General features: G+C 56.3%; 4 protein-coding genes and 2 long non-coding RNA genes across 11 annotated transcripts; 4 read left to right on the top strand and 2 right to left on the bottom strand.

The window, feature by feature from the left end:
- Nucleotides 1-6051: 6051 nt before the first annotated feature.
- TNFRSF14 (TNF receptor superfamily member 14) lies at nucleotides 6052-22327 on the top strand. 5 transcript variants are annotated; one of them, XM_033228639.1, is made up of 9 exons: nucleotides 6052-6076; nucleotides 8315-8470; nucleotides 9401-9509; nucleotides 9999-10124; nucleotides 18330-18505; nucleotides 19153-19243; nucleotides 20027-20356; nucleotides 21388-21419; nucleotides 21647-22327. In XM_033228639.1, the coding sequence occupies exons 2-9, from the start codon at nucleotides 8402-8404 to the stop codon at nucleotides 21761-21763; spliced, it is 1050 nt and encodes a 349-aa protein (XP_033084530.1). In that variant the 5' UTR covers nucleotides 6052-6076; nucleotides 8315-8401; the 3' UTR covers nucleotides 21764-22327. The 5 variants fall into 5 exon arrangements, with proteins under 5 accessions (XP_033084530.1, XP_033084529.1, XP_033084531.1 ...); XM_033228638.1 differs by lacking the exon at nucleotides 6052-6076 and adding an exon at nucleotides 7864-7995; XM_033228640.1 differs by lacking the exon at nucleotides 6052-6076 and having other exon boundaries at nucleotides 7890-8470; nucleotides 18350-18505; nucleotides 20205-20356.
- Nucleotides 22328-24216: 1889 nt separating this feature from the next.
- Nucleotides 24217-30122, top strand: LOC117093421. The gene is made up of 2 exons (XR_004441139.1): nucleotides 24217-24275; nucleotides 30091-30122. It is a non-coding gene; the product is annotated as an uncharacterized LOC117093421 (long non-coding RNA).
- Nucleotides 30123-46830: 16708 nt separating this feature from the next.
- Nucleotides 46831-49928, top strand: PRXL2B (peroxiredoxin like 2B). 2 transcript variants are annotated; one of them, XM_033228636.1, is made up of 7 exons: nucleotides 46831-47232; nucleotides 47374-47578; nucleotides 48022-48073; nucleotides 48635-48698; nucleotides 48775-48870; nucleotides 49199-49285; nucleotides 49642-49928. In XM_033228636.1, the coding sequence occupies exons 1-7, from the start codon at nucleotides 47170-47172 to the stop codon at nucleotides 49657-49659; spliced, it is 585 nt and encodes a 194-aa protein (XP_033084527.1). In that variant the 5' UTR covers nucleotides 46831-47169; the 3' UTR covers nucleotides 49660-49928. The 2 variants fall into 2 exon arrangements, with proteins under 2 accessions (XP_033084527.1, XP_033084526.1); XM_033228635.1 differs by having other exon boundaries at nucleotides 47057-47232; nucleotides 48795-48870; nucleotides 49167-49285.
- A 159-nt stretch (nucleotides 49929-50087) lies between these two features.
- Nucleotides 50088-91441, bottom strand: MMEL1 (membrane metalloendopeptidase like 1). The gene is given in 25 exon segments (XM_033228634.1): nucleotides 50088-51637; nucleotides 52112-52188; nucleotides 52487-52582; nucleotides 52916-52981; nucleotides 53094-53227; nucleotides 54051-54170; nucleotides 54739-54797; nucleotides 55125-55228; nucleotides 55611-55694; nucleotides 56311-56409; nucleotides 56881-57009; nucleotides 58531-58624; nucleotides 58971-59107; nucleotides 64277-64366; nucleotides 64539-64673; nucleotides 66026-66091; nucleotides 66712-66830; nucleotides 67478-67573; nucleotides 70053-70085; nucleotides 70088-70132; nucleotides 70383-70544; nucleotides 72866-72925; nucleotides 73687-73764; nucleotides 87989-88179; nucleotides 91247-91441. Coding segments are annotated over 24 exon segments (2337 nt in total). The 5' UTR covers nucleotides 88143-88179; nucleotides 91247-91441; the 3' UTR covers nucleotides 50088-51537.
- An 8268-nt stretch (nucleotides 91442-99709) lies between these two features.
- Nucleotides 99710-135390, bottom strand: TTC34 (tetratricopeptide repeat domain 34). Its single transcript, XM_033228632.1, has 8 exons — nucleotides 134572-135390; nucleotides 124401-125244; nucleotides 121473-121698; nucleotides 119843-120047; nucleotides 118491-118657; nucleotides 103867-104137; nucleotides 102839-103053; nucleotides 99710-100439 (listed from the first exon to the last, which is right to left on the bottom strand). The coding sequence occupies exons 1-8, from the start codon at nucleotides 135353-135355 to the stop codon at nucleotides 99912-99914; spliced, it is 3240 nt and encodes a 1079-aa protein (XP_033084523.1). The 5' UTR covers nucleotides 135356-135390; the 3' UTR covers nucleotides 99710-99911.
- Nucleotides 110234-110873, top strand: LOC117093417. Its single transcript, XR_004441138.1, has 3 exons — nucleotides 110234-110325; nucleotides 110476-110595; nucleotides 110718-110873. It is a non-coding gene; the product is annotated as an uncharacterized LOC117093417 (long non-coding RNA).
- Nucleotides 135391-137539: the final 2149 nt, after the last annotated feature.

Below are 137539 nucleotides of genomic sequence, written 5' to 3'. Positions count from 1 at the left end.
GCCACCCTCTGGGGACACCTGCCTAGCATTCTTCAGACACAAGCACTCCCTGCAGCCAGGAAGAGGAGGAGGCAGCAGGGTCTTGGGGGCAGAGGGACGAAGCTGTGAGGACATAGGGAGCAGCTACCGTCTCAGGCCCAGGAGGGAACCAACCCCACCTGCCCCTGCATTTGGACTTCCAGTCCCCAGAACTATGAGAACATCACGTTTCCATCTCTTGGATCCCCAAGTCTGTGGCCCTTTGCTTTGTTTTGATACCCCAGCACCATGAACCCCTTCCCAACCCCTCCCCAGCCCTGGCCCCATCTTCCTTGACCTCTCTCTCCCTGCGGATTAGATCTGTCTGTCCCAGAATTTCACCTGAATCACAAAGTGTGGCGCCTCGGGGCCTGGCTCCCTTCACGTGGCCTCATGTCTGCACATTCGTCCGCCATGCAGTGTGTGTCCACCGTTCATTCTGTGTTGCCAAGTAGCATCTCATTGTGTGGCTCCAGCCCAGTGGGTTAATCCGTTCACCGGCTGGTGGGCATGGCAGTGGTTTCCAGCTCTTGGTTATCACGGAGAAAGTGAGTGTGAACTTCCGCACACACGTTTTGCTGAGGACACATCCTTTCCTTTCACTGGTTACTAGGAGTGGAGTTGCCAGGCCCTGGGGAAGGTGTGTGTTTCTCTCTAAAAGAATTGGCCAAACCGGTGTCCAAAGTTGTACCATTTTAGGCTCCCCCCAGCAGCACGTGGGAGCTCGAATTACTCCGTGTCCTTCCCACACTTGGTATGGTCAGAGCGTTTCCTCTCCATCACCGTGATGGGCGTGGAGTGGAATCTCACGGTGGTTTTCACGCCGTTTCCCAAATGACTATGGACGCTGACCACCCTTTCGTGGCCACGGGGGCGTTGCTTTGGTGAGGTTCAAATCCTGCCCATTAAAAAGCAATAGTGCTGTTTGTCCTCGTGTGGACTTGTAAGAATTTTCTAAGAAGTGTTGTGAGAATTGTCTCCCAGTGCGCGGTTTGCCTTTTCCTTTCCTGAAAAGCATACTTCCAAGAGCAGGAGTCGCTAGTGTCGATGAGTCCCAATTTCATTTTCTCTCGTGGCGCTTGTGTTCCCTGTCCTGTTCAAGAAATCTTTGCCCACGTCCAGATCGCAAATATTTTCTCCAATGGTTTTCCCAGGAACCTTTATAGTTTGAGCTTTACATTCAGGCCTATCGTCCATTTCAAGCTAATTTTTGGTGTCATGTAGGTAAAGATTAAGGCCATTGTCCCCTGTCATTTATCCAGTATTGTAGAACTTGTTTGCCAAAAAGACTATCTTCTTCATGTTGCATTCCCTTGACACCTCTGTCAGGAACGTTTGCATCATCCATGAATGGGTCTCTCTCTGGCTGCTCCTGTTTCATTGACCTATTGACACTCCTCACGCCCGCCCCACTCTGTCTCAATGGCTGAAGCTTCTCATGCCTCAACCTCCAGAGTAGCTGGGAATACAGGCGTGCGCCACCATGCCTGGCTAATTTTTATATTTTTAGTAGAGATGGGGTTTCGTCATGTTGGCCGGGGCTGCTCTCAATCTCCTGACTTCAAGTGATACGCCAGCCTCAGTCCCCCAGACTGGGCCCGGCCTCCAGTTCATTTATTTTTGTAACTTAACAGACAAGATCTTGCCGTGTTGCCCAAGCTGGCCTTGAATCCTGGGCTCAGGTGATCCTCCTGCCTTGACCTCCAAGTTGCTGGGACCCCAGGCTCAGGCCACCGTGCTTGGTCCACTTTTGACAGACAGATTCACTGGGTTTGGAATTCAAAATTGAAATGTTCTTTCAGCATCATAAAAATGCTTTGCTTCCCCTCTGACCTGCACCGTTCCTGGGACAAGTGCACGCGGCCCTTATCTTTGCGTCTTTGTACCCAAAGGTGGCCTCATCTGAGCCCGGTGTCCAGGTCCCCTCTGTGTCCCTGGTTTCCGGGCATTGATTAGGATTTGCTGGGCTGTGTGTGCCTCTCTATTTACCCGTCTTGGGGTCTGTTGATCTTTTTGCATTTGTGGGATCACAGTTTTCTTGTAGTTTAGAAAATTTTCATCGCTTTTTCTTGAAATGATTTTCTGTTCCTGCCTCTCTCTGTTTCTCTGGGATCCTGACTGCACTTCCGTTAGGCAGCTCAATATTTTCCAGGAGATCTTTGAGAATATATTCATTTATTCATTTGCTGTGTGCTTTTCATTTGGGGTTGATTCTGATACTGTATCTTCACGTTCCCTGGTGTTTCCTTTTGAGCTGTCTAATCTGTTGTTAATCCTCCTGGTTTTGTTTCTGTTTAGAGGCAGGGCCTCCTCCGTCGCTGGCCGGGCTGGAGTGCAGTGGTGTGATCATGGCTGTCTGCGGCCTTGACCTCTGGGCCTCACGGGCTCAACTGATCCTCCCTCCTCAGCCTCCCGAGTAGCTGGGACTCCAGGTGTGCACCACCAGGCCTGGCTAATTTTTGTCTTTTTTGGAGAGACGGGGTTTTGCCTGTGCATAGGCTGGTCTGGAATTCCTGGGCTGAAGCGATCCTCCTGCCTCAGTCTCCCAAAGTGCTGGGATTACAGGTGTGAGCCACCACACCTGGCCTAATCCTACTGTTATCAGCTGAACTGCATCCCTCCAGAATTCACGCTCAGAATGGGACGGGATGCAGAGATTGGACCGTAAAGAGGTGACCGGCTGAATGAGGCCATATGGATGGGCCCCGATCCAGAAAGATTGGAGTCCTCCTGAGAGGAGGAAGTTTGGACAGAGACACGTCCGGGAGCAGCATGCACAGACAAGAGACCGCGTGAGGACACACGGAAAGACGCCATCTGCAGACCACAGCCGAGCTCCCAGGGAACGAAAACTGCTGCACCCTCACCCTGGCTTCCAGCCTCCACTCCTGAGACAGGATTTCTGTCGGGGAAGCCAGGCAGACTGCGCCGCCGCCCAGGGGGACTGCTGTGCCTACAAGCACGTTATTCATTTCAGACCTGGTTCTTTGATGTGTCCTCCGTTTCTCACACCGGGCTTCCATTTTCCTTTAGAGGACACTGTGATTGTTATCTCAGGATTCACGTCTGACCGTTCCACCGTGGCTGCCCTTCTGGGCCTGTTGCCGCTGACTCACGTTCCCACCACCACCTTGCCCTGCGTCGCATCTGGGCATAGCAGCCGTTTCTTGTCGGGTGTGGCCATTGTGTTGTGGCGGCTTTGATCACCGGCGTTTTTGTTGGGTTGTTTTGGCCTTCCTTTAAAGGACGCTGCGCTGTGTTCTGGCGTGGAGTTCAGCTCCTTCCTGTTCACTTTGGTCTTCCTGTGGCTGGTTCTGAAGCCTCTTAAAGCAGGTCTGGCCCAGCCTTTCCTGCAGGAAGAGTCCAGCCCCACTCCCAGGACGGCCCTGCTGGGTGGCTGCCGGCAGCCCAGGATCCTCCAGGACTCTCCCTCTGGCGGTCGGAACTCCTGTCTCCCGCCTGTGAGTTCTGGGGGCCGGGAGTCCACAGACCCCAAGGGCTCCCGCCCATGCTGAAGAGTCCACCTTCCACATGCATGGTGCCGACTCCGGAGGCCTCAGAGACCCTCAGACAGCCTTCTGGAGCTTTGAGTCTGTGCAGTTCCCTCCCTTCCGGAGCTCTGCCTTCCAGGTCCCTCTGCGGACGCCTTCCTGAGCCCTGACCTCCTTCTCCTCAGCCCCCGAGGACCGCCCGACCTGCTTGGACGCCTGCCCCTGCTCGGCCGTCATCAATGGGCCTCCACCCCAGGGCTGGGGAACCCTCCTGGTCCTGGAGCCCACCTGCCCCTCCTGCTGGGGATCTGGCTCCATGGTGCCCTGGTGCTGACAACAGTCCATCCTGAGTTTCAGTCTCAAGCTTCCGTGGCAGAAGGGAGACTGCCAGCTGTGTTACTCCACGGCAGGTGGGGCAGACGGGACCAACTCCCTTCAGAGCGGCACTTTGGTTGGTTCCAGAATTCTTTGCTATGAAGGCTTCCAGGCACATCCCACACTGGCCACCCTCCACTTCGCATTTGCATTTATCCATGAAACGCTGCAATGGGACCTCCTGGATCAAATAGTGTAATGATGTAAACACTGAGTATTGACCTGGAACCTGCCTCCGAAAAGGCCATGCGCTCCCGCCTGGGATCCTGCTGCTCCCCTGCCAGTCGTCCCGCACACGCCCCGCTGCCTCTCTGGGCCGCCTCAGCCTTTTCAGGTTCCTGTGTGTGCACTGAGATGTCCACCGTGGCACGCGTCTTCCCCTCAGCAGGTGGTCCCCACACTGTGCCTGCCCCGCTCAGAGCCCAGAGGACCCGCAGCTCCCCACAACTCCATGGTGCAGTGACCTGAGGCCTCCCCTGGCTCAGTCCCTTTCCCAGGGTCAGGGGTCCATCTATTGAACCAGGACCGGAGGCGCCTTCCCCCTGAGCTCTGTCCCTGAGCTGAATCTGGACGGCAGCGCCCAGTGACGGCTCAGACCCCCAGAGCCTCTTCTGAGGTCCGACACTCCTTTGCTCCCCCAGGGGGGCCCCGCTGGCCGGACCCCAGCTCTCCGTGCCTCAGTTTCCTCACCTGGAAGGTGGGGATGTTGAAGGTGCCTGGGCTGTGGCTGTGCACTAACCTAGGGCGACTGTGGGCTTCGAGAGCTCGAATGTCTGGAAGGAAAGGTGCCAGCTGGGTGGGTGTGAGTGTCCCGCTCATGGACACAGAGCGTGGAGCCCCTTGGAGGGCTGGACCCTAGGTGGGGGATGCCCGGGTGGTGGGACACAGTGGTGCTAGAGGAGAGGGTCTGAGGAATGTTCCGGCCACAGAGACCCCAAGCCCATGGGAGGTCTGGAGTTGGTCACTAGGAAGGTGAGGTGGGGAACAGAGCTGGGGCCCAGGGTCCTGATATGGGGTGAGAGGAGACGCCATCCTTGAGGCAGAATGGTGGTCAGGGGAGGGGAGGAGGGGGAAGCAGACAGAGGGGAGGTGGGGGGAGCCCAGAGCCAGGAGTGTCGGGGGCGGGTACCTGAGCCAGAGGCACCCTGAGGTTTCCCAGCAGGCAACTGATACCCTGGCATGCAGCGTGGAGAAAGCAGGGCTGGGCTGGAGGCCTGGGGATGCCTGGGGCTGCCTGGATTCCCAGCAGACGCCTCACCCTCTGGAAAGCCCCAGCTGCCCCAGATCTCTCCCACAATGCTCTGACCGCCCCCAGCCCCCAAGTCCTCTCCCTTCTGTCCCCAGGCCCGAGGCCTTGAAACTGCCCCCACCCTTGGCCTTGAAAGCTGGACACAGAGTCCTCCAGGTTCCACGGGCCTCCTGCACCGCCACCTGCTCCACCCTCCTGCCCTCCCCGGCGGCCTCCCCTGTATGCTGACCAGGCTGCCCACCTGGGTGACCCCAGAGCCTCCCCCTCACACTTCCGTCTGCTCTGCACACCGTCCAACCAGCCTGACAGCTGCCCAAAGCCTCCAGAGCACAGAACAGGCCTGGTGTCTGCGCCTCCCTCTCGGGATGGGCTACGGCCTGTTCTGTGTCCCGTCCCCTCCCCACTCACCAGCGGTGGACCCCAGCTTCCCTCTGCAGCAGTGCTCAACTCCTGCACTTTCTCAGAGAAGCGCAGCCCAGCTCGCCCCCCGCAGGCCCCTCTTCATCCGTTAGAGCCCCCCATGGCCTGGGCAGTCCATCATGAGGGTCTGCACCACACGACTGTAGATGTTTGGCTTCTGGACTCAAATCCTTCACCAGACCATAACCAGGAGGGCAATGACTCGGCCTCGGCCTCGGCCTCAGCCCCCTGCCTGGCCTGCACTGGTACAGCATTGGGTCTGGGGAGTCCCTGCGACAGCAGGCATGGGGCTGGGGGGCTCACCTGCCTCCCTCTCCCTGCTGGTTCTGGTGGGCCTGGGGATGGGGGCGGTGATATCCTGCAGGCCACTGTGTGGGTGGGGATGGCTGCGGGCTGGGGAGGGCCCCGTCTCCCGCCTCCCTGGGCTGCCTCATTTCCGCCCTGATGCCCTGATGACCCTGGTGTCCTGGACAGGGCCTGGAGGTGCTGGTGCCGGGAGAGCCAGCGCTGGATGGATGAAGGAGTGAGTGCTGTACTTGGCGGGGGGCGCTGAGCGCTGGGTGGGGAGCCCAGGACCTTTCCTCCTGCTGCCCGGGAGGCAACACCCTGGACCCCTGGAGTCTGCATTCCAGGAGAGTGGGCAGACCACAGAGAAGGGAGAAAACGGGCGGAGGGCCGAGGCGGGCAGACACATGGAGCAGGGACCGGGGACAGGGCTTATTTAGCAATCAGAGAAGGCCTCAAGGAAGAGGTGACGTTTCAGCAAAGACCTGGCACTGTCTCCTCTCTTGGTGGGGCAGACGGGCTCCCTTCAGCCCCCCTTGAGGCCTGGTACCTGGGACCCTATGTCAGGCTCGGGGCCTTGGCGTGGGAAGCTGAAGTGGGGGTAGGAGGGGCACGGAGGAAGGGGCAGGAGGGGCCGAGTCTCACCGATGCCTGTGTTAGCCTTGTCTCTTGCCATGCCTCGGTTTCCCTCCTTCCCAGGGTGGGGTGGATGACTCTTGAGGACGTGTCTGAGAAAGTGGGGTTGGAGGCCTGTACCAGCAGGTGTAGGCCCTGTGTCTGCTCTTGGAGGCTGGGCGTTCTTGGGGAGTTGGGGAGGGAACGTGCTGTCCCTGCACCCTGGAGCCCCCATGCCCTTCTGGGGCACCTGGGAGTGGAGGATGCAAGGGGCCCATTCTTTGAAAGTCCCATGCAGCTCTGTGGGCTGGGGGGGCTCTGTATGTGGGGGGCATTCCTGGCAGGGGGCACTGGGGGCCAAGGATGTGAGTGCACCAGGGAGACAGCAGAGAGGGCTCCTCGCCCAGGCTCCAGCCGTGGGGTAGCAGTCCATGCTCCTGGGTGTCTCTTGGGGGCTTTTCCTCCACTGGGCGCCACCTGGTCCCCCACCCTGCCTCAGAGTATTGGGGTCTGGGGCCTGGGCTCATCCACCCTGGACGGTGGTCGGCGGTGCACCTGCCTCTGGAGCTCGGGATGCTTGGTCCCACAGGGGCGCACACCACAGCCTGCCTAACCTCACCCCTGCCTGCTCGCTCTCCAGTGCTGGCCTGCGGGGCCACACACTTTCTAGTCGGGGTGCGGGTCCCAGGCTCCTGCCACAGCTTCCTGTGGCCAGCCACCCTGCCAACTCTTCTGCAGGTCAGGGTGGGCACGATCCCCAAGTTCCTTTCCACCAGATGCCACTGAGTCCCCCAGGGGCCAGGGCTGGACCCTGGAGGGAGTCCCCGGCAGAAGTCAGGACCAGGAGGGGCTTGGGGCAGTCCTGGGCCAGGCGTCCAGCAGATGGGCTTGCTGGAGGTGGGAGTTCCCGGTATGGAGTGGGAGCTCCCAGAGGGGGTGACCGGGACCTGCTCTGGGCAAGCACAGGCGGTGCGTGACAGACCTGGGTTTCCATTGGCTGCACCATGTCCAGCAGCAGGAAGGGGCCACGGGGCACTAGTGTCGTCACATGGGTCACAAGGTTCCATGTGATGCGGGGAGTGAGGCCATCACGAGGGACTCACTGGTGCCTGCCTTGGGGCTCTGGGGCTGTGGGCCGCCTCCGTGCAGTGGTCTCCCCACCGCCAGGCTCTGCAGGGTAGGGAAGCCCAGTGGGGCACAGGGAGCCAGGAGGCTGGGGTGCAGGGTCCACAGGGAGACCGGGTGAGGCCAGCAGCCTTCCCAGCCCGAGGAGCGTCTCTGCAGGGGGAGTAAGAGCTGCCCTTCCACCCTCCCAGGGGACGGGCGGGGGCACTCTGGGCTTTTCCCATCCCTCACACAGGAACACAGCCCTGGTGGGCCTGTGACTGAAACTGGCCAGACCGCATTCTGGCGGTTTGATTCAGAAGGGAAGTTTACTCTGTTCAGCAGAAGTTGAGATGGGAACAGGAAACCCACAGGGCCCCTTTATTCGGCAAAAATGTCAGTCAGCGCCACGGGGAGCAGCCAGGGGTCCCTGAGTATGTGAGTGAGGTGGGGAAACACAGATGTACTTTGGGGGGCTCCCCCTTCTACAGGAAACCCATGGCCGACTGGAACGGTGCAAGGGGAGAACTCGCCCCTCCCATCAGGCGCCTCCTTCGCACTGGCCCTTCCCCTCGGCTTTGCCTGGACAGCTCTTGCCTCCCGCAGGGCCCACCTGTGTCCCCCAGCACTGCTCCACCCAGCAGGCTTGAGCCCCTTTCTGCTCCCAGACACCCACTGCTGCCCACTCTCCTGCCACTGGGGTTCTGAGGCACAGCTTGTCACACCGAGGTGGTTTCTCTTTTGCTTTCTCTTTTAGCTGACGGCCGCAGCAATGGCGCTGAGTTCCTCTGCTGGAGTTCATCCTGCTAGCTGGGTTCCTGGGCTGCCAGTTTGAGCCTGAGGCATGGAGCCTCCTGGAGGCTGGGGGTCTCCTCCCTGGAGACCCGCCCCCAAAGCCGACATCTTGACACTGGTGAGCCTCGCAGATCCACTTCTGACCCCAGGGCCTCCCAGAGATTTCTTCCCCATGCCCCTGTCCTGGTCGTTGCTGGGTCCTGCGTCCAGCCTGTCCCCGGCTGCCCGGGGCTCTCGGGCCAACCCAGACCCCCAGCACTGGGCTTACCACAGTGAGGTGAGCGGCAGAGCAACAGCCCGACCCAGCAGACCTCTTCCTGTGTGTGCTCCCCGCTCACCACTCCATCCACGGGCAGCTGGTGAGCCCCCATTTGGCAGGATGTGGGCACTTCTGGGGGCTGGGTGTCTCTGGGCGTCTCTGGGCGGGGCTCTGGAGCAGGTGACCCAACTCTCCGGCAGCCCTGACCTTGGTGACAGGTGATAAGATCAGTGTGCAGCAGGGGGCTGGACAGGGGTGGGGACACCTTCCGTGCTCATGTGACCCTCCTGTCTGTCCATCCCCTTTCCCCCTACTGCCCATGAGCCAGCCCAGGAACGAGGCCACAGCAGAGCCACCCTCCCTGATGTGACCCACTGTCTGGCTTGTGAACCCCTGGGGCCCGTCCCTGGCTGCCCCTGCTGGCTCTTCGGGGTCAGCAGATCCAGCCTAGGCCAGCAGGGGGCCGACAGGTTGTCCGCCCAGTGGGCTCAAGGCTCCCAGGTGTGGGGTGGGGGGTCCCTGGCGAAGGCAGAGTGCCAGTTCCCAGGGCTTCATGCTGCAAGGCAGGGTCATCACGGCTGGAGGAAGGGCGGTCCCTACTCGGTCCCGGGCTCCAAGGTCGGCAAGGTTGTCCCATGAGCCTGGCCTGGGGCCCGCTTCTCTCCTCTCTACCAGGCACTGCCACTCCTCCCCACTGCACAGAGGGGAGACTCAGCCTGTGACGCCAAGTCTGGCAGAGCCCACAGGGGCAGCCAGGACATCTCCCAATGCCTGTCCTGATCCCCTTAGGTGCTGTATCTCACCTTCCTGGGATCCCCCTGCTACGCCCCAGCTCTGCCCTCCTGCAAACAGGACGAGTACCCAGTGGGCTCTGAGTGCTGTCCCAAGTGCAGTCCAGGTATGTGCGGCCCTTTGGCGGCAGCTCCGTGGGCCGAGGGCAGACACTCTTGCCCTGTCCTGCCCCAGACACCCCTGTGTTCTCTACTCCCTGGCCATGGGTGTGGGCCCAGGTGCACAGACATTGAGGCCAGGAGCCCCAGGTCAGCAGCTTGGACTCTTCACCCTGGGGGACCCTCACAGCCACACTGCACGGGGAGTGGTCTGAGAGGCGTGGCTGACCCGCCGTGACCAGAGACACGGGCTCCTACCAGAGCCAGGCCAGGTGTCCCGGGAGGCCCCACGTGCTTCCAAAACTTTCTGATTTTCCCCAGAGCGGCTCCACTCATGGCTGACGGGCTGCTGTGTTCCTTGGGGAACAGCTCATGGGCCATTTGAGTCCCCTTAGCTAGTGTCTCCCTGCTCGGGCTCCGGGCGCAGGCGGAATGGTGGACGGGCTCCTGAAGGGGCCTCCTGCAGACTTGCGAAGTTCCCACTCTCTGGGCGGCAGGTTTCCACGTGAAGCAGGCCTGCGGGGAGCAGACGGGCACGGTGTGTGAACCCTGCCCTCCGGGGACCTACATTGCCCACTTCAATGGCCTGAACAAGTGTCTGCAGTGCCAAATGTGTGACCCAGGTAAGAGGCCAACACAGCCGACCCAGCCTCCGCTCGGGCACCCCACACCCTCTCTCCATGACCACAGTGCCCCAGGAGGGCCCTGGTTGCCCCAGGCCAGGTCCCGACCCCATCTCCATGAGTGTACCCTGCAGGGGACGCCTTCAGGCCGGCCTCCGGCCCCCGTCTACTTCTGTCTCTCCTCTCACTTTGTCACATGGGCCATCAGGTGGGCCGTCCTGAGCTTGGCGACTGACCATTAGCGCTCGTCCTTGGCTCCTCTGGTGCCCTGGGTGGGTGCCCAGACCTCTCCTGTTCCCACGTCCCTAGCTGCAAAGTGGAGTGGGGTGGTGCTGGGGCTCTCCGGCCGGCACTGGGACCTGCTGCTTCTCCACAGGGCTTCTTGTCCCTTTCTCCTCCAGATATTGGTTTCCCCATGACCTCAGGGGAAGGGGTCACCTGGAGGCTGGTGCCCACCTGAGGCCAGGCAGACAGAAAGGGAAGCCAGACCCAGAGGCGTGCCTTTGAGTCACTGAGCGCAGAGCCTGTCCATGCGGCCAATGGCTTTGTCCTCTTGGAGCCTCATGCCAGGCTCAGCATGGCAAGTGCTCTCTGGGGTCAGGCAGTATGACATCTGCAGGACAGGGCTGATGGCACACCTAGGGGCAGGGTCTGAGCCTACAGAGAGGCACGAGGCAGGTGGGCTAGCCATGAACAGAAGAGGAAGCTGGAGTGCTTTGGGGGTTCATGCGTGCAGGCTGGGATTTGGGGCTCACACCTCAACCTACGTGCCCCCTTCCATGCCCCTCCCCTCTTGTGAAAGCACCTGTCTGCCTGGGCTGAGGATGTGGGGGCACAGGTGGCAGGTGAGGCTGCCCTCAGGAGGGTCTCAGGCCCAGCTGGTACCTCCCCTCCACCAGTACCTGAAGAAGTGGGGCTCTCACCTTACCTGCCTCTGCCATGGGAATGGCCTGGTTTGCATAGATGGGAAACCCATCTGAGGGCAAGTGTCTGGGGTGGGCACGTGGGGCGAGGACCTGCCTGAGTTACTCTGTCCTGGAACTGACAGTGCAAGCTTGGCATCCTGCCTATCTGGCAGAATCCTGGTTTCTCCAGGAGGCCTGGCTCCCATTAACAACACCCTCCCAGGAACCTCCTTCAGGCCCTCATCCCACACACAGCTCTGCCGTCCCTTGGTGTCCCTCCCAGCCTCAGGTCCTCCATGCCAGGCACCTCTGGGCACCTCATTTGGCTGAGCCAGGGGTTTAGCCTGGCCGGGGGCCCTGGCAGCAGTCCTTGGTCTGTGGATGCTGTCCTGGCCTGTGGATGCTGTCCTGGCCTGTGGTTGGTGTCCTGGCCTGTGGATGCTGTCCTGGCCTGTGGATGCTGTCCTGGCCTGTGGATGCTGTCCTGGCCTGTGGTTGCTGTCCTGGCCTGTGGATGCTGTCCTGGCCTGTGGATAGTGTCCTGGCCTGTGGTTGGTGTCCTGGCCTGTGGATAGTGTCCTGGCCTGTGGATGCTGTCCTGGCCTGTGGTTGCTGTCCTGGCCTGTGGATAGTGTCCTGGCCTGTGGATGCTGTCCTGGCCTGTGGTTGGTGTCCTGGCCTGTGGTTGGTGTTCTGGCCTGTGGATAGTGTCCTGGCCTGTGGTTGGTGTCCTGGCCTGTGGTTGGTGTCCTGGCCTGTGGATAGTGTCCTGGCCTGTGGTTGGTGTCCTGGCCTGTGGATGGTGTCCTGGCCTGTGGTTGGTGTCCTGGCCTGTGGATGCTGTCCTGGCCTGTGGATGCTGTCCTGGCCTGTGGTTGGTGTCCTGGCCTGTGGATGCTGTCCTGGCCTGTGGTTGGTGTCCTGGCCTGTGGTTGGTGTCCTGGCCTGTGGATGGTGTCCTGGCCTGTGGTTGGTGTCCTGGCCTGTGGATGGTGTCCTGGCCTGTGGATGGTGTCCTGGCCTGTGGATGGTGTCCTGGCCTGTGGATGCTGTCCTGGCCTGTGGTTGGTGTCCTGGCCTGTGGATAGTGTCCTGGCCTGTGGTTGGTGTCCTGGCCTGTGGTTGGTGTCCTGGCCTGTGGATGGTGTCCTGGCCTGTGGTTGGTGTCCTGGCCTGTGGTTGGTGTCCTGGCCTGTGGATGCTGTCCTGGCCTGTGGTTGGTGTCCTGGCCTGTGGATGCTGTCCTGGCCTGTGTATGGTGTCCTGGCCTGTGGTTGGTGTCCTGGCCTGTGGTTGGTGTCCTGGCCTGTGGTTGGTGTCCTGGCCTGTGGATAGTGTCCTGGCCTGTGGTTGGTGTCCTGGCCTGTGGATGGTGTCCTGGCCTGTGGATGCTGTCCTGGCCTGTGGTTGGTGTCCTGGCCTGTGGATAGTGTCCTGGCCTGTGGTTGGTGTCCTGGCCTGTGGTTGGTGTCCTGGCCTGTGGTTGGTGTCCTGGCCGGTGGATGCTGTCCTGGCCTGTGGTTGGTGTCCTGGCCTGTGGATGCCGTCCTGGCCTGTGGATGCCGTCCTGGCCTGTGGTTGGTGTCCTGGCCTGTGGATGCTGTCCTGCCTGTGGTTGGTGTCCTGGCCTGTGGTTGGGTCCTGGCCTGTGGATAGTGTCCTGGCCTGTGGTTGGTGTCCTGGCCTGTGATAGTGTCCTGGCCTGTGGTTGGTGTCCTGGCCTGTGGATAGTGTCCTGGCCTGTGGATAGTGTCCTGGCCTGTGGTGGTGTCCTGGCCTGTGGTTGGTGTCCTGGCCTGTGGATAGTGTCCTGGCCTGTGGTGGTGTCCTGGCCTGTGGTTGGTGTCCTGGCCTGTGGATAGTGTCCTGGCCTGTGGATGGTGTCCTGGCCTGTGGATGGTGTCCTGGCCTGTGGTTGGTGTCCTGGCCTGTGGATAGTGTCCTGGCCTGTGGATGCTGTCCTGGCCTGTGGATAGTGTCCTGGCCTGTGGATGGGGTCCTGGCCTGTGGTTGGTGTCCTGGCCTGTGGATGGTGTCCTGGCCTGTGGATGCTGTCCTGGCCTGTGGATGCTGTCCTGGCCTGTGGATAGTGTCCTGGCCTGTGGTTGGTGTCCTGGCCTGTGGATAGTGTCCTGGCCTGTGGTTGGTGTCCTGGCCTGTGGTTGGTGTCCTGGCTGTGGATAGTGTCCTGGCATGTGGTTGGTGTCCTGGCATGTGGTTGGTGTCCTGGCCTGTGGATAGTGTCCTGGCCTGTGGTTGTGTCCTGGCCTGTGGTTGGTGTCCTGGCCTGTGGATGGTGTCCTGGCCTGTGGATGCTGTCCTGGCCTGTGGATGGTGTCCTGGCCTGTGGATGGTGTCCTGGCCTGTGGATGGTGTCCTGGCCTGTGGTTGGTGTCCTGCCTGTGGATGGTGTCCTGGCCTGTGGTTGGTTGTCCTGGCCTGTGGATAGTGTCCTGGCCTGTGGATGTTGTCCTGGCCTGTGGTTGGTGTCCTGGCCTGGTTGGTGTCCTGGCCTGTGGATAGTGTCCTGGCCTGTGGTTGTGTCCTGGCCTGTGGATGGTGTCCTGGCCTGTGGATGGTGTCCTGGCCTGTGGATGGTGTCCTGGCCTGTGGTTGGTGTCCTGGCCTGTGGATAGTGTCCTGGCCTGTGGATGCTGTCCTGGCCTGTGGATAGTGTCCTGGCCTGTGGATGGTGTCCTGGCCTGTGGTTGGTGTCCTGGCCTGTGGATGGTGTCCTGGCCTGTGGATGCTGTCCTGGCCTGTGGATAGTGTCCTGGCCTGTGGTTGGTGTCCTGGCCTGTGGTTGGTGTCCTGGCCTGTGGATAGTGTCCTGGCCTGTGGTTGGTGTCCTGGCCTGTGGTTGGTGTCCTGGCCTGTGGATAGTGTCCTGGCCTTGGTTGGTGTCCTGGCCTTGGTTGGTGTCCTGGCCTGTGGATGGTGTTCTGGCCTGTGGTTGGTGTCCTGGCCGTGGAGAGTGGTCCTGGCCTGTGGATAGTGTCCTGGCCTGTGGATGCTGTCCTGGCCTGTGGATAGTGTCCTGGCCTGTGGATAGTGTCCTGGCCTGTGGTTGGTGTCCTGGCCTGTGGATAGTGTCCTGGCCGTGGTTTGGTGTCCTGGCCTGTGGATAGTGTCCTGGCCTGTGGATGCTGTCCTGGCCTGTGGATAGTGTCCTGGCCTGTGGTTGGTGTCCTGGCCTGTGGATAGTGTCCTGGCCTGTGGATAGTGTCCTGGCCTGTGGTTGGTGTCCTGGCCTGTGGTTGGTGTCCTGGCCTGTGGATAGTGTCCTGGCCTGTGAGAGTGTCCTGGCCTGTGGTTGGTGTCCTGGCCTGTGGATAGTGTCCTGGCCTGTGGATAGTGTCCTGGCCTGTGTGGGTGTTCTGGCCTGTGGATGGTGTCCTGGCCTGTGGATAGTGTCCTGCCTGTGGTTGGTGTCCTGGCCTGTGGATGCTGTCCTGGCCTGTGGATGCTGTCCTGGCCTGTGGTTGTGTCCTGGCCTGTGGATGCTGTCCTGGCCTGTGTATGGTGTCCTGGCCTGTGGGTGGTGTCCTGGCCTGATAGTGGTCCTGGCCTGTGTGTTGGTGTCCTGGCCTGTGGATAGTGTCCTGGCCTGTGCTTGTGTCCTGGCCTGTGGATAGTGTCCTGGCCTGTGGATGCTGTCCTGGCCTGTGTTGGGTCCTGGCCTGTGGATAGTGTCCTGGCCTGTGGTTGGTGTCCTGGCCTGTGGATGCTGTCCTGGCTGTGGATAGTGTCCTGGCCTGTGGTTGGTGTCCTGGCCTGTGGATAGTGTCCTGGCCTGTGCTTGGTGTCCTGGCCTGTGGATAGTGTCCTGGCCTGTGGATGCTGTCTTGGCCTGTGGTTGGTGTCCTGGCCTGTGGATAGTGTCCTGGCCTGTGGTGTTCCCCTGGCCTGTGGTTGGTGTCCTGGCCTGTGTTGGTGTCCTGGCCTGTGGTTAGTGTCCTGGCCTGTGGTTGGTGTCCTGGCCGGTGGATGCTGTCCTGGCTGTGTTGGTGTCCTGGCCTGTGGATGCTGTCCTGGCCTGTGGATGCTGTCCTGGCCTGTGGTTGGTGTCCTGGCCTGTGGATGCTGTCCTGGCCTGTGGTTGGTGTCCTGGCCTGTGGTTGGTGTCCTGGCCTGTGGATAGTGTCCTGGCCTGTGGTTGGTGTCCTGGCCTGTGGATAGTGTCCTGGCCTGTGGTTGGTGTCCTGGCCTGTGGATGGTGTCCTGGCCTGTGGATGGTGTCCTGGCCTGTGGTTGGTGTCCTGGCCTGTGGATAGTGTCCTGGCCTGTGGTTGGTGTCCTGGCCTGTGGTTGGTGTCCTGGCCTGTGGATAGTGTCCTGCCTGTGGATAGTGTCCTGGCCTGTGGATGGTGTCCTGGCCTGTGGTTGGTGTCCTGCCTGTGGATGGTGTCCTGGCCTGTGGATGCTGTCCTGGCCTGTGGATAGTGTCCTGGCCTGTGGATGGGGTCCTGGCCTGTGGTTGGTGTCCTGGCCTGTGGATGGTGTCTGGCCTGTGGATGGTGTCCTGGCCTGGGATGCTGTCCTGGCCTGTGGATAGTGTCCTGGCCTGTGGTTGGTGTCCTGGCCTGTGGATAGTGTCCTGGCCTGTGGATAGTGTCCTGGCTGTGTTGGTTGTGTCCTGGCCTGGTTGGTGTCCTGGCCTGTGGATAGTGTCCTGGCCTGGTTGGTGTCCTGGCCTGTGGTTGGTGTCCTGGCCTGTGTTGGTGTCCTGGCCTGTGGATGCTGTCCTGGCCTGTGGATAGTGTCCTGGCCTGTGGATAGTGTCCTGGCCTGTGGATGCTGTCCTGGCCTGTGGATAGTGTCCTGGCCTGTGGATAGTGTCCTGGCCTGTGGATGGTGTCCTGGCCTGTGGTTGGTGTCCTGGCCTGTGGATAGTGTCCTGGCCTGTGGATGCTGTCCTGGCCTGTGGATAGTGTCCTGGCCTGTGGATGGTGTCCTGGCCTGTGGTGGTGTCTGGCCTGTGGATGGTGTCCTGGCTGTGGATGCTGTCCTGCCTGTGGATAGTGTCCTGGCCTGTGGTTGGTGTCCTGGCCTGTGGATAGTGTCCTGGCCTGTGGATAGTGTCCTGGCTGTGGTTGGTGTCCTGGCCTGTGGATGGTGTCCTGGCCTGTGGTTGGTGTCCTGGCCTGTGGTTGGTGTCCTGGCCTGTGGATGGTGTCCTGGCCTGTGGTTGGTGTCCTGGCCTGTGGTTGGTGTCCTGGCCTGTGGTGGTGTCCTGGCTGTGGATAGTGTCCTGGCCTGTGGATGCTGTCCTGGCCTGTGGATAGTGTCCTGGCCTGTGGATAGTGTCCTGGCCTGTGGATGCTGTCCTGGCCTGTGGATAGTGTCCTGGCCTGTGGATAGTGTCCTGGCCTGTGGATGGTGTCCTGGCCTGTGGTTGGTGTCCTGGCCTGTGGATAGTGTCCTGGCCTGTGGATGCTCTCCTGGCCTGTGGATAGTGTCCTGGCCTGTGGATGGTGTCCTGGCCTGTGGTTGTGTCCTGGCCTGTGGATAGTGTCCTGGCCTGTGGTGGTGTCCTGGCCTGTGGATGCTGTCCTGGCCTGTGGATGGTGTCCTGGCCTGTGGTGGTGTCCTGGCTGTGGTTGGTGTCCTGGCCTGTGGATAGTGTCCTGGCCTGTGGTTGGTGTCCTGGCCTGTGGTTGGTGTCCTGGCCTGTGGATAGTGTCCTGGCCTGTGGTTGGTGTCTGGCCTGTGGTTGGTGTCCTGGCCTGTGGATAGTGTCTGGCCTGTGGTTGGTGTCTGGCCTGTGGATAGTGTCCTGGCCTGTGGATAGTGTCCTGGCTGTGGATGCTGTCCTGGCCTGTGGATTGTCCTGGCCTGTGGATAGTGTCTGGCCTGTGGTGGTGTCCTGGCCTGTGGATAGTGTCCTGGCCTGTGGTTGGTGTCCTGGCCTGTGGATGGTGTCCTGGCCTGTGGATGCTGTCCTGGCCTGTGGATAGTGTCCTGGCCTGTGGTTGGTGTCCTGGCCTGTGGATAGTGTCCTGGCCTGTGGATAGTGTCCTGGCCTGTGGTTGGTGTCCTGGCCTGTGGTTGGTGTCCTGGCCTGTGGATAGTGTCCTGGCCTGTGGTTGGTGTCCTGGCCTGTGGATAGTGTCCTGGCCTGTGATAGTGTCCTGGCCTGTGGTTGGTGTCCTGGCCTGTGGATAGGTCCTGGCCTGTGGATAGTGTCCTGGCCTGTGGATAGTGTCCTGGCCTGTGGTGGTGTCCTGGCCTGTGGATAGTGTCCTGGCCTGTGGTTGGTGTCCTGGCCTGTGGATGGTGTCCTGGCCTGTGGTGGTGTCCTGGCTGTGGATAGTGTCCTGGCCTGTGGATAGTGTCCTGGCCTGGGTTGGTGTCCTGGCCTGTGGATAGTGTCCTGGCCTGTGGTTGATGTCCTGGCCTGTGGATAGTGTCTGGCCTGTGGTTGGTGTCCTGGCCTGTGGATAGTGTCCTGGCCTGTGGATGGTGTCCTGGCCTGTGGTTGGTTGTCCTGGCCTGTGGATGGTGTCCTGGCCTGTGGATAGTGTCCTGGCCTGTGGATGCTGTCCTGGCCTGTGGATAGGTCCTGGCCTGTGGTTGGTGTCCTGGCTGTGGATAGTGTCCTGGCCTGTGGTTGGTGTCTGGCCTGTGGATAGTGTCCTGGCCTGTGGATGCTGTCCTGGCCTGTGGATAGTGTCCTGGCTGTGGTTGGTGTCCTGGCCTGTGGATAGTGTCCTGGCCTGTAGTTGGTGTCCTGGCCTGTGGATAGTGTCCTGGCCTGTGGATGCTGTCTGGCCTGTGGATAGTGTCTGGCCTGGGTTGGTGTCCTGGCCTGTGGATAGTGTCCTGGCCTGTCGATAGTGTCCTGGCCTGTGGTTGGTGTCCTGGCCTGTGGATGGTGTCCTGGCCTGTGGTGGTGTCCTGGCCTGTGGATAGTGTCCTGGCCTGTGGTTGGTGTCCTGGCCTGTGGATAGTGTCCTGGCCTGTGGATAGTGTCCTGGCCTGTGGTTGGTGTCCTGGCCTGTGGATAGTGTCCTGGCCTGTGGTTGGTGTCCTGGCCTGTGGATGCTGTCCTGGCCTGTGGATAGTGTCCTGGCCTGTGGTTGGTGTCCTGGCCTGTGGTTGGTGTCCTGGCCTGTGGATAGTGTCCTGGCCTGTGGATGCTGTCCTGGCCTGTGGTTGGTGTCCTGGCCTGTGGTTGGTGTCCTGGCCTGTGGAAAGTGTCCTGGCCTGTAGATGCTGTCCTGGCCTGTGGTTGGTGTCCTGGCCTGTGGTTGTGTCCTGGCCTGTGGATGCTGTCCTGGCCTCCACGTATCCCTCTCAGCCCCTCCTCTTGGACCCCAGCCATGGGCCTGCGCACAAGCCGGAACTGCTCCACGACAGAGAATGCCCTGTGTGGCTGCAGCCCAGGCCACTTCTGCATCATCCAGGATGGGGACCACTGTGCCGCGTGCCGCGCTTATGCCACCTCCAGCCCGGGCCAGAGGGTACAGAAGGGAGGTAAGCAGTGGGTGACGGACATCCCTCCCATTTCCACCCTAGTCCCTAGTGCCCCGCTGGCTGGAGCCCCAGGTCTCCTCGACATCATGGCCTGCCCAGGGGCCCTGGTGAGACAGAACCTTGGCCAGCACCAGGCCCACCCACTTTAGCCCTGTCCTGGAAGCAGCCCAGTGGGGAACAGGCAATGGAGGTGGGGGAGGGGGCACGGAAAGGCCACCCCAGGTGGCTCCACCTCGGGGTTCTGGGACTCCCCAGTCCCCAGGCCTCACTCTTGGGTCCCAGGCATGGTGCCTGGGTTTATGGGAGTGACCATGGTCAATGCCACTGTTCAAGCTAAGTCTAGGAGGAGTAAGTGTCCAGCCCTGGCCTGGCACCTGGCCGGGCAGCCCCCACAACACTGCAGGATGTGGACACAGAGGGACTCCCGGACTCATGAAATTCCAACTACTCAAGGTCCAGGACAGCCAGAGCCACCGCCCCAGGCCTCACCTCTGATACTGCCAACAGCGGGCCTGGCCCTCCTGGCCAGGCCTCCCATCACCCACAGAGCACCCAGGTCTAGAAGCTCACAGACAAGCAGTCCCCAGCCGCCAGCCCCCTCCCTGCCTGGTGCCCTCAGCATCCTCTGCCTGTTACTCTCTTCTCAGGCACTGAGAGTCAGGACACCCTGTGTCAGAACTGCCCCCTGGGGACCTTCTCTCCCAGTGGGACCCTGGAGGAATGCCAGCACGGGACCAAGTAAGTGGCCGCGGGGGAGGCCCAGCGCTGTGCCTTGGGGAGGGGGCTCCACGTTGCTTCCCTGGGAGATGACCGTCTTCTCCAGCAGAAAGGCCTGAAGGTCCCACCCTGGATGGCACCCTGGTTACATGCCTGCGTCCAGGAGAGCTGCATGGCTGAAGCCTGTATGCCCCAGATAATCCCTTCCATGGGCCCAGACAAAGCCTTATCAGATCCGAGCTTCCTGGAGGCTCGGGATGGGCCTTCCCAGAAGTAGGCCTAGAGGCAGGCTGCCTCCAGATCCCCTGTTCCCTGACACTCCTGGGTCACTGACCCAGGGTGTCCCTAAATGTCAGGGCCATGGGAGGAGCCCCTGGGCTTCAGGGGAGGGGGAAAGTGAGCACTCTGCTCTTCGTCTGCCTACGGGAGGACACCTTCAAATGCTGACCCCGGGCCCCTGGTTGACCTGAGACTTCAGAGCTTCTTGGAAGGAGCTGGGGTCCTCCAGTGGAGCCTGGGATGGGGCAGGGGTGGCCCCCAGGGAGGCAGCGGTGGGGCCTTCCATCCTGCTCTGCCCTCCTCATCCTCTGGTCCTGTCCATCTCCAGCTCTAACCATTTCTGTCCCGACACTGGCTCTCCCTCCACCTTCTGTCCTTATCTGCCACTGGTCTCCCCTTCTCTGGGGGTCTCTGCACTGCTGGCTGCTTCCCACCTCTCTCCCCTCTCCCTCTGCCGTCCTGTCTTCTTTGCCCAGTCTCTCCTTGTTTCTCTTCTCCTCCCTCCTTCTCTCTACCTCCCCATAGCCGAGCTTGGAAAAGTCAGACAGACCTCTGAGGTCTCATCCTGGAGCTGCCACCAGCACAGCCTCCCTGGGACCTGTCTTCACTGCCTGGGGCCCTGTGAGCCGGGACGCTCCCTGGGACTGAGTGAACACCGGGTGCTGCACCTGCCACTCCCACATCCTCGGCCCCACTCCCGCAGGTGCAGCAAATGGCTGGTGACGGAGGCCGGACCTGGGACCAGCAGCTCCCGCTGGGTGTGGTGGTTTCTCTCAGGGATCCTCATCGTCACTGTCATTGTTGGCCTAATCATACTTGGCCTAATCGTATGTGTGAAAAGAAGAAAGTCAAGGGGTGAGCACACGGCAGCCCCATCAGGGCTCATGTCCCCAGTCATTGCCTCTCGGAGCTCAGTCCCCCCAAACCTGGGAGGTGGCCCCAGAGCTTTTCCAGGATCCACGGCTCCTCCCAGGAGGGGGAGCTGCAGGCTGGGGCAGGTGGGCTTCCTGCTGTGGCTGGAGCCCAGACGTCAGGTGGCCTCCTTGGGGGAAGGGAAGGTGGGACCCCTGACCAGGGAGCCCTCTGCCACCCCTGCCCATGCACTCCATGACCCCGTGCTCCTGCCTGCCCCCCAGGGCTGTGGGGAGCAGGGCAGGCTCTGCTCAGCTGGGAGAGGCTCTGGGTTGAGGGTCAACAGCCACCCTGCTGGGGACAAGGCTATGTCCTCACTGAGTAAGGCCATTCATTCATTCATTCCTCCACCTACCCGCCCTGGTCTGGGCACCTGTGCTGTGCCTGGCCTCCTGGGCACTGACCCGGCAGTGTGGACCCGACTGTGGCCCTGGGAGCCCTGTGCACAGTCCCTGGAAATGCAGCTTCTAAGCATTGAGGTCCAAAGGGAAAGTCAGCCCCATCCTCCAGCCAGGCGGCAGCAAAGCCCCCTGATCCTCACCGGGGGCCTCCAATGCAGGGAGGTCTCAGGGCCTCAGGCTCTGGGGCAGGCGGGGGAGCAGCTTAGTTTCAGCCAGCTGGGCACCTGCTGGTGTGGTGGGCAGGGCCTCGTCACTGTGAAGCACTTGTCCCCCTCCCACAGACGACGGTTGAATTAGGGTTAGTTATGCACTTGGGGGCGGCAGCTGGGGAGGTGGGCTGGGCGCCCCCAGTCCTCTCACCCATGCTGGGCCTCCTGGGGGACGGGCTGGGCTAGTAGTCCCAACACAGCTGGCCTCCTCTGCTCTCAGAGAGGGTCAGTCCCTTGGGGACGGTCTCCCAGGGAGAAGCAGGAGTTGGTGCCCCTGCCACCACCGTGAGACCCCAATTGCCATGAGCCTGTGTCCCCTGATCAGACACTGCCCCTCCCTGACCTGTGTGTCTGTGCATTGCAGGCGATGTAGTCAAGGTGATCGTCTCCGTCCAGGTATTGATCTCCTCCCCCTCCCCCTCCCCCTCCCCGCTGGGTCTGGTGTTTCTGGTGTACATGGTGGGGGCTCCCAGTTCTCTGAGGGTCCTGAGTCCTTCAAGTACAGCCATGGTAGCTCGGGAGAGACCCCACCTCCTCAAATGGAAAACAGTAAAATGAACTGAGAACCTGGAGTCCCAGGGGCACCTGAGCAGGCGGGGTCTCCACGCTTTGTGTGCCTGCAGCGGAAAAGACAGGAGGCAGAAGGTGAAGCCACAGTCACTGAGGCCCTGCAGGCCCCTCCGGACATCACCACGGTGGCTGTGGAGGAGACAGAACCTGCATTCACCGGGAGGAGCTGAAACCGCTGACCTACAGACTCTGTACCCCGACGCCAGAGATACCTGGAGCGACGGCTGCTGAAAGAGGCTGTCCACCTAGTGGAACCACCAGAGCTGGGAGGCCTGGGGGCTCCCCACTGAGCTGGCTTCCATGTCCTCCAGTGGGGGGAGAGGTGGAGCCCCTGCTGGGGTGGGGCTAGAGACGCCCCGTGCCATTCCCATGGGCCAGTGAGGGCTTGGGGCCTCTCTTGTGCTGCAGCCTGAGCTCCCCAGAGCCCTGAGGAAGAGCGCCAGTTGCCTTGCGCTCACGGACCACACACCCAGCCCTCCTGGCCAGCCCAGAGGGCCCTCCAGACCCCAGCTGTCTGCCCGTCTGAATATTGCGGGCTCAGCAGGACAGGCCCCGGGCACTGCCTCATGGCCAAGGCTGGACTGGGCTGGCCGCAGTGTGGCATTGAATGTATATCACATTTAAAGTAATTTTCTAAATTGGATTTGAATTTGGCTCCTGTTTTCTATTTGTTGTGAAACAGTATATTTGGCGAGATGCTGTGGGAAGATGTAAATATCTTGTTTCTCCTCAAACTGTCACCTCCCAGTGTTTCTTGCTGAACAAGGAGTTCCAGGATGGCTGCTGGGCTGTTTGGGGGATGTCTGACCTCCTCCTGCCTGCTGGGGCGTTCACTCCACCCTCACTCCACCCAGCGAGAAGCCCCACCCGCTCCTTCGCATCCTAGCAGCTGAGCTCTCAGTGGGCTCTCCTGACCTCGGGGACTGTCCGAGGCTGTTGCTGTTGATTCTGATGCTCAAATGGCCTCAGATTTGCCCAGCAGACACCCCAGATCTCTATCAGACCTGCACTTCCTGACTGTGTTCATGGAAAAATCCCAGCATCAGTGACGCCCACTGTGCCCAGCTCCCCCCAACCCACCCACACTGGGAACCCGCCAGGCCCAGGTCCCGCTGGCAGGGGTGTCCCCAGGCCTCTGAGCCACACATGCGTTTTGTGCTTGGGATGTGGCCCCTTTTCCCATGTCTGGAGTTAGAAGCGGTGAGGGGAACGACCCCGCCGCCATACCATGAGGATGGAGGAGCCACACAGTCCTTCTGAGCACGCCCTCTCCACCCCGCCCTGCCCCCACTCCACCCCGCCCTGCCCCCTCTCCTTTCCTGGTCATCTCCTGCCTCCAGCAGAGCCCCCAGGCTGAGCTGCCCACCCCACCTCCTCTCCTGTCACCCCTTGTCCTAGGGAAGTTCTGGCCCAGCGTCCTGGGGTGTGGAGAGGCCCATGCAGGCCAGCTGGAGCCCTGGGTCCCTAGAGAGTAGCTCTTCCGGCTGCCTCACCCATGTGACCCACTCCCTGACTGGAGGTGTGCTCTCCAGGGAACCCGAGCCTCCCTGTGCACCGACCAGCTCCTGACCACCGTCCAGGGCCATTTCCAAGGCAGCTCTTCAGAGGCTGACCCCGTGGACCCGGCTGCCCCCAGTGCTGGATGGGAGGCCAGGCCCCAGCTAAGCACAGCCTGTTCTTTTCCCCATAGGCCTGGGGGCAGGCAGGAGCACAGGGCCATGGAGTGAATGGGCAGGGGCGACAGAGGGCTCCCTGGTCAGGGGTCCCACCTTCCCTTCCCCCAGGGAGGTCACCTGACATCTGAGCTCTGGCCACAGCAGAAAGGCCTCCTGCCCCAGCCTGCAGCTCTCCCTCTTGAGAGGAGCCACAGATCCTGGAAAAGCTCTGGGGCCACCTCCTAGGTTTGGGGGGACAGAGCTCTGAGAGATGACCGCTGGAGACATGAGTCCTGATGGGGCTGCTGTGTGCTCACCCCTTGGCTTTCTTCTTTTCATGCATATGATAAGGCCAAGTGTGGAGACAATGACGTTGACAATGAGACTCCCTGAGAGAAACCACACCCAGCAGGAGTTGCTGGTCCCAAGTCCGGCCTCCGTCACCAGCCAGCTGCTGCACCTGCGGGAGTGGGGCCGAGGACATGGGAGCGGCAGGTGCAGCCCCTGGTGCTCACTCAGCCCCAGGGAGCGTCCCCGGCTCCCAGGGCTCTGGGTGGTGAAGGTAGGTCCTGGGGAGGCTGGACTAATGGCAGCTCCGGGATGAGACCTCAGAGGTCTGTCTGACTTTTCCAAGCCTGGCTATGGGGAGGTGGGAGGAAGGAAGGAGGAGGAGAGAAACAAGGAGAGACTGGGCAAAGAAGACAGGACGGCGGAGGGAGAGGGGAGAGAAGCGGAGGCAGCCAGCAGTGCAGAGCCCTGAGGGTGATTTCACTAGCACCACTGTCCTGGGCCACCTGGTGCCACATATTTGAAAACAGTTGTTTCATTTAAGCTTGTCCACTCGGTAGCTGTTGAATGTGGGAGGGTATCTTGGTCTATTCAGGTTGCTATAAGAATAAAAACTACCATAGACTGAGTGGCTTAAAAAGAACAGAAATGTGGCCGGGCGCGGTGACTCACACCTGTAATCCCAGCACTTTGGGAGGCTGAGGCAGGTGGATCATTTGAAGTCAGGAGTTTAAGACCAGTCTGGCCAACATGGTGAAACCCCATCTCACTAAAAATACGAAAACTAGCCGGGTGTGGTAGTGGGTGCCTATAATCCCAGCTACTCGGGAAGCTGAGGCAGGAGAACAGCTAGAGTCCAGCAGGCAGAGGTTGCAGTGAGCTGAGAACCTGCCACTGGGCAACAGAGCGAGACTCCATCTCAAAAACAAACAAACAAACAAACAGGAGTTTATTTCTCACATTTTTGGAGGCTGGGGGTCCAAAATCAAGGTGCTGGCTGATTCAGGGTCTGGTGAGGGTCTCTTCCCGGTTCCTAGATGGCTCCTCGTTGTGTCTTGACACAGTGGTCAGGGTGAGGGAGCCTTCTAGGGCCTCCTTTCTAAGGGCACTAACCCATTCCTGGAGGCTTCACCTTCACCAACCACCTAAACACCTCACCTCCTCCGTGAGGCCTTCTCTGATTGCTGAGTAAGCCCTGTCCCAGCTCCCTGCCCCATGTGTCCACCGGCCTCAGCCCTGCGCCCCTTTTCCCCCCTCTCTGTGGTCAGCCCCGCCTCGGCTATCTGCCCTGTTTCTCCCTTCTCTGTAGTCTGCCCGCTCTCCTGGAATGCAGACTCCAGGGGTCCAGGGTGTTGCCTCCCGGGCAGCAGGAGGAAAGGTCCTGGGCTCCTGACCCAGTGCTCAGCGCCCCCTGCCAAGTACAGCACTCACTCCTTCATCCATCCAGCGCGGGCTCTCCTGGCACCAGCACCTCCAGGCCCTGTCCAGGACACCAGGGTCATCAGGGAGGAAATGAGGCAGCCCAAGGAGGCGGGAGACGGGGCCCTCCCCAGTCCCCAACCGTCCCCACCACCAAGGTCGCCTGCAGAATATCACCGCCCCCATCCCCAGGCCCACCAGAACCAGCAGGGAGAGGGAGGCAGGTGAGCTCCTCCAGCCCCATGCCTGCTGTCGCAGGGACTCCCCAGACCCAATGCTCCCTGGTGGCCCAGGTCCTCTCCTTCCTATGCCCTTGTGACCTGGGCCTGGGGACACAGGGCCCCTCCCCACTCCTGTCACAGCCAGGACCTGAGCCCAGAGACCCAGGGATCCCCCTGGGTGACCCACTCCCCATGAACTCAGGACCAGGGGCCAGGCTGAGGATTTAGAGGGCATTCTATGCACACCTCCCCCTGGGGCAGGTAGGGAAACTGAGGCTGAGGCTGAGACTGGCCCATGTCACAGACACAAAACACAGACCCTCACCCCTAGGCTGGGCCTCCCCCCACCACTCTGCGAAGACTGAGAAGCCCCAGGCCCCCAAGAGTTCAGGACCCCGTCACCCCACTGCCCTTTCGTGAGGTCTCCATGGATCCCCACAGGGCCAGCCCCACACCCCAACGTCCCGGCTGGACCGTCTCCAAGGGACTGTCCGGAAACCCCCAAGGACGCTTCCCTTTTCTCCTGATGGGAGTCTCTAGGCACAGAGGGTGGGACTGCAGCTGTGGGTACCCGAGGACTGGAGCCCCACCCTAGGGGATGGAGGGCAGGGTCCCGGGGCCCAGCTAAGGGCTCCCTCTCCACTTCTTGGCCTTCAAGACTGGCCTGCACCTCCCCTGCTCTGTGCCAGTGTAGGACAGGCAGGGGGCTGAGGCCGAGGCCTGTTCATGGCCATTCTGGTCATAGTCAAGTGAAGGATTTAAGTCCAGAAGCCAAATGTCTACAATCGTGTGGTGCGGACACTCATGATGGACTGCCCATGTCATGGGGGGCTCTGAGGGATGAAGAGGGGCCTGCGGGGGGCGAGCTGGGCTGCGCTTCTCTGAGAAAGTGCAGGAGTTGAGCGCTGCTGCAGAGGGAAGCTGGGGTCCACCGCTGGTGAGTGGGGAGGGGACGGGACACAGAACAGGCCGTGGCCCACCCCGAGAGGGAGGCGCAGACATCAGGCCTGTTCTGTGCTCTGGAGGCTTTGGGCAGCTGTCAGGCTGGTTGGACGGTGTGCAGAGCAGACGGAAGTGTGAGGGGGAGGCTCCGGGGTCACCCAGGTGGGCAGCCTGGTCAGCATACAGGGGAGGCCGCCGGGGAGGGCAGGAGGGTGGAGCAGGTGGCGGTGCAGGAGGCCCGTGGAACCTGGAGGACTCTGTGTCCAGCTTTCAAGGCCAAGGGCGGGGGCAGTTTCAAGGCCTCGGGCCTGGGGACAGAAGGGAGAGGACTTGGGGGCTGGGGGCGGTCAGAGCATTGTGGGAGAGATCTGGGGCAGCTGGGGCTTTCCAGAGGGTGAGGCGTCTGCTGGGAATCCAGGCAGCCCCAGGCATCCCCAGGCCTCCAGCCCAGCCCTGCTTTCTCCACGCTGCATGCCAGGGTATCAGTTGCCTGCTGGGAAACCTCAGGTGCCTCTGGCTCAGGTACCCGCCCCCGACACTCCTGGCTCTGGGCTCCCCCCACCTCCCCTCTGTCTGCTTCCCCCTCCTCCCCTCCCCTGGCCACCATTCTGCCTCAAGGATGGCGTCTCCTCTCACCCCATATCAGACCCTGGCCCCAGCTCTGTTCCCCACCTCACCTTCCTAGTGACCAACTCCAGACCTCCCATGGGCTTGGGGTCTCTGTGGCCGGAACATTCCTCAGACCCTCTCCTCTAGCACCACTGTGTCCCACCACCCGGGCATCCCCCACTAGGTCCAGCCCTCCAGGGGCTCCACGCTCTGTGTCCATGAGCGGGACACTCACACCCACCCAGCTGGCACCTTTCCTTCCAGACATTCGAGCTCTCGAAGCCCACAGTCGCCCTAGGTTAGTGCACAGCCACAGCCCAGGCACCTTCAACATCCCCACCTTCCAGGTGAGGAAACTGAGGCACGGAGAGCTGGGGTCCGGGCCAGCGGGGCCCCCCTGGGGGAGCAAAGGAGTGTCGGACCTCAGAAGAGGCTCTGGGGGTCTGAGCCGTCACTGGGCGCTGCCGTCCAGATTCAGCTCAGGGACAGAGCTCAGGGGGAAGGCGCCTCCGGTCCTGGTTCAATAGATGGACCCCTGACCCTGGGAAAGGGACTGAGCCAGGGGAGGCCTCAGGTCACTGCACCATGGAGTTGTGGGGAGCTGCGGGTCCTCTGGGCTCTGAGCGGGGCAGGCACAGTGTGGGGACCACCTGCTGAGGGGAAGACGCGTGCCACGGTGGACATCTCAGTGCACACACAGGAACCTGAAAAGGCTGAGGCGGCCCAGAGAGGCAGCGGGGCGTGTGCGGGACGACTGGCAGGGGAGCAGCAGGATCCCAGGCGGGAGCGCATGGCCTTTTCGGAGGCAGGTTCCAGGTCAATACTCAGTGTTTACATCATTACACTATTTGATCCAGGAGGTCCCATTGCAGCGTTTCATGGATAAATGCAAATGCGAAGTGGAGGGTGGCCAGTGTGGGATGTGCCTGGAAGCCTTCATAGCAAAGAATTCTGGAACCAACCAAAGTGCCGCTCTGAAGGGAGTTGGTCCCGTCTGCCCCACCTGCCGTGGAGTAACACAGCTGGCAGTCTCCCTTCTGCCACGGAAGCTTGAGACTGAAACTCAGGATGGACTGTTGTCAGCACCAGGGCACCATGGAGCCAGATCCCCAGCAGGAGGGGCAGGTGGGCTCCAGGACCAGGAGGGTTCCCCAGCCCTGGGGTGGAGGCCCATTGATGACGGCCGAGCAGGGGCAGGCGTCCAAGCAGGTCGGGCGGTCCTCGGGGGCTGAGGAGAAGGAGGTCAGGGCTCAGGAAGGCGTCCGCAGAGGGACCTGGAAGGCAGAGCTCCGGAAGGGAGGGAACTGCACAGACTCAAAGCTCCAGAAGGCTGTCTGAGGGTCTCTGAGGCCTCCGGAGTCGGCACCATGCATGTGGAAGGTGGACTCTTCAGCATGGGCGGGAGCCCTTGGGGTCTGTGGACTCCCGGCCCCCAGAACTCACAGGCGGGAGACAGGAGTTCCGACCGCCAGAGGGAGAGTCCTGGAGGATCCTGGGCTGCCGGCAGCCACCCAGCAGGGCCGTCCTGGGAGTGGGGCTGGACTCTTCCTGCAGGAAAGGCTGGGCCAGACCTGCTTTAAGAGGCTTCAGAACCAGCCACAGGAAGACCAAAGTGAACAGGAAGGAGCTGAACTCCACGCCAGAACACAGCGCAGCGTCCTTTAAAGGAAGGCCAAAACAACCCAACAAAAACGCCGGTGATCAAAGCCGCCACAACACAATGGCCACACCCGACAAGAAACGGCTGCTATGCCCAGATGCGACGCAGGGCAAGGTGGTGGTGGGAACGTGAGTCAGCGGCAACAGGCCCAGAAGGGCAGCCACGGTGGAACGGTCAGACGTGAATCCTGAGATAACAATCACAGTGTCCTCTAAAGGAAAATGGAAGCCCGGTGTGAGAAACGGAGGACACATCAAAGAACCAGGTCTGAAATGAATAACGTGCTTGTAGGCACAGCAGTCCCCCTGGGCGGCGGCGCAGTCTGCCTGGCTTCCCCGACAGAAATCCTGTCTCAGGAGTGGAGGCTGGAAGCCAGGGTGAGGGTGCAGCAGTTTTCGTTCCCTGGGAGCTCGGCTGTGGTCTGCAGATGGCGTCTTTCCGTGTGTCCTCACGCGGTCTCTTGTCTGTGCATGCTGCTCCCGGACGTGTCTCTGTCCAAACTTCCTCCTCTCAGGAGGACTCCAGTCTTTCTGGATCGGGGCCCATCCATATGGCCTCATTCAGCCGGTCACCTCTTTACAGTCCAATCTCTGCATCCCGTCCCATTCTGAGCGTGAATTCTGGAGGGATGCAGTTCAGCTGATAACAGTAGGATTAGGCCAGGTGTGGTGGCTCACACCTGTAATCCCAGCACTTTGGGAGACTGAGGCAGGAGGATCGCTTCAGCCCAGGAATTCCAGACCAGCCTATGCACAGGCAAAACCCCGTCTCTCCAAAAAAGACAAAAATTAGCCAGGCCTGGTGGTGCACACCTGGAGTCCCAGCTACTCGGGAGGCTGAGGAGGGAGGATCAGTTGAGCCCGTGAGGCCCAGAGGTCAAGGCCGCAGACAGCCATGATCACACCACTGCACTCCAGCCCGGCCAGCGACGGAGGAGGCCCTGCCTCTAAACAGAAACAAAACCAGGAGGATTAACAACAGATTAGACAGCTCAAAAGGAAACACCAGGGAACGTGAAGATACAGTATCAGAATCAACCCCAAATGAAAAGCACACAGCAAATGAATAAATGAATATATTCTCAAAGATCTCCTGGAAAATATTGAGCTGCCTAACGGAAGTGCAGTCAGGATCCCAGAGAAACAGAGAGAGGCAGGAACAGAAAATCATTTCAAGAAAAAGCGATGAAAATTTTCTAAACTACAAGAAAACTGTGATCCCACAAATGCAAAAAGATCAACAGACCCCAAGACGGGTAAATAGAGAGGCACACACAGCCCAGCAAATCCTAATCAATGCCCGGAAACCAGGGACACAGAGGGGACCTGGACACCGGGCTCAGATGAGGCCACCTTTGGGTACAAAGACGCAAAGATAAGGGCCGCGTGCACTTGTCCCAGGAACGGTGCAGGTCAGAGGGGAAGCAAAGCATTTTTATGATGCTGAAAGAACATTTCAATTTTGAATTCCAAACCCAGTGAATCTGTCTGTCAAAAGTGGACCAAGCACGGTGGCCTGAGCCTGGGGTCCCAGCAACTCGGAGGTCAACGCAGGAGGATCACCTGAGCCCAGGATTCAAGGCCAGCTCGGGCAACACAGCAAGATCTTGTCTGTTAAGTTACAAAAATAAATGAACTGGAGGCCAGGCCCAGTCTGGGGGACTGAGGCTGGCGGATCACTTGAAGTCAGGAGTGTGAGAGCAGCCCCGGCCAACATGACGAATCCCCACCTCTACTAAAAATATAAAATTTAGGCAGGCATGGTGGCGCACGCCTGTATTCCCAGCTACTCTGGAGGTTGAGGCATGAGAACTGCTTGAACCCAGGAGGCAGAGGTTGCAGTGAGGGAAGCTCATGCCACTGCACTCCAGCCTGGGCGAGAGAGTGAGACCATCTCTCAAAAAAAAAAAAAAAAAAAAATATATATATATATATAGAGAGAGAATGAGTGGAAGCCAATCAAAGGCTGAGGACACACTGACAGCTGAGAGAATTTCTCCGCAGCAGACAGACTTGCATGACAACAAACATACAAGGACTTTCTTCAAGCAAAAGGAATTTTTTTTCACATGGACATTTTTTATTTTTTGTCTTTTTGAGACGGAGTCTCCCTCTGCCGCCGAGGCTCGAGTGCAGGGGCGCGATCTCAGCTCACTGCAAGCTCCGTCTCCCGGGTTCAAGGCATTCTCCCGCCTCAGCCTCCCCAGCAGCTGGGACTACAGGGGCACGCTGCCAAGCCCTGCCAATTTTTTGTATTTTTAGTAGAGACGGGGTTTCACCATGTTAGCCAGGATGGTCTCGATCTCCTGACCTTGTGATCAACGTGCCTCGGCCTCCCAAAGTGCTGGGATTACAGGCGTGAGTCACCACGCCCGGCCCACTTTTTTTTCTTTTTAGATGGAGTCTCACTCTGTCTCCATGCAGTGGCGCCATCTTGGCTCACTGCAACCTCTGCCTCCTGGGTTCGAGGGATTCTCCTGCCTCAGCCTCCCGAGTAGCTGGGATTACAGGTGTGCACCACTACACCTGGCTAATTTTTGTATTTTTAGTAGGGATGGGTTTTCACCATGTTGCCCAGGCTGGTCTCGAACTCCTGACCTCAGGAGATCTGCCCACCTTGGCCTTCCAGAGTGTTGGGATTACAGGCGTGAGCCACCTCGCCCGGCCTCATGTGGAAATTGAAATCTGCTCAAAGGAATTATGGATGAAAGAAATGGCAAATGTGGGAGGAAATTTTCTCATTTTAAATATCTTCAAAGACAATAAAATGCTGAACGCAACCATTTTAGCAACGCATTGTTACACTTATCGCATGTACAATTAAAACCTACGACAGTAGTGCCAGTTATGGGGGGAAAGGCAAGGGCGTGACCGTGAGGTTCTTCTGCATGTCACGCTGCGTGGGAAGGTGCAGGCGTGTTCAGTGGCCACACAACCTGAAGACAGGCTGTGATAAGTGCAGATGGATGTCACAAATGCTGCAACAACCACTAAATAAGGAAACAAAGATGTATCACTAAGAAGCCAACCACGCGGATGAAATGAAATACTACAAAAATAATCAAACAGAAGAATGGGAATTCAGAAATATGAAACAGCAAATAATAGAGAGATGGTATGCCCACATTCAATCATATAGGTAATGACTTTGATGATCAATGATCTAAATATTCCAGTTAAATACAGAAATGGCCATATTAGATACAAAACCAAGAGCCAACTAAAGGCTGACTACAAGAAACCCACTTTACATTTTAAGAAATGGGCTGGTTAAGTCCAGTGAGGTGGCTCATGCCTGTAATCCCAGCACTTAGGGAGGCAGAGGTGGGAGGATGGCTTGAGCCCAGGAGTTCAACACCTGCCTGAGCCATATAGAGAGATCCTGTTCTCCAGAAAAAGGGGGAAAACAGATACACACAGAAAAAGAAAAATTGGCTGGTTAAAAGCAAAAGGATGGCAGCTGGAAATTGCAAGACAGAGCTGCAGAGACCAGGGAGCAGCACAGAAGCTGAGCCCAGGAGGCGGCATGCAGAGGGGTCCCATGCCTCGAGTCTGCAGGTGAAACGGGACATGTCTTCCTGGAGGTCAGGAGCCAGGCAAGGACTCCCGTCTCACCACCTGCACTCAACATGGTACTGGAGGTCCCAGCCAGTGCGATAAGACAAGAAAAAGAAATGGAAGGTGTGGGGAAAAGAAAGAGAGATCAGCCTGTTACTGTGTCTATACAGAAGGAAGTAGACATAAGAGACTCCATTTAGTTCTGTATTTGAAATGCTGTTAATCTGTGACCCTACCCCCAACCCTGTCCTTGCAAGAAATATGCGCTGTGGTGACTCAAGGCTTAATGGATATTGGGCTGTGCAGGATGTGTCTTTGTTAAACAAGTACCTGAAGGCAGCTTGCTGGTTAAAAATCCTGCCCATCCCTGGGCAATGGAACACATTGTGTGCTTTGTTTACTGAGCAAGGAGAAAACCGCCTTTAGGAATAAGGTGGGGCTTGCTGGAGCAATACTGCTAAAAGGTTTATGGAGATGTCTGCATATGCATCTCAAGGCACAACATTTTCCTTTAAACTTATTCATGTTACAAGGATTTTTGTTCATATGTCTTACTGCTGATTTCCTCCCTACAACGATCCTATTGTCCAGCCACTCCCTTATCTTTTTGATGGTAAAGATAATTATCAATAAATACTAAGGGAACTCAGAGGCTGGTGCCGGTGTGGGTCCTCTGTAAGCTGAGCACCGGTCCCCTGGGCCCCGCTTTTCTTTCTCTATACTTTGTCTCTGTGTTTTGTTTCTTTTCTCAAGTCTCTCATTCCACCTAACGAGAAGCACCCACAGGTGTGGAGGGGCAGGCCACCCCTTCAGGAAGGCATCTCCCGTCCCACTACCTGCACTCAACATGGTACTGGAGGTCCCAGCCAGTGCAATAAGACAAGAAAAAGAAATGGAAGGCATAGAGATTGGACACAAAGGGGGAAAAAGACACGGCCTCTTTGCAGAGAATGTTCTCATGTGTATAAAAGTCGTAAGAAATCGACAAAATGGCTGTGGGAACTAGTAACTATTATCAAGGTCACAAGATGCAAGGCCAATATTTAAAAATGTAAACACTGGATTTTGAAGTATAAGGGAAAGAAGAACATATTAGCATCAAAAAACAGGAAATGCTTAGGGGGAATTTAACAAAATACCCCAAGGCCAGCGAAAACGTTGCCGAGAGAAGTGAAAGAAGACCTAGTAACTGGAAAGGCTTGGCAGGTGGATAAATCAGAAGACTGAGTATGAGGAAAATACGCATTTTCTCCCAAATGGACCAATGCAATCCCAGTCAACATTCCAGGAGGCTTGGTCATCTAGAAACTGATTCTAAACATGTATATGAAAACAGACAGGATATGTACCAGCCAAAATAATAGTGAAAAGGAAGAGGAAAGTTGGGATATTTTCATTTCCTGACTTAAAGACCTACTGTAGAGATGCAGCCATTGAGACAGAGTGGGGCGGGCGTGAGGAGTGTCAATAGGTCAAGAAACAGGAGCAGCCAGAGAGAGACCCATTCATGGATGATGCAAACGTTCCTGACAGAGGTGTCGAGGGAATGCAACATGAAGAAGATAGTCTTTTTGGCAAACAAGTTCTACGATACTGGATAAATGACAGGGGACAATGGCCTTAATCTTTACCTACATGACACCAAAAATTAGCTTGAAATGGACGATAGGTCTGAATGTAAAGCTCAAACTATAAAGGTTCCTGGGAAAACCATTGGAGAAAATATTTGCGATCTGGACGTGGGCAAAGATTTCTTGAACAGGACAGGGAACACAAGAGCCACGAGAGAAAATGAAATTGGGACTCATCGACACTAGCGACTCCTGCTCTTGGAAGTATGCTTTTCAGGAAAGGAAAAGGCAAACCGCGCACTGGGAGACAATTCTCACAACACTTCTTAGAAAATTCTTACAAGTCCACACGAGGACAAACAGCACTATTGCTTTTTAATGGGCAGGATTTGAACCTCACCAAAGCAACGCCCCCGTGGCCACGAAAGGGTGGTCAGCGTCCATAGTCATTTGGGAAACGGTGTGAAAACCACCGTGAGATTCCACTCCACGCCCGTCACGGTGATGGAGAGGAAACGCTCTGACCATACCAAGTGTGGGAAGGACACGGAGTAATTCGAGCTCCCACGTGCTGCTGGGGGGAGCCTAAAATGGTACAACTTTGGACACCGGTTTGGCCAATTCTTTTAGAGAGAAACACAACCTTCCCCAGGGCCTGGCAACTCCACTCCTAGTAACCAGTGAAAGGAAAGGATGTGTCCTCAGCAAAACGTGTGTGCGGAAGTTCACACTCACTTTCTCCGTGATAACCAAGAGCTGGAAACCACTGCCACGCCCACCAGCTGGTGAACGGATTAACCCACTGGGCTGGAGCCACACAATGAGATGCTACTTGGCAACACAGAATGAACGGTGGACACACACTGCATGGCGGACGAATGTGCAGACATGAGGCCACGTGAAGGGAGCCAGGCCCCGAGGCGCCACACTTTGTGATTCAGGTGAAATTCTGGGACAGACAGATCTAATCTGCAGGGAGAGAGAGGTCAAGGAAGATGGGGCCAGGGCTGGGGAGGGGTTGGGAAGGCGTTCATGGTGCTGGGGTATCAAAACAAAGAGCCACAGAATTGGAGGCTCAAGAAATGGAAAGGTGATGTTCTCATAGTTCTGGGGACTGGAAGTCCAAGATGCAGGGGCAGGTGGAGTCGGTTCCCTCCTGGGCCTGAGACGGTACCTGCTCCCTATGTCCTCATAGGGTCGTCCCTCTTACCCAAGGACCCTGCTGCCTCCTCTTCCTGTAAGGACACCAGTCCTCCTGTGTAGTGCTGGCCATCATTACATCTCTTCACCTTAACCAGCTCTTTAAGGAATCCATCTCTCAACACAGTCACACTGGGGTGTAGGACTTAGACCTGTGAATTGGGGGAAACATAATTCACCTCATAAAAGCTCAACAAGGGCACTTTGTTGGAAATGCCTTCATCACAAAAGTGAGGGTGGGTATGTGAGGGCGGGCGCTTGCCAGACGCGAGGCTCACAGCCTCACAGCAGTGTGCATTATTGGATGTGCATTATTGGATGCCACATGGACCTTGAAGTACGTGATGTTTCTAAGTGGGAATTGGTACCAGGCTGTCCTATGTCTGTCCATCCCTTGGGTCCGTCTGCACCCAACAGACCCGTGGCCCACAACCCCAGTGTGGCTGCAACCTGATGAATCCAGGAGCCTTGGCTCAGCCCCCAACCCCCTGGGAGGTCCAGCCCCACCCTGGGAAAAGCCCAGACTATGTCCAACTCTCAGAAGATGCTGACACCCCCTGGGCCCTGCCCCTGGATGCCTGCTAGGGCCTCCTCGGGCCGCTCCTTCCCTGATAGTCACAGGCTCTGAGGAGGTCGCATTCCACCCACTTCACTGTGAGCTCCGGCACACCCAGGTCTCCCCACCCCAGCCATGCCCGTCCCGGCCCTTCCTTGGATTCACTTCCTCAAGGTCTGGTGTTCCCTCCCCTCGGCACTGTTTGCTTCTCTGTGCATGTATGTTTACCCGCGTGTGCAGGCTTTTCTTGGCTGTGTTAGTCTGTTCAACTGGCTAGGACACAGTCCCACAGCCTGGGTGTCTGAAGCCATGGACACCATTTTCCCACAGTCCTGGAGGCGAGAGGCCCTGGAGCCAGCACAGGCCGGGTGGGTTCCAGGCAGCATCTCTTCCTGGCTTGCAGACGGGACCTTCTGATTATGTCCTCACCCAGCCTTCCCCTTGGCCAGGGCAGAGAGGGGGCCTGGTGTCTCTCCCTCCCTACAAGTCCACCTCCAAATGCAGCATCATTGGGACTTAGGGCTCCACACAGAAAATCAGGGGAGACACAATTGGGTCCAGAACTGTCTCGGCTGGAATTTGGGTTCCCCGCATGGCTCTGCCAGGGCAGCAGCTCCGGAGGCAAAGAGCTCTCCTTCTCTGGCTGGGCTCATCCCTGGGGTTGAACTTTGTTGAGAGGATTGGCTCCCAGACCTGGCCAGCCCTCCAGTGAGCACCAGCCACGCTGGCTTCCGGGAGTGCTTGTGTCTGAAGAACGCCAGGCAGGTGTCCCCAGAGGGTGGCTGGAGGGGCTCCGAAACCACTTTCACTTTCTCCCTCCTCCACGTCTGCATTGTTTGGGTTTGCATCCGTCTGTGTCGCTTTTGCACTGGAAACGGGATGGAGAGATGTGTGAACTACCATTGCTGGGGGAAGGCTGGCCCCAGGGGACCATGGCTTTCCAGAAGGGAGCCCTGCCATTGGACAGCCGGTCTCAGGCTGCTGCACAGGCCCCTCCCCACCCTCAGCCCTGGCCTGTAGGATTCAGGAAAGGGTGGGGTCCAGCTGCATTACAAATGGACTAAAGCCACTGATTTGCACACTTGCCGGTGGCTGAAATGGTCAATAAAACGTCATGTACCTTTCGCCACAGAGAAGAAAGCACGCAGCCAAAGAGTGTAAAGAGGCTCTGAGGAGGCCCGAGTGCCCTGGAGAGAACCTGCGTCCTCACGACACGGCATCCCTGTCCTGCAGTGGAGGTTTCCCAGATGAAGGGGTCCCTGGCGGGATACAGGGCCCTACAAACAGGTCCTCTGCCGCGCTGCTCACCATGCCTGTGCGTTATCTCACCATGAAGTCACCTAGGCCGGGCATGGTGGGTCATGCCTATAATCCCAGCACTTTGGGAGGCGGAGGTGGGCGGATCACCTGAGATCAGGAGTTCGAGACCATCCTGACTAACATGGTAAAACCCCGTCTCTATGAAAAATACAAAAATTAACTGGGCATGGTGTTGGGCACCTGTAATCCCAGCTACTTGGGAGGCTGAGGCAGGAGAAGCACTTGAACCAGGAGGCAGAGGTTGCAGTGAGCTGAGATCACGCCACTGCACGCCAGCCTGGGCAATGAAGAAAACTCCATCTAAAAAAAAAAAAAAGTCACCTAAAGGATTAACAGTGTCAAACGGAGATGAAGGCACTCAGAAGTCACAGCGTTTCCAGCGAGGTGGCTCCCAGAGCTGGGAGGAAAGCCCCGTGGCAGCCAAGCTCCTGCTCCACCACCCCAGGTGCAGAGGGGCTGCCTCAGTCCGGGGACTCCAACTCCTTCTCAGCCGGGGCCAGGCCTGTGGGGTCAGGGCCTTCTCAGGGCCTTCTCAGGGCCGAAGCCTCACTGCCCGAGTGCGAGGCCTGCCTGCAGCAGCTACGCGGACGGTTCCTTTCAAAACGCAGGAGCTGCTGTCACCTTTTCTCACTGAATGGTCATCATGGAAAGTGAAAAAGACGGCGCAGCTCCTTCCACGGAGGAGAGACAAGGTCACAGGTGGGGAACCCAGACCCTCGAGTGTGAAGTGGAGGCACAGCCCTGCCCTCCCTCAGATGCTCCGAGATAGGCCAGGGTGGGAGAAGGGGGCACCTGTCCCAGGCACTGAGCGGCCACTGCCTGGCAAAGGTTCTCTGCTCTCATCAAAGGGAAGTGGAGGCCCCAGGGTAGGTTCTGTTCAGCCCACATTTATAAAGTGCCTACTTTATGTCTGGGAAGTTGGGGGGCCCAAGGGCAGGCTCTGTTCAGCCCACATTTATGAGGCACCTGCTGTATGCCTAGCAGTGAGGGAGGCCCCACGGGCAGGTTCTGTTCAGCCCACATTTATGAGACACCCACTATATGTTGGGCAGTGGGCACAGGGATGGCTGCTCAGGCTGGCCCCTCCCACAGAGGAGAGACAGGCTCACAGCAGGGAAGCCAGAACCCTGAGTGTGAAGTCGGGGGCACGGGATCACAGGCAGCCCAGACCCCATGAGCTAGGGCTGCACCAGGCACAGAAGGAGCAGTGGCAGCGCCTTGTGGCTTCGGGCTGCTCAGGTCCTGCCCGTGCCAGTCTGCAGGAAAAAACAAGGACGTCCGCCTCCCGGCAGTCCCTCCCCCACACTCGCTCACGTGGCCAGGATGTGACTGTCACCATGGGGACTTCCGCGGGGACTGGTGCTTTCCCAGACAGGTGACTGCCAGTCAGGGCTCAGCCTCCCCTAAGCAACATTCCAGGATCCTGTGGAAAGACCCACCCAGGCCTGGGCCTTCCCTGGTCTGTACACAACTGCACCAGACGCTTGGCTGTGACCCCTGGTGGCAGCTCCACTCTGCTGGCGCTGGCGCTTGTTCAACATGTATGAACTAAAATTCTGAGACCTCAAAGGAAAGCACAAGCCTCTTGATGTGAAACTTGGTAGTGATTTCTAGGGTATGACAGGAAAAGGACAGGCAGAAACGTGTAAAATAGATACATGGGACTTTATAAACATGAATTAATAGAATGTAAGGCAACGCATGGACTAGGAGAAAGTGTATCAGATCACGCATTCCGTCTAGAATATGTAAAGAACCCTACATCCCAACAACATCGGAGAGAAACCATTGGATTAAAAAATGGAAAAGGACTAGAATAGAGAAGACACACGAATGGCCATCATGCCCATGAAACGAGGCTGAGTGCCACCAAGCGTTAGGGAAAGGGGAACTGCAAATCAGAACAACAGGGAGACTACCTCAGGCCCAGCGGGATGGATGGCTTCTTTTAAAGCCCCCAATACAGAGAGCAAGATTTTTTTTTTTTTTTTTTTTTAGACAGAGTCCCGCTCTGTTGCCCAGGCTGGAGTGCAGTGGTGAGATCTTGGCTCATCGCAACCTCTGCCTCCCGGGTTCAAGGCATTTTCTTGCCTCAGTCTCCCAAGTAGCTGGGACTACAGGCACCTGACACCATGCTGTGCTAATTTTGTATTTTTAGTAGAGACGGGGTTTCACTATGTTAGCCAGGCTGGTCTTGATCTCCTGACCTCAGGTGATCCACACACCTCGGCCTCCCAAAGTGCTGGGATTACAGGCGTGAGCCACTGCGCCTGGCCAGGAGGGGAATAATTATTGCTGAGGAAGGGGAGAAATTAAAATTCTCGTGCACTGCTGGCGGAAATGTGACATGGTGCAGCTGTTGTGGAAAACATTAGGGCAGTTCCTCAAAAAATTAAAACTACAATGACCATGTGATCCAGCCATTCCGCTTCTGGGTATAGATCCCAAAGAATTGAAAGCAGGGACTTGAGCACATATTTGCACACCCAGGTTCACAGCCACAGTGTTCACAAGAGCTCGAATGTGGACGCCACGCAAAAGTCCATCAACAGGTACAAGAATAAGGAAAATGTGGCTGAAAGATCCAGTGGAAGGGTGCTCAGCCTTGAAAAGGAAATTTGGACACAGGCTGCACTATGGATGGATGTTGAGGAATTTACGCCACATGACTTAAGTCATTCATAAAAGACAAACGCCATTATGATGCCACTTTTTTTGTTTTTTTGAGACGGAGTCTCGCTCTGTTGCCCAGGCTGGGGTGCAGTGGCTGGATCTCAGCTCACTGTAAGCTCCGCCTCCTGGGTTCACGTCATTCTCCTGCCTCAGCCTCTCGAGTAGCTGGGACTACAGGCGCCCGCCACCTCGCCCAGCTAGTTTTTTGTAGTTTTTAGTAGAGACGAGGTTTCACCGTATTAGCCAGGATGGTCTCGATCTCCTGACCTCATGATCCGCCCGTCTCAGCCTCCCAAAGTGCTGGGATTACAGGCGTGAGCCACCATGCCTGGCCATGATGCCACTTCTATGAGGAGCCTACAATTGTCAAATTTATAGAGAGGAAGTAGAGTGGTAGGTGCCAGGCTGGGGGAGGCAGTTAGCATTTTATAGGTGCCGAGTTCCAGTTCAGCATTGTCAAAAAATTCTGGAGATAGATGGTGGTGATGGCTACAGCAATGTGAATGTATATAATGCCATTCAACTGATCTTAAAATGCTCCACATGGTGAATTTTACATTACGTATATCTTATCACAATTACAAAATAATTTTTAGGCTGGGCACAGTGGCTCAGCTTGTGATCCCAGCACTTTGGGAGGTGGCAGCAGGTGGATTGCATGAAGTCAGGACTTCAAGACCAGCTTGGCCAACATGGTGAAACCCCATCTCTACTAAAAATACAAAATTAGCCAGGCAGAACACACCTGTAGTCCCAACTGCTTGGGAGGCTGAGGTGAGAGGGTCACTTGAGCCTGGGTGGCAGAGGTTGCAGTTAGCTGAGATTGCTCCACTGCTCTCCAGCCTGGGTGACAGAGCCAGATCCTGCCTCAAAAATAAATAAATAAATAAATATAAAAAAGAAAGTCGATCAAATCCCATCTTTGGCGTATATAGGGTGAGACTTGGGGAAACACAGCTGCCCTTTCTCAGGGGTCCTCTGCAGCCTGCCCACCTGGTTGAGTCCCTGAGGCTTCTCATGGGGACATCCTGGGCTTTGCTGGAGGAGGATGGGCAGGATGGCGGGGGCCGGGGGCCATTTGGGGTGGAGCTGGAGTGCTCCGGCATCCTCTCAGCGACAGCGGGGCTGAGATTCCTGCTGCTTAGAAGCAAGGTGAGCCGGCCAGAGTGAGAGTGGCTGACAACCGAGTGTGTCCAGCATCCTCTCAGCCACAGCGGGGCTGAGATTCCTGCTCCTCAGAAGCAAGGTGTGCTGGCCAGAGTGGCCGACAACTGAGTGTGTGGATGGCAAAGGCGGTTACCAGGGTCTGTTTTACAGATGAGGAAACTGAGGCTTAGACAAGGTGGTGACTTACCCATGGTGACCCAGCTGGGTGGTGCCAGAGCCAGCATCTGAACAAGCCCTAGTCTGATTCAGGTCCTTCGATCTCCCCACGCCCTGACAGTGACCCATCTTTGTGCACACATGTATGTTTGTGTACTAGGCACACCTCCCCTAACATCTGCAGGGCCCAGGGCTAGAACAGAGATGTAAACATGAGAAGAGGCAGGAAGGTGTGTGCCATAATCAAAAGAAAACAGAGGCTGGCCAGGCACGGTGGCTCACGCATGTAATCCCAGCACTTTAGGAGGGCGTGGAGGGTGGATCACCTGAGGTCAGGAGTTCAATACTAGCCTGGCCAACACGGTGAAACCCCGTCTCTACTAAAAATACAAAAATTAGCCAGGCCTGGTGGTGCGTGCCTGTAGTCCCAGCTACTTGGGAGGCTGAGGCAGGAGAATCGCTTGTACCCGGAGGCGGAGGTTGCAGTGACCCGAGACTGTGCCACTGCACGCCAGCCTGGCAACAGAGCAAGAATCCATCTCAAAAAAAAAAAAAAAAAAAAGAAAACAGAGGCAACAGAAGCAGAAACTCAGATGTGAGTTTCTTGGGTCCTGATGTAGGTGACTCTGCCTTGATATTGACAATGTTCACACAGTGGAGCCAATTTCCCCCATTTGTGTCCCCTCCCCCAGTTCATGTGCTGAAACCGAATCCCTAATGCGATGACATTATGAGATGGGCTTTGGCATGTGCTTAGGTGGGTAGTGAGGGTGGAGCTTTCAGGAATGGGTTAGTGCCTTTATTTAGTTAGTTAGTGTCAGTAGACAGGTATTTTAAAATAACTCATTAATGTGTTACTAAAAACAGGAAATGCCATCTAATGGGATCTCCGGATGGAGAATTCCACAGCTGGTTGGAACCTACACGAGAGAACCAAAGGGACAGCCCAGGGCTGCAGGTCAGCCTCATGAGACGGGTGACAGCAGACTGGACCTGGTGGCAGGTAGACCATGGAGGGGAGACAGAGACAGGGCAACGGAAACGGTGCAAACAGGCACCGAAATACCTGTGGGAAATGAAAGCACAACACAGAACAGGAGACTCACGTGACTCCGACTCAACAAGACGCATTAGTTAAAAGATCTAATATATGTGTATTGGGCTTCCCAGAATAAGAGGAAGGAAGGAAGGACAGAATGAGACATCACTGTAAGACAGTGGTTAAAAAAAAGAATTCCCAGCTGGGCGCGGTGGCTCACGCCTGTAATCTCAGCACTTCGGGAGGCCATGGTGGGTGGATCACCTGAAGTCAGGAGTTCAAGACCAACCTGACCAACATGGTGAAACCTTGTCTCTGCTAAAATACTAAAGTTAGCTGGGCATGGTGGTGGGCGCCTGTAATCTCAGCTACTCCGGAGGCTGAGGCAGGAGAATCGCTTGAACCCAAGAGGCAGAGGTTGCAGCGAGCTGAGATCCAGCCATTGCACTCCAGCCTGGGCAATAAGAGCAAAACTTCATCTCAAACAAACAAACAAAAAACAAATAAAATGGAAGAATTCCCAAACTGATTAAAGATACCAACCCACAGACTCAAGAAGCCTAGTAGGACTTTTAGTAGGACTTCTGCTGCTGGCCACGATGCTGCAACTTGTCAGTTTAAAATAAACAACAGAGGGACTGGCTCTTCCAAACGAAGTTTACTGGGGGATGGCAGGGGATTGCAATCTGGGATATGCAGGCTGTAGGGGACCGTAGGTGTATCCTTCTTTTATGGGTGAGATGAGGAAGTCTACACAGATTGTTTTGGAATAAACCTCACTGGGTACAGGAGCTTCTTTTTTTTTTTTTTTTTTTTTTTGAGGCGGAGTCTCGCTCTGTCGCCCGGACTGGAGTACAGTGGCCAGATCTCAGCTCACTGCAAGCTCCGCCTCCTGGGTTTCCGCCATTCTCCTGCCTCAGCCTCCCAAGCAGCTGGGACTACAGGCGCCCACCACCTCGCCCGGCTAGTTTTTGTATTTTTAGTAGAGACGGGGTTTCACCGTATTAGCCAGGATGGTCTCGATCTCCTGACCTCGTGATCCGCCCGTCTCGGCCTCCCAAAGTGCTGGGATTACAGGCTTGAGCCACCGCGCCCGGCGTACAGGAGCTTCTTGCAGGGTTGGTGATCACTCACAGGTAACACGATTGTTGCTGGGGAGGCGTCTTCATAGGAGGAGCTGATCTGGAATGTTGTGTGCTGTCGGAGTCCCTGCAATAGTTCTCATCGTAGGCACCCGGGCATGAGGAACCTTTCCTAGAGGCTTCTCAGCGGCGGTTTGCTTGGGTCCTGGCGTAAGTGACTCTGCCTTGGTATTGACAATGTTCACACAGTGGAGCCAATTTCCCCCGTTTGTGTCCCCTCCCCCAGTTCATGTGCTGAAACCGAATCCCTAATGCGATGACATTACGAGATGGGCTTTAGCATGTGCTTAGGTGGGCAGTGAGGGTGGAGCCCTCGGGAATGGGTTAGTGCCCTTATTTATTTATTTTATTTTATTTTATTTTGAGACAAAGTCTCAATCTGTCGCCCAGGCTGGAATGCAGTGGCGCGATCTTGGCTCACTGCAAATTCCGCCTCCTGAGTTCAAGTGATTCTCCTGCCTCAGCCTCCCGAGTAGCTGGGATTACAGGCATGCACCACCACGCCCAGCTAACTTTTGTATTTTTAGTAGAGATAGGGTTTCACCATGTTAGCCAGGCTGGTCTTGAACTCCTGACCACAGGTGATCCGCCCACCTCAGTCTCCCAAAGTGCTGGGATTACAGGTGTGAGCCACTGTGCCTGGCCAGGGTTCGTGCCTTTAAAAAGGAGGTCCTGGAGGGCCCCCTCGTGCCTTCCGCCCTATGAGGACACAGCATGAGGAAGCGAGCTAGGAACCAGGAAGGAGTCCTCGCTAGACCCTGAATGTGCCAGTGCTTTGATCTTGGTCCTCCAGCCTCCAGAAATGTGAGAAATCAATTTTTGTTCTTTAAAAGTCACCCAGTCTGTGGTAGTTTATATTTTTTTGTTTGTTAAAATAGCAGCCTTAATAGACTAAGACACCCTCCCCACTTCAACAGCTACTGAGTGGACAAGCTTCAGTGAAACGACTGTTTTCACGTATGTGGCACCAGGCAGCCCAGGGGTGCCAGTGAAATCTCTGGGTAACTCTCTTTGGCCTCTGGTACTGGCAGCTTCTCCTGTTAAGAGGGCAGTCCTCCACAAGTGTCTCGTGCCCCCCACCTCTCACAGGGCCTGCCAGGAACGCAGGCCCTGATTACCCTCCCCCATTTCTCAGGGTGGTTTGCCCTGAGAGTCCTTGAGGGAGAAAGAGCAGCTTGCTCACTGCTTGCTGCAGAAACAGCCAACTCCCCCAGTGCAGGGCTCCTCAGTGGCCATGCAAACCCACTGACTGTGCAGTGCCCACCCAGGCCCACCTGCATGGTGTCTGTGGAACTTGGGGGCAAAGGGGTAAGACCAAACACACAGGTGAGCACCTGCCTGCCATGCCGTGAATGACAAAGTCCTTTGTCTCTGACCCCAGAGTTTCATGTGTTCTGTCAGCATCCCTGCCGCAGTAATGGGCCAGCTCTTCCCTTGTAAGAAAAGCTAAAACCCAGTCCCAGAGCTGACACCACCTGGAGAAGGAAGCGCTCTTCCCTGCCCCTCAGACAGCCTCCTTGGCCACACGACTTGCTCTGGCCAGTGGCATGGGAGTGCAAGGAACACATCCCAGCTGTGGACGGCCACTGGGAGAGTGTGGCATGGTTTCTCCATCTCTCCTCCGTGTCCTCCCTTGGTCAGGAGAACGACATGTTCCAGAGAGCCACAGCTTGCTCAGCCTGGACCCCAGAATGAAGGAGGCATTAGGAGCTGAGCCACCCCGTGGCCAACAAGAAACGTGAGTGGGAGGGGAAACTTGGTTGCTGTGATTGACCCAGGCTAGTGAGTTGTTCAGCAGCACAGCCTAGCGAGAGCCGACCAATACATCATCGATGAAAGAAAGTCGACAGGCGTGTAGAAGGAGCTGCCTACTGAGCATGTCTGCACTTTTCTGAATTACGTTGCACCTGAGTAAAAAGTAAGCAAACCTGTCTATTTATTTTAAGTGACGTGTGCCAGTTATGTACAGCATGCAGAGTTAAGAAGGTGCCACCCCAATGCAGGCTGCTCTGGCAGTCACTATTTGGAATTAAAGGCAATTAAAAAAATAACAGGTGCAAAAAGATTGTTCTGATCTCTCTTGTGTTTCTTAAAAGCAGAAGATGAAATTCCCAGGTGAAAGATGCTCTCCCTACACTAGAAAGCTCATATCCTCAAGGATGAGAAGCTGAGACCCAGCAAATGCTGTGCAGTCCTTGATAAAATGCCTCTCACCTTTTCAGGCCCTCACATCATCTAGCTGCTTCCTGGAACCTCACTGTTCTCCGTCCAACTCAGCACACGGGTGACTGAGGCTGCTTCACTGAGTCTTCATTTCCTTAGGAGGGCTCCTGAGCCACATCCAACCTGAATCAAATACGTTGGCATGATGATCTGTCTTATGTTGATTTAACTCTTGGGCCCAGCCAGGACCTCAAAAGGATGGAGGTGGAGTTTTTCCAGGCCCTACATACGCAAACACACACACAGCATGTATCTGAGCGGCCACACGGGCTGGCCCTGCTATTTTCTTATGGCATCTCAGCCTCCCAGCCACCTTCTGCTCCGCAGCACTGGCGCTGGAAGGCTGCAAGCTCCTTTCCCACTCTCCTCTGCCCGCTGGCTTCCTGCGAGGCTCCTGCAGCGATGGCGCTGGTGGGAGATGCCAGGCGAGGAATTGATCTTGCATTCTTGTTTCTGGGGACGTCTCTGAAAATGGCTGAATCCCGTCTGGGATCCCAGCTCCCAAGGAGGCGGCACTTGCTCACTGCTTGCACAGCACAAGACGGTGGAGGGCTCCTCCTGCGCAGCGGGAGAAGGTAGATGGGTCCCTCCTGCCCAGCCCCAGACGGTGGAGGGCCCCTCCTGCACAACCTGAGAGGGTGGAGGTCCCCTCCTGCCCAGCCCCAGAGGGCAGAGGGCCCCTCCTGCCCAGCCCGAGACGGTAGAGGGGCCCCTCCTGCACAGTCCGACACGGTAGAGGGGCCCCTCCTGCACAGCCCGAGACGGTAGAGGGGCCCCTCCTGCACAGTCCGACACGGTAGAGGGGTAGCCCTGGTCTCTGGGGGCTGCACTCCTGGGCTCTGGGGCTGCCACAGCTCCTTCCTCCTCGGGATTCCCCTTCCTTGTTTTGCCTTTTGCCCTTTCTGACATAGGAACGACTTCCGTTTCCCTGTCTGGACCTTCACCACCCCAGGGCGAGGGCACAGGAGAGGGCAGCAGCACCTCCCCTGGGCCTCCCATTATTTGGAATACAGTGTGGGGGCTCCCCCTTCCTTCTCCAGCCCGCCCAGGCCCCTGGAACTGTTCTGGGGCCTGGGGAGCCAGGAGCACAGACTCTGCCAGGCCGGGCCCGCCCAGCTGGGAGCCCAGGCTGGGTGAAGCCGTGACCTGCCCTCAGCCCAACTCGGCGATAAACGCTATCACAGGGCTGCAGTGGGGGAGGAACGGGACGCATCTGCCAGGCGCCTGACCCGCAGTGCACTTCTGGGAGCTGTGTTTATCTCCCCGGGGTCCATTTCGCCCCAAGGTTTGGGGGGTTAAAAGCTGATATGCAACCAGTACGACATGAACAGTATTTTATGATTCAAGACAACGCGTCCATGTATAATTGAGATACAGCCGAATTTGTGGGGATTTTCAAGCGAAAACCAGACCACGTGGAAAGGCTAAGCCCTCGCACCCCATTGCTGGGACCCCCGCCCCGCGGGAGACCCCGGCCCGCGGTCCCCTATGCCCGCGACCCCTGCGCTCACCCTCTCCCCTCAACCTTGAATCCAGCCCAGTTTCGCGCGAGCCCGAAGGGAGACCCTCGCCGCTCCCTGGACCACCCCTGGGTGCGCCGCCCCCAGCCAACCCGCGGGACCACCGTGAGCCTGCTGCCCGCCTCCCGCCACCTTCCGCACAGGCGCATCGCGCGCCGAGGGTCGCACCGCCCAGCTCCGCCTGCTGCGCCAATGGCCGACGGAGTCCAACTCTGGGCCCAACGGGAAGGCGGGGCTAGGGGCGGGGCTAGGGGCGGGACCGGGACGCGGGACAGCAACCATCCAGCAAGGCCCGGATTGAGGAGGCGGGAGGGACCCAAGCAGGCGGACGCGGGATTTGGCGCCGCGATCTCGAGGCTTGGCCTGGAGTGGGAGGGGAAGCAAGGCGCGACTAGGGGAGAATCCGAGGAGGCGGAGCAGGGCTCGGGGTGCGGCAAGGGGCGTGGCCAGAGGCGTGTCTGGGCGCTCTGCGGCCATCTTGTTGGGGGGCCGGGGGCGGAGACGAGCCGGAAAGGGCGGGACCTCGGCGACAGCGAGAGAGGCGTGGCCGGGGCATCTCGTGGCGGGGCCTGGGGCTGGATCTGGGAGCCAGGAGCCGGGATCTGGGAACGAGGAGCGGGGAGTGGGGAGCTGGGAACCAGGGCGGTCGGCCGCGGCCATGAACACGGTGGACCTTGCCCGCGTGGGCGCGTGCATCCTGAAGCATGCGGTGACCGGGGAGGTGAGACGGGGCGAGCGCAGGACGGTGGGCGCGTCCCCGGCTCTTGCCCGGGCGCCCTGGCAGCGATGGGGTGGTGGGGGCCGCAGGGCTGGGGCGGGACTGGGGGCCGCGGGGCGCGCCCCTGACCCAGCCGCCTGGCAGGCCGTGGAGCTGCGGAGCCTGTGGCGGGATCGCGCGTGCGTGGTGGCCGGGCTGCGGCGCTTCGGCTGCGTGGTGTGCCGCTGGATCGCCCAGGACCTCAGCGGCCTCGCGGGGCTCCTGGACCAGCACGGTGTGCGTCTGGTGGGCGTAGGGCCCGAGGCCCTGGGTCTGCAGGAGTTCCTGGACGGCGGCTACTTCGCGGGAGGTGCGTCCTGTTCCCCGACGCGGAGGCGCAGACACCCTTCTCTAAACTCAGGGCGTTTGGGGCCCTTTCTTGCCCAGCCCTGGCTCTTCTGTCTCCTGGAGTGGCCTTGATATGTCCACAGGTCAGCGTCCCTCGTCTCTCCCTGCCTCCCCGCCCCGCAGCTGGTGGCTGGGTGATGCCCTGCACAGACTTGAGCCTAGCAGCAGAGTCTGGGCGAGCTCTGCCTCGCCGGTTCCACCTGTCACCTCTGGGACTCAGCCCTTCTTCTGAGGGGAGGGGGTCACTCAGCCCTGTTTTACCTCTCCCGGCCTTGGGTGGGTGGGCTGAGCACGGAGGTGGGCAGAAGAACAGAGGGTCGCAAGGAGGAGGGTGATTCTTGGTGGTGAGTGGGTTGGGGGCTGGTTCCAGGCCTGGGGCACACATCTGTGGCTCTCGCTTTCCAGAGCTCTACCTGGATGAGAGCAAGCAGCTTTATAAGGAGCTGGGCTTCAAGCGGTGAGTGGGGACGGGCACCCTCAGGTAGCATGGGGCGGAGGGCCCGGGGTGCCCACCACTCCCTGCCACCTCCTCTCCCTGCTGGCAAGGCGGCTCTGGTGGCACTGTCGACCAGCCCTTCTGCCAGGCCTTCTCTTGGGTGCTGGGCGACTGTAATGAGCCACCTTGTCTAGGGCTTACTTTCGGTGTCCAGACCACCTCAGAAGTTGGAGCCTCGTGCCCCATCAGGGGCCATCCTAGCTTTCTGGTGTTTGTGCCACAGACTGCCTCCTTTGCTTGGCAGTTGCCAGCTGAGCCAGATCCCTGAGCACACCCAGCCTGCTCCATCCATGCTCCCTGCACCCTCTGTGGCCCTTGGCCAACAGCCACTGGGCTCGGTGTCCAACCTGCCGGTGGGCTAGGCTGGCTGCTGATCTGGCTGCCTGGACCATATCTGAGCCCTGGTGAGGTGGGTGGTGGGGTGGAGTGGGGCCTGACCTAGGAACTGGTCTGTGGACACTCGAGCAGGCTCTGGACCCAGGCTTCTCTGGAGTCTGGCCAAGCAACCTGGTGTCTTCGCAGGTACAACAGCCTGAGCATCCTCCCGGCGGCTCTGGGGAAGCCTGTGCGTGATGTGGCTGCCAAGGTTTGTGTGGGTCAAGGCTGTACAGGCCGGGGGGTAGTGGGAGCTCCCGGGGGCCTTTCCTCTAGGATTGACCCAGGCTTTGCCCACTCCTGACAGGCCAAGGCTGTTGGCATCCAGGGGAACCTGTCTGGGGACCTGCTGCAGAGCGGAGGGCTGCTGGTGGTCAGCAAAGGTGGGTTGAGGGAGGGGCCCCGGCCACTGCCTCAGGGAGGACCTTGCTGAGCTTGGTGGCCTAGCCCAGGCCCTCTCTCTGGCTTGTCAATCTCATCACAGCCCCTCCACCGCAATGTGGCCTGGTTCTGCATGTCTGCTGGGCTGAGCTGGGCTGTAGCAGAACAGCTCATTCATCTGGGTAGCTGAGTGGGGGATATGGCCAGCCAGGTCTGCCCCGCCCTCCCTCCTCCTAGTACGTGGCTTCGAGGTGCAGGCAGCCTTCGGGGCGCCCTGACTGCCTGCCCGCTGCTACAGGTGGTGACAAAGTGCTGCTGCATTTCGTTCAGAAGTCCCCAGGCGATTATGTCCCCCAGGAGCACATCCTGCAGGCCCTGGGCATCTCTGTGGAGGTCTGTGCTAGCAACCCGCCTCAGGTGAGCTAGGCCTTGGGGGCACTGCCTGCCAACCCATGCCCTGCCCCCAGGTCCCCTGGGAGGAGCACTCAGCCTGGCTGGGAGCTGAGTCACAGCACCTTGGGCGTCATGCCAATTGTGCCCTGGGATGTGGATGCCACTTGCAGCGGGGACAGGCTGAGAGGGGCCGAAAGGCAGCATGGCTGGATGGACAGGTACCGCAAAGGCTGTCCTCAGAGGTGGGGGCGACACATGGTGGGCAGAGAGAGGCCTGTTCTCTCACCCTCAGGAGGGCTGGGGATTGTCTGAGGGGACCCTCTCAGGCATTTGTCTGGTCCAGTGTCCAGTGGCCCCATGGGCCCCTGCTGTCCCCGCAGTGTGACCGAGAGGTGTGAGGGAGGCGAAGGCCCTGGCCTCTGAGGATCTGGATGGCGGCTGCTGCCCTGGGTAAGGTGGAAGTCCACTTGGAAGAACCGTTGTGGAGTCGCTAGGCCGGGATGCCAAACCTCTCCTGATCCACCAGCAGCAACGAGCTGTTAAAACTGCAGTTCCTGGCCGGGCGCGGTGGTTCAAGCCTGTAATCCCAGCACTTTGGGAGGCCGAGACGGGCGGATCATGAGGTCAGGAGATCGAGACCATCCTGGCTAACATGGTGAAACCCCGTCTCTACTAAAAAAAATACAAAAAACTAGCCAGGCATGGTGGTGGGTGCCTGTAGTCCCAGCTAGTCGGGAGGCTGAGGCAGGAGAATGGCGTGAACCCGGGAGGCGGAGCTTGCAGTGAACTGAGATCTGGCCACTGCACACCAGCCTGGGCGACAGAGCGAGACTCCATCTCAAAAAAACAAAACAAAACAAAACACTGCAGTTCCTGGCCATGCACTGCTTCACAAGCGCTGAGCCCTGCATCCTCCATAGCTCCCGCCTCGCTCACTGTTGAAGCCCTCGGGGCGGGCAGGGTAGCTGTGAGTCCCAGGTGTCATCTTCCTGCTTTGCGAGTGTCTCTGGAGACCTTGGGCCTTTGGCCTGTGGGGCACTGGGGATGGTAACCTCACTGCCCTGTCAGCCCCTTCAAAGGCGACAGGCCCGAACCCATGTCAGGAGAGGTGTGTGGGGTCAGCTGCAGCAGGGTCGGGGTCAGTGCCGTGTCTGGTGGGAGCCACTCAGGAGAGTTGGGTTTTCAGGGCAGAGTTGGGCTTGATTCCACCTGGTGGGGTGGGTGGACCCTGGAGACTCTCAGGTGATGGGCCAGCCTGCCCCCAGGCCCTTTACTGATGCCAGAATCATTGTTTGCACCTGCTGGGGATGGCCTGTGGGGCGGCCGGCCTGGTAGGGTCTTAGTCCAGTTAGGTACGTCCAGCTTCCTGGCCACCTTTCCTTGGGGATCCTAACAGGCCCAGAGCAGAACCCCTTACCTCCCAGGTCAGACTACCTGCTCAGGCCCTCCCCTTCCATGCAGGCCGGTGACAACCGCAGCCCTCCCTGCACTCCCTAGTCCAAACCTGGGGGCCACTGTGGGCTCCTGCGGGTCTCCCGGCTCCCTTCCTGCCCCAACCCCACCCTCTCAGTGGCCATTTAAAAATGCATAGCAGGTGACCCACCGCATCCCTTTGGTTCAGCCCCTCCTCTGGTTTTCAGTTACACAAAGCTAAAATGTCAGGTTCCCAGCTGCAGCTCTCTGGGTCCCCCGACGCCCCAGTGGGGCTCCCCGCATCTGAATGTGTGGTCCCTGGGGTGGGCACTTGGAGGCATCCTGGTCACTGCTGGCCCTGACATTGGACCCTAGGAGACTTGACTGGAACTGGCTCCCTCCCCATCAGCTCCCAGCTGTCATTCTCCCCCCATCCCCGGGCAGCTGTTTTGCCCAAGGCCACTGCCACCTGTCTGCCCACCCTGGTCCCTCCCAGACAAGCAAGGCCTCTGATTTATTTGAAGCATTTACTTAGCTCAAGTCTGAAGCTGTGGATATTGGCAATGCACCTTGGAGGGTGGGCAGGACACAGTTGATCGTCTCTATAGGGCTGTGACGGGGGCGCTGAGCCCTGTGGGTGTCCATAGAGGGGACTCTGGGCCAGGTACTGCACTGAACACTCCTCATCCCTGGGTGTCGGGCAGGTGGCTGCACCCTAGGCCAGGTGCGGAGGCCTGGCAGGCAGGCTTGGCATGGTCGGCCGGGGCGGGACACATGCTGGGTTGCCGCTGGCTGCACCTTCTCCGCACAGATGCCTCAGAGCAGCGGATGGGCGTGGGCCGCGCAGCGCGGCGGGGCCTTGGCTACCACACGCGGCATCGCTCCTTGGGGTGCATGGGGGTGCCCTGGGCACAGTGGAACGTGTCTGCAAAGGCGGCCAGGTTCTGCAGTGACCCCAGTACCCTGTGGGTGGGTGGGTGTGACAGCAGGAGCATTGCCATCTTGGACAAACACGGCCATTTTAAGTTCCCCATGATTAAAAACCAGCCCAAAACATCAGCCTGATGGCTCATGTCAGTATGACCAGAAACATTTCAACTGTGAGATAAACCCCCATGTGACCAGAAACATGCCAATCCCGAGAATAACCTCCCCTCCAACCAGAGATATTCCAACTCTGCAATAAAACTTTGCTTCACACAGAAACATTCCCAGCCTGCGGTAGGCTCCCCCTTCCTAAACCCTTAAATACCCTTAGTCTGTGAGAGAATGTTCCTGACTGAAATCGGCTAGAAGCACCTCTCAGGTTGATTCTCAAAATAAACCTGTCTTTGCTGAGCCACTTTTTGTGCTTTCTTCTTTAACTCTTACAGGCCACTGGGGTGGGGGTGAGGGGGTTGTGGGTGGCAAAGGGGTTGTGGGTATGGGAGCACTTGCCTGTACTTCAGGGGACTGTGGACGTCTGTCTTGATAGATTGGACGGCGAACTCGGGCCGGTAGGACCCGCACCACACCTGTGGGCATGTGGGGGGTGTGGCTGCAGGTGACAGGGATGGGGTGGCCAGGAGGGGTGGGGGAGGGTCTCCACTATCGCCAGGCTGCCCCTTCTAGGGTGGGGCGAGGGGAGCCAGCAGGTGCCCCCTCCTCCCATCAGCATTGGAATCCTCTCCAGCTCCCACCCCCTGCCCCTCATGCTTTCCCCCCAAGGGGCCTTCCACGCTGGGTTCTGGTCCCTGGAGGCACCCCAGGGCAGGCCCTCCAGAGATGAGTGGGGAAGCGTGGGGATGGTGGGAACAGGACTGTGGCTGCCACCTGGGCATAGCTGATGAAGAAGAGTTGCTCATGGGTGAGATCCAGGCCGGGCAGCTGCTGGTCCTTGCCACCCTCTGCCATCCACTTGAGGTAGGCCTGCAGGCACCGGATGGGAGCTGGGCTCAGGCCTGCCAGCCTGGACTCCAGAACCCTCAGATCTCAGGGCAGAGCAGAGATCTGGCCCTAGGACCTACCCCTGTGGGGGTCCTGCTGCTGCAGCGACTTTGTGCAAGGGCCCCTCGCACACTCCATGGATGAGTGCTCACCACCTCAGTCACTCAGAGACCCCTGAACTGGGCTCCAGGGGGGATCCCTGGCCAGGCAGCCCACTGCATGGTGCTCATCCTGAATGAGCCCCTGATGCCCCCTCTCCTGCCATGCTAATACCCCCTCCCCTGCCAGACCCCACCTTGCCCTGCCAGGCCCCACCTTGTAGGCTTGTCGCACCCCTCCGTTGTCGGCAATGTTTTCCCCAAGGGTGTTGAATCCGTTCACCTGTGCACAGGAGACAGGACTGGGGCAGCCCCCGCCCTGACTCCCCTCTCCCTCAGGGCCGGGGCTGGGGATCCAGTCCCCCCGCAGCCTCGGTGCTGGTGGCAGTGCTCACGTTCTGTTCGTCCGCCAGGTCCCAGGAGTAGTTGCTGTACTGGTAGATCATGCACTCCGACTGCTCCCGGAAGTGCTGGGTGGAGAAGTTACTCCACCAATCCATCATGTTGCCATTCTTGTCAAAGTTCCGGCCTGGGCAGGGGCAGAGGAGGGCTGCCCACATGCCCCTGGCTGCACTGTGCTCAGCCCCACGGCAACCACTGTGCCTGGGCCCTCCTGCAGCCAGCCCCAGTACGGAGAGCCCATGGTCTGAGCAGGCACCGGCTCCAAAGAGCAGCAGCTGTCTGCGGCTACACAGCCCTCAGGGAGGGAGGGCTTCAGTGGTCTCCCATGCCACCCCCTGGGGCTAGGGCCTAGCGCCTGGGTCCTGTGGTCTCGGAGGCATCATGGTTTAAGGGCTCCTCTTGTGGTGCCCAAACTGTAAACCCCAGGTGAGGGGAGTATGTGGTCCCTGGGGACACAGGGCTGCCCACGGAATGTCCCGATGGCCGAGCCACAGGGGAAAACTAGCTGGGGCCCCTGTCCCAGGCAGGGCAGTCCCCACCAAGGGGTGGAGATCAGCATGGCCATGGCGGGGGTGGCACACTCCCCTGGTGGAGGATGCCGGCCGCCTGGAGAGGCTCCCCAAGCTGGGATCTGGGCTTCACTGCTGTGCTGGGCAGTGTCGTCATCCCTATGTCACAGGCCGTGGGAGGGAAGTGCCCAGTGCCAGGTGGAGTCAGGGTCATGGGCTGGAGTCCCTGGGTCCCCTCCGCCATGCTGGGAGTCAGTGCCCCCAGACAGGGCCCCAGCCTGGCATTCAAGGCCTGCTCTGCCCCCACAGCTCCCTGAGGACCTGGCCTCGGTGTCCCCATTAAAACCACGAAGGGGTTAAATGGAGCGCCCCCAGACCCCTTCCCGGCTGCTTCTCTGCGGAGAGGGGAGGGCATGTGTGGTTGGAGGGGTGGCCCCTCACCATTGTCGTCAAAGCCATGCGTGATCTCGTGCCCGATCACCATCCCAATGCCTCCGAAGTTCAAGGCCTGTGGCTGCTCCTTGCTGAAGAAGGGGGGCTGGAGGATCCCGGCAGGGAACACTGTCCCCAAGGTGGGACAAAGAACAAACGGTGAGCGGATGCATCTCCTGTGTGCCAGGCTCAGGGGTGGTGCCGCCACAGGTTGTCCTGTGTGCCAGGCTCAGGGATGGCACTGCCAGGGGTTCTCCTGTGTGCCAGGCTCAGGGATGGCGCCGCCAGGGGTTCTCCTGTGTGCCAGGCTCAGGGATGGCGCTGCCAGGGGTTCTCACACTTGATCCCACAGACAGGGAGGCAGAGGTCAGGACCCCCTCAATTTACAGATGAGGACAGGGAGGTTCAGAGGCTGGGCGGGCTCATGCCTGGCAGACCCAGGACCTCAGTCTGGCCTCCTCCCACCATCCTGTTCTGTCTGCAGGAAAGGGTCCATGCAGCCGGCCAAGTCCCTCCCTAAGCCCCTGATGGGCATGGGAGCGAATGTTCCCCATGGGCAGCAAGGGGTGATGCAGGAGAGCGTTCTGAGAACAGGCTGGGGTGCCCCCAGGAGGAAGGGATGGGCAGGGGGCTGCAAGCCGCCCCTTCAACTCTGGCACCAAAAGGCTTGGGTGGGCGGGGAGGGGGATGAACTTACCAATCTGGTTTCGGTTTGGGGAGTAGAATGCATTGACCACCGCTGCCCCCATGATCCAGCTGTGATAGACAAGCCGGTCTCTGGGAGCCGCCTCTCTGGGGACCCTCCCTCTGGGCTCTCTCTGCCTCGGTGGACCAGAGCCCACCCTGGCCACACCAGAGGAGGGGCCGAGGCCTATCCCAAGATCTGGTTCCTTCCTGGGGTCCCTGAGGAGGAGGCGACTTGGGCCCCAGAAAGCAGAGGGTGAAGATGGGCCCAGTGACTGTCCCCCCTGAGCTGGCACTGGACCCCAGCCATGCATCCAGTCTCCCCGCCTGGCAGGTAGCCCTGTATGCCTTACTGGCCACTCCGTGGCCCCCCCATGCCGTGCCAGCGATGCCACTCACAGATTTGGGTCCACCTTTTCCCGAAGCTTCCTGAGGCTCCGCTGGGCGCCCACCTTGAGGTTCTGCAGACTGTTCTCAAAGTACAGGTCCTCTGAGAAGTTCAGCTATGGGAGAGGTGCAGTCACTGCCAGATGCTCGGGCTGGGCCCTCAGAGGGGCAAGGGGAGAGGTCCCGGGTGGTTGGGGAAGGACCTCAAGCCTCGCCAGGCGTCTGCACGTGGACAGTCGGCTGTGGGTGCAGGTGGGTGGGGCAGCCCTGGCTGTGAGCATTTACGTGACTCTGAGCAAGTCCCTCATCCCTCCAGGCTTCAGTTTCCCCATCTGTACACTGAGGGTAGTGCTGGAGCCACCACCCTAGGGCTCGGTGAGGATAGCTATGTTAGCATCCAGGACGAGGGCGCAGGGTTTGGCACAGAGGACCCCCCAGGAAATCAGGGCCCATGTCCACGGTGTAGGGGGCGGTTTAGGGCTGGGGTGAGGGGTGTACGTTGGAGTACTCCTCGTCCAGGCGCCTGTCCGTCTCCTCCAGGATGTAGTCAGGGTGGCCAATCTGCTCCCGGATGCTCATGGCCTGAATGGGGAGGAGGGACTGGCCAGTGGGTGCCCCACTGCGTATGGGGTCAGCCCTGGGGCCGGTCAGTTAGTGCCCCACTGTGGGAGGGGTCGGCCCCGGGCGTCCTGGCTGTGCTATCCCTGTCCTGTGGGTGAGGGACTCGGGGGCTCCGGGACTTGGCCCTCACCTTGCAGTCTCTGAGGAGGTTTAATGGGGACAGAGCATTGAAGGCTCAGCCTACCTGACCTAGAACCCAAAAGCCCGTCACAGGTCTGGCTCTGCCCACCTGACCTTCAGCCCAACAGCCCACCAGGGGTCCGAGTGGGGGCAGGGGCCCTGGAGGGGTCACTTGGCTGCCGTCTGTCACTTGGGTCCAGAGGGGCTTCTGGTGGGTCTGAGCCTCGCTCCCGAGGCCACTGCTACCCCCGCTGGCTCCTGGGGGGCACTGTGGATGTCCCAGGCCTGGCTTCCCACCCTTGTCTGCTTTTCCTCAGCTCCACAGTGGACGAGTGGTCCTGTCTGTGCCTCCTGGGGCTGCCTTCTCCCCATGGGGGCTGTCAGGCAGCTTTCTCGGGGCAGTGCTGCCCGTGCCCAGATCTAGTTGGGGCTGCCCCGGCCTCTGCGAGCCACGTACCTTCTCCTGTGCCTTCTTCTTGGACTCCTCGTCCATCCAGCCCAGCTCATCCAGTGTCTCCACAAACACTGTCCGCACCTTGTCAATGAGTTCTCTGACCTGGGAAGCAGGCATGGCCCTCGTGTCCCAGACTCGTCTGGAGGGCAGATGACCAACCTTCGAGGGCTTTGGGGAGGTTTGGTCTGAGCCTCGCTGGGACAAGGCCCTGGGCTGCCCAGCTGTGGGCCTCTCGGGTGAGATGTGGGGCTGCTGGGGGGACGAGATGACCACCCAACTTCAGGGTCCTCCCTGCTGGGCTGTGGGTCCTCATGGGCCTGGGGCAACTTGTACCACCTGTGCCTTTCCCAGCTGAACCTGCAGGGCCCAGGAGTGGGGCCTGATGGTCAGCTGGGGTCAGGGGCATGGAGGCGGGCATGGCTTCCCTTGGCCTCCCTCTGTCTGGTGCACTGGGGCAGGTGTGGCTCTCCCAGGGGCCCCTGAGCCTGGGCAGGGTGGGAGTCCCAGGGCAGGGAGGCTCAGTGTCCCTGCGGAAGGCTGGCCCCCGGTGGGCCATGGATGAGGGGTGCCCACCATGCTCTTGCTGTCTGCAGGGAATGCCTCTCTGACGTAGAGGGAGCCCACGGCGTTCTCCATATTGCTGTTGACGTAGCCCACACACTCACGCCAGCGTACCTCCTCCACCATCGTGCCGAACAGTGCCTGGCGGGGCCACCCATTCATCCCACTGGCCCCCACGTCAGCCTCGCCAGGCCTGGCATGGGGCCCTGGGCTTACAGGGTGAGCAGACCCACCTATCCTCAGACTCAGGGTGCCCCGGGGCCAGCAGGGGGCATGGGATGGTCTCAGCCTTGCCTCTGGGTGCTGCAGTGGCAGAGGGAGGATGGGCATGCTGTTGTGATTGGGGGGCCTCCCCCACCTGAGAGCTGGGCCTTTACCCTGGGAAGCTGGGGGGTTCCTCCCCAGTCCCTGTCCTGGCTGTCTGGCTGGACTCTGCTCTCCAGGACTCTGGCCCCAGTCCCAAGGCACTCGGATGGCGCTGACCCCAGAGCAAGGCCTGGGACCACGAGCCTCTCAGCCACCAGCTCCCAGGCCCTGGTTTCCCCATTGTTGAAGCAGCTGTGAGAACACCTGCTCATCTGTCCCCAGGGACACAGGGGCACGAGACTCTAGACCCCAGACTCAGGCAAGCCCAGGGAGCGCTCTGCCCAGCGTCCTGCCCAGCGTCGTGCCCAGCGTCGTGCCACACCTTCTGGGCTGCAGGACTTCCTGCCCCCTAGGAAAGGGGGCAGCCCTTTCTGCCTCCCCAGAAGCTCCTAGACTCAGTGCCCCACTGACGCTTGGCTCACAGATGTCTCTGAGCCCCCATGGCACCAGAAGGCTTGACTTGCCCCCAGTTTGCCTCTGCCTCAGTCTCCCCATTGCAGTGGGGGCCTCTGTCCCTCTCATTACTCCAGCAAAGGTCTTGAGAGTCCCGACTCCCCTCTGCCCTTAGCCTCTATACCCAATCCCTCAGCTGCTGTGGTCAATACCTCCCCTGCGTCTGTCTGTCTGCCACCACCCTGGCCAAACCCGTCACCTCACCTGGGTGACCACATTGGCCTCCATGCTGACCCTGCCCCCTACTCAGCTCACTGTCTCTAGAACAGCCAGAACCCCCCTAGGGCCTCCCTGCGGTTCCCTGTCTCCACCTTCACCCCAGCCGGGAGCAGCCACAGTGACTACAGAGCAGGAAATCTGACCGAGTCTCTGCTCTTAGCACCCTGGCAGCTTTCAGACGGGGAGTACAACCCAAACCGGCTGCTGCGGCCCGCAGTCACCTCACCTCCCTCCCTGCCCTCTTCTCCTTCCTGTCCCCTGCTGACCCCGGGTCTGGCCCCTGGCCCCTGCCTGCTCCTGCCTCTGGCCTCTGCACTGGCACTGGCTGTTTCTTCTCCCGGGAAATCACCCTGCCTTCTCTTCAGGCCTTTAAGGTCTCAAATGTCACCTCCCCGGAGCAACGCTCCCTGCCCTCGTCCCTCCCTGCCTCCGCACCACATCATGCTCTGTGGTTTTGGCAGAGCTGTGTTCTGCCTTGTTGACTGCTCATGGTTGACCAGGGTAGGCGCCTCACCCTGCCTCGTCCATGGCTGTGACCCTCGGTACTTGCCCACAGCTTATGCTCAGCATCGTGGCCTGAATGAATGAGTGCCGGGCCAGGCTCCGGGTGGGGCGGGGGCTCACCTTGCGGTAGTTCACTCGTGTGTCCTTGAATCTCTGGCTTAGGCTGCCAATGCGGTCCAGCACCAGACGCCAGACCAGGTAGTTCTGTATGGTCCTGCGGGCAGAAGGTAGAGGGTGAGGGGGAGAGCAGGTGAGAGGTCTTTGCAAGGGAGGAGATATGGCTTAGGGCCCTTGGCCAGCACGTTCCACCCCAAACAGAGAGTTATGGGTGCTGGAGAACACCTCCTCCAAGATCCAGCCCATCCGCCCTGGGTGCTTGGGACGTGACCCATCTTTAATGTAAGGCTCCACTGGCCACTAAAGCTTAACCCGTCATGTCCCACACCCCTCAGGGCAGATGCTTCATAGGGTCGCCTCCTGGGAGCAGAAGCTGTGTTGGGGAGGACGGGAGACCAGAGGCAAAGATGCTGAGGCCTTTGGAGACCCTCCCTGGGCCTCACCTGGCTGAGTAGCTGTCGATGATGTTTTCAAGGTTCTGCAGGTAGGGGATGCTGTAGACCACCACTTCCTCATCTGGCAGCAGCTTGATTTTGACAGAGGATAGCACAGTTTGTATGAACAGAGTCCAGTTAAATCCCTGTGGATAGAGGAAGAGAAAAGAGGGAGAGAGAGAGAGAGGGAGAAACAGTTCCTGCGAACCTAAGAAACCCAGCCCCCCTTGAAGAATGTTCAAGGAGTAAGAGAGAACGTGCAGGTAATCAGCTTCAGGAAGGGGTGGGTGACATTAGTGCAGAGCCTACAGCTGTAAAAACCCAAGCCATCATGCAGATATATGTGAAAGCCTAAGTATAACAGGCCAGTTCCTAGAAAACACAACTTAGCAAAACGACAAAAAAAAAAAAAAAAAAAAATAGAAAATACGAGTAGTCTTCTAGGTTAAATAAATGGAATCTTTAATTTAAAAAATTTCCAAAAAGAAATTTCCAGACCCATCTGGCTTCACCAGTGGATCCTATCTGACATTTAAAGAAAACTGCCAATCTTACTAAAACTTTCCAGAGATGAGAAAATGCTTTTCAACTTGATTTATGAGGCCAAGAATAACCTTAATACCAAAATAGGATATTATAAGCAGAGCAAATAATAAGCCAGTCTCATTTATGTCATAGATACAAAAGTTCTAAGCAAAATATTAGCAAATAGAACCTAGCCATACTTGTACAAAATGCCATAATACCTCACAGCTGAATTAGATTTATTCAAGGAATACGAGTTCGGCAGAACATTCGAAAATCAAATCATTTTAATCCACTACGATAACTGAATAAAGGAGGAAAGTCACATGATCATTTCAACAGGTGCAGAAAAGGCATTTGATAAAATCTGCTATCTATTCATAATAAAAACGCTTGGCAAATAAAAATAGAAGGGGCCGGCCACAGTGGCTCACGCCTGTAATCCCAACACTTTGGAAGACTGAGGGGGGTGGATCACTTGAGGCCAGGAGTTCAAGATCAGTCTGGCCAACATGGCGAAACCCTGTGTCTACTAAAAATACAGAAATTAGCTGGGCGTGGTGGCACACGCCGGTAGTCCCAGCGACTTGGGAGACTGAGGCAGGAGAATCGCTTGAACCTGGGAGGCAGAGGTTATAGTGAGCTGAGATTGCTTCACTGCACTCCAGCCTGCATGACAGAGCAAGACTCTGTCTCAAATTAAAAAAAAAAAAAAAAAAAAGAAAAAAGAAAATAGAAGGAAGTTCTATAATCTGATAAAGGAAATGCATGAAGCAGCAGCAACAAAACTCCATAGCAAACATAACTTTTTTAAAAATTTATTTTTGAGACAGACTCTTGCTTTGTTGCCCAGGCTGGAGTGCAGCAGCGTGATCTCAGGTTACTGCAAACTCTGCCCCTGGGTTCAAGCAATTCTCCCGCCTCAGCCTTCCTAGTAACTGAGATTACAGGCATGTGCTCCCACACCTAGCTAGTTTTTCTATTTTTAGTAGAAACAGGGTTTCATCATGTTGGCGGGGCTGGTCTCGAGCTCCTGACCTCAGGTGATCCACCTGCCTTGGCCTCCCAGAGTGCTGGGATTACAGGTGGGAGCCACTGTGCCCAGCCAAACATAAAATTAAATGGTAAGAATGTATGTGCTTTTCTTCTAATGTCTACTATCATGACATCAGCATTACGCTCAAAATCCTGGCCAGTTCAGCAAGAGCAAACATGAAATAAAGCCAGTAAGAACTGAAAGAGAATAAATAAAACTGGACCAGGCAGGGTGGTGCATGCCTGTAATCCCAGCACTTTGGGAGGCCGGGGCGGGAGGACTGCTTGAGTGCAGGAGTTCGAGACCAGCCTGGCCAACATAGAGAAACCCTGTTTCTGAAAAACAAAAAACAAAACAAAAAATCAGCCAAGGCATGGTGGTGGTGAATTCCTGTGGTCCCAGCTACTCAGGAGGCTTGAGCCCAGGAGGTCAAGGCTGCAGTGAGCCACGATTGTGCCACTCCACTCCAGTCTGCGTGACAGAGTGAGACCCTGTCTCAAACAAAAACAAAAACAAAAACAAAAAACCCAAGCCCCCTGTTGTTTTTCACAAATGATATGATTTTGTTTATTCTACAAATAAACAACCAGAATTAATAAGTGCATTAAGACTGCATATTTACAAAGTCAGTATTTCCATATGTCAGCAACAAATAAGATAACTTCAAAATGATTCTATTTATAGTAGAAAACCAAACACCTGGAATATATCTAATAAAATATGTATAAGAACTTGACATTGAAAGTTTTGAAAGTTATTAAGAAAAATTGAAGCCTATACCATGTTCATGGATTGGAAGACTTGGCATTGCAAAGTCTTCCCCAAATTGATACAGAGATTCAAAGCAATCCCTATCAAATTTCTAGCAGGGTTTTCTCTTTTTTTTGTGTGTGTGTGTATGCAAATGGCAGGCTGATTTTAAGTTTTATATGAAAATGCAAAGGACTGAGAATTATCAAGACACTCCTGAAGAACAAAGTTGACATACGTCCTCTACTGACTAACAAGACATTATAAAGCTGAAGGCGTGAGGGGGTAGGGGTTATCACTCGGGTAGATAAAGAGACCAGTGGGGCAGAAGAGAGTCCAGAAATACACATATGGGCCCACACAAAGACACATGGGGACACCTGATTTATAACACAGAAAGCACCAAGACCAGGGACTCACAAGGGCTCTTTTTAATAAATGGCGCTGATTGACTGGAAATCCATAAGAAAGAAACAATTCCTACATCTCACTGCTCATTAAAAAAGTCAACTCAAAGTAGATTGTAGACCTAAGCAACCATGAGGGTAGGCAAAGAGTTCTTTAGCAGAACACAAAGAATACTAACCATGAAGAAGAGATCTGCACATGTTTGCTAAGTCAATAAATTGGACCATTTAATAGCCTCCTTCAAAACAAAGAAACCCTTATGAGAGTAAAAAAGCAAAGCTGCCCAGTGGGGAGAACATTTGTACACATAAGCTGACCAAGGAGTCACATCTAAAACAGGTACCTCCAAGAAGCAATAAGAGGAAGATCGCCCGACAGAACAAACGGGCAAGACTCGAACAGACGTTCCACAAAAGGGAACGGCATTGGCCAGTTGAAGGAGATGGCGTTTAACTTTATCTGCCCTTGGGGAAAGTCACGTTGAACCCAGATGAAACCCCACTACACAGGTGCACAAATGGCTAAGGTGAGGATGGACACCACCCAGCATGGGCGAGTGCGTGGCACCAGCCGCTGTTGGGGAGCGCACATCCCTGGATGACTCTGGGGAAAGCCAGTGCCTGTTACTGTTGAACAGATGCATGTGCTTCGACCTAGCAATTCCACTTCCACCCACTTGCCTGCCACAGGCACACACAGGCATGGGCACGACAGCGTCACTCAGAAAAGGCCCAGAGACAGCACAGTGGGACCCGAGTTGTCGCATGTTCTTAGAGTCAGAGGCCACTCAGCAATCGAGAGGCCACGTCAGGGACTGGCCTCCCTCCAGGGAGAAGTCAGGATCATCTTCTCCAGGGAAGGAGGCGTGCACAGGGGCTAGGCAGGGGCATGTGGGGGCTTCTGAGATGTCGGTGGTCACGTAAGTCTTGATCTGAGGATCTGAGAGGTGGTTGTGTGGACACGCTCACTTTGGGGCGATTCTGAACATCATAAACGCATTGTAAACTAAATGTCCCCAAACCCTGGGCTCCTGGACGTTCCCCTGAGCCTGCCGTTGTGATGTCTCCACAGCAACCTCAGGCCGTCTGAGTTCTCTCGCTTCCATATTTAGTCCGTTTGCAAACCCTGTTGACTCCACCTCCAAAATCAATCCACTATGGGCAGCCCACTTGACAGAGCTGCCATCTCTTACCCAGGCTGTGTGGCAGCCTCTGATTGGCTTCTCTGCCACCTGCCCCGTCCCCTTCACTCACTCTTACTTGTGAACTAGGTCATGTCCTGTCGTACCCCCACCCTTCCTGGGCAGAGTCTGAGACTTTAAAGTGGCCCCCAAGGTCAGACACGGTGCGCCCTGCTTTACTTCCTACTCCATCTCTCTCTAGGCCTAGCCAGGAGTCCCTGCCCCAGACCCTTGGGAATTGCTGTGTGAGACACGCTGGCCCCAGACAGCCATGGCCCTTGGTTCTTGGCAAGGCTTTACCTCCTGTCTGGCTGAGCTCATCCTCACCAAGTTTGGGTGATCAAATACAGGGTCTTCCTGCTCGGGGATAAATGGGAGGCAAGGTGCCCTCTCAGCGGGCCGCTTCTATGCCCCGTTTCTGGCTTTCTGATGCGTTTTAGAGGTCACTCTGCTTTCCTGTCCCTCTCCCGCACTGGAACCTCGATCGAGACAGGCCTTTGTTTGGGAAGGGGATAAAGCCCAGGGCCAGAATAGAGCCTGGCCTCACTGCGTGTGTTCTGGGCGTGAGGGGCGGTTGGGGAAGGTATGTCCCTGCAGGCCAGCCCTGGAGACCAGCACCGATCTAGAGACCACCAGCCTTCCAGGGCACTAGGTGCCTTGGGGCGAGGCTCTCCCCAGAATCTCTCTATCTTGCCCTTGGCAAGAGCTGTGGCTCCAGACACTCAGGGACATCCTCTGGTTGAGGGGGCAGGGGCTTTGGACCCCCTTCTGCCCTTTGCCTCCCTCGCTGACTTGGGCGCCCTTTGCCAAAGCTGCACACCTGCGCCTCCTTGGGGAGGAGGCCCTTGAGAAGGCCGGCTGCTCCAGCAGGGTGAGAGTTGGCGGAAGGAATGGGGAACTTGTCCCTTCCCAGGCTGGGCTGCTCCTCTCCAGCCCCACCTCAAAGCACAGGGCAGTTCCCGACCTGGGCACTGGGGAGGGGAGCACCTGAGGGTGTGGCCAGGGGGAGCTGCTACCCTCAGGGCAGGCAGGACTGGGAGGCAGCACCCTGCTAAGGTTCTGAGCCAGACCTGGGGTCTGAGAGCCCTGGGTAGGACCCTGCACACCCCACACATCAGCAGCCCCCTGAGGCCTCTGGTTCCTGCTCAGAAGACTGGGGCCATCACAGCACCGCACCGATGGGTGACTCTGTTCCAGGACGGCACAGTTGGCACTGCTGTCCCAGTGACATTAGAAATCGGGCTGGTGCTGCTCTGCAGCAGGTTTGGGTGATCAGATACAGGGTCTCCCTGCTCGGGGATGGGGAATGTTTTTGAGCTTAAATACGAGGCAGGGTGCCCCCTCAGAGGGTCACTTCCATGTCCCCCACGAGTCTCCACCCAGCCAGCGCCAGCTTCCTGTGTGGTGTGGCCTCACCTTCAGGTCAAACTGGCTTTGCAGCTCCTCCAGGCCCATCCGGTGGTATAGGGCGATGACGTCGTGCCTCTCCTCCTGGGGCACCGTGGCCTGCGCCGGGGAGAGCGGTCACACAGGTGGGTGGCCAGGAAGCCCCCTCAAGCTCCCAGCTCACTCCCTGCCTGCTACTGGCCCACCCCAGACCCCCACACCTTGGCTAGCCACGCCATCTGGGGCTCCCGGCCCACTCCCTGCCCGCTCCTGCCCACCCCGGCCTCCTTACCTTGGCCAGCTGCGTCTCCAGCTCCAGTACCTGTGCCATGTCCTCCTGCACCAGGTGGCTGTCCCTGGGCAGGTTTGCGTCCTCCCGCAGCATCGTGGCCACTGACACCATGAACTGCAGGTAGGCTTCCCGCACCTGGGCCAAAGGACGCCGGGTGGGGCTGGACGACCTTGGCCACCATGGCCCCCAGAGAGCTCTCTGTGGGGGTGGGGTGGGCGTAGGACATGGGGCAGCCCCTGATGCGCGTCCACACACCTTGACCAGCAGGCTCTCGGGCACACAGAGTGCCGAGTGGGAGCGTCTCAGACGCATGACTTGTGCCCGAGCCTCTGGACGGGGGACCTACTCTGCGGGGCTGCTCAGGGCTTAAACTGTGTGGCTGCCTATAAGAGTTGGCACAAGGTGGGTGCCAGGGCTGTGGGTGCTGGGGTGGTGGGTGCTGGTGTTGGGGGTGCCAGGGCTAATTTGGCCCTGCCGGGGCTGTGGGTGCTGGGGCTATGCGTGCCAGGGTGGTGGGTGCCAGGGTTGGGGGTGCCAGGGCTAATTTGGGCCTGCTGGGGCTGTGGGTGCTGGGGTGGTGGGTGCCAGGGCTAATTTGGGCCTCCCCACCCAGGTGCTCCCTGGCCTGAGGGTCGGGAGTTGGATCCTGAGGACACTTGCTCCTTTGGGAGCTGCCTTCTCCATGCTGGGCAGGGCTTCCCCAGTGCAGGCCAATGTCCTGGCCAGGCTCAGCCCACAGCTGCCTGGTCTGAACACATGGCCATACATGGCGCTTTTGAGATGCTCCAGTCCCTCCTGCTCTGGCCTGGTTCTCTCAGCACCACTGCCCACCTTTGGCCACACGGCCCTTCCTCCGGGTTTGGTCATCCTTCAAAGTCTAGCTCATAGCCCACCTTCACCAGGAGGCCCCCTGGACTGTGTCTGGCCCTCTGGGGCATTCCTGCCTCATGCCTGTTCATCTCTGCCCTGGTGCCTGGATGCCTGTGCTCTCCTCACCTGCTCCCTGTCCTTCCCCACCCTTCCCTGCACCCCGGGCTAGCCCTGGGCCTGCCAGCCTCAAGGTCCTCTTGTCCACAGTGGGGGTCCTCATCGCTCCCCTCTGTTGACAGTCCCTTGAGGTGGAGCAGGCTCGGGCCTGGCTGCCTGCGCTCAGATCTCCAGGGGCCCTCCCAGCAATCCCGTGCCGCAGAGCCTGGTTCTGTACTGATGGGACAGGGATGACAGTTCTGCCCCACGGGGTTGCTGCTGAGCTGAGTTTGTCCCTGGGCCTGGCCCGGGTGTTGAGGCAACATCCCCCCAGGATGGTGGCAAGCAATGGGTTGCGTCTGCACCCCCCGCCCTCAGTGCCAGGCTCAACCTCCACAGGTGCTCACTAACACCACCTTTGGGGAGGGAAAGCCAGGTGGGCTATGGGAGGGCCAGGCCACGGGGTAGGGGGCGAGGGGGTGTCGTGGGGTCGTCTGGCATTGTGGTGAGGACCCACCCACCTTCCGGTTGCTGCCACCGTTGAAGTAGTATTCTCGAGAGGGCATGCCCAAGGTGGGCTGGTCTATCTGGAAACACAGAAGGTGTGACCTTGGGCAAGGGGCCCGGAGTCCCCACAGCCTGGCTGAGGCAGGCAGCAGCCTCCTCCCCCTAGGACTGTGCCCCGTGGACACATGCTGTGCCCAGGAGCTGGTGGCAGAGCTCGTGCTGGACCCGGGAGCCCAGGCCCTGCCCTGAGTGGTGGTGGGGTGCTGGGCTGGACTGGAGAGGGTGGCGGGGGTGGGGGACAGTGGTTTAGGCTGCCCTGGGCCTCGCAGCACCCGCGGCTCCCCCAGAGCGGGGCGTGTATTCGTTTCGTGTGTTTCTCTTTGGCCTCCAGCCCGTGGCCAGCAGTGGCTCCCTGAGGTCAGGCCTCCTGCCCTGGTTCCAGCCGTGCTGTTCAGGAGCCCTGCCCCTCTGACCAGAGCCGGGTTCTGCTGTGGCCACCAGCTCCGCCAGGAGGCCCGACAGAAACTCCAGCAGTAGTAGCTCTTACCCGGGCCCATGGACATGGACAGGAGCCAGGATCCCAGGCCCCAGGAGACCCTGGAGCTCCCTGACCACCTGGCCTGTCCTCCTGCTGTGCTGCGAGAGCCCCCAGCCAGGCTCGGGGACCCTGCCTACCCCTGCCCACCGGCGCAGCTCGTACGTAGATGATGTGCCGGCTGGAGTTCTGGTCGTCGTTCCAGATGAAGAGGTCGATGAGGACGCGCCTGTTGAACTGTGAGTTCATCAGTGCCAGCTGCCGCTCCAGCTCCCACTTGAGTCCTGGGGAGGCAGCGCCCCGTGCTGGAGACTGGCAGGCTCTGGGGTCCCAGCCCAGCCCCTTGTCAGTGAATCTGGCCTCCGGAGCTAGGAACTAGGGGGCCATAGAGTGGGGAGCTCACCTGTGCGCCTTAGGGACTGGGGAACACGGGAGACACTTTCCCTAACAGCCTAGGAGCCACAGGCGGGCCCTCAGGTGACGGGAGGGGGTTGGGCGCAGCATGGGGTCGTCAGGGCTGCCAGCCACATGGGGTGCCACTCCTGCCCCCGGGGGAATGGAGCACATGCTTACAGTGGGAAACCCTGGGGCTGGGGCCTGGCTGAGGCCTGGCTGGGGCCTGAGCATCAAGCGCTCCTAGGGCCGAGGAGGGGCATCCCTCTGCAGGGCTGAATGGGACTGGCTATGAGCTGGCTGAATGGGACTGGTTATGAGGCACCAACTCCCCAGCATGGAGCCTAAACCACCTCCCAGGACCCCGAGGTTGCCCTGGCTGGGTTAGGCCTCTTGGGGCTCCTGAGAGCAGGCAGCTGGGGGTGGGGGTGGGGTCCCCTCCTGGAAAGTCTCAGGCTGAAGGAGTCCTGGCTCTGGTCTTCTTCCGTTTGTCTGTGAGGCCATTTGTCTGTGAGGCTGCCACCAGGCCCGGCCTTACCTACAGTCTCGTTCCACCTGTCCATGGCCACCGGCCAGCCTCCCACCACCTCCAAGATGTCCAGCAGGGGCTGAGAGCCTCGCTTCTCTATCACATCTGAGGAGGGAGGCAGTGGTCACTCTCCCAGCCTCCCTGTGGCTCACGTGCCACGACACAGAGCCTTGGGGGCACTGTTGGCCGGTGTCACAGGTCCCCACGCCCCCTGCAGTGCCCGGCGAGAGGTGGCCTCCCAGCTGCTGGGCCTTTACATCTGCACCCTCCCCTCACAGAGCAGCATCTTGGCAGCTCTGCAGCGCTGGAGGCGGAGGCTGAGGCTGGACACGGGCGTGAAAGGAGACCTGGGGGCTGAGAAAAGCGCACGAGCCCCGAGGGACAAAGAGGATGGTGGGAGGGAGCCCCTGGGACCTGGGAGCCGGCCAGCAAGCGAGGAGCCTGGCAGAGGAGAGGAGGCCCTGGACGCAGGCCAAGCCTCGACCAGGACTCAGGCAGTGGCGGCGGGCCCCGAGTGGGCTGGGAGGGGGTGTGGGGAAGGCAGGGGAGCCCTGGGGTCTGTGTGTGTCCTGTGTCTCGGCTCAGCATGGTGGGGTCCTGACAAGCAGCTCAGGAGCCCTGCATTGGAAGATTAGGTAAAGGTGGGGACACGGAGAGAGTCACTGTGGGAATCAGTGAAGACCACCCAGAGGGCAAAGCGAAGGCTTCGGGGCTGGCACAGCATGGCAGGTGCACTGTCAGGTCAAAGGCCTGCAAGGAGCAGCAGGGCTTCCTAGTGGAAGAGGGGAGGCCCAGGTGGGCCGAGTGGGGGCTGCTGGCCTGGGGACGCTGTGGTGGGCTCACTAGAGGCTGGACTCCTCCGAGCTTGGCTAGGGTCCTGCACTGGAAGCAGGGACAGACATTCCAGGGGAGGCTGCCCGGGACGAGGCAGGCCCTGGCTGTTTGGGGCCGGATGCCATGGGGGTACCGTCTGACCTCCTGGGCTGCCCACTGAGGATGAAGGGATGGGTTCCGGGCTGGGCTGCAGGTCCAGAGTCGCGTTTCGGTTTTCCACGCGGTCTGGCCCCTGCCCTTTGTGTATTCAGCCTCTTAGGCCAAAAATTAAGTAAAGGTGAGGACACAGGAAGTCATCTCCAGCTGTGGGTATTGCCCAGACTGGGGGCCCGGCCTTCAGTTGCCATGGGGAGGAGACAAGCCCAGTGCACCCAAGCAGGGGTCTCATGGAGACGCCCCCTAAAGCCAGGGTCCCAGCGAGTTCCACTGTCAAGCGGATGCTCCACGAGACCCCCTGGGGAAAACAGCCAGCCCTGAACCATGGTGCTCAGTGGAGGAGCTGTCTCTACGCAGCCATAACCACAGTCTGGGCCTGCAGACCCCCAAGTGGAGGAGTTAAACGGTGCTGGGCCAGGGGTGCTCCAAGCACATGAATTCCTTTAATGGGAACTGAAACATGGATAATCTGCCCCACATCACACACATACATCCACATACATCCACATGCATCCACATGCATCCACATACATCCACATCCACACACACGACACATGTATACAATACACACAAAACACATACACACACAACACATATACACACATACACATATACACATTCACATCCACATACATCTACACACACACACATGCACATATGACACATACATACAAAACACACATAACACATATACACACATACACATATGCACATATATACACACATATACACATATACAGACATCCACATACATCCACATGCACACACATATGACACACATATACAATGCACACACAACACTACACACACATGCATATACACACATACACATATATACATATACATACACACATATACACGTACACAAGTACACACAGCACATATGTATACAACACACACACACACATGCACACACAACATCCACATATGCACACACAACACACCCATAGAATATATATATACACATACATGCATATGCACATAATACACTCATACACTATACATAATACACATGTGATGTGCACATAACACACGTGCACACATAATGCACACACATATGTACACACTGCATGCATACATTTACATATATACATAACAATATACATACATGCATGCACAACACATGTACCCACATGTACACATGCACAAATAACACATACACACATACACAGATACATGCATGTGCACATATACATATATACACATACACACATACACATAAACACATACAATGTGCATGCATACATATACACACAACACACATATACGCACATAAATGTATAATATGCATGCGTGTATATACACATATTCATATATATATAATACACACACACAGAGTCTTCCTGCAGCCTGGAACGTGTGGTCTGTGCTGGGGTTAGGGTGTGAGTGAGGCCGCAGGGCAGCTGGCATTACTGTGAGCCTGGACCCCGTGACTGGGAGCAGGACACAACACATAGACCCTCTGGCATGAGTCCTGAAGGCACCCACTCGTACCCTAGGGGCAACCATGGAGTCCTGGGGCTGTGCTAGGTCCTGGCAGGGGCAGCCCGCCCCCGTCCCCCGCCTCGGCCCCTTCCTGGCGGCCCCCACTCACTCTGGTTCATGCAGGAGCGGTACAGCGTTCTGGCTTCTCCACAGCCGGCCGGTCCTTGGCAGTCGAATTCTCCAGCACCGCTGTGGGCACAGGGAAAGGTTGGACAGAGGCCTGATGAGGTTGTGGGGGCCAGGTCATAGGTCCCCACACCCCTGGCAGTGCTCGGCGAGAGGCGGCCCTCCAGCTGCTGGGTCTTTATTCCCTCTCCTCTGCGCCCACCAGACCAAGAAGGAAGCAGAAGCAGGGGCGAGACACAGCCAGGACCAACTTCTGGCCCAGTGCTGTCCTGTTCGGTGTCACCCCGCTGCACCCCTGGCCATGCTCTGCCACCTTTGAGGATGACCTCCAGCTCATCGCGGAGGACGTCAAAGATGCTGTATCTTGAGTTGGTCTCGGGGATCACGTGACGCCGCAGCCAGCCTCCGCATGCAAACTGGTAGAAGTCGTCACATGGTTCCGTGGTCGGGTCCATGTTCTGGAGGATCCTGGCGGCTGCTCGTCCCCATGGCATGAAGCAGGGAGAGGGGAGACAGAGAGAGTTGTGGACAGTTCAGAAGCCTGCCTCCCGGTTCCAAGAGACAGCTTGGTCCCTTGGGAAGGGGCTGCTGTCCATCCAGTTGCAGCTGTGTGCCCTGGGAGAGTTAACCACCCTCTCTGAGCTGCAGAGAGGGAATCCCCCAACCTGGATTCAGTGCTAGGGTTTTCACTTATTTATTTTTGGAGACAGGGTCTCACTCTGTGGCCCAGGCTGGAGTGTGGTGGTGTGATTACAGCTCACTGCAGCCTTGAACTTCTGGGCTTAAACGATCCTCCCACCTTAGCCTCCCGAGTAGCTGGGATCACAGATGTGTGCCACCTTGCCCGAATGCTTTTCAAAAAACATTTATTTGTAGAGACAGGGTCTCTCTGTGTTGCCCAGCCTGGTCTGGAACTCCTGGGCTCAGGGCCCACCTCGGCCTCCAGAGTTGCTGGGAATTCAGGCATGAGTTGGCTGGGTTTTCACTTATTTTTATTTTTATTTTTTTTGAGACAGTCTTGCTCTGTCACCCCGGCTGGAGTGCAGTGGCCGGATCTCAGCTCACTGCAAGCTCCGCCTCCCGGGTTTACGCCATTCTCCTGCCTCAGCCTCCGGAGTAGCTGGGACTACAGGCGCTCGCCACCTCGCCTGGCTAGTTTTTTGTATTTTTAGTAGAGATGGGGTTTCACCGTGTTAGCCAGGATGGTCTCGATCTCCTGACCTCGTGATCCGCCCGTCTCGGCCTCCCAAAGTGCTGGGATTACAGGCTTGAGCCACCGCGCCCGGCCGGGTTTTCACTTATTAACTACACGACCTTGAGCCCCAAACCCTCCGAGACTCATTTCCTTGTCTGTGAATCTGGGAACACCAGCAGTCTGACTTGCAGGCTGAGGCGATGGCTGAGACGGTGCCGGCTCACAGGAGGTGCTCAGCTGGTGGACCTGCCCTGTGAGCTGGGCCCAGCTCCTGGCTGTGGCCCCTGCCCTCTTACTCATCCCAGAGGGAGGGGCGACTCTCACCACCATGGGGGTTTATATTCTCCCAGAGGGGTTGGCTTTGCCGCAGCAACTCCGAATGTGCAGTGGACAGGGGATCCTCAGGCTTCCCACTGAAAGCTTTCAACTAGGGTAGCTGGGCTGCACCCCTGACCCAAGACCGTCCCTCAAATTCTTCTTTTTTTTTTTTTTTGAGACGGAGTCTCGCTCTCTCGCCCAGGCTGGAATGCAGTGGCCAGACCTCAGCTCACTGCAAGCTCCGCCTCCCGGGTTTACGCCATTCTCCTGCCTCAGCCTCCCGAGTAGCTGGGACTACAGGCGCCGCCACCTCGCCCGGCTAGTTTTTTGTATTTTTTAGTAGAGACGGGGTTTCACTGTGTTAGCCAGGATGGTCTCGATCTCCTGACCTCGTGATCCACCCGTCTCGGCCTCCCAAAGTGCTGGGATTACAGGCTTGAGCCACTGCGCCTGGCCTCTTTTTTTTTTTTTTTGAGACAGAGTCTCACTCTGTCGCCCAGGCTGGAGTGCAGTGGCGCTATCTCAGCTCACTGCAAGCTCCACCTCCTGGGTTCACGCCATTGTCCTGCCTCAGCCTCCCGAGTAGCTGGGACTACAGGTGCCCGCCACTACACCCTGCTAATTTTTTTGTATTTTCAGTAGAGACAATGTTTCACCATGTCCCCAGGATGGTCTCGATCTCCTGACCTTGTGATCCACCCACCTCCCTAAGTGCTGGGATTACAGGTGAGAACCACTGCGCCCGGCCCCCTCAAATTCTGTCCGAGTTGGTTTTGGCCACTCCACCTCTGGGACTGGAGACCTCAGAGAAGGCGTGACCACAGGCCCCCCAGCCCCCAGCACGGGCAGAAGAGTCACAGTCCAGAGCTTCTCCACTATTGGTGCTTTCGCAGCATGTTAACAGTTTTCATCATCTGCAAATAGTGGTACCTGACTCCCAATTTTAAGACAAATTTCTGGTTGAAAATTTGAAGTAAGAAAGTGGGGCTATTCATTGAACCTTTCTTTCTATAAATGTGGACAAAAGCCGCTGGGGTTCTTGGGGGCGGGATGGCTGTTGCTACAGGGCCTGGCTGCTGGAGGCTGGGGACTGGGGGGCCCAGCGGGTGCCAGATGCCAGCAGAACACCAGCTCACCCCACTCCACAGCGAGTCCGGCCCAGCCAGCTCTAAGGGCCCTGTCTTGGAGTTGCTCCCCTGGGCCTTGGGTGGGGCCTGTGTCAGTGTTAGCCGGAAGCCCCCAGCCCTTGGGCAGGCTGTGGACGGCAAGGGGGCCAGGCTTACCTGCCATCACGCAGCCAGGGGTGGTGCAGACCTCGCTCACCTCTTGGGTCTCTGGGATCCCTGTGGGCAAGGAGCAGCCTGAGCACGAGGAGCCACAGAGAGGGTGGGGCAAGACTGGAGTGGGTGTGGCATGGGGCTGGGCATAGACTGGGGTGGGCGGGGCAAGGTGAGGGTGGGTGGAGCATGGGCTGCAGCCAGTAGGGCAAGGCCAGGTAACCAGGGCATAGGCTTGGGGGGGTGGTTGGGGCGTGGCCCTCCACCCCACCTTCCACCCCCATGGGTGGTCCAGCCTGGCTGCCCAAGTCCTCCCCAGGTGGCCCAGGCTTGAGGCCTTCAGTGATAGTGAGCTTCGTTTGTGCTTGACCCCTGCAGGGACCTGGGAGCCCCTTTACACCCTCTGCCTCCATGGACCCCCACAGCCTCTCCAGGCCCCAAGGGCTGAAGCCAGCCATTCTGCCCTCCTGCCTTCTGCCCAGCCCACTCTCACCTGCTGCCAGGGCCAGCTCCTCCAGGCAGCCTGCCTTGCTGCCCCTCTCTGCATGCCCTGCCCCAGCCTGCCCCACCCCTGTGCCAGTCGGTGAAACTGAATGTGCCGAGGTCATGCAGGAGCTGGGGCGGAGCATCCACAGTGCCCAGCAAGCCTCCTGTGTTCAGTGGGTGCACCCGGCTGAGGTCCCTGTCGCTGTCCTCTCCCCATGGCTCTCCTTCGGCATGTGAGGGTTGGGCAGAACCCAGCCTCTGCCCCTCCACGGAGTCCCCCCACCTTGGGAGGCCTGGACCCACCTGCCTGGGGCTGTTTCGGAAGGGAAGGCAAAGGCTACCTCGGGGTTTTCGTTTTACAAAGGTCCTCTCCTCCTGTAAGAAGCCCAGCCGGCTAGCAAGGGGTGACAGCTGCTTCCCTGGGGAGAAACACAGCGCTCAGCTGCAGCCTCCTGCCTGCACCTTCCTGGGGTGCTGGGGGCCTCCCTGGGGCAGCACGGCATTTTCCCACAGTGCTGGGTGCTGCAGCCCTACCTCTGTAGTGAGGGCTGGTCCCCAGGGCAGCGAGACAGGAGATCCACAGAGTTCACTGCAGGGGCCTGCTTCACTCTGTCTCCCGCTGGGCTTGAATGGGGGGCAGTTTGTCCTTCCTTGCCAGCCCCGCCCTTTAATTCTCCCTCCACGCATCCCAAGATCCCTGGTGTACCAGGGCCTAGAGGGATCCTGAGATGGGCCCTTTCTCTTCCTGACAGCCTCCTCTACCTCAGGATCTTCCTGACCCTGGCCAGGCCCACACAAGGCGGCACGCTCCTGGAGTCCCACAGGGCAGGCTCATTTAGAGGGACAGGGCCCTTTCAGACAGGGTGACTTCCCACTGACTAATGACCCTTGTCCCCCACCCCTCCACCCTCACTGTCCACTGAAGGTGCCAAGTCACCCTTCCTCCATCCCTCCACTGACTGCTCTGAGGGGCCTGCCTGGTCACGGGCTCCTGCAATGGCTGTCAATTGCCTGGAGAGAGATGTGGGAGAGGAGGGTGGGGTGGAGAGAAGAGGGGACCCCAGGTCCAGAGAGATGAAAAGCCAGGCCTGGCTACCTTCAGAGCTGGCTTGGGGCTGAATTTCCCCAGCAGTGAGGCAGGCACACAGAGGACTGAGTAGAAGGAAGGAACAGGGCTCATTCAGGTCAGGGCTGTTGTTAGGCCTGGAACCTGGCCTAGCCCTGGGCAGAGACTGCAGAGAGGGTGTTAGAAGCCACGAAAATATCAGCTCCTTGGGGGTCTGGCCATTCAAAAAGCCACTAACCCAACATTGGATGATGACTGAGCCAGGTCAGATGCTGGGCACTGGAGTCCAGATGTGAGCCCAACAGGGCCCAGCCCTCAAGGAGCCCTTGCCCGGTGGAAACAGGGAGAAAGTGCTGCGTACTGCACACATCAAGGCAAAGTGCTGACGGGCAAGGCTGAGCTTCAGAGCAAAGGAACCCCCCAGGCCAGCAACGGAAAGGAGGCTGTGAGTGTGAGCGGAAGACATGGCTGCTCTGTGGGGTTTGCTTGCAGTAACCCAGAGCCTATGGACCACAGATTGGACTGTGGACTCTAGAGGACCCCGCCTCAGCAAAAGGGTGGATTTGAAGGACATCACCTCCAACCAAAGTGGTGACAAGGAGGGCAAGGGCTTTCTGCTTCTGATTAGGATGCAGAAAGTTGAAACTGATTGTGGCCCCCACCCCAGCCAGGAGAGCAAGCTGGAGAAGCTACAGCGTGGGCACTTTCAGAAACCCACGAGAGCTGAGGACGTGGAGAAACCAGCATGAGTCAAATTCCAGGGAGGAATGAGGCCTTCCCAGGAGAGGAGAGGAGAGGCCTGTGGCTGCTGTGCCTCTGGAGTCAAAGCATGAGGGGCAGACACGCCAGGCAAGGCAGGCAAGGTCATTCAAGCATGGTGGCACATGTCAGTAGTTCCAGCTACTTGGGAGGCTGAGGTGGGAGGACTGCTTGAGCCTGGGAGGTTGAGGCTGCAGTGAGTTGAGATTGCATCACTGCACTCCAGCCTGGGAGACAGATTGAGACTGCCTCAAAAACAAAAACAGCTGGGCTTGGTGGCTCAAGCCTGTAATCCCAGCACTTTGGGAAGCTGAGACGGGCGGATCACAAGGTCAGGAGATCGAGACCATCCTGGCTAACACGGTGAAACCCCCTCTCTACTAAAAAATACAAAAAACTAGCCGGGCGAAGTGGCGGGCGCCTGTAGTCCCAGCTATTCGGGAGGCTGAGGCAGGAGAAAGGCGTGAACCCGGGAGGCAGAGCTTGCAGTGAGCTGAGATGTGGCCACTGCACTCCAGCCTGGGCGACAGAGCGAGACTCCGTCTCAAAAGAAAAAAGACAAAAACAAAAACAAACAAACAAACAAAAAGGCTACTGTCTGATTCCAATTACGTGACATTCTGGAAAAACAAAACTTTAGAGAGATGTTAAATGTTAAATAGTGATTGCCAGGAGTTTGGGAAAATGGATGTTGAAAAGGTTGAACAGGTGAGGAACAAGGGACTCTTGGGGGCAAAAAGTGACAAATGGTGAATGCATTTGGCAGTGAAACTATTCTGTACAATACTGTGGTTGTGAATGGTGACTATTCTGTACAATATTGCGATGGTAAATAGTGAATGCATTTGTCAAAACCTGTAGAACTTTATAGCACAAAGAGTAAACCTTATTGTATGCAAATTTAAAAAATCATTTAGACTGTCAGGGGAATCCCAGGATGAAATGCAGAATCAGACTCAAGACAAATGTGTAAAACAATCTCACTGAAACGGATAGGGGAATAAAGTGTTGACCTAAGTAACTTTAGAAATGAGTAGAGTCTATGAGACTAAAAGCAAAGGAAGCTGTACGTAAGTGCTGTACTCTAGTTGGTAAAGTTGTCCTTCATGGGATCCCAACTTAATTCTGAAACCACTACACATGTATATTGGAATGGAAAAAGTGGATAGCAGGTGACTGGGCTTATTGCTGTTGCAGTGAGAAGTTACAGACAAGGAAAGGAAGGAAGTTAGAATGGTTTATGTGGTGGTGGAGTACAGTTGGAGACATCAGTGTGAACTCATTTTTAGCTTAATACAGATGCAGATGGTTGCACATATAAATATTTATAGATAAGAGTATGGAGATGGGTTCAAGTATACATACATATTCCTTTGCTCTGCCAGGTGAGCTAGACTAGAAGGAACACCAATTGAGGAGTAGCAATAAGCAATGAATAGGACCCAGCTCTTGGTTTCTGTTTGTTTTTCAGATACCACATTATCCTAGAAGCTCTTGGTTTTTGAAACCATTATCCAATAAAATAAACCAAGGCTCCTTAGAAAAATGGTTGATTATACAACTGGGGTAGGAAACATACAAGATGAGCTTGGAGCATGCTGAAGTGTCAAAAAGTAAGAAAGTGCTCCCCCCAAAAAACTCACCCCAAATTCATGATAATGGGGATACAGCAGAGGGTCATAGAAGCAGCTGACAACTCCCAATAGCCAGGGTTGGAACAATTTGAGCAATGCAATATAGTAGTGGATTATAATGCCAAGTATGAAAGAAATATCCACAAATCGTTGAGTAAATAAATAAATGAGGGAGAACAGACAAATCTCTCATACAGAAGAAGTCCAAATACTCTGCCTCTAAGGATGTGGAGCATAACTCCCCACTCTTCAGGTGTGAGCTGCACACAGTGACTTCTTTTCAAAGACTGCACTATGAAAAAGAAGGGAAAAAAGTAACTTTCAGTGCAGAAACCAGTCATTACCTCCAGCCAGGCAATTAAGGTTAACATCAACAGTGATAACTCAAGTCATTGAAAGTGTGCACCTGTGACCTGTGGCCTTCCTCTGCAACATGTGTTACCCCAGTCTAATCATGAGAAAACCATTAGGCTAATTCCAACTGAGGGTCATTCCACTTCATCAGTAACCCTCAAGACTGTCAAGATCATAAGAAACAAAAACACAAACGAGAAAACAAAGAAAGTCTGAGAAACCATGAGAGCCAAGAGGAGCCTGAGAAGATGTGGTGTTCTGGGTATGACCCTGGGATGGTAAGAGGACATGAGGAGAAACAGGGAAATCTGAATTGAATATGAACTTTAGTTAATAGTAATATTATCACTGTTGGTTCATTACTTGTGGCAAATGTATCATGTGCTAATGAAAGATGTTCATAATGGGGAGACTGAGGGTGGGGTATATAGGAATTTCTGTACTATTTTGCAATGCTTCTGTAAATCTAAAATTGTTCTAAATGTTTGAAATATTACTGAAGGACACCTGAACAGAAGATCTCAGACCTGTAGGACAATGTTAAATGGCTTAACATATATATAACTAGAGACCCAGAGAACAATCTTTGAAGACATACTGACCAAGAAATATTAAGGTTGGCAAAAGATATAAATCTACCCCAAGAAGGGTAGTGTATCCCAAACTGGGCAAATACAAAGAAAACCATACCCAGAAGTGTCGTAGTCAAACTGTGGAGGACTAAAGATAAAGAGAAATTCAGAATTACTAATTTCAAGACACATTCAGGCAGTCAGTGGGGCTGGGCATGGTGGCTCATGCCTGAATCCCAGCACTTTGGGAGGCTGAGGTAGGTGGATTGCTTGAGTCCAGGAGTTTGAGACCAGCCTGGGCAACATGGAGAAACCTCACCTCTATAAAAAAAATTACAAAACAAAAATTAGCTGAGCACAGTGGTGGACACCTGTGGTTCCAGCGATTTGGGAGGCTGAGGTGGGCAGATCACTTGAGGTCAGGAGTTTGAGACCAGCCTGGCCGACATGGTGAAACCCCATCTCTACTAAAAGTACAAAAATTACCAGGCGTGGTGGTGGGCGCCCATAATCCCAGCTTCTCAGGAGGCTGAGGCATGAGAATCGCTTGAATTCAGGAGGCAGACGTTGCAGTGATCTGAGATCATGCCACTGCACTCCAGCCTGGGCTACAGAGTGAGACTCTATCTAAAAAAAAAAAAAACAGAAAAAAAATCAAAAACAAGAACAAGGAACAATAAAAAATCAATTTGAAAAAGGATCCATTGTAAACTCTAGAAATGAAACCACGTAGTTGTTGAGATTTAAAAAACAAAAACAACTATAAACCCAAAAGGCTGAGTTAAGCAACAGACATAACAGAAGAGAGATTTAGTGAAATGAAGTATAGTTCTAAAGAACTGACCCAGAATGCAGGAGAAAGTCAAAGAGATGGAAAATATGAAAGAAAAGCTGAAAGACACGGAGGACAGTGGGAAAAATGGAGCAGATATCCAGTGGAAAATGGAAAAGGAGAGAAAAGGGATGATGTGGGAGACACACTATCTGGGAAAACAATGGGCACAATTTTCCAACATTAATAAATGTTATCAGTGCTCAACTTCAGGAATCACAACAAATCCACAGCAGAATAAATAAAAATAATTTCACAGCTAGACAACTCATGGTAACAATTCAGAATACCCAAGACAAAGAGAACATGGCACAGGGAGAAAAGATCATTCACCCAACGGAGGAACGGCAGGTAGGCTGACAGCACTTTTCTCTGAAGCCACATCTGAACAGCAGCAAGGGGAGTCATAAGACATGAAAGCTAAACCTTCAAGATATTGGAGAAAATAACAACTCAGACTCGTTTAACCAATCAAACGATCACTGAAGGAGAAGTGCTAAATAAAGTAATTTTCACATAGACAAGAGCCAAGAGTTTACTGCTGATAGATGATTTTCAAGCAGGGCTCCCCAAATTTGTCTGATCACAGGCAAGGCTTCAAATGCATGTGGGATTCAGAGGTCTTACCCTACAAGATTCCTGGGTCTTACCCTGTTTGGGGCTTGTTATGGACTGACTTAATGGTTTGAAGCCCTAACCCCTATTTGGAGATAGGGCCTGTGAGGAGGTTTAAAATTAGCTCAATGGGCAGGGCCAGTGGGGGGCATAACCCAGTAAGGCTGGTGCCCTTATAAGAGGAGGAAGAAATGACAGAGCTCACTGTCTCTCTCCACCATGTGAGGACACAATAAGAAGGTGGCCATTTGGTAGACCAGCTTATTGAAGTGGGAAAACATTTTTAAACAATAAAATAAAAATAATAAAAAAAAGCATGTGGCCTGTGGGTGTGAACCAAAAATAAACTAAGCTTTCCAAGTGACTGGTGGACCCTCCCTTTGGCCAAGGGCATTCCAAAGTTAACCTGAAAAATGAGTTCAGCCATCCTGGGAAGTGGGGGTTGGACATGCCCCATTATACCCTCTTCCCTTTGGAATTCAGGCACAGCTGACCAGCATTCATCTTAAATCAGAGACACGCCAGGCGTGGTGGCTCACACCTATAATCCCAGCACGTTGGGAGGCTGAGGTGGGAGGACTGCTTGAGCCCAGGAGTTCGAGACCAGCCGGGGCAACACAGTGAGACCCATCTCTACAAAAAATAGAAAAACCTAGCCAGGTGTGGTGGCATGTGCCTGTGGTCCCAGCTACTTGGGAGGCCGAGGTGGGAGTGGGAGGATCACTTGAGCCCAGGAGGTCGAGGCTGCAGTGAGCTGTGATTGTACCACTGCCCTCCAGCCTGAGTGACAGAATGAGGTCCTGTCTCAAAAACAAACAAAACCAGAGACTTTAAGACTGAGAGAACAGACTAAGTCCGATAAGAACTACAATCTATTTTCTCCAAAGCTTGCTACCTGGAGGCTTCACCTATGTAGTAAGGATCTTGGTCTCCACAACCCCTTATTTTAACCCAGACATTCCCTTCTACTGGTTCCAAGTCTTTAGATAAATTCTTCCAGCCTACTGCAGTCAGAAAACCTTTGAATCTACCTGTGACCTGGAAGCCCCTACTTGGAGTTGTTCCACCTTTCTGGACTGAACCAATGTACATTTTTTTTGTTTTGTATTGGAGATGGAGTTTCACTCATGTTGCCCAGGCTGGGGTGCAATGGCACGATCTCCACTCACTGCAACCTCCGCCTCCTGGGTTCAAGTGATTCTCCTGCCTCAGCTTCCCAAGTAGCTGGGATTACAGGCACCCACCATCAGGCCTGGCTAATTTTGTATTTTTAGTAGAGATGGGGTTTCTCATGTTGGTCATGCTGGTCTCAAGCTCCTGACCTCAGGTGATCCGCCTGCCTCGGCCTCCCAAAGCACTGGGATTACAGGTGTGAGCCACCGTGCCCAGCCATAGCTTACATGTATTGATGTATGTCTTATGTCTCCCTACAATGTATAAATCCAAAGCAGTCTAAACACCTAGGGCACATGTTCTCAGGACCCCCTGGGGCTGTGTTACGGACCATTGGTCACTCATATTTGGCTCACAATAAATCTCCGCAAATGTTTTACAGAGTTTGACTCTTTTCATTGACAAGAGGGTCTGATTCAGTTGGCATCTAGATCTTGGACTTCACAGCCCCCAGAACTATGAGAAGATACATTTCTGTTTTTAAGCCACCTAAGCATTTTGTGACTGTGGCCCAGGCAAACTGAGGGAGGGCCCAACATCTGGATTTGTAACAATTTCCCCAGGTGATTCCGATTATCAAGCAAATTTGGTCAACACTGTTTTAAACCAGTGCTTCCCAAACGTGAATGTGCAGATGAATCAGCTGGGGGTCTTGCTGAAATACCAACACTGGTCCTGCAGCCTTGGTTGGACCTTGAGTTTCTGCATTTCTAACAGGCTCCCGGGCGATGGCTGACACCACTGGTCTGTGGACCACACTTTGAGTAAGAGACTCCGAAGTATGTATTTCAGAAAGAAGAAAAAATTATTAATAAGAACTGCCCAAGATGTAAGAAGAAAGATGCGTAACGGAATTCATGAGGATAGGGGAAGATCTGAGTTAACATTGACCATATTAAATAGTAATGTGGCTGATCTGTAGTAGGTAAAATGTAAGATAGAAACCAAATTCTCGGCTGGGCACGGTAGCTCACATCTGCCATCTCAGCACTTTGGGAAGCCAAGGTGGGTGTATCACCTGAGGTCAGGAGTTCGAGACCAGTCTGGCCAACATGGCAAAATCCCATCCAAAATACAAAAATTATTTGGGGGTGGTGGTGGGCCCCAGTAATCCCAGCTACTCGGGAGGCTGAGGCAGGAGAATCGCTTGAATCTGGGGGGCGGAGGTTGCAGTGAGCCAAAATAGCGTCACTTCACTCCAGCCTGGGTGAAAGAGTGAAACTCCATCTCAAAAAAAAAAAAAAAGAAAAAGGCCAGGCGTGTTGGCTCACACCTGTAATCCCAGCACTTTGGAGGCCAAGGTGGGTGAATCACGAGGTCAAGAGATCAAGATCATCCTGGCCAACATGGTGAAATCCTGTCTCTATTAAAAATACAAAAAATTAGCTGGGCATGATGATGGGCATCTGTAGTCCAGCTACTCAGGAGGCTGAGGCAGGAGACTCCCTGGAACCCAGGAGGTGGAGGTTGCAGTGAGCCGAGATCACGCCACTGCACTCCAGACTAACAGAGCAAGACTCCATCTTAAAAAAAAAAAAAAAAAAAAGAAACCAAACCAAGCTCTTAACAACAATAATGTGAACAGGGTGGGTAGTGGTGTGAAGAGTTAAACTGTTCTAAATGCTTGTATTGTTTGGAAGAAATAATGGAGATATTGATTAGTTTGATATTTAAGTTCAATATGCACATACAAATTTAAGGTAGAGAAGTTCTGTTTTTTGCCTAGGACATCAAAAGCTTCAATTGAATATCATTTCCTTCTGTACAAGAAAAAGCCAAATAATCTACAAAAAGCACAACTTTTTGGAGCCCATCCAAGACCCGAGGTCAAAGACAATAAGGGAAACAATTTCCAAGTGACAAGGACCCCCAAGGAAAGGCTGGATGTGTAAATTATTTCACTTTAGCCAAGACCTGAGAGTAAGAGATGTTCCGAGTGGCTCAGAATAAATCAGCTAAAATTTTTCACACATTCTTACAGGCCAAGTGTGGGCTGCTACATGAGTTTGGAGCAGCTGGGAGCCTCCACCACAAAGAGGTTTTCACTTACTCCACGTTCTGTCCATGGCCTTTCCCAGATGCCTATGAGAAAGACTGGGGCGGGTCTCAGAAGGCTGGAGAGAGCCTCCCTTGGTGGCCCAGAGATGGAGGCAGGGACCTGCTTTGGCTGAGGCATGAAACTATGCTCGTCTGGCAGGGAGCAAAAGCTTTAAATCACTGAGGCAGGTGGAACCCCTCTTATGCCCAGGGACCAGGCAAATCCCCTGTTCCGTAGGAGGGTCAGGAGTAAAAATCCTCCGCCCATGGAAGGGCAGGAGATCCTTGTGGACCCAGAATCCTAGACTGACATCAAGCAGTGGTCTCCTGATGCTAGAGGAAGGGTGGGCAACTCAGGCACAGGGCAAAGCTTGGTTGACATGGGAATGGGGTAGGGATGCCAAGAGGCACACCCCCAGCCCCAGGTATACCAGGCCTGCCTAAGCCTGAGACTGGGCCATGGCACCAGAGAGACCCCACCTCCAGCCTGAGCCTATTACTGACCAGCAACAACAACCCACCACTCTCAGAAGGACCAGGGCATGGGGAGGACGCCCTCTGTGTCATGGGCATCCAGGCTGCTGAAGGCCAAGGCTGGAGCAGACAAGAGGAGAGAACCATCTCGTCCCCGGGCTGACTTCTCTAAGCACAGGGAACAGGAGATCATTGCTGGAGAAACGTGAGTCTGAGGTGCACTGAGGGTAACAACAGCAGTAGAACCCCCAGCCAGCTAACTCCTAACCAGAGGAATTCAATCCCTTACACTCACGTGCTGACGGACGGGGTGTGCCTAATTCTGTACATTAGGAAACCCTCCTGCATATACCATTTTAAAAAGACCAAAATGGTGCAAAGTATTATTATGTAAAAATTTAAACACTGTTCATGAGGCTCCTGATTTTATGTTTTGACAAATATCGGAGTCTGCAAAGAAGTATCTCAGACCCTCCCACAGCAGCGTATTGTGATGATGTTGCCGATAATACACAATATTACTAATGACAGCAATAGCTCTTACGTTCTTAACAGTGTGTTCCGGGTCTAGCGCAAATGCTTTTAATCTCAGTCTCTACTTGTATTCGTCCATTCTCATACTGATAGAAAGAACTGCCTGAAACTGGGTAATTTATGAAGAAAAGAGGTTTCATTGACTCCCAGTTCCTTAGGCTGTATAGGAAGCGTGGCTAGGAGGCCTCGGAAAGCTTACAATCATGGCAGAAGGCAAGGGGGAAGCAAGCACGTCTCACCATGGTGGAGCAGGAGAGAGAGAGCGTGAAGGGGGAGGAGCTGCACACTTTTGAACAACCAGATCTCGTGAGAACTCACTATCATGAGAACTGCAAGATGGAAATCTACCCCCATGGTCTAATCACATCTCACCAGGCTTCTCCCCTGACACATGGGGATTACAATTTGACATGAGATTTGGGTGGGGATACAGAGACAAACCATATCATTCTGCCCCTGGCCCCTCCCAAACCTCATATCCTTCTCATATTTTGCAACCAATCATGCCTTCCCAATAGTCCCCCAAAGTTTGAACTCATTCTGGCATTAACTCAAAATTCTGAACCTAAAGTTTCATCTGAGACAAGATGTCTCAGACCTAATGGGCCTATTTGGATTTTGGAGGCAGCACATTCCTCATTTGGGTATGTTACTCCAGCCCATTTATCGAGTGACCCAAAATGCTGCCAGTTTTGAGTGGGGTCCAGAACAGAAGGCTCTGCAACAGGTCCAGGCTGCTGTGCAAGCTGCTCTGCCACTTGGGCCGTATGACCCAGCAGATCCAATGGCGCTTGAGGTGTCAGTGGCAGATAGGGATGCTGTTTGGAGCCTCTGGCAGGCCCCTCTAGGTGAAACACAGCGGAGGCCTCTAGGATTTTGGAGCAGGGCCCTGCCGTCTTCTGCAGATAACCACTTTCCTTTTGAGAGACAGCTCTTGGCCTGTTACTGGGTTTTGGTGGAAACGGAAGATTTGACTATGGGTCATCAAGTCACCCTGTGACCTGAATTGTCTATCATGAACTGGGGGCTTTCTGACCCACGTAACCATAAAGTGGCTCATGCACAGCAGCACTCCATCATCAAATGGAAGTGGTATAAACGTGATTGGGCTTGACAGGTCCTGAAGGCACAAGTAAGTTATCTGAGGAAGTGGCTCCAATGCCCATGGTCTCCACTCCTGCACCCCGCCTTCTCTCGCCAGCCTGCACCGATGGCCTCATGGGGAGTTCCCTATGACCAGTTGACAGAGGAAGAGAAGACTAGGCCCTGGTTCCCAGATGGTTCTGCATGATATGCAGGTACACCTGACAGTGGACAGCTGCAGCCCTCCAGCCCCTTTCCAGGACATCCCTGAAGGACAGTGGTGAAGTGGTCTTCCCAGTGGGCAGAACTTCAAGCAGCGTACCTCACTGTGCAATTTGCTTGGAAGGAGCAATGGCCAGCTGTGCGATTATGTACTGATTCATGGGCTTTAGCCAATGGTTTGGCTGGATGGTCAAGGGCTTAGAAGAAGCATGTTTGGAAAACTGGTGACAAAGAAATTTGGGGAAGAGGTATGTGGATGAAGCGATCAGAGTGGTCAAACACTGTGAGCCTGGGTGCTAACCATAATCCGATAATGCCTCCTCATGATCTAAACTGTATGATAAAGAGAGAAGTGTTCAAGGACCAGGTTTATACACATGAGGGGGCACTCTGGTCTGGGGGTTGGACTTTCTGTAAAAAGCCAGATGTAAATATTTGAGGCTTTGTGGGCCACATACATGCTCCATCTCACCTCTTCAACTTTGCTGTCCTAGCAGGAAAGTAGCCGTAGATAAACCCATAAACGAATGGGTCTGACTGTGTTCCAATAAAACTTTATCTACAAAAACAAGCAAGGGGCTAGATTTGGTCTACGGGCCACAGTTTGCCAACCCCTGTCCTAGAAAATGAATACAGTTGCTTGAGAGGAGTAGAATTCTGGGACGGACATGAGACTGTATTTCTCACTGTCATTTTTGTAAAAACATTTGATTTTATAAAAGAAAGTTTATAACTTTAAAAATAATTAAAAATCGAAGATAACTGTCAAAAAGATAGAAATATAAAACTTCCCAGTTAGTTGAGGGAAAATAGAGGAAATATTAGGTTGATCCAAAACAAGGCAAGAAAAGAGAGAAAAAAAGCGTGAGCTGCAGAAAAGAAACAACAGGAAAAACATACATTTTAGTCATCCTGGTAATTATGAACCAACAAAATCCTCCAATTAAAAGATAGACAAAGCCCCAATCCAGCCACACACGATTGAAAGGGACACATCTAAAGCTAAGGAGATGAAAAGTTTCAAAGAAAAAACACGGGAAAAATAGACAAAGCAAATGCTAATGAGCAGCTAACACTCATGTCTGGCGCAACAGGATTTCAGGCAAAAAGCCTTGTTAAGACAGAAAGGGAGACTACACCGTTACATGCAGTGAAAGATACATTAACTTCATATGTGTATCTTACTATAACATTTATTGAATTTATGAAACTAATTTTATAATTCAGACCTAAATTTGCATTCACATAGTAACATAACCTTAAATAGGTAAATTAGGTAAGATTTGATGTAACTACAAGAAGGGTGATTCTTTAGTGCAAGATTTAACACGTACACTTCAGTACATGATTTTAAGAAATCGTTCTCCCGATCTTTCAAAATCTTTCATTCTTTTGAGATCAAGAGAATGGAAAAAAAGCCAATATGTAGAAGACTTGATTGATCTAGTGGATGTATTAGACACTGTCACTCAGCGTTCGGTGACTGAGCCTGATTCACAGCGTGCAGGGTTTTTTACAAAATTGGTCAAGTGTTAGCTCCAAAGCAAAGCAAATATCAAAGAAAGAACCACATAAATAATGGCATAAACTGTGGTTTCTGACAATACAATTAAGTTAGAAATCAATAATTTTAAAAAAGTAACTAAAAACTCATGTCTGGAAATTAAAAAAAATTTCTAAATGACTTATAAATCAATGAAAAAGTCATAATGGAAATGAGAAAATACATAGAAATAAATGATAACTGCTTAGAAAACCTTCCAGAAACAATCCTGGACTGAGGCCAAGGTCAGCTGTGGGGTCATCCCTGTGGGGGCACAGGGGTCTTGACGGGGGAACAGAGGGCTCTGCCGCCCTGGAGCCAGGGCCCGTTTCCACACTGGAGCGGGTAGATGCAGGCTTTGCTGAGATCCATGGTACTGTGGGGCACTCCCAAGGCACCGGGCTGGGCAGGGAGGGTCTCTCCAGGAGGGGTGGGCTCAGGCCTCTTGGCATGACCCAGAAGAAGAGAAAGGCCCCTTCCTTCCCCACAGCTGGGGGTGTGTGAGGGGTCAACCCTGTTTTAGGAAAGCCTAGAAAGCAGGTGTTTTGAGCCCTGCAGGCTCTGAACAGAGCTTTCCTTGGGCTCTGGGCTCTTCAGGGTGAGTGAGCCTTTCCCTCCCCCACTGCCCAGGGCCCATGGAGGTCGCAGGGCCCCTCTGTCCCAGGGGAAGACCCTAGAGGACCAGGGGCGACGGTCTGGGCAGCAGTCACCCTGCATAGGGGCCCCTCCAGGCAGTCCCAGGTCGGGACGCCCTGCACATCCACAGGCAGCTCCCCCTTCTGCTTCACAGACACAGCCTCCCGCAGGGGTGGAGGGGTGGTCCCAGGCAGTGTGGAGAGCTCCAGACATGAGAGGACATTCTAGTAACACAGGCTTGGGGGACCGGTTGTTGGACCTGGGGTGCGAGGTCCGCCGTGAGCTCTGAGCCTGGTACCTGCCACCGTGGGAGCGCCCTGTGCACCTGCCCCGGGGGTGAGCATTGCTCCCGGATGTGTGCACGCTGCCCCGGCTCAGAGGGACCAGGGCTGTGCCTGCGGAGGGGCTGGCAGGGGTGGCTGGAAGGTACCCAGGTCTGCTGGTGCCTGGGAGGCCATGACCCGAGGGGGAGAGCAAGAGAGGGACCGGTGTGGAGGCGGGGCCGGTGTTCCTGGGACAGCCCGAGGTCCCAGCGAGGAGCCGTGGTCACGCCTCTGTTTCTGTGGGACCCCAGCCTGGCCTCCTCCCGCCGTGGTCCCCTGACCTGACCCGGCCTTGAGCGGGCCGGGGGCGGCAGGACCCTCAGGTCTCTCCGCAGGATGGCAGCGGCGGAGGGAGGCAGCCAGGTGAGCCCGGCCGGCGGGAGGGACACGGAGGCCGGTGGTCCCTAGCCTGGGCTGTGCGGCCAGGCAAGGAGTGGGCGGGCGGAGGGGCGGGGGCCGGGTCTGTGCCCCCCACGGCCCGGAGTTCCGCGGCTGCTGAGGAGGCGGGGGCGCGCGGGTGCGGAGATGCAGCCGCAGCGTGCGCGAGTCCGGGCCGGGGCAGAGCTTTCTGGAAGGGGCCGCGGGCTCCCTGCAAGTCAGTGTCCCTCCCACTGCCTCTGAGTCCGTAGCTCGGCCCCGGGAGACCCTGGGTGCCCAGCGCAGACCCGCCTGCCCCATCTGACGGGCGGGCTCGGGCTGGGGGCAGGCGGACCCTGTAGCAGGTGCAGCGGGCCGAGCGCAGAGAGCGGGCACGGGGACAGGCGGGGGCGGGGCACCCGCACTCACCTCTGCGGTCGGCGTAGAGGACACCCAAGGTCACCAGGGCAGCGGTCACCAGCAGCAGCAGCAGCAGCAGCCCCCCCTCCAGGAACCCCGGGCGCTTCTGCCCGGCATGGCCGGCGCTCTCCATCATCCCCACGGGGCCTTCGGACTTCCCCATCAGCAGGGCTCTGGACGGGAGAGCAACGCGGAGGAACCTGCAGGCCCAGGGCAGGGGAGAGGGGCGTGGAGCTCCCCGAGCCCGGCCGAGGCTAGAAGGGCCAGATGCTGGCAGGGAGCGGGCGCTGGGTGCCTTTGGAACACTCTGTTCCCGTCTCCCTCTCCAAGCCCACAACCCTGGGTGACTGGGTCCCGGGACTTTCCACACTACCCCGGGCCAGAGTCTCTGAGTGCATGGAGGTTCTAGGACTGGGATGCTCCCAGCTTGGGGTCCCAAGCTGAACCCAGGAGGCTCAGCTCCTCTGCAGTGGTGCCCACCTGGACTGCTCATGCTGGGGGTCTTGGAGCTGTGGGTCTGAGCGCTAGGTCAGGGACGCTGTCCGGGAGGCCACTTGGGCTTCTAGGCTCCCAGCCCACCTTTCCTGTTGGAGCCCAGAAGCCAGTGATGGGCGAGACCAGAGCAGTAGGTACCCACACAGGCAGTGACTACATGGGCCAGGAAGGGACCTGCAGGGCCAGGCAGCCTTGAGTGTCAGCCCTGGCAGCCACCTGGCTGGTGTGCAGCTCTGGTCGTCCCCTGACCTTGTTACTATGGAGGGGACACCACCTGGAGCCAGCCGGGCAGTGGGTAGCACTTGAAAACACATGGCTGGGGACAGGCAGCTGCTGTAGGCAGGACAGGGAGTTAGGCAGGAAGGGTTGGGGGCACAGGACACGTATTCAGGAGGCTCCCAAGTCTGCATGCTCCAGTGTGCATGTGAGTATGCATGTGTGTGAGTGTGAACCTGAGTGTACACATATGTGCAAATGAGTGTGTGCATGTGGTTGGGCGTGTGCATATGTATGACTGTGTGTGTGCATGTGTGCATATGTTCTGGTGTATGACTGCACCACATGTGCACGTGTTCTGGTGTGTGCATGTGCATGACTGTACATGAGTGTGAACGTGTGCATGTGCTCTGTGTGCATGTGTGTGCATGCGTGTGCTCTCATGTGTGCGGGTACTCTCGTGTGTGCATGTGTGTGACTGTGTGCATGTGTGTGTGTGCTCTCGTGTGTGTGTGTGCATGATGGTGTGCGTGGATAGGCATGTGTGTGTACTCTCGTCTGTGCATGTGTGTGTGCACGTGTGTGCATGTGCTTTTGTGTGTGCAAGTGACTGCGTGAGTATGCACGTGTGTGCGTGTACACTCATGCATGCATGTCCATGATTGTGTGGATATGCACGTATGTGCGTGTACTCTCTCGTGTTCATGTGTGTCTCTGTGTGTGAGTGTGCACGTGCAGGCGTGTGCTCTCGTGTGTGCATGTGCATGATTGTGTGTGGATATGCACGTGCGTGTGTGTGCTCTGGTGTGTGGCTGTGCATGTGTGTGTGTGTGAGTGTGCACATATGTGAGCAGATGCATGGATATGCACATCCTTCGCCGGCACTCAGAGCCCTGCTAGGAAGCTGCCTGGCCCTGGAGAAGCGGACGGGTACTTTGTGCTTCCAGCACTTTCAGTCACCACACACAATCACACACCTGCTGTGCTGAGCCCCAGGCCTAACCCTGTACCAGGCAGGGCGGATAATGGAGGAGCAGCAAAAGGAAACCAGGCCCAGTCCTGCCTGCGGGAGGGTCAGGGACTGGCTGCTGAGACTGCCAGCACCTGGCTAAATGTGCTTCCACCCCCCTGTACCCCACCCACGCCCTTCTGTGGGCCTTGCCTGAGTTCTGTCCCTGACTCCCTGAGGGATTCTAGACACCCCTTAGCCTGTCTGGGCAACACCCTGCAAAGGTGGCATGGCCAGCCCATTTCGGCGACTCTTCCAGGGCTCCCTGACCTCTGGCTGTGTGAGGAGCTGGGACCGGGACCTGGACCTTGCTCCGCTCCTCCAGGTCCCTTGCTCCTTCCTTCCTGTCCCCTCAACCACCTCTCTCAGTCCCTGGCCCTGTGAACCACGGAGTTCATGCAGATGCTTCCTTTGACGGCCTCTGCTGTGCCCCTAGACACCTCTGTCCTGCCAGTGGCTGAAACTGAAATTTGGAGTCATCTGCCTCCCTTGCCTGCCTCCACGCCCCGTGCCAGTCCTCAGCCTCCAAACCCATCTCAGTTGGACCCTTTCTCATTCCTGCCACTCACTGCCTGTTCCAGGCCCCATCACCTCCCCTGAGGGGTCTGTCTCCCCCACTGATCCCCACCACAGGGCCCAGGGGCCTGTAACTAGAGTTAGAGGTCATCACTCCCTGGCCCCCTGGTAGCCAAACCCTTGGGGGAAGAGCCAGGCCTTGCGCTGATGTCAGGACCCTGTCTGGCCCTCCTCCCCCTCTCACTATGCCCTCCCCCTCCCCTCAGGCAGGCCCCCCCCCGGCTTTCTCCCCTGACCCTCCCCACCCACTCAGGTGGTCCCCCAGATTCCTGCCAAGGTCCCCTTCCCAGTGGGGCCTCCCTTGGCCTGGTCTTGGGTTCAACTTGGGGAGCCTCATCCCCTCCTCTGCTCTGTGTCTCTCCAGGGACTCCTGGCTCCACCTCCACATCCCTTCGCTACTTCTTCAGCCCCCTGAGAACATCAGCTCCATGGGTAGGGGCTCCCTCTGTGGGGGCCGCTTCAACTAGACTGGCAACCCCACCCCAGAGACCTCGGTCAACATCTGTTGAGTGAATGAATGAATGATGAATGAATGGATCAATCATTTGGACAAGTCTGAGCTCGGCTTCTGCGAACTTCTTACTTTGATCAGAATTAATGTATCTGCTCTTGCATCCTGAGTTCATTCTGTCCTGCAGGCGTCCACAGATGGCTCCATGTGCCCCAGAGGCACACACCAAATAAACACCTTCAAATTGAGCCGAGTACCCGGGGCAGGTGTGGAGTGTCTGCTGAGGCGAAGGCACTGCGGCTCCCTGGGGACACTATTGGCCTTTCCAGGTTACTATGGATAGGGGACAGCGGGTCCTTTGGGCAAGATAAACCATATGCCAGAGGGGGCTGCCTGCCTTGGCACAGGCGAGATGACACACAGGACACCCCATCCAGCCTCGTGAGAAACGGGCTGGGAGCTTGGAGAGGGTTTCAAGGCCCAGGAAAGCAGGCCGGGCACCTCCTTCAGCACAACTCACCTTTGTTCACTCAGGAGTGGCCGTCACCCACAATCAGGCCCCTGGTGACTGGGTCCCAATGGCTTGGCGTTAGGGTGAGCTGGGCCAAGTGGGTGGATTTCCAGGGACTGGGATGGGAGAGCAATGGCTTGGGGCTGGGTTGAGGCTGCCTGCAGGCTTCCGAGCCTCCTTTGTGATGCAGGCGTGGGCTCCCTGGAGGCGGTGACTCCTGCCTCAGAGTCAGGAGGTTCCACTGGGAGTGTTGTGGGGGGGAGGGGCCAAAGGCAGCTTCTTGGCACCCGGGCTGCCCTGCCTCATGGGTGCCCTTCTCAGGGTCTCTGGCCCCTGCCTCCCAAGCCGCTCTCCTTCCTTGCTTCTGTCTCTTGACCTTTCAGTCCAAAGGGGCCCCAGGGGCTGCTGAGAGGAAGGCCAGGCCCTTCTCCCACTCCACATGCTCTGCTCTGCCCCTAACCACCCAGTGAGGGGGTTGCAAAGGCCTCACTCTCGGTGTTCTTTCTCTGCAATCTCCAAGGAGGATGGTGGGTTCTGGGGACCTTGCCAAGGTGCAAAGGGAAGGGGTGGTCCTGAAGGGGGTGGGTGCCGGCTGCCAGGAGGGTCCCATGCAGAGAAACTAGCCTGGGCTTAGCTGCTTCCCGTTGCCTACAGAAAACCTGTGAGGTTCAGACCTCGAGCTACAGAGGGCGGGCAGCCCTGGCCGGGGAGCTGGCGCTGGCAGAGAGCTGTGTGGCTTGTGGGGGGTCCTCAGTGATCAGAGTGTGAGCCCTGCACCCAGCCCTGCTTGCGGACGGGGGTTCTGGGCAGAGCAGGCTCTTTCTGATTCTCCAGGCCTGATGAGGTTCCTAGCTTCTGGGTCCGAATCCCCGGAACGAGTCCCCCTGCCAGGGCCTTGGGGACGTGTCAGGGCATCTGGGCGGGGCTGGGCCACAGAGCTCGGGGTCCCATGGCAAACCGCGCCTCACGGCCGCCCCGGCCAGATCGCCCACACTGGGTGCTGTTGGAAGCTTTGTCTATGGCCCTTTAGGTTGGCCAGGCCCTGGGAGGAGAAAGGCTTTGAGCTGCAGCCAGGCTGGGATCAGATCCCAGACACCACCCTGAGCCGGGGAGGTCTCTCCCTGGCGCCTGCTGGCTGTCCTGGCAGCCCCCTGCCATCCAGCCCCGCAACCAGTCCAGGAGCTGCAGTCTGGCCTCAGGCTGCCTGGGCTGCTGGCCCAAATGGGAACAACGTCAAGGCCAGCCAAGCAAGAAGCTGGGACCACCCTTTCTGGGGAGCTGGGAGTGGGCCAGGGTCCAGCCTGGCTGGAGGCTCCTGCCCTGGGGAGAGGCCAGAGCCCTTCGAAGCCCACCTGCCTGACAGCCCTGGTGCCAGCAGGCCCTTTCTGGATGTCACAGTGTTCTGGTCTCTAAGGTACAAAGCCACAGAGGGAGAAACAGACGCAGGAGTCTGGCCTGTTCTCAGCAGGGGCTCCCTGGACTCTGAACCCCTCAAGGCTGGCCATGTGCATGCTCCTCCTTCCCCAGCCTGAGGCCTGCCCAGCCCAGCAGCCCCCAGCCTGGCCCAAGACCACCTGGTGACCTGGGCTGCCAAACTTGGGACCCCTTATTCCCGGGTTCTCCCTGCTTCTAGGTGACAGCAGGAGGCTCGGATCCTAGCCTGGCACCTGCCAGACAAGAGAAACTGGGAAAAGAGGTTACAGGCCAAGGAGGCTGCAGACCCTAGACCTACCCCAGTCACTGGACACTCACAGACTTGCACGTGCCCAGGGCAATGCAAACCCAGATCCCCAAAACACCTACACAGATGACTCTCCCCCGAGACACCCACACAGACCATCCCCCAAACACCCGCACAGGCCGTCCCCCCAAACACCCACACAGACCATCCTCCCAAACACCCACACAGACTGTCCCCCAAACACCCACACAGACCATCCCCCAAACACCCGCACAGACCATCCCCCCAAACACCTGCACAGACCGTCCCCCCAGACACCCAGACAGACCGTCCCCCCGACACCCAGACAGACCGTCCCCCCAGACACACACACACAGACCATCCCCCCAGACACCCACACAGACCATCCTCTCAGACACCCACACAGACCATCCCCCCAGATACCCACACAGACCATCCCCCCAAACACCCACACAGATCATCCACCCAAACACCCACACAGATCATCCTCTCAGACACCCACATAGACCATCCCCCCAGACACCCACACAGACCATCCCCCCAAACACCCACACAGATCATCCACCCAAACACCCACACAGACCATCCTCTCAGACACCCACACAGACCATCCCCCCAGACACCCACACAGACCATCCCCCCAAACACCCACACAGATCATCCACCCAAACACCCACACAGACCATCCTCTCAGACACCCACACAGACCATCCTCTCAGACACCCACACAGACCATCTCCCCAGACACTCGTACAGACCATCACCCACAAATACCTGCATAGATAGTCCCCTCAAGACACCTGCATAGCCAGAGCCCAGCACCCCGGAGGTGGACATTAATCCCATTTCCTAGGGAGATTGGGGAAAAATGGATGTTCCCTGCCTGTCCTCCTCTCGGGGTAGCTTGTGGGATGTGGAGATCCAGAGAGAAGCCCTGGCTCAGGGGTCCAAGGAGTCAGGTGGGACGGGGGTCAGGGAAGTGCTTCCTGTAGCAGCCCTGGGGCCAGGGTGTGCCTCAAGGGCACTAGCCTTTGTCCACACTGCTGTGTGGCTGCCCTCACCTAGGTTGCTGTGTCCACCCTGCCGTGGGGGCTGCCCTCAGGCCCTGGAGACACTTGCCTATGACTCCCCCACACTCTCAGGCTGGGCTACTGGTGGCAGGTCCTGTGCTCTGGTGCAGCCCAGACATGCCCAACAGGCATTTCCTCTGCCCATTGGGAGCAGGGCCTCTCCCCCAAGTCTGCCCAGCTACGCTCTGGGCAGGAATGAGGAGCCCCACTTAGAGAAGACGCACAGGTCGGAAGAGGCTCACCAGCATTTCTGAGGCACACAGGGTGCTGGGACGACTGCCGGGCCTCTGGGGTCCCCACCTTTCTTGCCAGCTGCCTCCTGAAGTCAGGCCCTGGGTATCCAGGACAGGAGGGAAGGGGCCCGGTGGTCCCGCTGCCCCAGAATCTGAGTCATTGAGCCACCAGCCCATCCCCCGTAGCTGGAGCCTCTGCCCCCTCACTTGTGAACTACAAAAATCGGAGACAGGTCTCAGTCAATTTGGGAAGTTTATTTTGCCAAAATTAAGGACGCACGCCTGTGCCACAGCCTCAGGAGGTCCTGACGACATGTGTCCAAGGTGGTCAGAGCACACCTTGGTTTCGTACATTTTAGGGAGACATGAGACATCAATCAACATATGTAACATGGAGTTACACTCTTGAGTTTCGGATGAGCCTTTCCAAAGAAGGCAGTCAGAGATGCATCTATCTCAGGGAGCAAGGGAATGACTTTGAATGGAATGGGAGGTAGGCTTGCGCTAAGCAGTTCCCAGCTTGACTTTTCCCTTTAGCTTAGTGATTTTCGGGCCCCAAGATTTATTTTCCTTTCACTCTCCTAAAAAGGGTTTTTTTTTTTTAGATTTATCGCAGAGTTGAACAAGAGAGAATGGCACAGGTGTGGTCAAGATTCACCTGGGAGAGGAAGGGGGAAGGGGCAGAGGAGTGTGACCACCTGAGCTGAGAGGCTGTGTGGCAGGTGACCATTGTCACCAGGGTCACTGGCCAGGTCACCTGTCTGAATTTTGTGGTTGCAACCTCCATGATCCTCTAGAGCTGTTTTTACCCGGAACTAATGAACAATTCTGCACATTGAATTCATGCTGTTAGAATCACTGTTGTGGTTTCCATCTCCCAAGTAGACTCCAACTAATACATAAATTCATACTAGGAGGGGGTCCCCAGGGACAGGCCCTCAAAGTGACACAGCCAGGTACCTCTTTGGTCACTTTGCCAGCCAGATATCTCTGGCTGGTGATGCCCCCGCCCACGCCTTGCTTGGCCACGTTACCTGCTGCAGGAGGTGGCCTGTCCACTCGGCCTGCCTGGGCCACACCTGGCTTGTGCACCAGCTCAGCCTGTGGCTGGGCTGGGCATGTCCCAGCCCACTTGTATTATAGCTTGTACCATGTATGGCAGTTCCCAAGTTCTTGTCCCGTGTCCAAGAAGAATGAGGAGATGCTGCCAATCGAAGTGTGAGAAGGGCAGAGAAGAATTTTATTGAGAGACAGAACAGCTCTCAGCAGACAGGGAATGCAGGGGTGGTTCTCGACCTGAAGTCGGGTGGTTTCTCTCCTAGTGTGGCTGGGTCCGGGGCTTTTATGGGCTCAGACTGGGGGAGTGTATGATGATTGGCTTGTGATTATGCAAAAAAAGGCTTAAACAAAGGCACCACTCAAAGGTGGGCACGCCAGTGTAGAAAACCAATTAGGAAAAGGTAGGTACATATAAAACAGGTGAAGGGTGGGGATCAGTCAGAGGAAAGCAGCCAAATGGGAAGACAGGTTCTCAACCTGGGCTGAGGATTTAATTTGTAGCTTGGCTTTCAGGCTTTAAACTGTCTTTGGTTTGGAGGTGGCATTCCACCAGGAACCTGTCCCTGTCTGCCTAGGATTTCTCTGCCTCCTGTCACTATCAAAAGGTGGGGTCTGGGGGTTAGGTTAGTGTGGTTGTTGCTTGGGCTGGGCTGCAGGCCCGTCTCCTGGCCAGTGGGAAGGGGAGGCTGTTGGCCACAGTGTAGAGGGGCTTCACAGTTAACCAAGCCATCCCCCACGCTGGCCATGAGGCACCAGCAGAACTGAGGGCCTCAGGAGCCCAGGTACTGCTGCATGAAGCTGTCATGGCCATGAGGATGACCACAACCACGAGGGCTGTGGGGGTCCCCTGAGTGTCCAGCAGCGCTAACAAGAAGGAACCACATGCTCAGGTCTCTAAACTCAGTTTAAGTCATAGCCAGAGAATCAGGACTGCCATGGCCATGGAAAAGAGTCCCTTGTTCCTTAAAGCCTTGGGGCTGCTGCTGCTAAAACTCAGATGCACAGTTTAACGCTCAGTTGTGTGATTGCTGTGTGGCTCGCATTCACAGCCTCACCACTGGAACTTGGGCACCGAGTGGGAAGGAACTGGATGCTGAAGCTTGGAATGGGAATGGCTGGTTGGGCTCAGACGAAGCTGAGAATTGTGAACCCCCAGTTCTCTGAGCCTCTCCTCCCAGGGGAAGCAGCTTGTCCTCCAGGGTCTGAGAGTAGCCTTTATGTATTTTTTTTGTTCTGCTTGAAAACTCTGCGATAAGCTTACTTGGCCAAGTGCCTAGAAACGATGTTCATTCTATTTAACTGCCACAGCCACCCTGCTGCCTCTAGGACCTCAGTGTGCAACCAGGGAGGGGAAGGGTCAAGTACAAAGTCGGACTCAAGAGGGAACCACTTTCATACCAAAATGCTTGTAAGATGTCACAAATTCACACGCAGAGACCTGGGAACTGTGTGGGAACGGAGGGTAGGGTACTAACGCAGCTGAAGCGGCTTGGCTTTATTGATGCAGGTACACTTACTAGAGATTCTCAATTTAATAAGCTAGCTCACATTAGCTGCCAGAAATGACTCTACCAGTTTACTTGGTTGAATTAAATCTGGATTTGCTGGCAGTCTACAGTTAATGAAAGGGAGATGCCGGAACATCCCCAGTGTAACGTTGAGGCAGGAATCGTGCAAAGCAAGGGCCACCCTCCGTCCCAGCCTGATTTCTCTCCACCTCCAGCTGAGCACTGAAGAAAAGGCAGGCTGGGGGCTGCCCAGGGAAGCGGTGGATCTGCAGACAGCATGAGCTCCTGGAACGTCAGGGCCCAGAGCAGCTGTGGACATGCCCCTTCTGGCAGGACATCCAGGCTTCGGGGATGAGTGCGTCCACGCCTTAAGGACTGTGGGTTGTGGGTGTCTGCTCAGTCCTGGAGCAACTCCCTTAGGCAAAGCCAGGGCTGGACCCCAGCAGGGATGGCTAAGGGGAACCGAGACTCACCCACTGTGCTCAGGGCAGAGGTGGTGGGCCGGGGAAATGGGCGTGTCTTTGTCTGTCTGGACTGCCCCAACAGAATAGCAGAGACAGGTGGTTCATCAACAGACGCTTATTTCTCACAGTTCTGGAGGCTGGAAGCCCAAGATGAAGGCGCCAGCTCACTCTCTGGTGAAGGTCCCTTCCTGGTTCACGGACAGCTTCTCGCTGGGTCTCCACATGGTGGAGGGGCTCGGGAGAACTCTGGGGTCTCTTTTATAAGGACACTAATCCCACTCATGAGGTTCCACCCCATCACCTCCCAAAGGCCCCACTTCTGACACCATCACCTTGGGGGTTAGGATTGCAACACATAAAGTTGGGAGGGACACAGACATTCAGAGCCCAGCAAAGAGGCAGGCCAGGCAAAGGCTGATGAGAGCTACCTGCTATGTGAGCTGGTGGAGGAGGGGGCAGCCCCCTGGTAGGGGAGACACACAGTGGTCCCGAGGCCCTGGAGGAGCCTCAGTGGGGCTGGTATCTACACTCAGCCTTGCACGGACGGATGGGGCAGGACATTCCAGGCAAGGAGGACGGTAGGAGCAGGGAACGTGGTAGGGAAGGGCAGCCCTGGGGGACGCCTCCCCACTGCTTCCACCCGGCCCCGACATTGGGGCAGGCCCTTCTGCTGTGACCAGGCTCTCTGCACCAGCCCTTGCCTCTGCCCCTGTGCCGACTCGCCCACCTGACCCAAGAAACTCGCGTGTCCCTGAACTTAGCTCTTGGGCTGTTGACAGGTGTTTGTTGAGTCCTTGAGCACACAGGTGAAGACAGAGACAGAAGGGCGGATGGGGAGCTGGTAGGCAGAAGACGGATCGACCTGGTGCCTGCACTGGGGAACCTCGCTCGGAAGAGGGGGACTGTGTGAAGATTCCAAGTGGGGAAGGCGAGGAGCGGGGCTGAAGGTCCCCGTCGGGGCCCTCTCCCACTGTGGGCTGCCCATCCCCTAGATGGGAGGCACTGACCCTTTACCCAGACCCCTGTGGCCAGAGACCCATAGGCGGTGCCAGCTGATGAAGGTGCATGGGGGTTGAGAAGCGGGTGGGGCCTGAGGAGGAGGGGAGCTTCCAACCCCACCCAGCCCTGCACCTGCTGCCTGGGGGCCCTGCTTCCATGCAGGGCGAGGAATAGGGCCCCTCCCTGCCTAAGCCCCTGGACCAGGGTTCGTCAGATGATCCCAGAAGCCAAGTGGGCGGAGTGGCAGGGGGTCCGTCTGTGGGTGCAAGACCATGAAAGGAAATGGCAGAGAAGGGGACAGAAAAGGGACAAATGCAAGTGCCCAGGAGGAGAGAGAAGCCAGGACGGGGGTGGTGGCCTTGTCTCCCTAGGCTGAAATCAGGCAAGGCTCGGGGGCACGCTTTGCACCAAGCCAGCCTGCCCAGCATGTCTCTCACCCATGGCCACGAGAGAAAGCCCTGGGCTGAGGCCTCAGTCTGTGACACTCACAGTGATGGGCAAAGGCAAAGGCCTCTGCCCCACCCAGAAGTCCCCGAGCTCACTGGCAGCTGCAAGGCCTGGGGACATTTAACCCACGTATAGGAACCAGCTGTTCTCTCACTCTGTGGAAGCACCGATATCTTCCAGCAGCTTTGGGAGACGAGTCTGGTGGGAGCCTGGGGACTGTGCTCATCAGGGCCCCTCGGTGGTGCCTCTGCTTGGAAGGGAGGGGCCTGTGGAGGAGGGAGGGACTTTACCCCCTCCTGGGTTCTCGATGAAGGACCCCCATGAAAAGCACCCTGAAAGGTCAGCTTGGGGTGTGGGCTGGCTGGGCCCATTTGGGAGCTCTGTCTCTGGGGAAGGTCCAGGCTCTACTGGAAGCCGGCCCCAGGCTCAGGCCAGGGTCCAAGCAAAATGCAGCTTCACAGCCAAGGAGGGGCTTCTGGGGCTGTACCATCTCCCCCAAGGCCCCAGGGGTCTGGCCTCAATCCTGTCCAACCTGTAGGATCCCAGACCAGGGACAAGACCTACGGCTGCTTCTTCAAGGTCTGAGCCCCAGGTGTGGGCCAAGAGGGCCCCAACTTCTGGGATGAGGTTGCTGGTGGTAGAAGGGACTGTGAAGCTTCTAGGATGGTCCTTCATGTAAGTAGGAAGCTGTCCCCTTTCCTTCCCAAGGCAAAAAGGTGTGAGGCTGGCTGTCCAACACTGACTCATGCTGGGGTAGGGAAAAAGAGTGCGGGGAGGTCTGGGAAGGGGATGTGGGGAGGGCTGGGAAGGGGGTGTGGGGAGGGCTGGGAAGGGGATGTGGGGAGGGCTGGGAAGGGGGTGTGGGGAGGGCTGGGAATTGGGGTGTGGGGAGGTCTGGGAAGGGGATGGGGGGGGGCTGGGAAGGGGGATTTGGGGAGGGTTGGGAAGCGGGATGTGGGGAGGGTTGGAAGCGGGATGTAGGGAGGGTTGAGAAAGGGGTGTGGGGAGGGCTGGGAAGTGGGGTGTGGGGAGGGCTGGGAAGGAGGGTGTGGGGAGGACTAGGAAGGGGGTGTGGGGAGGGCAAGGCGGGTACCTCCCCGATTTGGGGAGCTGGGTGCACTCCTGGGCCTGGACATTGGGTGCAGGTGCTAGGGTGGGCCCGTGATTAGGGCTGGGAGGGGGTTGGGCCCAGTCACTGGAGCCAGCAGCCTGAGGATGCCTCCCTCTGGATTCTGGCCTTCAGTCTCTTCAGGCCACGGTGGTCGGGGTCCACCAGGAGGCCACTCTCAGCTGCCGTCCAGGCCTCCGTGTGACGCTGCTCTTCCAGGCAGCACCGCCCACGAAGGAGGAACATGTGTGCAGTGGGGGCCCGGCCTGGCTGCTTACGCAGGCTGTTCCGGGCCAAAGTGGGTGCTAGCTTCAGGGCCTGGACAAAGGCCCCTGCGGCTGCTGCCTCGTCTCCCAGGCTCAGCAGCAGGCGACCCTGACAGCAGAAGTCCTCTGCCCGCTTTGGGAGGTCACTGTCCCCCAGAGTCTCCTGGAGCACATGGTCCAGGTCCCTGAGGGCCCGGCCAAACTCCTGCAGCTCGGCCAGGCAGGTGGCCCGTAGACGCAGGTGATAGGCACTGCTGCCACCGGCCAGGACAGACAGTGAGCAGTAGCCCAGCGCCTGTCTGGGTTGCCCTGCGTCCAGTAGGGTGCTGGCTTCCCAGGCTGCAGCCTGCACAGAGGACATAGAGGCAGGGAGAGTGGGGTCAGCCTCAAAAGCCCGGCCGCCCCTGCCCTGCAGCATTCTTCTGCAAAGCCAGCCTCTGTTGGCTCCCTGGGTAAGGCAGGGCCCCGGGCTGCACAGAAGCTGCCTGCTGCTTCTGGAGGGGCTGGCTGACCATGGGCAAGGGCAGGAGGGGGGACCCAGGGTAGCGGACCCTTCCCTGCAATTCCCACTGCCCCAGAAGCTGCCAAAGTGCTGTTCTGACCCTTGGAGGTCCAGCAGCAGTCCAAGGCCTGGCATCCTTGCTCACTGCTCTTCTCCCTGGGCCTCGGATCAGGGACCTGGATTTACCTTCTCATGGTCCCCTCCTGGCAGCCCTACCACCCCACCAGCTGGGCCCAGGTTCCCTTGCCTGGGTGACCACAGGAGCCTCCTCCCTCCGTCCCTCTAGGCCAAGTCACCTCTCCAACAGGCCCTCTTGAGGCGGCTGCTGCCCAGCCTTTCCACTCTGCCCACCTTCTGAAGGCTGTCCCAGGTCTCAGGACAGTGGCAGATATGGCCCTTGCCTGGTCTCTGAGAACCCTAGACCCCCTTCCTGGGGCTGCTGGACGGAGGGCACAGCCTCTGCTGTGGGCTGCTGCTGACTAGGCCTGTCTGCACCCTCTCTCCTCCCAGGCACTTTCCTGAACCCACCCAGACCCAATTGCCTCATCTGTGACCCAGTTTCTTCACAGAGTCAACCATGACCAGAAATCCGCTTGCCTCACTGGGCTCCTCCTCTGCTCAAGAACCTGCAGGGGCTCCCCACCGCCTGAGGAACACGCCATGGTGCAGGCCCCGCCTTTCTCGCTGGCCCTGCCTCTCTTCCAGCAGCCAGGCGGTCCTCGACGCTCCCTCCTGCGGGGAGCGCAGCGCACTCAGGACCCCGCCGGGCGCGGCTGCAGGGGGTGAAGCCCAGGCCCATGCCCAGGGTTCGTGCTTGGGAGCGAGGGTGTCCCACGGCCCCGGCTTTGCTGCTGGGCTCCCGCGAGGCACAGTGTGGCCTCTTCTGCCAGCTGTGAGCGGCGCCGAGCAAGGCAGGGGCTCGAACCCACGTCCCTGGCCTGCTGTGCGGCCCGCGGGACCGCCCCTCTCCGGGCCGAGGCACCTGACCCCCCCGACACGTAGCTCACTGCTCGGGATGGTCGCGAAGCCTCGGCCCGCGCAGGCCACGCACATTTGGGCCGGGTCCACGGCAGCACGAGGGCGCGGCCCCGAGCAGCTGTCGGACCCCGGGAGCCCCCGGGCCGCCCCCGCGGGGAAGGGGGCTCAATCTGACCCCAGATGCCCCTGATCCCGCGGCTCGGGCCGCGCAGGCGCAGTGCCACCCGGAGGGGTCCGCCTGCCGGGGCACGGGGCGCAGGAAGCGAGGCGAAACCGCTGTCGGCTCACTTCCGTGTCGGTCCGCGTCTCCAGGCAACCATTTCGCGTCCCGCAGATTCTTGCCTCCGCCAGGAGCCGCCTCCTGGAGCCGCCGCCCAGCCCCAGTCTGCAGCCTCGGAGACCCCTGCCCAGCCCCGCCTCCGGGCTCCGTGACCCCAGCTCACGAGACCCCATCTAGCCGCCTCCTCTGGGCTCCAGGACCATGGCTCCAGCCAGGCTTCCCTCCCCCTGCTATGCCCTCCTTCCAGCTCGAAGACCCCAGCACAGCCCCCTCCTCCTGGCTCTGAAACCCCCAGTCCCTCTGGGAGCTCTGAGACCCCCAGGCCGGCAGTCTCCTCCAGGTCCCGGTAACCCGATCTCAGCCTTGCTCTTCAGCCCAGAGCAGCGGCGCCCCCTCCGCATCACCGAACTGCCCCTTAAACACTGGTGTAGCCCCGACCCCGCCATGAGATCCCTCTGTTCTTCCTAGCCTAGTTTCTGTTTTCCTAAGTGGCCCCTGAGTGCTAGAGCCGCTGGTGTCAGGAAGCATTAAAGAGGTGAAATCCTGTCCAGGCCCCACTGGGGTGTAGTTCTGAGTCTCTGGGATCCCAAAGCCTGCTGTGCTCTTGGCCTCCCAGCCTGCCTTGCCCCCACGTGCCTTCTCCAGGCCTGCCTTGGGCTTGGGGTGGGCTTCCTCCCGGGCAAGGTGCCCCTGGCTGGCTCAGTTTGGCCCTGAGGGCAAAGTCCCCTTCCCCCTCTTGCACCCAAGTCACCTGTGGCTTATACATCCCATGCAAAGAGGCTGAGACGTCGGTGGGGTTGTAGGGCCAAGGGGGCCAGAGACCGTCTTCCTGGGCCAGAACTGGGTGCCTCCCACCCCACCCCAAACCCAACTGAAAACCCAACCACAGAGACTGAAGAAGGGCTGCTGGGTGGACGGCCCAGGGGTCTCATGCCTGTGTGCTGGGGAGGGTTGGGGTGGGAGATCGGTGGGGTTCTTTGCGCACCTGGGCAAGGCTCTGCCGCGCTGAGGCCTCCAGGAGATGCAGCAGGCACCTGAGATCCGGGGCATCCACTTCGGCCAGGCCCTGCAGGTCCCGTGCAGCCGCTGGCACGTCTCCATTCTTGAGCCGGAGCAGGCCCAGCCGGGCCCGGGCTGCCTCTGACGTTGGGGCAGCGTGCAGGGCTTTTTCTAGGTGGGTGCCAGCCTCCTCGTAGCTGCCTGTCAGGGATTCAGGAGGGACAGTCAGTGTGTGGGGTGGGGCAGAGATGCAAGAGAGCTCAGACTTGCTGGCCACTCCTTCCCTGCCCTATGCTGGCTTGCGGGGAGGTGACGATGGCTCAGCCCCAGGAAGAAGGAGCTGGGAGCAGAGGTGCACTGTGATTCCAGGCAGGTCACAGGGACTCACCTCTGACCCCACTCCACGATGCTGAACCCCCTCACCATGGACACTACAAGGGGCTGCTTTCTCTCCCAAGCAACTAGAGGCAAACTCTGGGCCTGCTGGAGCAGAGTAGCATGCGGGGAGCAGCCCTGGGGTCCCTGAAGTCCTTGGTGGGCAAATGCAGACCACAGAGAGAGCTCCCCTTTGGAATTAGCGCTGAAATGGTTTCCACATCACCAGGGGGATGTGGAAATCTGCAGGAAAGTCCTGCATGTTGGCACGTGGGGCTTATGACAGTTCCTCCTGGAACAGGGTCTGGCATCCCGTGGGTGCCTGATAAACAACAGCTGGAGGTGCGTGAATCAATGAGGGCGCCGAGGGTCCGAGACCTTTTATGGACCAAGATCATGCCTCGGTTTCTCCTCCATTGCAAGCAAAGAGCCAGCCGGGTAAAGAGAGGAGAGCCTTTTGAACACCAGGCCTCACACAGGGAGCGGGGCCAGAGGTCATGGGCTTTGGGGTGGAAGGGACCTTGGAAGCTATTGTGGTCCACGTCTCTTTCTTCCATTTTATAGAAAAGGATACAGAGGTCAGAGGAGCAGGGACAGAAACCCAGACCCTGTGTTTCCCACCTTGGGGCTGCCACATACCCCGTGCCATGAGAATGTCCACCAGGAGGAGGTGCCAGTCCAGTTGCCCTGCATCGATTTTGATCAGCGCCTCCCCCACAGCAAGGAGGCCCTGGGTGTCCTTGTCCTCGAGAGGGGCCCCAGTGTCCAGCAGCTGGCTCAGAAGGGCCCGGCAGTGGGAGTAGAGGCGCTGTGTGATGAGAGCCTGGGCTTCCGGCTTCAGAGAGCGGAGCTCAGGGACCACGGTCCTGGGGCCGAGCTTCAGAGCAGAGAGGATGTCGTCTATGGCTTCCTGCAAGGTGGAGGGTGGGTGGGTGCAGAGTTATCCTAGGTAGAGAGACTGGGTGGAGGGTCAGAGTAGGAGGGCTGGGCTCTGTCTTTCTCATTCCCTGATCTTCTCCTTGGGATCCTAGAGGGTCTGAACATCCAGCTTCCTGCCCCTTCCCGCTTTCCTGTGGCTGCAGCCTCCTACCATCCCTCCTGATTCTGGTTAGCATTTGAAAGAACCCAGCTCGCTGACCTTGACCCTGAAAGTTGTCAGGCCCAGAACCCCTTTTCTGAGGCCAAATACTGCTAATCTCCATCTCCTGAGGCTGCCTGTGGTCTGCGAGCCCTCCCTGGGTCCCTCGCTCTCCCAGCTTGTAGCTGGCTCCCTCCATGCCTGTCCCTCCCCACAGAGGCATCTGTCACCTGCCAGCAGGGATGCTGGATCTCCGTGGGGTATCCGGGTGCTCCTCCCAGTGTGTGTGGCCTTGGGGACTCCAGAAGTGTAGAAAGCCCAGTTACTGCCCTCCCACAACTCCCAGGAGCAGCGGAAGGAGGGTGCCCAGCCCATCTGGTGCACAATACAAGGCAGGACACAGAGTGGCAGCCAGTTGGGGCAGAGGTCAGAGGTCTGCCAAGGGAGAGATCAGGGTGGAGCCGGCCAAGGCACACCCTGAGGGAGAGCCTGCAGGGTGCAGAAGTGGACTTGGGCTGGTGCCTGAGGCTGGTGGGCACGTGGGTAGGAGAGCCGAGCACTGGGCATGCCATCTGGAGGCGGGGAGGGAGAAGAGGTTTGCAGAGACCCTGACCACACACGGGAAGCCAGGGCAGAGGCTGGGCCTGTTCAGAGGAGTGCTGGTGATCAGTGGATTGATCAGGATAAGTCATTTGTGTCTGACCTTTGACCTGGCCATCAGCAGGGGACCACTAGAGCCTCTTCAAGGCTCTCCTCTGCCTATCGGTTCTCCGGGTGTCCTATTTGCTTGTTTGCTTGTTTCTTTCTTTCTTGTTTTTTTATTTTTATTTTTTATTTGTATTTTGAGATGGAGTCTTGCTGTGTCACCCAGGCTGGAGTGCAGTGGTGCAATTTCGGCTCACTGCAACCTCCACCTCCCAGGTTCAAGCAATTCTCCTGCCTCAGCCTCCTGAGTAGCTGGGATGACAGGTGTACCACCATCATGCCCAGCTAATTTTTGTGTTTTTAATAGAGACGGGGTTTCACCGGGTTGTCCAGGCTGGTCTCGAACTCCTGATCTCAAGTGATCCACCTGCCTCGGCCTCCCAAAGTGCTAGGATTATAGGTGTGAGCCACTGCACCTGGCCCTAACTATGCCTCTTTATATTATCTTTCTAGCAATTGCCTTGCAGATTACAATATGTAGCCTTACAGCTATGAACAAGCCCCCAGCTCCCAGGTGAGCACCCTACCACAGTCTATGTACAGTTGCTATGGTGCCACTTTACCTAAAATGTGAGATCCCCACAGCAGTAACTTCCATTGTCCCACAGTTTGTGTTATTGTTGTCATACACTGAGCAATACATTTCCTCATATAGTGCATTCTTTCAAGTTAATTAATCATATGTATATTTTGAGACAGGGTCTCTCTCTGTTGCCCAGGCTGGAGTGCAGTGGTGTGATCTTGGTTGACTGCAACCTTGAACTCCTGGGCTTAAGTGATCCTCCCACCTCTGCCTCCTGAGTAGCTGGGACCACAGGTGCATGCCACCACACCCAGCTAATTTTAAAAACTTTTTTTAGAAATGGGGTCTTGATATATTGCCTAGGCTGGTATCAAACTCCTGTCAAGTGATCCTCCCACCTTGGCCTCCCAAAGTGCTGGGATTACAGATGTGAGCCACCACACCAAGCCTATTTTTAATTTAGATAGCTTTGTTCAAAGCAATTAAAAGAAGAAATAAATACATCCTTTTGTATTTGCAGATGCTTTTCATTTCTTCCAGCAGAGAATTTCTATCAGGCATCTGTTCTCTTCAATTTCACCACCTTCCCTCAGGATCTGCTGTGGTGCCGTTCAATGATGACAGATCTCTCAGTTTCCATTTGTGTAACGGGTCTTTAATTTCACCCTCGTTTCTGAAGGACATTTTAACAATATGGGTAATTCTGGATTGGTACTTTTTGCTTTTAGTGCTTTAAAGGTGCTGTCCCACTGTCTTCTGGATTCCATTGCTTCCGGGACAAACCTGCTGTCACTCACATTGCTGTATGTCATTTGCTCACTCTGGTTGCTTTTAAGATGTTCTCTTTATCTTTTGTTTTCAGGAACTTGACCAAGATGTGCCTTCTTAGGGGTGGTTCTCTTTGTGCTTTTCCTCTCGGGATTTGTTGAGCGTCTTGGGAATTTTTCTGCTGTTATTTCTTCAAGTACCTGTATATATTTGCCCCATTCATTCTCCATATCCTCTGGGAGTCCAATCACACGTATGCTAGATGGCCTGAAATTGTCCCACTGGTCGCTGAAGTTTTCTTCATTTATTTTTTTAATTTTTAAAAGTTTTTTAGAGGTCAGGTGCAGTGGCTCACACCTGTAATCCCAGCACACTGGGAGGCCGAGGTGCACGGATCCAGAGGTCAGGAGATTGAGACCATCCTGGCCAAGATGGTGAAACCTCGTCTCTACTAAAAATACAATAAAAATACAAAAATTAGCTGGGCATGGTGGCACATGCCTGTAGTCCCAGCTACTCAGGAAGCTGAGGCAGGAGAATTGGTTGATCCCAAGAGGCAGAAGTTGCAGTGAGCTGAGATCGTGCCACTGCACTCCAGCCTAGGCAGCAGAGTGAGACTCCATCTCTTCTAAAAAAAATTTCTTTTCTTTTTTTTTTTTTTTGAGAGGGAGTCTCACTCTGTCGCCCAGGCTGGTCTCAAACTCCTGGGCTCAAGTGATGCTGCCATTTCACCCTCCCAAATTACTGGAATTACAGGTGTGAGCCATGATGCTCAGTTCAGCTCTCATCATTTGAAACAGAGTTTTGTTTTTTGTTTTTTTCCCTGCTGTTCCTTAGATTGGATAGTTTTCTTTGGTCTATCCTCGAGTTCACTAGTCCTTGGCAGTTTCCGATCTGCTGATATGCCTGCCTGGTGAGTTTTTAATTCCAGATATTCTGCTTTTCAGCTCTAGGATCTCCACTTGATTATTAGTTTTGTTTTTTTTTTTTCTTCATTCCTCTGCTATGATTCTCCATCAGCTCACTCATTATAGCAAACAGTTTTTTTACATGTTTATGTTGCTGCTTTTAAAAGCCCCTGTGTGTAAATTCCAAACATCTAAGCCATCTCAGGGTCTGTTTCTATGAAGTGCTTCTTCTCTTATTATTGGTCCCATTTCCCTGGTTCTCTGCGTGCCTAGCAGTTCTTGGTTTTGTGCTGGGCTCTGTGTCTGGCATGTGGGAGACAGGGCTGTGGTGCTGTCCTGCAAGAGGGCTGATTGCGCTCTGGTGGGCAGGTAGATTACTGGTGGATCATTCTGGCCCTGCTAGGCTTTATCTTGTACTTTGTTAGGGGAGGATTATTTTTTGAACTTAGTCCTAAAGTATAATCTTAATTTTAGGGTGTGACCTTTCTGGAGTCTCAACTGAGTGCCCAAGATGTTCAGAAAAGCCTCTCTGCACTGGCTGGGTTAGAATTCCAGCGTCTCCCAGCCCTGCCTGACCCTGGTACCCCCATTCAGCTCTTGGCCCCACAACAGGTGGTCACTGCTGGGCAGCTGAGTCTTGCCCCCTGCCTGTGCAGCCCAGGCTGCAGACAAGGACCTGTGGAGAATTCCATGGACACATAGATACCCCTTCCCCACACAGCCCCTCTCCTCCTCTCCCCTCCATTGCCCTCGATGCAAATTCCAGCCACATAGCAGGCTGGGATGTCAATCTCTGTCCCCACAGCTCAGAAATCCACTGCCGCCCTCCATGGGCAGCGGCAGAAATGTCTCCCCAGGCAGGGAACCAGGGTGCGTGGTGCCTGCCTCCTGTGGCCTCCTGTCTCTCAGGGTCGCAGCTCTTTGCTGCCTGTTGTTTGGTGTCTGGAAACATTTGCTCATGCATTATATCCAGTTTATACAGCTGTCAAGAGCCTGGAATGGCACCCCACATCCTCAGGGGAGCGTCTTACAGCCTGGAACAAAACCCCACGCCGTCAGGGGAGCATTGTACAGCCTGGAATGGCATCCACACCTGCAGGTGAATGTGTGACAGCCTGAAACAGCGTTCTCCAACCCCAGGTGAGGATTTGACAACCTGGAATAGAACCGCACACCCGCAGGTGAACATCGGACAGCCTGGAACGGCACCGCACACTCCCGCGTGAGCATCTGACAGCCTGGAAGGGCATCGCACATGCCCCGGTCAACATCTGACAGCCTGGAAGGGCACCACCACACTTAGGTGAGAATTTGATAGGCTGGATCGACCCTTGAACCTTCAGGTGAGCATCTGACAGGCTGGAACGGCACCCTTCATGTTCAGGTGAGTATCTGACAGTTTTAAACGGCACCCCACACCCCCAGGTAAGCATCTGACAGCCTGGAACGGTACCCCACACCTCCAGGTAAGCACCTGAAAGCCTGGAACCGCAGATCACATGTTCAGGGGAACATTGTAAGCCTGGAATGGCACCGCAATCCCCAGGTGAGCATCTGACAGCCTAGAACAGCACCCTGCATCACCCAGTGAGAATCTGACAGCCTGGAGCAGCACCACCCCCCCCCAGGTGAGCATCTCACAGCCTGGAAGAGCACCCCACCTCAGGTGAGCATTTGACAGCATGGAACAGGAAGCAGCCACACCCCACAGGTGAGCACCTGACAGCAGGAAAAGCACCCTCCTCCCCGGTGCGCATCAGACAGCCTGGAACGGCATCACCACCTGCAGGTGAGCAGCTGGTACCTGGAACGGCACCCCACACTTCCAGGGGAGCATCAGACAGCCTGGAACTGCACCCCCACCTTTGTGTGAGCATCTTACAGCCTGAAATAGCATCCATGCCCACAATTGTGTGTGTAGCAGCCTGAAACTGCATTCTCCAACCCCAGGTGAGCTTGTGACAATCTGGAACAGGACCCCACCATCCCAGGTGAGCATCTCACCGTGTAAAACAGCACCCTCCACCCCAGGGGATCATTTGACAGCCAAGAATGGCACACCACACAGCCAGGTGAGCATCTGACAGCCTAGATGGCACCAGCACACTTAGCTGAGCATCTGACAGCCTGGATCAGCACTTCAGGTGAGTGTCTGACAGCCCGGAACAGCACCCCACACCCCCAGGTGAGTATGTGACAGCTTGGACCATCACCCCACACCCCAGGAGAGGATCTGACAGCCTGGGAAGGCACTCCCACACCCAGGTGAGCATCTGAAACCCTACAGCATCACCCCCCACCAACCTTCAGGTGATTATCTCACAGCCGGAAAACCAGCCTCCACCACCAGGTGACCATCAGACAGCCTGGAATGGTACCACCACTTAGGTGAGCCTCTGACGGACTCAAGCAACCCACATCTTCAGTGAGTAGCTGAGAACCTAAATCGGCACCTTACACTCAGGTGAGCATCGGAAAGCCTGAAGCAGCACCCCCCCCCCCACCTCTAAGTGAGCATCTGATGGCCTGGAACAGCGCCCACACCCCCAGCTGAGCATCTGACCGCATGGAATGTCATCCTCACCTCCAGGGAGCATCCGACAGCCTGGAACAGTATTTTCCAGCCCCAGGTGAGTATCTGACAACCTGGAACAGAACCCCACTCTTTCAGGTGAGGATCCGACCGCATACAACAGCACCCTCCACCCCCAGGTGAGCATCTGACAGCCGGAACAGCATCCACAGCCCCAGGTGAGCATGTGGCACCCGAAAGGGCAGCGCACGCCCCCAGGTGAGCACCAGACAGCATTGAATGGCTCCCCACACAGCAAAATGAGCCTCTGATGGCCTGGAACAGAACCCCACGTCCCCACATGAGCATCTGACAGCATGGGACGGCACCCCACACCCCCAGGTGAGTATCTGAATGCCTGGAGCAGCACCCACGCCCCCAGGTGAGCTTCTGTAAACCTGAAACAGCACCCTGCACGCGCAGAGGAGCATCTGACAGCCTGGAACGGCTCCCCTACACCCAGGTGTGCATCTGTCAGCCTGAAACAGCACCCTCCACCACCAGATGAGCATCTGACAACTGGAAACTGCACCACACACCCAAGGTGGGCATCCCATGGCATGGGACAGCACCCCACCCACAGGTGATCTCACTGCCTGAAACAAACCCACCGTGAGCCTCTGACAGCACAGAACAGCACCCCACAGCCCCAGGTGATCATTGGACAGCCAGGAACGACAACTCACATCCCCAGGTAAGCGTCTGACAGCCTACAACGGCACCTGCATACCTAGGTGAGAATCTGAAAGCCTGATCGACGTTCGAACCTTCGGGTGAGCATCTGACAGCCTACAGCAGCAGTGACCGCACCCAGGTGAGGATGCTCCCCTGAGGTTGGGCGTCCCATTCCAGGCTGTCAGATCGTCCCCTGGGGATGGAAGGTGCCACTGTAGAGGCTTTTGGATGTTCACATGGGGATGAATGACGGTGTTTCAGGTTATCAGATGCTCACCTGGGAACGCATGGAACGGAACCCACAACTTCACATAAGCATCTGACAGGTGGGAAAAAGCTCCCTGCCCTCAGGTGAGTTCCTGACAGCCTGGAACAGCACCCCACAACGGCAGGTGAGCATCTGACAGCCTGGAACAGCACCCCACAATGGCAGGTGAGCATCTGACAGCCTGGAACAGCACCCCACAACGGCAGTGAGCATCTGACAGCCTGGAACAGCACCCCACAACGGCAGGTGAGCATCTGACAGCCTGGAACAGCACCCCACAACGGCAGGTGAGCATCTGACAGCCTGGAACAGCACCCCACAACGGCAGGTGAGCATCTGACAGCCTGGAACAGCACCCCACAACGGCAGGTGAGCATCTGACAGCCTGGAACAGCACCCCACAACGGCAGGTGAGCATCTGACAGCCTGGAACAGCACCCCACAACGGCAGGTGAGCATCTGACAGCCTGGAACAGCACCCCACAACGGCAGGTGAGCATCTGACAGCCTGGAACAGCACCCCACAACGGCAGGTGAGCATCTGACAGCCTGGAACAGCACCCCCAACGGCAGGTGAGCATCTGACAGCCTGGAACAGCACCCCACAACGGCAGGTGAGCATCTGACAGCCTGGAACAGCACCCCACAACGGCAGGTGAGCATCTGACAGCCTGGAACAGCACCCCACACGGCAGGTGAGCATCTGACAGCCTGGAACAGCACCCCACAACGGCAGGTGAGCATCTGACAGCCTGGAACAGCACCCCACAACGGCAGGTGAGCATCTGACAGCCTGGAACAGCACCCCACAACGGCAGGTGAGCATCTGACAGCCTGGAACAGCACCCCACAACGGCAGGTGAGCATCTGACAGCCTGGAACAGCACCCCACAACGGCAGGTGAGCATCTGATAGCCTGGATAGGCACCCCACAACGGCAGGTGAGCATCTGACAGCCTGGATAGGCACTCCACACAGCCAGGTGAGCAGCTAAAAGCCTGGAATGGAACCCCCACATGCAGGTGAGCATCTGACAGCCTGGAACAGTACCCTAAAACTTTGGGTGAGGATCTGATAGCTTGGAAGAGCAGTGCCTACCCAGTTAGCATCAGACAGCACACAGCAGCACCCCCAATCCCAAGGTGACCATCTGGCAGTGTGAAACAGCACCCCACACCCCCAGATGAGCGTCTGAAAGCCTAAAACAAGCCCCTGCCTGAGATGAGCATCTGACAGCCTTGAACTCCAGGCCCACCACCAGGTGAGCATATGATAGCCTGGAACAGCACCACACAACCCCAGGTAAGATTCCAGCAGCATGGAACAAGACCACTGCCCCCAGGTGAGCATCTGACAGCCTGGGAAAGCACCGGCTTCCAGGTGAACATCCGATAGCCTGGAACAGAACCCCAGTTCTCTAAGTAAGCATCTGACAGCACAGAACAGCACCCTCACCCCCAGGGGAGGATCTGACAACCTAGAACAGCACCCTCACCCCAAAGTGGGCATCTGGCAGCGTAAAACAGCACCTCTACTGGCAGATGAGCATCCGACAGCCTGGGGCAGCACCCCTCACCCCCAGGGAAGCATCTGACAGCCTGGAGCAGCACCCCACACCCCCAGGGAAGCATCTGACAGCCTGGAGCAGCACCCCACACCCCCAGGGGAGCATCTGACAGCCTGGAGCAGCACCCCACACCCCCAGGGGAGCATCTGACAGCCTGGAGCAGCACCCCACCCCCCAGGGGAGCATCTGACAGCCTGGAGCAGCACCCCACACCCCCAGGGGAGCATCTGACAGCCTGGAGCAGCACCCCACACCCCCAGGGGAGCATCTGACAGCCTGGAGCAGCACCCCACACCCCCAGGGGAGCATCTGACAGCCTGGACAAGTCCTGCCCCCAGGTTAGTGTCTGAATTCCTGGAATATGCGCTCTCCTTTTCCACCAGGTGAGCATCTGACTGCCTGGAAGAAGCATGTTACCTGGAGTGAAACCAAGGCTCAGAGACAGGACAGGGTTGTTGGCCAAGAGGAGTGGCCCGCTGCTAAGCCCCAGTGCTGACTCAGCGCTCACAGCCTCAAGCCTGTGCCATGTCCTCCTCTCAGGGTGAAGAGGCAGAGGGCATGGGGGAGGCGCAGCATCGGCCCACATCCTGGATGTGCAAGTTCACAGGCATGATGGGGTGAGGGGCTCCTGCTCCTACCGTCACTCCCACATGCCAGCCCTCTGACGTCCTGGCTGACTTTCCCTGCCTCTGGTCCTGTGGCCCTGGACAGAGCGGGAGGAAGGGACAGGATCCCGTGGTACCCCTTGGAGGAGGTTCCAGCACCTGTAGGCAGGTTTCCAAGGATCCCTTGTGGCCACATCCAGCTGTTAAATGGGCGTGTCCCTGCCAGCCACAGATGTCTGTCCAGTGCAGGAAAGGGCAGGCAGAGAGCTGGCTCCCAGCCCCGAATGCATGTCTCCCTCCCTGGGGCCCAGCCTGGCATGGAAGTCAGGCCTGCCAGTGGGATTGGGGGAAACTTGGTGCCCTGGGCTGGCAGCCCGCCCTGCAGCAGCAAGCATGGCCTCTGGAGACTGTCGTCCCCCTGGCCTCTAGGATTGCTTCTCCTTGCTTCCTGGAACTCCAGCCCTGAAGAAAATCAGAAACCCTGGGAGGCACATTGCCTCTGTGCTGTGCTTTCACCCAGCAAAGCATCAGGGCAGACAGCCAATTTCAACACTGCTCTTGGCTGGAAAGTGTCCTTGTCTCTGGCAGCCTCCAGCGAGAAAGTACAGGGCCCTGGAGCTGTGACTGCCTCAGGGCAGGTCTCCTTTGTGACAGCCTCTTGTCATGGGCCTGGGAGTGGAGCCCTCCTGCCCCTGCCCTGCATCCTGTTGAGTCGACAGCTCAGGCTGGTACCCAAGACCATGGCCAGCAGATCACAGAGGACATCCCTTTTGTCCTGGGTGTTTATGGGCTGGAGGAACCACTGTTCAGCCACATCTCTCCCGCCCCACCTGCATTCACCCGAGGTTGATGGGAGCACTGTGGGGGGAGACAGGCAGGGGAGGGGCCGGGCAGCACCTGGCACATCCCCAGGGTGCCTCCTCTGATCCCCAGGAGGGGCAGCACCCACCCTCCTCTTTCTCCAATTTGTTTTTATTATGGTTAAATATACATAACATAACATTTACCATCTTAATTATCTTTATGTGTACACTGTGGTGGCATTTAATACATTCCTCATGTTGTGCGGCCGTCACCACTATCCCTTTCCAGAACTAGCTCATCTTCCCAAAGTGAAACTCTGTCCCCATTAAATACTCTCCACTCCCCTCCCCCAGTCCCAGGCACCCACCATTCTGGTTTCTGTCTCTGTGATTCAATGACTCTAGGAATCTCATAGAAGGAAATCACACAGTGTTTGTCCTTTTGTGGTGGCTGCTTATTTCACTGAGCACAATGTCCTCGAGGTTCGTCCATGTTGTAGTGTGTACCGGGATTCCCTTCCTTTTTAAGGCTGAATAATTCCCCATTGTATGGATAGAACATGTTTGGCTTATCCACCCATCCATCGGTGGACACTTGGGTGCCTTCCACATCCAAGCTCTTGTGAACAATGATGCCATCTATGAACATGGTGTACAAATGTCTCTAAAAGACCCTGCCTCCATTTCTTTTGGATGTAGACCCAGATGTGGAATTGCTTGATCATATGGTAGGTCTATTCTTTTTTTGGAGCTGGAGTCTCACTTTGTTGCCCAGGCTGGAATGCAGTGGTGTGATCTTGGCTCACTGCAACTTCCGCCTCCTGGGTTCAAGCAATTCTCCTGCCTCAGCCTCCCGAGTAGCTGGAACAACAGGCATGCGCCGCCACACCTGGCTAATTTTTGTATTTTTATTAGAGAAGGGGTTTCACCGTGTTAGCCAGGATGGTCTTGATCTCCTGACCTTGTGATCTGCCTGCCTTGGCCTCCCAAAGTGCTGGGATGACAGGTGTGAGCCACCGCACCCAGCTGGTAGTTCTATTTTTAGCTTTTTGGGAAATGGCCATCCTGTTTTCCATAGCTGCTGCACCATTTTACCTTCCCACCAACAGTGAAGAAGGTTCCAGTTTCTTCACATCCTCACTAGTGCTTGTTATTTTCTTTTTAAAAACCTCGTAGTAGCCATCCTGATAGGCGTGAGGCATATCTCGTCATTTTGATTTGTGCTTCCCTGATGATTGGTGATGTCCGGCATCTTTTCATGTGCTTATTGTCCATTTGTATATCTTTTTCTGGGAAATGTCTGTTTAAGTCCTTTGCTCATTTCTGAATTGGGATTTTGCCTTTATTGTTGTTGAGTTTTAGGACTTCTCTGTGTATTCTGGAAATTCCTTATCAGATATGTGACTTGCAAATATTGTGGTTTTCTTCCATCCTGTCAGTTGCCTTTTTACTCTGTTATAATAGTGTCCTTTGGTGGACAAAAAAATTAATTTTCATGAAATCCAACTTTATTTTTTCTTTTGCTGCCTGTGCCTTTGGTGTTGTAGCCCAGAAGTCATCGCCAAATCCAACATTGTGAAGCCTCCCCCTGTGCTTACTTCTAAGAATTTTATAGTTTTAGGTCTTTGATCCATTTTGAATTAATTTTTGTATGTGGTGTTAGGAAAGAGTCCAACTTCATTCTTTTGCATAGTTTTCCCTGCAACATTTGTTGAAAAGACCGTCCCTTCCCCATTGAATGGTCTTGGTCAAATCATTTGACCGTATATGGGTGGGTTCATTTCTCGACTCTCTATTCTGTTCCATTGGTCTCTGTGTCTGTTTTTGTGCCAGTACCACACTGTTTTGATCACTGTAGCTTTGTAGTAAGTTTTGAAATCAGGAAGTGTGAGTCCTCCAGCTTGTTGGTTCTTTTTCAGGATTGTTTCGGCTGTTTGGAATCCCCTGAGATTCCACAGGAATTTTAGAATTTATCTTTTCTGCTTCTGTAAAAAGCATTATTGAGATTTTGACAGAGATTGCATTGAATCAGTTGGGTAATACTGACATCTTACCAACATGAAGTCTTCTAATACATGAACGTGGAATGTGTTTCCTTTGTTTATGTCTTCTTTAATTTCTTTCAGCAATGTTTTGTAGTTTTCACTGCACAAATCTTTCACCTCATTGGTTAATTCCTAAGTATTTTATTCTTTTTAATGCTATTGTAGATGGAATTATAGCTGACTCTCGAACATGGGTTAAAACTATGTGGATCCACTTTATGTGAATTTTTTTCAATAAATACAGTCAGCCTTTCATATTGGTGGGTTCCGAATCCACAGTCAAATGCAGATCAATTCTTGCAATGTGAAACCCACGTATACGAAGGGCCAACTTTTCATATCTAGGGGTTGGGGTTTCCACAGGGCTGACTGTAGGACTTCAGTATGTGGGGATTTTGGTATCTGAGGGTTGTCCTGGAACCAATCCCACGTGGATACCAAGTGGTGACTGTATTTTCTTAATTCCCTTTTTAGATTATTCATTATTAATGTATAAAAAAGGAACTGATTTTTGTGTTGCCTTCATATCCTGCTACTTTGCTAAATTCATTTATTAGTTCTAACAGGTTTGTGTGTGTGTGTGTGTGTGTGTGTGTGTGTGTGTGTAATCTTTAGGAATTTCTACATATAAGATCCGAGAACAGAGATAATTTTATTTTTCTTTCAAATTTGGATGCTTGGTAATTTTTTTCTTGCCTAATTATTCTGGCTATAACTTCCAGTGCAATGTTGAGTAGAAGTGCAAAAGTGATCATCTTTGCCTTGTTCCTGATCTTAGAGGAAAAGCTTTCCTTTTTCATCAATGAATATGATATTTGCTGTGGGTTTTTCTTATATGGATTTTATATTGAGGCAGTTTCCTTCTCTTCCTAGTTTGTTGAGTGTTCTTATCATAAAAGGGTGTTGAATTTTGTCAAATGCTTTTCTGCATCAGTTGAGATGATCATTTTTTCCCCTTCATTCTGTTAATGTGGTATATTACATTAATTGACATTTGTATGTTGAACCATCCTTGCATTCTAGCAATAAATCCCACTTGTCATGTGTGTCATCCTTTTAACAAATTGCTGAATTTGTTTTGTTAGTATTTTGTTGAGGATTTTTGCCTAAATATTCTTACAGGATAATAGTCTGTAGTTTTCTTGTAGTGTCTTTGGCTATGGTATCAGGGTAATGCCGGCCTCATAGAATGAGTGAGGAAGTGTTCCTTCCTCTTTGATTTTTTGGAAAACTTTGAGGATTGGTGTTAGTTCTTTAAAAGTTTGGTGGAATTCACCAGTGAAACCATCAGGTCCTGGCCTTTTCTTTGTTGGGAGATTTTTGAGTACTGAGTCAATCTTTTCACTAGTTATAGGTCTATTCAGATCTTCTGTTTCTTCATGATTTAGTCTTGGTGGGTTTTGTGTTTCTAGGGATTTGTCCATTTCATCTAGATTAGCTGATTTGTTGGCTTACAATTGTTCCTATTACTATCTTATAATTCTTTTTATTTCTGTAGCATTGGTAATAATAACCTCATTTTCATTTCTGATTGTCATAATTTGAGTTTTCTCTTTCTTAGTCCACCTGGCAAAAAGTTGGTCAAATTTTATCTTTTCAAGGAACAAACTTTTGTTTTCATTGATTTTCTCTATTCTCGATCCTCTGTTTTGTTGATCTCTGCTGTAATCTCTCTCTGTTTCTTTTTCGTTCTATTCATGTGTTCTTTTTCTAGTTTCTTAAGTTGTAAAGTTAGATTGCCGATTTGAGATCTTTCTTGTTTTTTAATGGAAGCATTTACAGCGATACATTTCCCCCTCAGCACTGCTTTCCCTGTGTTTCATAATTTGGGGTGTGTTGTTTTCATTTTCACTTGTCTCTAAGCATTGTCTAACTTCTCATGTGATTTCTTCTGTGATCCATTGGTTGTTTAGCCCCCTCCTCCTTTTACAGAGGAGGAAACTGAGGCCTGGGGAGGTGAAATGATTCAGCTGAGGTTGCTTAGCTGGACCCAACTCTTTTGGGCTCCAGGGACAGTGTTCAGGGCAGCAGACCTGGGCTGAGCACACAGGTCCAGTGTGAGTCCCTCAGAGTCAGACCACACAGAATGCAGTGCAGTTGCAAGCAAGGAATGCTCATAATCAAACAGAACAGAAACTGTCTTCCAGCACACAGGCCTCCCCCAGCTGAATGGGATCTGTCTTCTTGCCATTGCCCCTCTCCCAACTTTTATTTTAAATTGGAGCAGTTTCTGCAGAAGAAAGTCTTAAATGCATAGATACCGAACTTAAAGAGCGAGTAAATGAAGCTCAGATCAGGGTCCAGGGGCTGAATCCCCACACCTGTCTGTGGCAGACATGGCTGACCAAGGCCAGCACTTACTCCAAAACCCTCTCAACACTGGGGCCAGGCAGCCCCACCAACGCAGCCGAGGGAACACCTCCTGGCCAACAGCCCTAGAGGGACCCCTGCATGCACTGAGCATTATTTAAGCTGGGGAGGACCCCTAGTACCTCTGAAGGCTCGCACGTCTATCCATGCAGACTGAGGCTGGGAGGACGAAAGGGCAGGATTCCCAGAAACTGGGTTTGTGGGGACCAGGCTCCCATGAGCCACAGTACAGGTGGGGATGGGAACATAAGTTTTGATGGGCATCTCGCTGCTCAGGACGGCCTCCTGGCTCCATCTCTCCTTGGGGTGGAGGAAGGCAACTCCCTGGGTCCCCCATCCCTGTTTGCCCAGGCCCAGGTGGGGAGTGGGGTGGCACCTGCAGCTGGTCTAGGGCCAGGTGCACCAATGCCCGTCCACACAGTGCCTGCACGTTCTCCGGCTCAGCCCGCAGCACTGCGTTGAAGTCGAACATGGCTGTCTTCTTCTGGCCCAGGAACCCATAGCAGCGGGCTCGGGCAAGGAGGGATTCACTTGCCTGGCTTCCTGCAGGAAGATGGCATGGGGTCGGGATGAGCCTGTGCTGAGTCCCTCCCCCAGTGTCCCTCCTGCCCAGCCCGGGGAGAGCAGAGGGTGCATGAGCTTCAGGGCTCACCTTGGGGAGCTCACAGACCACTGGGCACCGAGACACACAGAGACAGTCACGGCAGACCTGGGGGCCTTGGCTTTGGGGCAAGAGGAGCCCCTCCAGGACTGTAGACAGCTGGGGGGCTGCCAAGGGAAGGAGCACTGCAGCTGCCTCTGAGGCCAGGCAAGGGCAGGGGGTCAGGGTCCTGGGGCGGGACCTGGAGTGGCAGCAGCAGGAAGGTGTGAGGCTTGGATATGGGGCAGTCTAGGAGGAGCCCCCTGGATTCTGGGCATAAGAGACCCCTCCCCAAAGAGGTTATCATTATCGTACCCCTTCTGGGTGTCTGTCCGGTGACGGACATGGGACAACATGCCGGGCTGCTCTGGGCTGTGCGCCCACCAACGCATACAGGGCATGCTCCCCGTGCCAGGTTCTGTCCCAGAATGAGCTCTCCGAATCCCACTTCCACCCCACAGAGGCTACTCGGCCATCCCCCTTTGAGAGAGGAGGGTGAGGGGTGCTCACTAAGTGCATGGCCAGGTTCCACGTGGCAGCCTGATCTAGGTCCAGGCTCTCACACTCCCTGTACCCCAGGAGATCCTTGTGAGTCCTGGGAAACATCCCCTTCCCTCCAGACACTTGATCCCACCAAAAAACAGCACTAACTCCAAGAAGCAGGCAGCACCCCATGCTGGGTGTCCCGGGGTGGGGAGCCCAGGTGTGCACGGGAGGAGCTTCAGTCGTTGTTCCTAGGAAGGGCTGAGGGGAGCAGCAACCTCGTCTCCTTGTCATTAACTGGGAAAGGGGCCCTTTCCCCTCAGGGCTGAGGCTTCTGGGACAGCAGCTCAGGCACTAGGCAGGGCACAGCTCAGGTCCCAGCTCAGGCCCCAGGTCGCAGAGGCCGGTCTCAGGCCTTGGTGCACCCACCTTGATGGCGAGATGCCCTCAGCGAGTGGCCCCTGCCCTGTCCACCCCGTGGGTGTTCCTGAGGCCCCTGCACCTGGGGAGCACGCGTGTCCCCACTGTCCAACACAGCAAAAGCTCCCCATGTCTCCTGTGCCCGGCACAAGACTGGGCCCTGGGAGCAGGTGGGCAGCCCCTACCTGCAGCAAAGATGGCCAGAGAGAGGTAGGCGATGGCCTCCTTGGTGTGGTCCCTGCTGTCGGCCCCGCCTGGCCGTGCCCGCAGGATGGCCAGGGCCCTGGCGTGGCAGTGGCCTTGAAGCAGCTGCCGGTCCTCGTGGCAGAAGACGTCCAGGGTGGGATGGAGGCAGGCGGTGTCACCGGACTGGACCAGCTTCTTCACCAACTGCAGGGGTGCCACAGTCACTGCCCACACCCTTGGGACCGATGCCCTGGGGCCCTCTCTGTACCGACGCCCCTGGCCATCCCCCACCCCATCCTCACTGCCCCAGGGTCCATCTGGTGCCAACACCCCCAGCCCCACCCTTGCTGCCCCAGGGCTCACCCAGTGCCAATGCCCCTGGCAATTCCTCACCCCACCCTCTCTGCCTCAGGGTCCACCCAGTGCCACCACCCTGATCATCCCGTACTCCTGCCTCGCTGCCTCCCCCAGCCCCTGGCTGTGACCACACGCCTGGGGGCTTCTCCCTATCTGAGAACTAGGAGGTTGGCTGTGTGTTGCAGCGTGGCCTTTTGAGCCTTTGGGGGCATTTTGTCTCCCCATAGGTGGGGGTCCCACAGCAGGCAGGGACTGTGTCCCCAGCTTGGCGCAGAGGAGTAGGCAGGGAGGGGAGCTGTGAGCCTGCTCTGGGCTGCAGTCGGAGCCGCGTCTGTCTGCTGCATGGCACTGTTGGGCTGGGGCTCTCAGGGTCCTGAGCCTAGGACTTCTCTGTCCCATGGTGGTGGAGACCCCGCCCCAGTGGGCCCACTGGAGCAAGGAATGGGCGTGCCCCCATGAGAAGCAGAGGAAGGGGCTTTTAGGTCAGGAAGAGTCAACAGGCACCAGGGAGTCCTTCAGACGACGCGGAGCAAAAGCCCAGCACGGCCAAGTAGGACCAGGTCTCTGAGCGAGGGGAGACCTCCGCCCCACAACCTCCCCTCCCCGCGGCTCCATCCGAAGGAGGCCCAATGCTGCCCCCTGCTGGCCGCTGGTGGGCACACGGGTTCCCCAAGCTGAGCAAGGAGATCAGAACCCAAACCAGGCCCCAGGGGGAAGAAGGCGCGACAAGGCCCTCACCCCAGGCCCCAACGCCTGAATCCCACCAGAGCGTAACCTTTAGACCCCAGTTCAGACAGGAACCCGGGATAGCACCTGAGGCAGGTGAGGGTCTGCCTTTCCTGGGAGCGGGGGTCTTGGAGGCAGGAAGGGAGGGCCCCTCTGCTACCCTCCCCAAGGCAGGGTTGCATCCAAGCCTGGTTTATGTGAGAGACTTGGAGAGAAGCTCGGCCTGCAGTCGGTTCCTGGCCCTTCTGCTTCATAACCGCAGGGGAAGCAAGTACGACAAAGCAGCTATGCATGCGGGGAATCTGCCGACCCCAGGGACCTGCCCCAGCCGATTTCCATGACGACCCATGGGACCCGGACCCAGATAAGGAGACTGAGCGTCAGACAGGTGAGGGCCTGCAGCAGGTGCAGAGCTGGGGCTGAATGCAGTCGCCTGGTCCAAAGCTCAGACTGCGAGGTCCAGCGCCAAGTCCACCGGAGGCCTGTGCCCTCTTCCCAGCTGGGCCCGTTTCCACCTGCCCTCTCTCACGCTCTGGGCCTCCTCACCTGGTTGGCATCATAGAAAAAGCCCCTCCTCAGCTGCAACAGGGCCAGCCGTGCCAGCACAGGGGCTGCCTGGGGCCTCCGGGAGAGGGCCACCAGCAGGGCCTTGTGTGTCTCCTCCAGGCGGCCCAGGCGGTACAGGGCGTCAGCGGCCAGGAGGCAAGAGGCCTCGTCCTCCGAATCCAGCTCCATCAGCAGTGTGGCCAGCTGGTGCACGCCGCGGGCGTCCCTGTGTGGAGATCAGCTCAGAGGGGCCTGCCCCTTTTGACAACCCCTCCACCTGCCCAGGTGATTGGGCAGTGGGGAAATCCCATCTCCTGCACCTGGCCTGGGCAGCTCCCTCTGGAGGGACCCTCATGCCACGCCATCCCCAGAGGCCAAAGGTGCCCTTCCCATCACGCGGCCCTCACGCCCTCCTTCACCCTTCCCCCACCCTGTGGGAGGTGGGATTGAGGCAGTATAGACAGACAGTGGCAGGGCTGACCCTGAGCAGACCCTGCCTCGGTTTCCTTTTCTGCAAAAGCACAGACGAACAATTTGGTCTTGCTGGGCTCAGGGGTGTGCGTGCAGGCAGAAAAAGAAAACACACGGCTGCATGTGGCACGTTCCTGTGTCCACGTGGGAATGTTAATAAGCGCTCACTGGAAAATGGGGCCAGAGCCTCAAATTTGACAACTCCCAGAGAAAAAATATAAATGCCATCACATAATGAAAGTTCCTCACCACCAGCAAATCAAAGCCATGCAAATCCAACACCTGGAAGGCAGAGGAACTCTGTGTGTGTGTGTGTGTGTGTGTGTGTGGTGTGTTGTATGTGTGGTGTGTATGGTGTGTGTATGGTGTGTTGTGTGTGTGTTATGTATGTGTTGTGTGTGTGTGGTGTGTGTTGTATGTGTGGTGTGTATGGTGTGTGTATGGTGTGTTGTGTGTGTGTTATGTATGTGTGTGTGTGTGGTGTGTGTTGTATGTGTGGTGTGTATGGTGTGTGTATGGTGTGTTGTGTGTGTGTTATGTATGTGTTGTGTGTGTGTTGTATGTGTGGTGTGTATGGTGTGTGTATGGTGTGTTGTGTGTGTGTTATGTGTGTGTGTGTGTGTGGTGTGTGTTGTATGTGTGGGTGTATGGTGTGTGTATGGTGTGTGTGTGTGTTATGTATGTGTTGTGTGTGTGTGTTGTATGTGTGTGTGTATGGTGTGTTGTGTGTGTTATGTATGTGTTGTGTGTGTGTGTGTTGTATGTGTGGTGTGTATGGTGTGTGTATGGTGTGTTGTGTGTGTGTTATGTATGTGTTGTGTGTGTGTGGTGTGTGTTGTATGTGTGGTGTGTATGGTGTGTGTATGGTGTGTTGTGTGTGTGTTATGTATGTGTTGTGTGTGTGTGTGGTGTGTGTTGTATGTGTGGTGTGTATGGTGTGTGTATGGTGTGTTGTGTGTGTGTTATGTATGTGTTGTGTGTGTGTGTTGTGTGTGTGTGGTGTGTGTTGTATGTGTGGTGTGTATGGTGTGTGTATGGTGTGTTGTGTGTGTGTTATGTATGTGTTGTGTTGTGTGTGTGCCTAGGGGTGAAGGTTGACATCAATGACGCCCCCTGTCTCAGTGCTTTTAACTTTGCTGAAACCCCTTCCTGCCACCTCCCAGCAATTAGATGAGGGAAGTCAAAGCAGCTAGGGATTCACCCGCTGGGCTTGGGGCTGGCAAAGAATTTGCAAAATGAGCATCGGGGTGAGTGGGGGATGGGCGGTGGCCAGACTGTGGTGAGGGGAGGGCAGCTCCTGGAGTCAAGGATCCTACAAGTGGCCGTGCTCCCTGACCCAGGAACTGCATGCCTGTCTCCGTCTTAAGGAGAGAACATTCTGGATACAGGACATTACCCACGATGGATTACAGCTAAGAACAAAGGTGCGGTGGCTCACACCTGGAATCCCAGCACTTTGGGAGGCCCAGGTGGGAGGATCACTTGAGGTCAGGAGTTTGAGACCAGCCCGGCCAACATGGTGAAACCCCATCCTACCAAAAATATAAAAATTAGCCGGGCATGGTGGCGCTTGCCTGTGATCCCAGCTACTTGGGAAGCTGAGGCAGGAGAGTGGCTTGAACCCAGGAGGTGGAGGTTGCAGTGAGCCAAGATCGTGCTATTGCACTCCAGCCTGGACAGCAGAGTGAGACTCCATCTCAAAAAACAAAAAACAAAAAACAAACAAACAAAATAAAACAAACGAAACCCAAGACTGCTGGAAGGTGTAGTGGCAGGGGCTCAGGTCAGGGCGGTGCTGACCGAAACACATTTAGCCACAAAGGGAACTGTCATGACCTATTGAGTAAGAAAATTAGCAAATGGGCCGGGCGCGGTGGCTTAAGCCTGTAATCCCAGCACTTTGGGAGGCCGAGACGGGCGGATCACGAGGTCAGGAGATCGAGACCATCCTGGCTAACACGGTGAAACCCTGTCTCTACTAAAAATACAAAAAACTAGCCGGGCGAGGTGGCGGGCGCCTGTAGTCCCAGCTACTCCGGAGGCTGAGGCAGGAGAATGGCGTGAACCCGGGAGGCCGAGCTTGCAGTGAGCTGAGATCCGGCCTCTGCACTCCAGCCTGGGCGACAGAGCGAGACTCCGTCTCAAAAAAAAAAAAAAAGAAAAAGAAAATTAGCAAATGAACCGCATGTCCAGCACAGACTCGGTTTGGTGAACTATTTTATATGCACGAAACGAAAGGCCTGGAAGGAAATGTGAGCCGCGGCTTTTAATTTCTCCTTTCCGTTTCGGGACTGCCGCCCCTACTGTGGAAGCAGCGGAGCTAGACCTGCCTCGGGTGCTTTGGCAGGTTACGCTGCCTCCGTTCATTCCTTTGTAAAATGGTAGGAAACATCCGTGGCTACCTCGAAGGAGACCCACAAGAAGCAGCAGCCCCAGCGCGCCCGGGCGGCTCCTCACCCCTCCTGCGTGGTGGGGCCGCCGGTCTCCGCGGCCTCCCTCCGGCCCTGCACTCTCGACGGCCCGGCGCGTGGCGATCGCTGCAGCATCCCACGGGCCTCCTCCCGCAGCACGGCCAGCAGCAGCCCCCGCTGGTTCCAGGGCACGTAGGCCTTGGCGGCCAGAAGCGCCTCCTCGGGCCGCAGCCTGCAGGCGGTGACATAGTCCAGCGTGCCCAGGAATGCGCTGCCCGCCAGCACCCGCAGCAGCCCCCGGCCGCACAGCGCGCGCACACAGCCCCCCGGGTGCGGCGCCCCCTGCTCCACCACCGCCTGGAAGTCCTCCAGGGCGCGCCGCGAGTCCCCGGCGTGCAGCGCGCAGAAGCCGCGCAGAGCCAGGAGGGGCGCGCGGTCCCCCGCTCGGTCCCCGGCAGGGTCCTCAGGGCGCGCGGGCCGCAGCAGGCGCTCGCACATTGCTCGGGCGCGCGTCGCGTCCCCCGCCAGCAGCAGGCACTCGGCGAGGCGGGCTCCCAGCGCGGGTCGCGCCCCGGTAGGTGCCAGACGAAGCAGGACGCGGAGCGCGCGGGTTACCGGGGCCAACAGCTCGCGGCCCGCGTTCTCGCGGAACTCAGGATGGTTCCGCACGGCTTCCTGGAAGCGGGCGAAGCCCACGTCCGCGACCTCCTGCGCCTGAGCCCGGACACGCTCCTGGTCCCGGGCGGAGAACACGGCCTGGAACTGCCTGCGCGCCCCAGAGGGGCTCTCGCGGAAGGCCTCCTGCAGGTCCCCAAACACGTCCTGGGCCCGGCCGTCCAGGAAGAAGGCCGAGGCCGCGCGGGTGACCAGCAGGGTGGCCCGGCGCTCACCTGCGGAGAGAAACAGAGGCGTGGGTCCTGCCTGGGGGCTGACTACCCGGGGGTGTGCCACCTGCAGGTCCCCACCAGGTCCGGCGCTTGGACTCAGGAGCCTGTGAGTGCTCCTGCCCAGGGCATCTCCCTCCAGTCTCCGGGTAGCCCTGGGTATGGCACCGGCTGGCAGGAGGCCCGAGGCCCATGAGTGATGGGTCAGGGTGAGAACCGTGCTGGGCAAGCGGCGAGGGGGCAGCCACCCTGCCTGCCAGCGACCCTGTGTTCTCAGGGTGGGTTCAGAGTCACTCCCACCGCTCAGTGCAGACCAAATTCAGTTACAACGCCTTTCCCCTGCCTGACATTTAAATAACGGGTTTTATAATTGAGTTTCCTCCTCCGGGAATCAGTGTCCCTCCACTCCCAGGGCAGAGCTGAGGCTACAACTCTATGACCTTTGTGGTGGCCATTTATTCCTGGGCATCTTTGTTTCTTGCCTTCTTTGGGCCAAGTAAGGACCCAGCGCTTCCCTCTCTGAAGCTGAGCTCTTCCCTTAGGTCTAGGACCGGAGATGCATGCCCTGCCGCTTACTGAGGATGGACCTGGGCATTTATGGAGTCTCCTGCGTCTGTTCCCTGGTCTGCACTATAATGGGTTATAACGATCCCTGCTTGCAGGGTGTGAGGATTAAACGGATCTACCTACATCCAGTGCCTGCAAGGGGCCTGGTGCATCTTGTGAGTCAGTGAGGTCAGGGGCGGTACCCTCCCCCTACACCCGTCCCCCGCCCCTGCCCCGTGTTACATTTCGTGTCTGAGCAAACGAGAATGCGGCTTTCTAACTGGTAGAGAAGTGTAGCCGCCCCATCCCAAAAAGGGCCCCAGGCAGGGTGCACAGGCCACTGAGAGAGGCAGGGAACACTCCCCGCCAGGCGGGCTTCAGGTCGTGGCCCCACCCTTATTTTTACAGGCTACGAAGGTGCTGCAGGGGAGGGACGTTCTCAGGGTGCATCCCAGACCTCTGAGCCTCTGCTTCAGCGCTTTCTGCACTGACTCCTTCAGAATTTTCAAACAGCTTTTCCTTATAACCCCATTCACTAGTCACAATAGCAACAATCCGTTGCATTCAAACAGGACTCTGGAGAGGGCAAAACACCACACAGGGTGCAGAAGCAAAGCCCGTGTGGTCCTTGCCCTGCTGCCCTTGTGGTAAGCGCAGAGTCCGGCGCAGAAAGTGTCTGGCGCCCTGAGCCTAGCCAGGCAAGCAGCCACAAGGTCACTCTGTCTAGTTCTGGTGGCCAAAGTAAAAGACACTTTGAGCCTTTCCTGTCAGCTACTGACCCTTGAACACAACACCACCCCTGAGTTTTGCAGAAGTTCATGGATCCGAGGGAGCTGCAGCCAGGGGAGAATGCTTTCGGCCTGGGGGTGATGGGGGGGCTCTTATTTACTTTCCCACGTGAAAGGGTGGTCTCTCCTCTCTTTCCGAGACTCCAGTTATATGTACGAGATTTTTTGATATTGTCCGCAGGTCACCCAACCTCTGTTCATTTTTCTTCTGTTCTTCGTATCGAGTAATCTCTATTCTGTCTTCAAGTTCACCGACTCTTCTGCTGTCTCTAATATTTTCATTTCAATTATTGCACTTTTCAACTCTCGATTTGCCAGATGCTTTTTTTTTTTTTTTTTTTAGACAGGGTCTTGCTGCATCACCCAAGCTGGAGCGCAGTGGTGTAAACACGGCTCACTGTAACCTTGACCTCGGGCTCAGCCTCCTGTGTCGTTGGGACTACAGGCATGCACCACTGTACCCAGCTAACTTTTGGATTTTTTGTAGAGTTGGAGTCTCACTTTGTCACTTAGGGTGGTCTTGAACTCCTGGGCCCAAGTGATCCTCCCTCCTCAGCCTCCCAAAGTGCTGGCACTCCTTTTTATAAGGAACCGTGCCCAGCCTGGTTCCTTTATATTATTTCCATTTATCTATGAAGATTCCACATCAGTTCATTCATTAGGCATATTTTCCTGAAGTCAGTTTTTAGGGATTTCTTTTTCTCCTGACTGTAGTTCACATTTTATTTTCCTGTCTCTTTTCATGAGTAGTAGTTTCTTCCCACACACCAGGCATGACGGACACTTTGTGGAGACTCTGAATTCAATTATATTCCTCTGAAGAGGGCTGAGTTTTGTTTTAGTAGCAGTGAAATTGACTGGGTTTAAACTCCAAATTCTATTGTTTTTTGGTAGACACTGCTGAAGTCTTCATTTAGCTTTTGCAGCTTCCAGTGCCTGCTCTTTCAGCCCACCCAGCCTTTCCCCTGTATGTGCAGTTCAGTGGACTGAAGATTTAAGTAGATTTAATACACAGATTTGGGGCTGCACCTACTCTGTGGCTCCCTCCTTTTTCGGGATTCTTCATCTAACTTTCCATCCATTTTTCTCAGCCCTGAACTGTCCTATGCTACCTCAAGCCAGGAGAACTTCAGTGTCTGCTGAACAGTGACTCATAGATTGAGGAGCCCTCTTGGGCGAAGAGCTGCAGGGTGCACATCTCACCTCACACAACACCACTGTTCAGGAGTCAACTGCTGGTTTCTGCCTGCATTGGGTTACTTATCCATGCCTTCAAATAGTCACTTTTTATATTTTATCCAGCTTTTATAATCATCATCTCTGGGACATGTAGGCAAGCTATTCCATAGTGACTTGAAGCCAGATCTTCTATTGTTAGATAGACAATTTTTGACTGGCTGAGGGGAATGTAAACGCTATCACATTATTGTTTTAATTTCTATTTTCCTGATGACTAGTGAGGTTCACTTATTAAATTTTTTCCCCAATCTGGTGGGTGGAAAATGGTTTCTCATTGTTTTAATTTTGCATTTGTCTCATTACTATGATGCTGAATATTGTTCACATGTTTTATTAGCCATCTGTGTTTCCTCTTTTGGGGAATGCTTTTGCCAAGCCTTGTATTGAATTTTTTTTCTTATTGATATGTAGGAGTTCTTCAAATACTCTGCATACTAATTTATTTGCTCATTGTATATTTTGCAAGCATTTTTCTCCTTTTGTGGATCGTCCTTTTATTTTCTATAGTTATGGGCAAAATAGAGGTTTTAAATTTTGGTTTAATCAGATGTATTAAAATTTTCTTTATTGATTCTGTTTTGTATCTTAAGAAGCCCACCTGTACATAGAAATCTTAATGACATTCTCAGATATTTTCTTTCAGAAACTGTAAAATGCAGCACTTTCCACCTGGAATTCACTATTTTGCAAGGTGAGAGGTGGAGTACCATCCATTGAATAGTGCTCCTTTTCTTTCCTTATAAATTTGCAACACTCCTCTGTAACCCGTTAAGTTTTAGATAAATGTGGGTCTGCTTCTGAGCTCTCTAATTCATTTTATTGGTCTTTCTATCTATCCCTGATATATAGATATATATAGAAGTCAATAAACTTGTATGTTGATTAGTATAGCTTCGTATTAACTGGTAGAGCAAATCCTCCTAACTGCCACATCTTCTTTCTCCATCTTCTGCTTTTCCTTCTCCTCTTCTCCCCTGTCCCACATCCCCACTCCCCTACCTCTCCCTTCCCCTCCTCATCCTCCTTTTTCTTCTGTGGACAGTGAATATCTCTCCATTTATATAGATATTTTTTCTTTTCTGATACAGCATCTTGCTGTTGCCCAGGCTGGCATGCAGTGGTGTGATTATAGCTCACTGCTTAATCTCCCAAGCTTAAGAGATCCTCCCACATCAGTCTCCTAAGTAGCTGGGACACAGGTATGCACCACGTGTCCAGATAAGTTTTTTTGTATTTTTAAAAGTTTTTAGAGACCAGGTCCCACTATGTTGCCCAGGCTGGTCTCAGACTTCTGAACTCAAGGGATCCTCCTGTCTCAGCCTCCAAAAGTGCTGGGATTACAGGCATGAGTCACTGAGGCATGGCTATAGGTATTCTTTATTATCTTTTAATAAAGTTTTATACTTTTTCCATAAAGTCATATGACTCTTAGAACTTAATCATTTTAGGCCGGGCGCGGTGGCTCAAGCCTGTAATCATAGCACTTTGGGAGGCGGAGACGGGCGGATCACAAGGTCAGGAGATCAAGACCATCCTGGCTAACACAGTGAAACCCTGTCTCTACTAAAAAATACAAAAAACTAGCCGGGCGAGGTGGCGGGCGCCTGTAGTCCCAGCTACCCAGGAGGCTGAGGCAGGAGAATGGTGTAAACCCGGGAGGCGGAGCTTGCCGTGAGCTGAGATCTGGCCACTGCACTCCAGCCTGGGCGACAGAGCGAGACTCCATCTCAAAAAAAAAAAAAAAAAGAACTTAATCATTTTATGTCCTGTGGTAAATGGTATATTTTAAAATCACAGAACATCTATTTGTTGCTGGTGTTTATAAATATAAATAATGTTCTGCGTATTTTGTTAAATTTTGCTACTATGTCTAATACCTTTTTGTTGCTTCTTTTGGAATTTCTATATATGTAGCTAATCATATTGCCTGGAATAATGATAACTTTGTGACTTTCTTTCTGGTCTTACATGTTCTGTCTTGTTTTCTTACCTTATTGCATTGGCTAGGATCGCTAGCACAATGATGAGTAATTGGGAGAGTGGGAGAGTGCACAGCCTCCTTGTAATTGATTTTATTTATTTATTTATTTATTTTTTGGAGGCAAAGTGAGTCTCGCTCTGTCGCCCAGGCTGGAGTGCTGTGGTGCGATCTCGGCTCACTGCAAGCTCCGCCTCCTGGGTTCACACCATTCTCCTGCCTCAGCCTCCCGAGTAGCTGGGACTACAGGTGCCTGCCACTACACCTGGCTAATTTTTTGTATTTTTAGTAGAGATGGGGTTTCACTGTGTTAGCCAGGATGGTCTTGATCTCCTGACCTCATGATCCGCCCACCTCAGCCTCCCAAAGTGCTGGGATTATAAGCGTGAGCCACCGCGCCCGGCTGTAATTGATTTTAAATGGAAGGCTTCTCAATTGTCACCACTGAGTATGATATTTATGGTAGGTTTTGAGTAGATATTATCTTTTTTCAATTAAGTAAGTTTTCTTCTGTTTCTTGATTGTTAAAATTCTGGGAATGTTAAATATCATAAAAGACTTTTTCTGAACCTACTGCAATGATAATATGTTCTTCTTTATTCCATTAATTAATGTAGAATTAATATTGTACATTATATAATTCTGGAAACATAAACTTTTAAGTTCTATATTATAATGTTTGACCAAATATTGGCTAAAACATGCATCAAAACTGATGTTTTGACCTAGTCAGCAGTTATTTCAGCTAACTATTGTTGCATAACCATCCATTGTAAAACTTAGTGGCTTAAAACAACAACCAAGCCTGGGCAACATAGTGAGACCCCATCTCTGCAAAATATAAAAAAAAAAATTAGCCAGTTGTGGTGGTATGTACCTATAGTCCCAGCTACTTGGGAGGCTGAGGCAGGAGGATTGCTTGAGCCTGGGAGATTGAGTGCAGTGAGCCATGATCGCACCACTGCACTCCAGCCTGGGAGAAAAAGCAAGACCCTGTCTCAAAAAGGAAAATCCAACCGTTTATATTTGCCCATAATTATTCCTCAGTTTGGGCTGGGCTAAGCTGGACAGTTCTTTGGTTGGTCTTACCAGGAGTTGCTCAGATGGCTGCAGCCATCCAGTGGCTTTACTGGACAAGAGAATCTAAGGTGGCCTCACTCATGTGTCCGGGGCCTTGGTAATGGATGTTAGGTGAGCCTGTGAGTCTGTGTGTTCTCTCACTGGTCATGATTCCAGCTTCCTTACCCTGGAAGCATTACAAGGTGGAAGCTGTGGGGCCTCTGAGGCTTGGGCACCAGAAGCACAAGCCATCACTTCTACCATATTCTACTGGTCCCAGCAAGGCACAAGGCCATGCCAGATTCTGTGTGGAGAACAGACTCCGTCTCTTGCTGGGAGGAATGCAGGAATCATGGCTATGCTTTGTCACCTTTCCCAGCAGCTCTTAATGAAGAACCTTGAACAAGTCGGAAGTGGTTGTCCCGGTCCTTTTGGAAGACAAGCACATAGGAAATCATGGTACCTGGATGCTTACTTAGCAGCTACCTTGAGTGGAAGTGGTATTTATTCTGTATCTCATCCTCATGCACTGTGTGTCCCTGTGTATCTACTTACTAAAGAGGGACAAGAAAGTTCCCAGATGATAGAAGGCTTTTGCTACAGTTTGAAGGTCCCCTCCAAAACTCATGCTGAAACTTAACTGCCATTGTAATGATATTGACAGGTCAGACCTTTGAAGATGATTAGGCCAGGAGGGCTCTGCCCTTCTGGGTGGGATTAATGCAAGTTCAGCCCCTTTCACTCTTTGCTCTTCTGTCTTCTGCTAAGTGAGGATGCAGCATTCAAGGAGCCATCTTGGAATCCGAATCCCCAAGCCTATTGGGACTTGGTCTTGGACTTCCAGCCTCCAGAACTGGAGCTCATTCACTTCTACTCATTATGGATCACCCAGCCCATGGCATTCTGCCACAGCAGTACAAATGGAGCGACTGGTTTGTGCAACGTTTCCAAGGACTTCGGAAAGTAACCTCCAGATGGAAGGTCATTTGTTGCAGGAAACTACATTTGTAAAAAGTCTGTTATAGGAAAATTCATTTCTTCTCTTCTCATCGTAAGCCATGCTTATGCTGGTGGCGATATGGGGAGTCCCTTGACCTAAATGACTTGGGTCTAATGGATACACAATTCTTAGTGCAGGTGTCCCCTGTACATTCCAGAGACATGGCAGACACAGACGAGCTTCTGGTAGCCTTCCTGGAGGAGCTGGGTCTTCCCTCACGTTCCCCAAGGCTGAAACCCTTGGGGGGTTCTGGATTTCTGCAGGGAATTTTAGTGTGACCTCCACCCCCACCCTCAATTCGTGCCCTTGCATGATCTTTAAAGTGGAAGACCCCCTCCCTCCCGGGGCCCCCTTGCTGTGGGCACGGCCCCCACCCACCAGCCCCTGAGTGCCTATGCTCTGGGCACCCGGGGTCCCCTCCTTCCTCAGAAGCTCAGGATTTGGTGTAACTTTGTTGATCATTTTCTGGTAATGCTCAACATTACCAGAAATGTAACATTACTAGAAATGTGGGGGCTGGATCTTGGCATATCCGTTCTAGCATATTTCCAGAAACAAATTTTCCCTCTCACTTTGCAGCTCTCTCTAACTGGTTCCTGCCCCATCCTCTCGTTGGGGTCACCAAGAACCTTGGCACCACATGCCCAATGCACGCTCCTTGTCCTCTCCTTATGGACATCGCGGCCGCTCTCAGTGCTGTCCACCTATCTTTATCTTGCAAACACCCTCCTCTTCTGGCCCTGATTCGTCATCCCGTGGACTCTGAATTTTCTTCCTTCTTCCTGTCCTTCTGGGCTGCTCCTCCCGGGAAGCACAGTGTGGAGGGCGGTTAAGAGCACCCCAGGGGCCAAGTCTCAGCTGCCTGCACTCCGTGTGCCCTTGGCAGCCCTGTGTCACATGGGGATGGTAGTTGCTCTGCAGATTCCATGATTATGCATATCAAACCCATCAAATGGGGCCCACCCACTAGCTCTTCAGTAAATGGCAGCTAATACTGCCATCCTCACCTCCAGATGTCTGCTGGCCTAGGATGGGGGCTGGAGGGGTGGGGCATGAGGAAGGGGCAGGGAGCTGCAGTGCCCTGTGACACACTCATGCCCAGGAGGTCCTGTCTGCTCCAGAACGTCTCGTGGCCCCACTCCCTGCCTCTATCAGGAGCCTTGACTTTCAATGCCTTATTTGTGCTGACTCTAAATCCCCCTTTCAAACTAAGCTCCTCTCACCTCAGGGCTCACCTGTCCGGCTGCCTAATGACATGAGGCTTGATGGGCTCAAAGGACTGTGTGTAAAGCACTAAGTGGGTGACACTATTTTAAGGGTTTGCTACGCATGTTCACTGAATCCAAACCGCAGCCTTTGGGGTGGGGACGCAGCCTCGTCTATGAGGCACTTGGGGATCCGAGGGTGGCGGGTGCTGGCAGGAGGCTGGGCTGTGGCCCCCGGGTGCTCCTCCAGAAGGGAGAGGCAGTGAAGGGACCAGGCAGGAGCAGTGTCTCAAACTGGGAGTGTCTAAACCTCTGATACCCTTTTCCCATCTGTGCTTCCCTCTGCAGTTCAGTTGTTCAAGACAAACTCTCAGAAAATATTCCTGACCCTTCTTCTCTGTGCCTGTCTCTCCACCATTAAATCTATCCACAATCTTGTCACTTCTAACTCGCAGACACATGGTGTCTCTGCAACTCTTTCTCCCTGATCTGAATCCCATCATCTCCCTCCTGAACCATTGTCTCAGTCTCCCAGCCTCCCAGCCTCTCAGCCTCCCAGCCTCCCAGCCTCCCAGACTCTCAGCTTCCCAGGCTCCCAGCCTCTCAGCCTCCCAGCCTCTCAGCTCCCCAGCCTCCCAGCCTCCCAGCCTCCCAGCCTCCCAGCAGGTCCTGTCCTTACCCTGGCTCCTCTGGCACATTCTGCACACAGCAGCCAGAGGAAAGTTTGAAAATGCAGATCAGAGGCTGGGCCGTGGCTCACGCCTGTAATCCCAGCACTTGGGAGGCTGAGGCAGGTGGATCACCTGAGGTTAGGAGTTTGAGACCAGCCTGGCCAACCTGATGAAACCCAGTCTGTACTAAAAATACAAAAATTAGCCAGGCATTGGTGGTGGGTGCCTATAATCCCAGCTACTCGGGAGGCTGAAGCAGGAGAATCTCGAACCCAGGGGGTGGAGGTTGCAGTGAGCCGAGATCTCCCCACTGCACTCCAGCCTGGGCAATAAGAATGAAACAACTCCTCAAAAAAAAAATGCAGCTCAGAGCTCCTCACTCCACAGCTCAGCCTCCCAGACTGAGGGTAACATCCAAGGGCTTGGGAGGCCAGCAGGATCTAGCCCCACAGCTGCCGTCTGCAGTCTCCCATCCCTTTTCCCCTTCCCTCCGACAGTCGCCCTGGCCCCCTCAGTGGCAGGGGCAGCCCAAGCTCTTGCTCCCCTAAGGACTTGGCACTTTGCTTCTGCTGCCTGGAACCCTCAGTCTCAGCCTAAATGACCCCTCTCCTGAGAAGCTTTCCCTGATCACCGGCTGGAGCAGGACCTTGCACATCCCATTTCTTAAAGCATGCATTTTGTTTGTGTCTTTGGGTGCTCCAAAGGGGCAGGGCCTGACTTTCTTGTCACTGAGGCGCCCCAGCTCCATCACGGCCTCACCCCATCACGGCAGGACATAACTATGTGGGGAGGGAGTGGCGGGGGCAGCTTTCACCCTGGCTCTGCAGGGGCCATGCCGTTCTCCTACCTTGGGGTCCGTTGCCAGTGGGATGGGCTCCGAGGGCCTGGCTGCATGCTGCCAGGCAGTCCTCATACCTGCCGCTGTGGAGCAGAGCTTCAGGTGACAGGGTGTCACTCCGGGTGCCCTTGGGGTCTAGAGCAGCCAGGAGTCGCTGGCCACCGGTGTCCCACTGGCCGGCACTGTGCTCAACCTCCAGGTGCCCCGAGAGGTAGTTCTGAAGAGCACTGAGCAGCAGGGGGAGGTAGGGCTGCTGGTGGGTGCGAATGAAAGCTACTGTCCGGTCGGCACTGGAGGCAAAGGCCTGGAGATAGGCCGCCACACCATCCGCTGCCTGCACCCCGGACAGGACCCAGGCCAGGGCGCGGGTCAGCTGCAGCTCCAGGATTTGCTGCGTGTGAGAGTCCAGCAGGGCACTGCAGCGCTGTGCCACTTCCTCATGGCACCCGCGGGCCAGCAGACGTGCCAGCAGGTGCAGGACAGCAGAGGGGTGGTCTGGGCAGAGGGCGCTGAGGAAGGCAGAGGCCAGTGACCCTGTCAGGGAGACCACTGCCATGCCGTCCCAGTGGATGGCGGGGATCTGGCTGTCCCCGCGGCACCAGGACTCCAGGGTGGCCACCACCGCCTCCTCCCCAGCCTGGGTCAGGGCAGTCCGCACGCTCTGCAGAGCTGAGGGGGCATGGCAGCTGAATGCAGCCAGGTAGAAGGCGGTGGCCAGGGGCGGCTCCCCCAGTGCCAGGTGCTGCTCCCCCTCCCGGCAGAGGCAGGCCACAAGCTCCTGGGCTGACATCATGGCCGGGACCCCGATGAGCCCATGTCCGGTCCTCAGAGTACCTGGGGGTAGGGGAGTGTGGTAAGTGCACAGAGGGCAGCCAGTTCACCTGCCCTGTGGCTACCCATGCCCAGCCTTGAGCCACCTCCACCCTTTCCCAATGACCCCAGGGTCAGTGAACCTCACTGGGTGAAAACTGAGGGGATCCTGGACTGGTGGGGTGGGGCCTACCAGGTGTCCCAGGCTGACTTCCAGCCCACTGTTCACCTCTGAGGCCTCAGCCTGCTCCTCTGCAGAATGGGACAGTGGCCCCACCCAGCTCAGTTCCCTCTAAGAACACCTGACCCCTGAGTGCCCACATCGGAAGGGTTACGGTGGCCTGAGGGGTCAGGGCCCAGCGATAGGACGCCCAGACCCACCCTCTGCCCCTCCCAACCCTGAGCCCCTCAGGAAGGCACACCCCCCCGTCAGCCCAGGCAGCTCTCTCAGTGGGACCCAGGACCACACCCCTGCCCACCCTCTCACACCTGGGCCATTCAAGGTGGGGGCCGAGTGCACCTGCCAGGCCCTTGGGTCGGGGGAGCCACCCTAGCCCATGGGTGGGGGGTTCAGTTCTGAGGTTGAAGTTCCAGGAACAGCCCCTGGTACTCCCCTCTTCCCGGTCCCCACGCTACTTGACCTGACAAACTAGCTCCACACAGCCCTTTCTTCCCCCATCAAGCAGGCAGCCCACAGCATCCCTCTCAGACACACACAGACACTCACACTGGCCTGCAGCTTGGAGGCTGAACCGGCTGTGCCCTGGGGACCCAGATTCCCTCGTGGGTGGTGGGGGATGGAGGGATGTGGCTGGCTGGAGGGCCCAGGCCTGGGAGGGGCTCCTGCGACCGCCCCGTGTGGGTTGCGGAAGGCATAGCCCATGGTTTCCCGGGAGAGCGTCAACACCCTCCGGTCTCCTGGCTGTCCTGCAGCGCCCCGCTGTGGCCAGAGGCGACCAGGCTGAGGTCCCACCCGCCCTGCCCCAGCCAGGCTCCAATGGGCTGTCTCAGAGCAGAGAACCCTGAGATCATGGGGGTGTTGGGGGACAGGGGGCCTGTAGGTGGAGAACCCACACCCAGGACCAGCCTCCGCCCTGCCTGCCCTGCCAGGGTACCCCGACCTCCTCTTCCCACAGATGAGGAGGGCGCTTCCTGGAGGCAGGTGGGGCCACCTGCCCACCCAGTGCACTCAGGCTCTGGATTTGTCCCCCAGAGCTCTGCCTGGGCTGCTACGCGGACCCCTCACCACCCAGCCTGACTTCTCTTCTTGCAGGTCCCTGTCACCCGGTCCTGGGGCCCTCCTCATAGGCTGTTTCCAGTGCCAGCAGCTGGGACTGGGGCCTTTCGTGCACTGCCAGCCCATTTCCCTCGGCCTTCCTCCCTCTGGGAGGCCTAGGCAGCCCTGTTCTGACTGTGCCAGCTGAACCAGCTGTGCCCTAGGGAGGGCAGGGCACATGTGCCGAGGGCACGCCCCTCCCCCATCACCGGGTTGAGGCCCAGAGGCAGCTCCAGGAGCCATGACCAGAGCCTGCTGCGCCCTGATTGTCGCTGAAGAAGGGGTGGCAGCATCAGGACTGTTTTAGGAAACGTCACCCCCAGCCCGTGGCCACCCTCAGCCTGTGGCTACCCTCAGCCCGTGGCCACCCTCAGCCTGTGGCCACCCTCAGCCCGTGGCTACCCTCAGCCCGTGGCTACCTTAAGCCCATGGCCACCCTTAGCCTGTGGCCACCCTGAGCCAGTGGCCACCCTCAGCCCATGGTTACCCTAAGCCCATGGCTACCCTCAGCCTGTGGCCCCCCTCAGCTCATGGCCACCCTCAGCCCATGGTTACCCTAAGCCCATGGCCACCCTTAGCCCGTGGCCACCCTCAGCCCGTGGCCACCCTCAGCCCATGCCGCAGGAGTAGAAAGACTGAGTGAGGTGGCTGGAGGCAGGCTCAGGTCCCTGAGGCTGAGACCTCAGCGCTGGCAGCTGCCCTGGAGGGCAGGCATGGGTGGGGAAATGGGGGTGGTGCGTCCCTGAGAGAGCTCCCTCCCGATTCAGGATGCCAAGGTGCCTGGACACCAGGCCAATGCTGGCTCTTCTGTGGGGCTCAGGGAAGTGGGGTTGGGGGTGCCCTTTGGGGGTAGGGACCTTGGGAGTGGGGGATGGCATCCCTGATCCCCTC

Source organism: Trachypithecus francoisi, unplaced genomic scaffold (assembly GCF_009764315.1).
Source record: "Trachypithecus francoisi isolate TF-2019V2 unplaced genomic scaffold, Tfra_2.0 Lachesis_group12, whole genome shotgun sequence".
Lineage (NCBI taxonomy): Eukaryota > Metazoa > Chordata > Mammalia > Primates > Cercopithecidae > Trachypithecus > Trachypithecus francoisi.
This window is presented reverse-complemented; position numbering and strand designations above follow the sequence as displayed.

Excerpts from the sequence above, each read along its gene's own strand:
- TNFRSF14 (XM_033228639.1), top strand. The coding sequence starts at position 8,402 with ATGGAGCCTCCTGGAGGCTGGGGGTCTCCTCCCTGGAGACCCGCCCCC. Across the intron at positions 9,510-9,998 it reads CTGTCCCAAGTGCAGTCCAG|GTTTCCACGTGAAGCAGGCC; the intron begins GTATGTGCGGCC and ends TCTGGGCGGCAG. Across the intron at positions 18,506-19,152 it reads CCAGAGGGTACAGAAGGGAG|GCACTGAGAGTCAGGACACC; the intron begins GTAAGCAGTGGG and ends CTCTCTTCTCAG.
- PRXL2B (XM_033228635.1), top strand. The coding sequence starts at position 47,170 with ATGAACACGGTGGACCTTGCCCGCGTGGGCGCGTGCATCCTGAAGCAT. Across the intron at positions 47,233-47,373 it reads AGCATGCGGTGACCGGGGAG|GCCGTGGAGCTGCGGAGCCT; the intron begins GTGAGACGGGGC and ends GCCGCCTGGCAG. Across the intron at positions 48,871-49,166 it reads GCTGCTGGTGGTCAGCAAAG|GTGGTGACAAAGTGCTGCTG; the intron begins GTGGGTTGAGGG and ends CCGCTGCTACAG.
- TTC34 (XM_033228632.1), bottom strand. The coding sequence starts at position 135,355 with ATGATGTCAGCCCAGGAGCTTGTGGCCTGCCTCTGCCGGGAGGGGGAG. Across the intron at positions 120,048-121,472 it reads TTTTCTATGATGCCAACCAG|TTGGTGAAGAAGCTGGTCCA; the intron begins GTGAGGAGGCCC and ends GCACCCCTGCAG. Across the intron at positions 100,440-102,838 it reads CGCGGCAGAGCCTTGCCCAG|GCTGCAGCCTGGGAAGCCAG; the intron begins GTGCGCAAAGAA and ends TCCTCTGTGCAG.